This window comes from Pseudophryne corroboree, assembly GCF_028390025.1.
Source record: "Pseudophryne corroboree isolate aPseCor3 chromosome 3 unlocalized genomic scaffold, aPseCor3.hap2 SUPER_3_unloc_1, whole genome shotgun sequence".
Classification (NCBI taxonomy): domain Eukaryota; kingdom Metazoa; phylum Chordata; class Amphibia; order Anura; family Myobatrachidae; genus Pseudophryne; species Pseudophryne corroboree.
In genome coordinates, this window is record NW_026967493.1 from 6,879,072 (window position 1) to 7,023,250 (window position 144,179).

The window sequence follows — 144,179 nt, forward strand, 5'->3', positions numbered from 1 at the left end:
CAGTCACCTTTTCTGATTTTCCACTGTGACTGGGCAGTTCTTAGAACTCGCCCTGGTTATTTGCCTAAGGTGGTGTCATCTTTCCACCTTAACCAAGAGATTGTGGTTCCGGCCTTTACCTCTCCAGGTTTATACTCCAAAGAGAGGTATTTGGATGTGGTACTGGCTCTCCGTATTTATGTGAAAAGAACAGCTTTGCTTAGGAGATCTGATTCTCTCTTTGGGGGTAATTCCAAGTTTATCGCAGCAGGAAATTTTTTAGCAGTTGGGCAAAACCATGTGCACTGCAGGGGAGGCAGATATAACATTTGCAGAGAGAGTTTGATTTGGGTGGGTTATTTTATTTCTGTGCAGGGTAAATACTGGCTGCTTTATTTTTACACTGCAAATTAGATTGCAGATTCTAACAAATCTAACTCTCTCTGCACATGTTATATCTGCCTCCCCTGCAGTGCACATGGTTTTGCCCAATTGCTAACAGAATTCCTGCTGCGATCAACTTGGAATTAACCCCTTTGTTCTCTTTGGATTTCACAAACGTGGCTGGCCTGCTAATAAGCAGACCTTGGCCAGATGGATTAGAATGGTGATTGCACATGCTTATGTACAGGCTGGCCTTCCAGCTCATGCTACCATCAAAGCCCATTCTACTCGGTCTGTTGGACCTTCTTGGGCGGCCCGCCGTGGTGCGACCCTTGAACAATTGTGGAAGGCGGCTACGTGGTCCTCAGTGAACACGTTCATAAGGTTCTATGCCTTCAATACGTCTGCCTCCCAGGATGCCTCCTTTGGACGCCGGGTTCTTGTGCCCGCTACAGTGCCTCCTCTCCCATGAGGAACTGCTTTAGGACATCCCCGATGTTATTCCCTGTGGAATACCAGTGTACCCCACTGCAGAAAAGGAGATTTATGATAAGAACTTACCTTTGTTAAATCTGTTTCTGCAAGGTACACTGGATTCCACAGGGCGCCCGCCCTGACGCACTTAGCTCTTTTAGATTGTATGGCATTAGCCGCTGGTACTTTCTCCTGTCGTGAGAATGTAGTGTATGTGTCTACTAACTGTTGTCGTCTCTATTACCTGCTACTGCATTGGATTGGTTAACAAAACTGAGCTCCAGTGCCTGGAGGCGCCGCTATGCATCCTGGGAACAGTCAAAGCTTTTAGGCTGTTGGTGCCTCGGATCAAGCTCCAACGCTACACCCCGATGTCATTCCCTGTGGAATCCAGTCTACCTCGCAGAAAGTGATTTAACAAAGGTAAGTTCTTACCATAAATCTCCTTATATAGTGTGAAGATGCAAATGTAATGTATTCCTCATTAAGGAGGAACACCAATCTAGGCTACAATTGTGTATTTTTGCTTATCTTGAAAATGTTCAATAAAAATTATACTACCACTGCAATTTCAGGATTTCTAGTATCTGATGTAAATTGATTTTCTCCTGTGTGAAGGTTTTGATGACTAAAAAGAGCGGATTTATGTTTAAAACATTTCCCACATTCCGAGCATGAAAATGGCCTCTGGTCTGTGTGAGTTCTTCGATGTTCAATAAGCGTTCCCAGTTGTGCAAAACATTTCCCACATTCAGAGCATGAATATGGCTTCTCGCCCGTGTGAGTTCTCTTATGTGCAGCGAGTATTGAAGGGCGTGTAAAACATTTCCCACATTCTGAACAAGTAAATGGATTCTCACTTGTGTGGATCCTTTGATGCTTAATTAGACTTGGTAAACGCATAAAACATTTTCCACATTCAGTACATGGAAATGGCTTCTCACTTGTGTGAATTCTCTTATGTCTTTTAAGTTGGCCTTTCCTTGTAAAGCCTTTGCCACACTCAGAACACAGAAATGTCTTCTGACTCGTGTGAGTTCTTAGATGCCCATCAAGCGATCGCCGACGTGCAAAACATTTTCCGCATTTATAACACGAAAATGGTCTTGCACCTGTGTGCACTCTCTGGTGTGCATCAAGTGTTCCCTGGCGTGCAAAACATTTCTCACACTCAGAACAAGAAAATGGCTTCTCACCTGTATGAGTTCTCTTATGTCTATTAAGATCTCCTTTCAATTTAAAACATTTCCCACAATCAGAACACAGAAAAGGCCTCTCAGCTGTGTGAACTCTCTTCTGATGTATAGAAAGACTTAACTGCTTCGTAAAACCTTTCCCACATTCAGAACATGAAAATGGTTTATCATCTGTATGATCTAAACTCTGTGCAACAATACTGGAATTTTCAGGTGCGCAGTCTCTGTGATTAGTAGGATAAGATGATAAAGTTGCACCGAGAAATGCTGGATGTATACTTGGGATAATGGGGTGTTCCTCTACAGAGTCCTGTGAGAAGATATCATTTATTTCACAATCTGGAGACACTATGAGATGTCTCCCCGAGTTATTCCTGCTGTTCTGTTCATCTGCTGGGAACACAAATATATGAACGTTAGCATCCATGCAAAGCTATACCATTCTCTGGGGCAGATGTATTAAGCTTGGAGAAGTGATGAAGCAGTGATAAGTAGTAGGTGAGAATGCAGCGCCAATCAGCTCCTGTCAATTTACATATTGGATCTTATTGGCTGGTGCATTATCACCTTGAGATTATCACTGCTTTATCACTTCTCCAGGCTTAATATACCTGTCCCTCTGTTCTTAAAATAAGACAGCATTGCTGTGCTCCAACATTTCCACTCAGTGAGTTCAACATATTCAGGTTTCAATTTGTGAATGAAGTATTTAGAGAGTAAATAGTTTCTTTCTCTTACGTCCTAGAGGATGCTGGGGTCCACATTAGTACCATGGGTATAGACCAGAGGTTCTCAAACTCGGTCCTCAGGACCCCACACACTGCATGTTTTGCAGGTAACCCAGCAGGTGCACAGGTGTATTAATTACTCGCTGACACATTTTAAAAGGTCCACAGGTGGAGCAAATCATTTCACTTGTGATTCTGTGAGGAGATCTGCAAAACATGCACTGTGTGGGGTCCTGAGGACCGAGTTTGAGAACCTGTGGTATAGACGGGTCCACTAGGAGCCATTATTACTTTAAGAGTTTGAGATTGTGGGCTGGCTCCTCCCTCTATGCCCTTCCTACCAGACTCCGTTTAGAAAATGTGCCCGGAGGAGCTGGTCACAGCTATGGGAGCTCCACAGAACTTCCTTAGAAAAAGTTTTTTTTAGAGTTTATTATGTTACAGGGAGGCTGCTGGCAACAGCCACCCTGCTTCGTGGGACTAATGGGAGGGGGGGGGGGGGGGTCTGAGCCACTACCTCAGCTGACAGGACACTGAGCTCTTGAGGGGATCGATCGTTCCCCGCCACAGGGGATCGCTCACCCCAGCAGCACCCCACCCCACTTACAGAGCCAGGAGATTGGTGGCGAGTGAGTCACCGACCCCCCTAGAAAGCGGGGGGCCGGTGTGAAGATGGCGGCAACAGGGTATGGGGCGCAGTAATAACTGCGCGCCGGGGCTCAGCGGTACATAGTGCGGCGCTGTGAGGGGCGCCCTGAGCCAGTGCCTACACCCTACACTGGTCACACAGCCTGTCGGGGTCCCGGGATCTCTGCCAACATAGTTCCTCACGCCAGTATAATCCTATGAAGAGCAGGAAGACAGCGCCATTTTTGGGGCGGAGCTTCTCCTCAAAGCGGACCCAGCAGCGTTCTGCGCCATTTTCCTGCCTGCACATCGCTGTCAGTGAAGTGCAAGTGCCTCCAGAACAACTTCAGCTATCTCTCACGGTACCACGGGGTTGTAGAAGGGGAAGGGGCTGTATACAGGCTGTGTAACCTATTAAGGTGCACAGTCAGCGCTGGTTGAGTGTCTCCCTTTGCCTAAAAGCGCTGTGTGTGGGTTGGCTCCAATCTCTGTCTCTCTTGCCATTCTTGGGGGTGAAACTCTGCCTGCCCTCCCCTGTGTGCGTGTGAAGTATCTGTGGTCTCCATTAAGCTATGTCCAGGGACTCTGTGTCATATGCTGCAGAGGATATGTCCTCTCAGGATGATCCCATTCCATGTAATCAGGATTGCACTGTTTTAGCACAGATACCAGCAAGGGAGCCTGAGTGGTTATCCTCTATCAAATCTATGATTTCTCAGATTTCTACTAGGTCTGCAACTCAGGCTTTACAGAACTCTATGACAGTCTGGCCCAGTCCCAGTTACCCCAGGGCCCCCCACTGTATATTCCCAAAAACGTGCTCTTGCACATATTATGCAAGATGACAGGGATACCGATTCTGACACTGAGGACGGTGATGGGGATGTGTTGAGGGGGGCAGCATCTCTTGCAAAAGGGGTGCAGTTGATGATAGAGGCCATTAGGGATGTGTTGAATATTACTGATACAACACCTATGCAGGTTGAGGAGGCTTACTTCACTGAAAAAAGGAAATCCTCACTAACATTCACTGCGTCAAAAGAATTAAATGTTATTTTTTAAAAAGCTTGGGAAAACCCTGAGAAAAAATTCCAGATCCCAAAAAGGGTCCTGGTGGCGTTTCCTTTCCCGGTGGATAGGAAAAAATGGGAAAACCCGCCCATTGTTGACATGTCTGTATCCAAACGCTCAAAAAAGGTGGTTTTACCTGTTCCAGGATCCACCGCCTTGAAAGAGTCGGCTGATCGTAAAATTTATAATACGCTCAAATCCATGTACACTGCTTCAGGGGTATACTACGTCCCAATATTGCCAATGCTTGGATTGCCAAAGCTTTAGTAAAGTGGTCAGGCATGTTACTTGAAGATTTGGTTACTATGGATAAATCTGATGTTGAATTGTTTTTGCGTAACATTCAGGATTCGGCAGGATTTCTGGTAGAATCCATGAAAGACCTGGGTTCCATGGCTGCAGGAATTTCTTCCATGTCTGTCTCAGCTCGTCGAGGACTGTGGCAGTGGTCTGCCGACGCGGAATCCAGGAGATGTGTTGAGACCCTACCCTACACAGGTCAGGCTCTCTTTGGGGAAGCGTTAGATGCGAGGATCTCCATGGCTACAGCGGGTAAGTCACCTTTTCTTCCTTCAGCTGCACCTGCTATGCAGAAACCCTTTTCTTCAACTGCATCACAGCCCTTTTGGGCTGCCAAGCCACGAAAAGGTCAGACCTTTCAACACCTTCTTTAGGGGAGATCTGCCCAAATCCAAGAAACCTTCTGCGGCGGTTTTCCAGGAACAGAAACCTACTTCAGGTACGCCAAAGTCCTCCACATGATGGTGGACTGCACGCCCCCCGGAGATGGGGCCGGTGGGAGCGGAACTCAGGAATTTCTGTCACGTCTGGGTGTCTGGGTGCAAGATATCGTGTCCCAGGGTACAGGCTGGAATTTCAAGATCTCCCTCCTCACCGAGTCTTCAAATCAGGCTTTCCAGCTTTGCTGGCAGACAGGGCTGTCCTGCAGGCTGCCATCCTGAATTTGGTGGAGGCACGGGTTATTGTACTAGTCCCTCCTCATATGCAAAACAAAGGTACCTATTCGAACCTTTTCGAGGTACCGAAACCGGATGGTTCAGTCAGGTCTATTCTGAACCTAAAATCGCTAAATCCCTTTCTGAAGGAGTTCAAGTTCAAAATGGAGTCACTAAGGGTGGGGATATCAGGTCTGGAATAGGGGGAATTCCTGTTATCCCTGGATATCATGGATCCATACCTCCACATTATGATTTGGCCGCCGCATCAGGCTTATCTCCGATTCGCACTGTTGGACTGCCACTATCAGTTCCAGCCTCTGCCATTTGGCCTCTTTACAGCACTGCAGACAGGGGGTGAACATAATTCCATATCTGGACGATCTGCTGATAAAGGTATCGTCCAAGGAGAGGCTGTTACAGTCCATTCTTCTCACGACCCACCTGCTCAGGGAACACGGTTGGATCCTGAATCTTCCAAATTCAAATTTGGAACCAACCAGCAGGTTGTCCTTTCTGGGAATGATCCTCGACACGGAAGTGCAGAGGGTGTTTCTTCCAGAAGAAAAAGCGTTGGTGATACAAACAATGGTCCGGGATGTCCTGAAGCCAGCCCGGGTGTCGGTTCATCAGTGCATTCGCCTTCTGGGAAAGATGGTGGCCTCTTACGAGGCTCTACAGTACGGGAGGTTTCATGCAAGGTCCTTCCATCTTGATCTCCTGGACAAGTGGTCGGGATCCCATCTACAGATGCACCAGAGGATATTCCTGTCACCAAAGGCCAGGATTTCACTCCTCTGGTGGTTGCAACTACCTCACCTTCTGGAGGGCCGCAGGTTCGGGATTCAAGACTGGTTCCTTCTAACCACGGATGCAAGTCTCCGGGGCGCAGTCACTCAAGGGGAGATCTTCCAAGGAAGGTGGTCAAGTCTGAAAGCCAGTCTGCTGATAAAAATTCTAGAACTAAGAGCCGTCTACAACGGTCTTCTCCAAGCGGCCCATCATCTGAGAAATCGGGCCATACAAGTGCAGTCGGACAATGTAACGACAGTGGCTTACATCAATCGACAGGGCGGAATGAAGAGCAGAGCTGCAATGTCAGAGGTAACAAGAATCATCCTCTGGGCAGAAAAACATGCGTTGGCGCTGTCAGCAATTTTTATTCCGGGAGAAGACAACTGGGAAGCGGACTTCCTCAGCAGACACGATCTCCATTCAGGAGAGTGGGATCTCCATCCGGAGGTGTTCAAGGAGGTAACAGATCTTTGGGGTGTACCTCAAATTGACAGGATGGCCTCTCATCTCAACAAGAAGCTTCGGTGATATTGTTCCAGGTCGAGGGACCCACAAGCAGTGGTGGTGGACGCACTAGTGACTCCGTGGGTTTTCCAGTCGGTGTACGCATTTTCACCACTCCCACTCATTCCAAGAGTGCTAAAGCTCATAAGGAGAACAAGGGTTCAAGCGATCCTCATTGCTCCAGACTGGCCAAGAAGGTCTTGGTACGCAGATCTTCTGGATCTACTGCTAGAAGAGTCGAGGCCTCTTCCTCTTCGGGAGGACCTGCTGCAGCAGGGGCCGTTCGCCTATCAAGAATTACAACGGCTGCGTTTGACGGCATGGAGGTTGAACGCCTAATACTGGCTCGGAAGGGCATTCCGAACAAGGTTATTCCTACCCTGACAAAGGCTAGGAAAGGAGTAACGTCTAAACATTACCATCACATTTGGAAAAAAATAAGATTTTAAACCTACCGGTAAATCTTTTTCTCCTAGTCCGTAGAGGATGCTCGGGACTCCGTATGGACCATGTGGAATAGACGGGCTCCGCAGGAGACATGGGCACTAAAAAGAACTTTAGGTATGGGTGTGCACTGGCTACTCCCTCTATGCCCCTCCTCCAGACCTCAGTTAGAGAAACTGTGCCCAGAGGAGACGGACAGTACGAGGAAAGGATTTTGGAAATCCAAGGGCAAGATTCATACCAGCCACACCATCCACACCGTATAACTTGGAATATACGAACCAGTCAACAGTATGAAACAAAACATCATCAGTCAAAGACCGATCATAACTGCAACATAACCCTTATGCAAGCAATAACTATATACAAGTCTTGCAGAATGTAGTCCACACTGGGACGGGCGCCCAGCATCCTCTACGGACTAGGAGAAAAAGATTTATCGGTAGGTTTAAAATCTTATTTTCTCTTACGTCCTAGAGGATGCTGGGGACTCCGTAAGGACCATGGGGATTATACCAAAGTTCCAAAACGGGCGGGAGAGTGGGGATGACTCTGCAGCACCAAATGAGCAAACAGGAGGTCCTCATCAGCCAGGGTATCAAACTTGTAGAATTTTGCAAAAGTGTTTGAACCCGACCAAGTCGCCGCTCGGTAAAGCTGTAATGCCGAGACGCCTCGGGCAGCTGCCCAAGAAGAGCCCACCTTCCTAGTGGAATGGGCCTTTACCGAATTTGGCAACGGCAATCCAGCCGTAGCATGAGCCTGCTGAATCGTGTTACAGATCCAGCGAGCAATAGTCTGCTTAGAAGCAGGAGCGCCAACCATGTTGCTGCATACAGGATAAACAGGGCTTCTGTTTTCCTAACCCGTGCCTTTCTGGCTACATACATTTTCAATGCCCTGACCACATCCAGGGACTCGGAATCCTCCACGTCTCTCGTAGCCACAGGCACCACAATAGGTTGGTTCATATGAAAAGAAACCACCTTAGGCAAAAATTGAGGACGAGTCCTCAACTCAGCTCTATCCAAATGGAAAATCAGATAAGAGCTTTTGTGAGACAAAGCCGCCAACTCAGTCACTCTCCGTGCCGAAGCCAAGGCCAACAATATGACCACTTTCCAAGTGAGATACTTCAATTCCACTGTTTGAAGAGGCTCAAACCAGTGAGACTTAAGAAACCGTAACACCATGTTAAGGTCCCATGGTGCCACTGGAGGCACAAAAGGAGGCTGGATATGCAGCACCCTTTTCACAAAAGTCTGGACTTCTGGAAGAGAAGCCAATTCCTTTTGAAAGAAAATGGATAGGGTCGAAATCTGAACCTTAATGGAGCCTAATTTTAGGCACAAATTCACTCCAGTTTGCAGGAAGTGGAGAAAACGGCCCACATGGAATTATTCCGGAGGAGCAGTCTTGGCTTCATACTTCCTCCAGATACGGTGATAATGTTTCGCTGTCACCTCCTTCCTAGCCTTTATCAGAGTAGGAATGACCTCATCCGGAATGCCCTTCTCCGCTAGGATCCTGCGTTCAACCGCCATGCCGTCAAACACAGTCGCGGTAAGTCCTGGAACAGACAGGGCCCTTGTTGTAACAGGTCCTCCCTGAGAGGAAGAGGCCACGGATCTTCTGTGAGCATTTCCTGCAGATCCGGATACCAGGCCCTTCGAGGCCAATCTGGAACAATGAGAATTGTCTGTACCCCTCTTCATCTTATGATTCTCAGTATTTATGAGATGAGAGGAAGAGGAGGGAACACATAGACCGACTGAAACACCCACGGTGTCACCAGTGCGTCCACTGCAACCGCCTGAGGGTCCCTTGACCTGGCGCAATATCTCGGAAGTTTCTTGTTGAGGCGTGACGCCATCATGTCTATTTGAGGCAGTCCCCACTGACTTGCAATCTCGGCGAAGACTTCCTGATAAAGTCCCCACTCTCCTGGATGCAGATCGTGTCTGCTTAGGAAGTCTGCTTCCCAGCTGTCCACTCCCGGAATGAAGACTGCTGTCAGAGCGCTTACATGAATCTCCGCCCATCGAAGAATCTTTGATGCTTCTGCCATTGCCACTCTGCTCCTTGTGCCGCCTTGGCGGTTTACATGAGCCACTGCTGTGATGTCTGAATGAATCAGAACCGGTAGACCTCGAAGTAAGGTCTCCGCTTGACGAAGGCCGTTGTATATGGCCCTTAATTCCAGCACATTGATGTGCAGACAAGCTTCCTGGCTTGACCACAGACCCTGGAAGTTTCTTCCCTGCGTGACTGCTCCCCAACCTCGGAGGCTCGTGTCTGTGGTTACCAGAACCCAGTCCTGAATGCCGAACTTGCGACCCTCTAAAAGGAGAGATACCCAAGGTTCTTCCTTCCTTGCTACTAGAGGAAGGGGAAGAGGTAAAAGATCACCAGCCTTGTCAGGCTCCCAGGAGCAGAAGTCCTCCCAGGCATCTGCCAATTCCACCGCATGACGTTGGGGCTCCTATGCGGGATTCCGCACCAGTGGGGGCACGTCTCAAACTCTTCAGTCAGTTTTGGGTTCGTTCGGACCTAGACCCAGGGTGCTAGAGTTTCAAGATGTCCCCCCTCGCCGTTTTTTCAAATTGGCCTTACTAGCTTCTCTTCCGGACAGGGAGATATTTGCGACGCAATACAAAAATTGTGTCAAAATCAAGTTATCGTCAGCGTTCCCCAGTCACAACAGGAAGAAGGTTTTTATTCAAGCCTGTTTGTGGTCCCGAAGCCGGACGGCTCGGTCAGACCAATCCTAAACCTGAAATCCCTAAATTTCTACCTAAAGAAATTCAAATTCAAGATGGAGTCTCTCCGAGCAGTGATCTCCAGCCTGAAGGAAGGGTATTTTATGGTGTCGGTGGACATAAAGGATGCTCACCTGCATGTCCCCATTTATACCCCGCATCAGGCTTACCTGAGGTTTGCAATTCAGGATTGTCATTACCAATTTCAAACGTTATCGTTCGGTCTGTCCACGGCTCCGAGGATTTTCACCAAAGTGATGGCGGAGATGATGGTTCTCCTTCGCAAGCAAGTAGTCACGATTATCCCATACTTGGACGATCTCCTGATAAAGGCGAGATCAAGGGACCAGTTGGTGCAAAACGTTGCACTCTCCCTGACAGTTCTTCAGCAACAAGGTTGGCTCCTAAACTAGCCAAAATCGCAGTTGATTCCGACAACGCAGTTGTCGTTTTTGGGAATGATATTGGACACAGAACTACAGAGAGTTTTTCTTCCAGTGGGAAAGGCTCTGGAACTTCAGAGTCTGGTCAAACAAATGTTGAAACCAGCAAGTGTGTCAATTCATCAATGCATTCGGTTGCTGGGGAAGATGGTTGCGGCCTACGAGGCCATTCAGTTTGGCAGGTTCCATGCTAGAGTGCTCCAGTGGGACCTGTTGGACAAGTGGTCCGGGTCCCATCTACACATGCACCGGAGGATAATCCTGTCTTCCAAGACCAGGGTATCACTCCTGTGGTGGCTACACAGCTCTCACCTCCTAGAAGGGCGCAGGTTTGGAATACAGGACTGGATCCTAGTGACCCCGGATGCAAGTCTCCGAGGTTGGGGGGCAGTCACGATGGGAGAAAACTTCCAAGGAAGATGGTCAAGTCAGGAAACTTGTCTACACATAAATGTTCTGGAGTTAAGGGCCATTTACAACGGCCTTCTGCAAGCGGAACATCTTCTTCGAGATCTGCCTGTACTGATCCAGTCGGACAATGTAACAGCGGTGGCATACATAAACCGTCAGGGCGGAACAAAAAGCAGAGCGGCAATGGCGGAAGCCACAATGATTTTCCGTTGGGCAGAAAAACATATAAGCGCTCTGCCAGCGATATTCATTCCAGGAGTGGACAACTGGGAAGCAGACTTCCTCAGCAGACACGATCTCCATCCAGGAGAGTGGGGCCTCCACCAAGAAGTCTTCGCAGAGGTGACAAGTCGTTGGGGAGTTCCTCAAATAGACATGATGGCATCTCGTCTCAACAAGAAGCTTCAGAGATATTGTTCCAGGTCAAGGGACCCTCAAGCAATAGCAGTGGAAGCACTGGTGACACCGTGGCTATTTCAATTGGTGTATGTATTCGCTCCACTTCCTCTCATTCCAAAAGTTCTAAAGATCATAAGAAGAACAAAGATCCAGGCGATACTCATTGTCCCAGACTGGCCAAGGAGGGCCTGGTTTCCAGATCTTCAGGAATTACTCATAGGAGATCCCTGGCCTCTTCCTCTGCACGAGGACCTGTTACAACAGGGGCCGTGCGTGTATCAGGACTTACCGCGGCTGCGTTTGACGGCATGGTGGTTGAGTGCAAAATTCTAGCCCGTAAGGGTATTCCCAGTGAAGTCATTCCCACACTTATTCAGGCCAGAAAAGGGGTAACATCTAACCATTACCGCCGTATTTAGAGAAAATATGTTTCTTGGTGTGAATCCAAGGGGGCTCCAATGGAAGAGTTTTGCCTAGGACGTTTTCTCCATTTTCTACAAGCAGGTGTGGATGCGGGCCTAAAATTGGGCTCAATTAAGGTACAGATTTCTGCCTTATCGGTTTTCTTTCAGAAACAATTGGCCTCCCATCCAGAAGTTCAGACTTTCGTGAAAGGCGTGTTGCACATCCAACCTCCATTTGTGCCTCCAGTGGCACCATGGGATCTTAATGTGGTATTGCGGTTCCTTCAATCACATTGGTTTGAACCTTTACGGAAGGTCTCCCCACAAAATCTGTCTCCAAATAACCTGCTGTGTGCAATGGGTGCAACGTGTGGGCATGGAACTGGGATTTCTTTGATCCTGCTGTGACCTCAAAGTCTCGATCTCACACACAGAGTGCACACGTGGCCTAGCCATTCTCTCACGCACAGGTCAGACTAGCTGCACCCTGCTGTGATACACACTCTCCGGATCTCACATACAGAGTGCACGCATGGCCTAGTCGTTCTCTCACACACTGGACAGACTAGCTGCACCCTGCTGTGATACACACTCTCCGGATCTCTCACACACAGCACACGCGTGGTCTAGCCACTCTCTCACACACAGGTCAGACTAGCGGAATCCTGCTGTGACCTCACACTCTCCTGATCTCACATACAGAGCGCACGCATGGTCTAGCACTCTCTCACACACTGGACAGACTAGCTGCACCCTGCTGTGATACACACTCTCCGGATCTCTCACACACAGCACACGCGTGGTCTAGCCACTCTCTCAGACACTGGACAGACTAGGTGCACCCTGCTGTGACCGCACACTCTCCTGATCTCACACACAGAGTGCACACGTGGCCTAGCTGTTCTCTCACGCACAGGTCTGACTAGCGGAATCCTGCTGTGACCTCACACTCTCCTGATCTCACACACAGAGCGCACGCATGGTCTAGCACTCTCTCACACACTGGACAGACTAGCTGCCCCCTGCTGTGATACACACTCTCCGGATCTCTCACACACAGCACACACGTGGCCTAGCCACTCTCTCACACACAGGTCTGACTAGCTGCACCCTGCTGTGACCGCACACTCTCCTGATCTCTCACACAGAGTGCACACGTGGCCTAGCTGTTCTCTCACGCACAGGTCTGACTAGCGGAATCCTGCTGTGACCTCACACTCTCCTGATCTCACACACAGAGCGCACGCATGGTCTAGCACTCTCTCACACACTGGACAGACTAGCTGCACCCTGCTGTGATACACACTCTCCGGATCTCTCACACACAGCACACACAGGTCTGACTAGCTGCACCTTGCTGTTATCCACACTCTCCGGATCTTACACACAGAGCGCACGCATAGTCTAGCCTAGTGATCTCCAATCCGTAGCTCACCGTAGTATTTTCGGTAGCTCACAGAGCGCACGGGCTTGGGCAGTCACTGGCACTCCTCCTCACTTCATTTTTAATATGGTGCCGGCCGTCAACCAATCCGAACTCGTGGATCGGCAGTGGCGGCACCTGATTGGCTCACTTACTGTTACCATATTTTAAATGCCCACCGCTGCCGGAGACTCTGGCCAATTGTTTTTGTAAGAACACTGACAAGGCCGAAATCTGGACCTTGATTGACCCCAATCGGAGGCCCGTCTCCACACCAGCCTGCAGAAAATGGAGAAAACGTCCCAAGTGAAACTCTTCCGTCTGAGCATTCTTGGATTCACACCAAGACACATACTTTCTCCAAATATGGTGGTAATGTTTCAACGTTACTCCTTTCCTGGCCTGAATAAGTGTGGGAATGACTTCTTTTGGAATACCCTTACGGGCTAGGATCCGGCGCTCAACAGCTATGCCGTCAAAAGTAGCCGCAGTAAGTACTGATACACGCACGGCCACTGCTGCAGCAGGTCCTCGTGAAGAGGAAGAGGCCGAGGATCTTCTATGAGCAACTCCTGAAGATCTGGGTACCAAGCCCTCCTTGGCCAGTCTGGGGCAATGAAGATTGCTCGAACCCTTGTTCTTCTTAGGATCCTGAGAACTTTTGGGATCAGCGGAAGTGGAGGGAAAACATACACTGACTGGAATACCCACTGGGTCACTAACGCATCCACTGCTATTGCTTGAGGGTCTCTCGACCTGGAACAATATTTCTGAAGCTTCTTGTTGAGACGAGATGCCATCATGTCTACTTGAGGAACTCCCCAAAGACTTGTCACCTCTGCGAAGACTTCTTGGTGGAGGCCCCACTCTCCTGGATGGAGATCGTGTCTGCTGAGGAAGTCTGCTTCCCAGTTGTCCACTCCTGGAATGAAAATTGCTGACAGAGCTTTTGCATGCCTTTCTGCCCAGAGAAGGATCTTTGTCACCCCTGCCATTGCTGCTCTGCTTTTCGTTCCGCCCTGCCTGTTTATGTACGCGACTGCTGTTACATTGTCCGACTGGATCTGCACGGGATGATCTTGAAGAAGATGTACCGCTTGTCGGAGGTCGTTGTAAATGGCTCTCAATTCCAGCACGTTTATGTGAAGGCAGGCTTCCTGACTTGACCATTCCTTGGAAGCTTTCCCCCTGAGTGACAACTCCCCAGCCTCGGAGACTTGCAGCCGTGGTTACCAGGACTCAGTCCTGAATCCCGAATCCGCGTCCCTCTAGTAGGTGCGGACTGTGTAGCCACCACAGGAGAAATATCCTGGCTTTTGACGACAGGACTATTCTTCAGTGCATGTGAAGGTGGGATCCCGACCACTTGTCCAACAGGTCCCACTGGAATACTTGGTGGCATGGAACCTACCAAACTGTATGACCTCGTAAGATACCTCCATCTTCCACAACAACCGAATACACTGATGGATCGACACACTGGATGGTTTTAATAATTGTTTTACCATTTTCTGGATTTCCAGAGCCTTTTCCACCGGAAGAAATACTCTCTGAACTTCCGTGTCCAGAATCATCCCGAGAAAATTTTTGGATTGCCGCTGTTACTGCTTCTCTTTCTGGAAGAGAAGCTGGCATGGTTGATTTGAAAAATCGGCATGGGGGAACGTCTTGAAACTCCAGCTTGTATCCCTGGGATACTATTTGCAATACCCAGGGATCCAGGCCAGACAGAATCCAACCTTGGCTGAACAGTTTGAGACGTGCCCCCACCCGAGCGGCCTCCCGCAAGGGAGTTCCAGCGTCATGCTGAAGATTTGGCAGAAGTAAGGGTAGACTTCTGCTCCTGGGAACCTGGAGCCGCTTTGGGCTTCTTTCCCCTTCCTTTGCCTCTTCCTGCAAAGAAGGGGGAACCTCTCGCTCTTTTGTATTTATTGGGCCTAAAGGACTGCATGTGTGTGTGATAGGTCTTTTTTGCCGGTGCAGAGGGCAAAAATGTTGACTTACCTGCGGTAGCTGCCGAGACTAACGCATCCAGACCATCGCCAAATAAGGTCTCACCTTTATATGGGAGAGCCTCAATGTTTCTTTTGGAATTCGCTTCCGCGTTCCACTGGCGAATCCACAATGCCCGCCTAGCTGATACCGCCATGGTAGCGGCTTGTGAACTCAAGAGTCCAATATCTTTCATCGCTTCTAGCATGTAGGCGGCAGCGTCTTTGATATACCCTAACTTAAGGAGTATCTCATCTTTATCAATCGTGTCAATTTCTGATGACACGCTGTCTGACCATTTTTCAAAAGCGCGACTGACCCACGCGCAGGCAATAGTGGGTCTGAGCAGTGTACCATTGGCAACATAAATGGATTTCAATGTAGTTTCCATCTTATGGTCAGCCGGCTCTATTAGTGAAGCCGTGCCAGGTTCAGGGAGAATAACCTTCTTTGTCAACCTGGATTGTGCACTGTCTAACATAGGGGGCGATTCCCATTTTTTCCTGTCCTCTGCTGGGAAAGGGTAAGCTAACTGAATCCGCTTAGGAATATGAAATTTTTTCTCAGGATTCACCCACATCCCTGCAAAGAGAGCATTTAGCTCGTGGGAAGGAGGGAACGTGACTTTGGATTTCTTTTCCTTACATAAAAAAGCCTTCTCCTGAGGAACAGGCGAGGCTTCTGTAACGTCTAACACGTCCTTTATAGCCACAATCATATACAAATTATGATCTATTTCTCTAGAGTCACTATCGTCGGTATAAGAATCAGAGTCTGCGTCGGTATCAGTATTCACAAATGGTCTCTTATGTGACCCAGAGGGGCCGCCTGCAGATGGAAGAATTGAGTCCTGAAAAATCACATCTTCCACAGATTTTCTCCAGCATTCAGCCTGAGCTTCAGACTCATCTAATCTGCGGTTAATCAGATGCATACTGTCACGTATTTCTTTCACCCATGCAGGCTCTTGGTGTGCCGGCAGCGCCACCACATTACAACTCTGTGTCCCTAAAATGCCTTCCTCCGGGGAGGAACTCCCTGCCTCAGACATGTCTTACACACGTGTACAGCACACACTCACAGACACACTGGGACTTATAAGGGGACAGACCCACAGCAAAATCTGTCAGAGGGACACAGTATAGGAGCAGCCAGTACACAACCCCAGCACCAGTATGTAATGTCTGTGGACACAGAATGCCCACAGTCAACAGCGCTTTTACACAGTAATTCACACTAGTAATGCACCACAAACGCTTTGTGCCCCCCCTTATTTGCACCCTGTACTTGTTGCCAGAAGTGGAGGAAAGGACCAGCGGTGTCTCTGCAGCTGAGGAGAGAGACGAAATGGCGCTGAGCAGTATGCTGGCTGCCTGACGAAGAAGCTCCACCCCCACAAATGGCACGTTTTTCACTCAGCAAGGTCTGTTAATATTTATACTGGCGGGGGTAGGGCTATGCCAGCGGCATCTTATGCTTTTGCGCCAGTTTAAGGTAATATTTTACTGCCCATAAGTATTTTTCAGAAAAACTCAGTAGAGCTCCTCAGAGTGCATCCAGTCTGCCTGGGCACATTTCTAAAATTGAGGTCTGGAGGAGGGGCATAGAGGGAGTAGCCAGTTCACACCCATTGAAAAGTCTTAAGAGTGCCCATGTCTCCTGCGGAACCGTCTATACCCCATGGTCAATAAGTGGACCCCAGCATCCTCTAGGACGTATGAGAAAGAGAAAAGGAAAGGTCTGAGAACAGAACCTTGGGGAACACTTACTGTTAGTGGAAGTGGGGGGAGGTGGAGTCACACTCACATATTAATATACATATATATATACTATGTGATTCATCGCGCCCTACGGGCGCTCTTCACACCGTCGTAAGGGGCTACGCCCCCTTAACCCTTGCACACCCTTGTGGCGTGCAATATTTTTATTATATGGAGTATTACATCCAATCATAATTGTGTGAGTGGTTAAATATTGCACGGACAAAGGGCGTGCAATGGTTAAGGGGTCGAAGCCCTTGCAATGGCGTGAACAGCGCACGCAGGGCCTGGTGAATCACCTAGTAGGTGCTGTGGTTGGGGGAGTGGCGGGTGTGGGGAAGATGCGGATGGGACCCTGGGGTGCCGCGAGAGGGGCGGTTGCGGTGGTGCCGCAGGTGGGGGGAGGGTCTGGTGCGGTGGTGCCACAGGTGGGGGAGGGTGCGTGGGTGCCACGGGTGGTGGTCCAGAGCCACTGCAGATGGGGGAGGAGCAGTTGCGGGGGTGCCCCGGGTATGGAGGATGGGGTGGTGCGGCAGGAGGGGCGGGTGCGGGGTTGCTGCAGGTGGGGGAGGGGGCCCGGAGCTACCGTGGGTACTGGTGGGGGTGCCATGGATGGGGCCGGAGGTACTGTGAGTGGGGGAGGTGTGAGTAATGCTTATCCTGCTTATCCTCCTGTCAGCAGCTAAGCTGCTGTCCTCCCTTTGGCAGTGGCTCTCCCGGAGACTCGCACAGCAGCCAGTCACTATTATTAGCGCCGGTGTCCCAATGCCCCGCATTACAGGGAAGAAGATGTACTCCATAAACTACAGCTCCCAGCAGCCCTAAGGGCTGGAATGCTTCGGCGCTAAGGGCTGCTGGGAGCTGAAGTTTATTTAGTGTGTCTACTTCCCTGTAATATGGCGCGTTGGGACACTGGTGCTTACAATAGAGACTGGCTGGCAGAACTGAGTAAATGGCTGAATCAATGTAAAAGGTGAGAGTGCTGTGCAGTGTCAGCGTGAGTGACGCTGCACACAGGGGCGGCGCTAGCCGCTCAGCAAAGGGATGCAGTGCAGGGAGGCACCAGGAAGGAGAGACGCTCTCCCTGCTCTGCATCCCTGTGCTGAGCTGCTGCTGCTGCTGTCACACATGCAGCGGCGCCGGCAGCACAAAACCTCCTCTCCCCCTCAGCGCCATCAGCACAAAACCTCCTCTCCCCCCTCCACTTCCCTCCCCTGTGTGACATTCAGTGGCCGGGAGGGAGGAAAAGTGGGCAGAGCTAGATGGGAGTAAGGGGTGGAGCTACACGGGACCATGCTGCAGCATGAGGATGAGCTCGGACAACCAGACTTCATTAGATAAGTGTCTGGAAAGAGAGTGAGTGTGTGTGTGTGTGTGTGTGTGTGTGTGTATATATACAGTGTCTGTGTATACTGTATATGTGTGAGACTGTGTATGTGTGTAATGTATGTACAGTATGTATGTGTGTGTGTTTGTATATATATGTGTCTGTTGTGTGTGTGTATGTGTGACTGCTGCATAATGTGTGTAAGCGTCACTGGTACAGGGGGCGTTACGTGTGTAAGCATCACTGGTACAGGGGGGCGTTACGTGTGTAAGCGGCACTGGTACAGGGGGCGTTACGTGTGTAAGCATCACTGGTACAGGGGGGCGTTACGTGTGTAAGCGGCACTGGTACAGGGGGCGTTACGTGTGTAAGCATCACTGGTACAGGGGGGCGTTACGTGTGTAAGCGGCACTGGTATAAGGGGCGTTACGTGTCTAAGCGTCACTGCTACAGGGGGCATTACGTGTGTAAGCGTCACTGGTACAGGGGGCATTACGTGTGTAAGCGTCACTGGTACAGGGGGCATTACGTGTGTAAGCGTCACTGGTACAGAGGGCGTTACGTGTGTAAGCATCACTGCTACAGGGGGCGTTACGTGTGTAAGCATCACTGGTACAGAGGGCGTTACGTGTGTAAGCATCTCTGGTACAGGGGGCGTTACGTGTGTAAGCGTCATTGGTTCAGGGGGCATTATACGTGTACATCTCTGGTACTGGGGCCATTACATGGTTAAGTGTCTCTACTAAAGGGGTCATTATGTGCGCTGTGCGTTTGTAAAGTATGCGAGGGTGCAAATTTATAGTTTGCAGGGGGGCGGTGAACACTCTAGCAACGGCCCTGACTGCACACCCACTGCACTGTCACTTTTTACATTGATTCAGCGTCCAGACATTACACTCCACGATATCACCCTCTCTATCCGCTACATTAACCATGTCGGGTCTTCTAGGCCGGCAGGTCAGGCGCTGTGTTGCGGAGTCAGGGCCCCTGGGGATCTGGGTGCGGCTGTGGTGGGGAGGCACTTCTGTGACATCACACGCAGAGGAGGCTCCGGGGCTCAGAGAGTATGCGGTGCAGGGAGGCCTATGAAAGCCTTCCGCTGTGCCGCTTTCATACACATCTATGCCGGTGGCCGCAGCAGCTTTTGTTCCACCTGCGGTGCGGCTAGTGAGTGGGGATTGTTGATGCTGGAGGGGGCAGGTGGACTGGCAGCAGGACATTGGTGGTTATACCGAGTTGATCGCTCCCTAGCAGTTTTTAGCAGCCGTGCAAACGCTATGCCGCCTCCCACTGGGAGTGTATATTAGCTTAGCAGAAATGCGAACGAAGGGATCGCAGAGCGGGTACAAAAATATTTTGCGCAGTTTGAGAGAAGCTTCAGACCTACTCGGCGCTTGCGATCACTTTAGACCATTCAGTTCCTGATTTGACGTCATGAACACGCTCTGCGTTCGGCCGGGTTTTTCCTAACACTCCCTGAAAACGGTCAGTTGACACCCAGAAACGCCCTCTTCCTGTCAATCACTCTGCGGCTGCCTGTGCGACTGAAAAGCATCGCTAGACCCTGTGTAAAACTACATCAGTCGTTGTAATAGTATGCCGCATGTGCGCATTGCGCTGCATACGCATGCGCAGAAGTGCCGAGTTTTTGCCTGATCGCTGCACAGTAAATGAATGCAGCTAGCGAACAACTCGGAATGATCCCCATAGGACGCTGCAGTAAAAGGATGTATTTTCCCTATCTACAGCGCAGAGACTTGCTGCAGATGCAGTGGCACACCCTCCAGCTGCACCATTTTGACAGGTACAGTCCCTTTTTTTTTATGGTCTGTACCGTTTTTTTGACTCTCCAAGCTTCCATTGAAAGTATAGGAAAAGGGGCGTGGCCACGGCATTGTCCCCGTGGCTACGCCCACTTTGCGAATTTGTATCAATGTTTATGTGTAAAGTGTTGGAGGGTGTGATGCTGCAGATGCAGTGGGACTATTTTGGGGTGTGGGGCTGGAGCTGCAGCTCCATCAGTCCCATTGCTAATCCTGCTCTGTGAAAATACAGCAGCCAAAGCGCAGAGCCTCCCATTGGATGTAACCTGTGTGGGAGGAAGTTTCTCGCCCAATCAGCTGTGGACTGGGTGTGATAGACCTGCCACTAACCCAATGAGAGCTCCTAGCCACGCCCAGCGTTGGAGACCCAGGCACAGAATCACAGGGCTATTATATAGGAGATATATCCTCTTTAGGTGAGCTCATTAGTTCTTTTGACTTGCAATATCATCTCTATGCGGACGATACTCATATCTACTTTTCCTCCCCTGACCTCTCCTCCTCACTTGTATCTCCAAATGTCTCTCTGCTACCTCTTCTTGTATGTCCCAGTGCTTTCTTAAACTTCACATGTCTACGCCTGAGCTGATCACCTTCCCACCCTCCCGCACAACCTCACCACCTACAATTTCATTGCATATTGATGGCACTACTGTCTCCTCTAGCCTCTCCTTAATTCTGAATTCTGCAATGCAAATAAGATGCAAAATTTAAAGAAAATTAGAGTACTCAGAGACTAGCTTAGTTACTCAAGACATATCGTGCAGTATGGTGTATAGACGCTAAGTGTAAAGGGCCCTACACACTAAAAGATTATCTGTCCAATCTGGCTGATTGGAAAGAAAATCTGGCAATGTCTGGGAGCAAATGGCAATTGACTATTTGCTCTCAAACATTGGAAAACAGACAAAAATGACTTTAAGACAAATTGGTTAAGTTTGTTTCATTAAACCAATTTATCTGAACTGTTTTTGTCCATTTTCTTGATTTTGGGAGCAGATTGTTGATTGTCATTTGCTCCCAGCCATTGCCAGATTTTCTTTCCAATCAGGCAGATTGGACAGATAATCTTTAAGTGTGTAGGGCCCTTAAGAGAATACATCTCTACTTATGCAAAAGAGGGTATTGCATTTAGATATGTATGCAAATGTAGTTCATAGTTCAGGTAAAACAATATAATCAGATAAGATAGCACTTACAAAGATGTTACCATCAGTGATCACTGATAATGTCACATTGTAGGACATAGGGAGGATCATGGGAAACTGTCATATTTGTAAGTGACAGGGAGGAATAGGGGTAGCTGGTAGCACACATCGATAAGATGTGAGAGAGAGCAGGCGTCTAATAATGGTCTGATGGCTCCTGATGTATGAGATACACCAGAGAGTGTGGGGAGGAGACTGGTCAGATCTCTGGGCTGGTAACACACAGTGACATGATGTGAGGGGGAGAGCAGGAGTATAATAGGGACTGATGGCTCCTGATGTATAAGATACACCAGAGAGTGTGGGGAGGAGACTGGTCAGATCTCTGGGCTGGTAACACACAGTGACATGATGTGAGGAGGAGAGCAGGAGTATAATAGGGGCTGATGGCTCCTGATGTATGAGATACACCAGAGAGTGTGGGGAGGAGACTGGTCAGATCTCTGGGCTGGTAACACACAGTGACATGATGTGAGGGGGAGAGCAGGAGTATAATAGGGGCTGATGGCTCCTGATGTATGAGATACACCAGAGAGTGTGGGGAGGAGACTGGTCAGATCTCTGGGCTGGTAACACGCAGTGACATGATGTGAGGAGGAGAGCAGGAGTATAATAGGGGCTGATGGCTCCTGATGTATGAGATACACCAGAGAGTGTGGGGAGGAGACTGGTCAGATCTCTGGGCTGGTAACACACAGTGACATGATGTGAGGGGGAGAGCAGGAGTATAATAGGGTCTGATGGCTCCCGATGTAAGAGATACACCAGAGAGTGTGGGGAGGAGACTGGTCAGATCTCAGGGCTGGTAACACACAGTGACATGATGTGAGGGGGAGAGCAGGAGTATAATAGGGGCTGATGGCTCCTGATGTAAGAGATACACCAGAGAGTGTGGGGAGGAGACTGGTCAGATCTCTGGGCAGGTAACACACAGTGACATGATGTGAGGGGGAGAGCAGGAGTATAATAGGGTCTGATGGCTCCCGATGTAAGAGATACACCAGAGAGTGTGGGGAGGAGACTGGTCAGATCTCAGGGCTGGTAACACACAGTGACATGATGTGAGGGGGAGAGCAGGAGTATAATAGGGGCTGATGGCTCCTGATGTAAGAGATACACCAGAGAGTGTGGGGAGGAGACTGGTGAGATCTCTGGGCTGGTAACACACAGTGACATGATGTGAGGAGGAGAGCAGGAGTATAATAGGGGCTGATGGCTCCTGACTCCCCCACTGGGATGATACTATGTCCACATTAGTCTGTAGTGACAGAGGAGGGTGTAGGATAAGCGATTGCTGTAGTGACAGAACAAGGAGAATATCAGACTCTGTACTGTACTTAGTGACTATTACTCACCTGTGCTGATACCTTTAGGGAATTCCTCCTTACACGGTTGATCATCCCACACATACGTCTCCTCTTCCTTTTTTATATCTTCTGCTTTAATAATAATTAGCTCTTTCCCCTAAAATTGTAAATATCACAATGTAATAAATCCTGAGTTACAGAACAGTGATCATACAGAAGAATATCAGTGCAGTCACTTGTGGCAGTGTCAGCAGGCAGTGCAGTCATTAGAACACGTAGTTATATTATATCTGAAAAGGTATCAGCAGCAGGAAATGCAGGTTATATGATCACTGTATAAGGCCACTGGAAAGATGATACATTTGTCTCTCACTCTATTGGTTTGTGTTACAGGAATGGGGGTATGCAGTGACTGACTGGTAAAGAAGAGATTGGGAAATGTGGTATGTATTATTACTGGGACCACAAAAAGCAGCGTACAACCCACTCGTACCCATAGTTATACCTGCTGAACACAACGTCCACCCACTGCTGAGGTAAGTGTCTGACAGGGTGTTGGGAAGGAGTTGACACAGATTTTATATTATATATATATATATATTATATAATATATATATAATATATATACACACTGCTCAATAAAGGGAACACTAAAATAACACATCCTAGATCTGAATGAATGAAATATTCTTATTAAATACTTTGTTCTTTACATAGTTGAATGTGCTGACAACAAAATCACACAAAAATTATCAATGAAAATCAAATTTATTAACCCATGGAGGTCTGGATTTGGAGTCACCCTCAAAATGAAAGTGGAAAAACACACTACAGGCTGATCCAACTTTGATGTAATGTCCTTAAAACATGTAAAAATGAGGCTCAGTAGTGTGTGTGGCCTCCACGTGCCTGTATGACCTCCCTACAACCGACACAAGTGGCTCAGGTAGTGCAGCTCATCCAGGATGGCACATCAATGCGAGCTGTGGCAAGAAGGTTTGCTGTGTCTGTCAGCGTAGTGTCCAGAGCATGGAGGCGCTACCAGGAGACAGGCCAGTACATCAGGAGACGTGGAGGACGCCGTAGGAGGGCAACAACCCAGCAGCGGGACTGCTACCTCCGCTTTTGTGCAAGGAGGAACAGGAGGAGCACTGCCAGAGCCCTGCAAAATGACCTCCAGCGAGCCACAAATGTGCATGTGTCTACTCAAATTATCAGAAACAGACTCCATGGGGTATATTTACTAAGGTCACGATTTTGACCGAGATGCCGTTTTTTCTTCAAAGTGTCATCTCGGTAATTTACTATGCAAAAATCACGGCAGTGATGAGGGCATTCGTAATATTTTGGAAGTCCTAGGAAAAAATCACGAATCAATACACCATCGGTCAAATACGCCTGCAATTTGGTAGAAATCGGTCATTTACTAAAAAGTGCAAAACACAAACACTGCCGACAATAGCCAAACACTGCCGTGCTAAAATACAAATCGTGAAAAAGTGCTAAAAAAAAAACAGACCTGCTTTTTTATCCAGTGTTTGTATAGGCATGCACGGATCCATGAGATCCGTGCATGTTTTTCAGTGGGAAGGGGTGGGAAATGCGTGGGGTCCCCCCTCCTAAACCAAACCAGCCTCGGGCTCTTTGAGCCGGCCCTGGTTGCAAAAAATAAGAATTTACTTACCGATAATTCTATTTCTCGGAGTCCGTAGTGGATGCTGGGGTTCCTGAAAGGACCATTGGGAATAGCGGCTCCGCAGGAGACAGGGCACAAAAAGTAAAGCTTTAGGATCAGGTGGTGTGCACTGGCTCCTCCCCCTATGACCCTCCTCCAAGCCTCAGTTAGGATACTGTGCCCGGACGAGCGTACACAATAAGGAAGGATTTTGAATCCCGGGTAAGACTCATACCAGCCACACCAATCACACTGTACAACCTGTGATCTGAACCCAGTTAACAGTATGATAACAGCGGAGCCTCTGAAAAGATGGCTCACAACAATAATAACCCGATTTTTGTAACTATGTACAAGTATTGCAGATAATCCGCACTTGGGATGGGCGCCCAGCATCCACTACGGACTCCGAGAAATAGAATTATCGGTAAGTAAATTCTTATTTTCTCTATCGTCCTAGTGGATGCTGGGGTTCCTGAAAGGACCATGGGGATTATACCAAAGCTCCCAAACGGGCGGGAGAGTGCGGATGACTCTGCAGCACCGAATGAGAGAACTCCAGGTCCTCCTTAGCCAGGGTATCAAATTTGTAGGATTTTACAAACGTGTTTGCCCCTGACTAAGTAGCCGCTCGGCAAAGTTGTAAAGCCGAGACCCCTCGGGCAGCCGCCCAAGATGAGCCCACCTTCCTTGTGGAATGGGCATTTACATATTTTGGCTGTGGCAGGCCTGCCACAGAATGTGCAAGCTGAATTGTATTACACATCCAACTAGCAATAGTCTGCTTAGAAGCAAGAGCACCCAGTTTGTTGGGTGCATACAGGATAACAGCAAGTCAGTTTTCCTGACTCCAGCCGTCCTGGAACCTATATTTTCAGGGCCCTGACAACATCTAGCAACTTGGAGTCCTCCAAGTCCCTAGTAGGCGCAAGGCACCACAATAAGCTGGTTCAGGTGAAACACTGACACCACCTTAGGGAGAGAACTGGGGACGAGTCCGCAGCTCTGCCCTGTCCGAATGGACAAACAGATATGGGCTTTTTTGAGAAAAAAACCACCAATTTGACACTCGCCTGGCCCAGGCCAGGGCCAAGAGCATGGTCACTTTTCATGTGAGATGCTTCAAATCCACAGATTTGACTGGTTTTAAACCAATGTGATTTGAGGAATCCCAGAACTACGTTGAGATCCCACAGTGCCACTGGAGGCACAAAAGGGGGTTGTATATGCAATACTCCCTTGACAAACTTCTGGACTTCAGGAACTGAAGCCAATTCTTTCTGGAAGAAAATCGTCAGGGCCGAAATTTGAACCTTAATGGACCCCAATTTGAGGCCCATAGACACTCCTGTTTGCAGGAAATGCAGGAATCGACCGAGTTGAAATTTCTTCGTGGGGCCTTCCTGGCCTCACACCACGCAACATATTTTCGCCCCATGTGGTGATAATGTTGTGCGGTCACCTCCTTCCTGGCTTTGACCAGGGTAGGAATGACCTCTTCCGGAATGCCTTTTTCCCTTAGGATCCGGCGTTCCACCGCCATGCCGTCAAACGCAGCTGCGGTAAGTCTTGGAACAGACATGGTACTTGCTGAAGCAAGTCCCTTCTTAGCGGCAGAGGCCATAAGTCCTCTGTGAGCATCTCTTGAAGTTCCGGGTACCAAGTCCTTCTTGGCCAATCCGGAGCCATGAGTATAGTTCTTACTCCTCTACGTCTTATAATTCTCAGTACCTTAGGTATGAGAAGCAGAGGAGGGAACACATACACCGACTGGTACACCCACGGTGTTACCAGAACGTCCACAGCTATTGCCTGAGGGTCTCTTGACCTGGCGCAATACCTGTCCCGTTTTTTGTTCAGACGGGACGCCATCATGTCCACCTTTGGTATTTCCCAACGGTTCACAATCATGTGGAAAAACTTCCCGATGAAGTTTCCACTCTCCCGGGTGGAGGTCGTGCCTGCTGAGGAAATCTGCTTCCCAGTTTCCATTCCCGGAATGAAACACTGCTGACAGTGCTATCACATGATTTTCCGCCCAGCGAAAAGTCCTTGCAGTTTTTGCCATTGCCCTCCTGCTTCTTGTGCCGCCCTGTCTGTTTACGTGGGCGACTGCCGTGATGTTTTTCCCACTGGATCAATACCGGCTGACCTTGAAGCAGAGGTCTTGCTAAGCTTAGAGCATTATAAAATTACCCTTAGCTCCAGTATATTTATGTGGAGAAAAATCTCCAGACTTGATCACACTCCCTGGAAATTTTTTCCTTGTGTGACTGCTCCCCAGCCTCCGTGGTCACCAGCATCCAATCCTGAATGCCGAATCTGCGGCCCTCTAGAAGATGAGCACTCTGTAACCACCACAGGAGAGACACCCTTGTCCTTGGATATAGGGTTATCCGCTGATGCATCTGAAGATGCGATCCGAACCATTTGTCCAGCAGATCCCACTGAAAAGTTCTTGCGTGAAATCTGCCGAATGGAATTGCTTCGTAGGAAGCCTCTTTTCCTGGTTTTAGGAGGTTCCTGACTAGCTCGGATAACTCCCTGGCTTTCTCTTCCGGGAGAAACACCTTTTTCTGGACTGTGTCCAGGATCATCCCTAGGCACAGCAGACGTGTCGTCGGGAACAGCTGCGATTTTGGAATATTTAGAATCCACCCGTGCTGTTGTAGCAGTATCCGAGATAGTGCTACTCCGACCTCCAACTGTTCCCTGGACTTTGCCCTTGTCAGGAGATCGTCCAAGTAAGGGATAATTAAGACGCCTTTTCTTTGAAGAAGAATCATCATTTCGGCCATTACCTTGGTAAAGACCCGGGGTGCCGTGGACAATCCAAACGGCAGCGTCTGAAACTGATAGTGACAGTTTTGTACCACGAACCTGAAGTACCCTTAGTGAGAAGGGCAAATTTGGGACATGGATGTAAGCATCCCTGATGTCCCTGGACACTATATAGTCCCCTTCTTCCTGGTTCGTTATCACTGCTCTGAGTGACTCCATCTTGATTTGAACCTTTGTAAGTGTTCAAATTTTTTTAGATTTAGAATAGGTCTCACCTAGCCTTCTGGCTTCAGTACCACAATATAGTGTGGAATAATACCCCTTTCCTTGTTGTAGGAGGGGTAATTTGATTATCACCTGCTGGGAATACAGCTTGTGAATTGTTTCCCATACTGCCTCCTTGTCGGAGGGAGACCTTGGTAAAACAGACTTCAGGAGCCTGCGAGGGGGAAACGTCTCGACATTCCAATCTGTACCCCTGGGATACTACTTGTAGGATCCAGGGGTCCTGTACGGTCCCAGCGTCATGCTGAGAGCTTGGCAGAAGCGGTGGAAGGCTTCTGTTCCTGGGAATGGGCTGCCTGCTGCAGTCTTCTTCCCTTTCCTCTATCCCTGGGCAGATATGACTCTTATAGGGACGAAAGGACTGAGGCTGAAAAGACGGTGTCTTTTTCTGCAGAGATGTGACTTAGGGTAAAAACGGTGGATTTTCCAGCAGTTGCCGTAGCCACCAGGTCCGATGGACCGACCCCAAATAACTCCTCTTCCTTTATACGGCAATACACCTTTGTGCCGTTTGGAATCTGCATCACCTGACCACTGTCGTGTCCATAAACATCTTGTGGCAGATATGGACATCGCACTTACTCTTGATGCCAGAGTGCAAATATCCCTCTGTGCATCTCGTATATATAGAAATGCATCCTTTAAATGCTCTATAGTCAATAAAATACTGTCCCTGTCAAGGGAATCAATATTTTTAGTCAGGGAATCCGACCAAGCCACCCCAGCTCTGCACATCCAGGCTGAGGCGATCGCTGGTCGCAGTATAACACCAGTATGTGTGTATATACTTTTTATGATATTTTCCAGCCTCCTGTCAGCTGGCTCCTTGAGGACGGCCCTATCTATAGACGGTACCGCCACTTGTTTTGATAAGCGTGTGAGCGCCTTATCCACCCTAAGGGGTGTTTCCCAACGCGCCCTAACTTCTGGCGGGAAAGGGTATACCGCCAATAATTTTCTATCGGGGGGAACCCACGCATCATCACACACTTCCTTTAATTTATCTGATTCAGGAAAAACTACAGGTAGTTTTTTCACATCCCACATAATACCCTCTTTTGTGGTACTTGTAGTATCAGAAATATGTAACACCTCCTTCATTGCCCTTAACATGTAACGTGTGGCCCTAAAGGGAAATACGTTTGTTTCTTCACCGTCGACACTGAAATCAGTGTCCGTGTCTGTGTCTGTCGACCGACTGAGGTAAAAGGACGTTTTAACGCCCCTGACGGTGTTTGAGACGCCTGGACAGGTACTAATTTGTTTGCCAGCCGTCTCATGTCGCCAACCGACCTTGCAGCGTGTTGACATTATCACGTAATTCCATAAATAAGCCATCCATTCCGGTGTCGACTCCCTAGAGAGTGACATCACCATTACAGGCAATTTGCTCCGCCTCCTCACCAACATCGTCCTCATACATGTCGACACACACGTACCGACATATAGCACACACACACAGGGAATGCTCTGATAGAGGACAGGACCCCACTAGCCCCTTGGGGAGACAGAGGGAGAGTTTGCCAGCACACACCAAAGCGCTATATTTTACAGGGATAGCCTTATAATAAGTGCTCCCTTATAGCTGCTTTTATAAAATCACAATTTCGCCAAATTTTGCCCCCCCCTCTCTTGATTTAACCCTGTTTCTGTAGTGCAGTGCAGGGGAGAGCCTGGGAGCCTTCCTGACCAGCGGAACTGTGTGAGGAAATGGCGCTGTGTGCTGAGGAGATAGGCCCCGCCCCCTTTTCGGCGGGCTCGTCTCCCGCTTAAAAATGGATTCTGGCAGGGGTTAAATATCTCCATATAGCCCCGGAGGCTATATGTGAGGTATTTTTTTGCCAAAAAAAGGATTTTCATTGCTGCCCAGGGCGCCCCCCCCCCAGCGCCCTGCACCCTCAGTGACTGCCGTGTGAAGTGTGCTGAGAGCAATGGCGCACAGCTGCAGTGCTGTGCGCTACCTTAAGAAGACTGAGGAGTCTTCTGCCGCCGATTCTGGACCTTCTTCTCTTTTCAGCATCTGCAAGGGGGCCGGCGGCGAGGCTCCGGTGACCATCCAGGCTGTACCTGTGATCGTCCCTCTGGAGCTAATGTCCAGTAGTCAAAGAAGCCAATCCATCCTGCACGCAGGTGAGTTCACTTCTTCTCCCCTAAGTCCCTCGATGCAGTGATCCTGTTGCCAGCAGGACTCACTGTAAAATAAAAAACCTAAGCTAAACTTTTCTAAGCAGCTCTTTAGGAGAGCCACCTAGATTGCACCCTTCTCGGCCGGGCACAAAAACCTAACTGAGGCTTGGAGGAGGGTCATAGGGGGAGGAGCCAGTGCACACCACCTGATCCTAAAGCTTTACTTTTTGTGCCCTGTCTCCTGCGGAGCCGCTATTCCCCATGGTCCTTTCAGGAACCCCAGCATCCACTAGGACGATAGAGAAATATGGGTAAAAAATTGACAGGGGTTCCCTGGGGGAGTGGGGACCCCTTTAATCAAGGGGTCCCCCCCCCCCCAGCCACCCAAGGGCCAGGGGTGAAGCCCGAGGCTGTCCCCCCCATCCAATGGGCTGCGGATGGGGGGCTGATAGCCTTTGTTGAAAGTAATGAATATTGTTTTTAGTAGCAGTACTACAAGTCGCAGCAAGCCTCCCCCGCAAGCTGGTACTTGGAGAACCACAAGTACCAGCATGCGGCGGAAAACCGGGCCCGCTGGTACCTGTAGTAGTACTACTACTAAAAAAATACCCCAATAAAGACATTACACACACACCTTGAAAGTATAACTTTAATGCATACATACACACCACCATATACACATACTTACCTTATGTTCACACGAGGGTCGGTCCTCTTCTCCAGTAGAATCCATGGTGTACCTGTTGAAAAAATCCTACTCACCAAATCCAGTGTAGAGGGCTCCTCGGATAATCCATTTGTAATCCACGTACTTGTAAAAATAAAAAAAACGGGACACCCGACCACGAACTGAAAGGGGACCCATGTTTTCACATGGGACCCCTTTCCCCGAATGCCAGAAACCCCATCTGACTGATGTCTAAGTGGGTTTCTTCAGCCAATCAGGGAGCGCCACGTTGTGGCACCCTCCTGATCGGCTGTGTGCTCCTGTACTGTCTGACAGGCGGCACACGGCAGTGATACAATGTAGCGCCTATGCGCTCTATTGTAACCAATGGTGGGAACCTTGAGGTCAGCGGTTGACCGAAAGTAACATGTGCAGAGAGAGTTAGATTTGGGTGTGGTGTGTTCAACCTGCAATCTAAATTGCAGTGTAAAAATAAAGCAGCCAGTATTTACCCTGCACAGAAACAAAACAAAATAACCCACCCACACCTAACTCTTTCTGCACATGTTATATCTGCCCCCCCTGCAGTTCACATGGTTTTGCCCAACTGCTAAAAAATTTCCTGCTGCGATCAACTTGGAATTACCCCCAGTGTGCTGAAAATATCTGTGCTCAGTGTGCTGCAAATAATCTGTGCTCAGTGTGCTGAAAATATCTACTTTCTCTGCCTGAAAACGCTCCATATCTGTGCTCAGTGTGCTGCAAATATCTGATCAGTGGGCTGCATTGTGGGGTCTGGGGACCACCAGTATATAATATATATACTTTTCTATAGCCTCTATACTGCTTGTCAGGACACATGGTCACAGTTACACTGCTCTGTACTGATATTTACAATAATATATATACTTTTCTATAGCTTCTATACTGCTTGTCAGGACACATGGGTCACAGTTACACTGCTCTGTACTGATATATATACAATAATATATATACTTTTCTATAGCTTCTATACTGCTTGTCAGGACACACGTGTCACAGTTACACCGCTCTGTACTGATATAGAAAATTATTTAAAATTATTTTATATATCAGTACAGAGCGGTGTAACTGTGACACGTGTGTCCGGACAAGCAGTATAGAAGTTATAGAAAATTATTTAAAATTATTGTATATAACTTCTATACTGCTCGTCAGGACACACATGTGTCACAGTTACACCGCTCTGTACTGATATACAGTAATATATATACTTTTCTATAGCTTCTATACTGCTTGTCAGGACACACATGTGTCACAGTTACACCGCTCTGTACTGAATTATATACAATAATTTTAAACAATTTTCTATAGCTTCTATACTGCTTGTTAGGACACACGTGTCACAGTTACACCACTCTGTACTATTACTGATATACAGTAATAATAAGAATTTACTTACCGATAATTCTATTTCTCATAGTCCGTAGTGGATGCTGGGGACTCCGAAAGGACCATGGGGAATAGCGGCTCCGCAGGAGACTGGGCACAAAGTAAAAGCTTTAGGACTAGCTGGTGTGCACTGGCTCCTCCCCCTATGACCCTCCTCCAAGCCTCAGTTAGGATACTGTGCCCGGACGAGCGTACACAATAAGGAAGGATTTTGAATCCCGGGTAAGACTCATACCAGCCACACCAATCACACCGTACAACTTGTGATCTGAACCCAGTTAACAGCATGATAACAGAAGGAGCCTCTGAAAAGATGGCTCACAACAACAATAACCCGTGTCAAAGTCAAAAATATTACATAGAGAGAACATACAAACTGCACACATTTAAGTCGCTATACTTGCAAATATGCGCAGCGAGCACAGCAATATATAGTAACACACGCATTTGCTCGGACATGGCACGGAGATGGATTCGGCGCTTGTTTCATACAGTACATGGTTATAATAATGTCGGGCACCAGACATCATGGAGATTTAGAATTGGCTGATGAATTGATGTCATGAATGTGTATTATTTGAACAGAACCAGATGCGCCCGTCATGTTTGGTATTGAAGCAAGCAGAATGATGTGTGGGTTAGTTTGATGCTTGTTGTGAAGTTGTGGGACATTGCAGCGGATAGATATGATTATATGCATAAAAGCTAAGATCACTTAGTTAGAACAATGAATGATCAAGCCAACTATTTACTAAGTTTTCAGGGCTGAACCTGATCAGCATATACAAAGAGAATAGTAACTCAATCATAAAGGAGAGAGAGAGACCCCTCCCCCAGGAACAGACACACAGGAGAATAGTTCCTGTCGGGGGGGGGGGGTCGGGGTCAGTTGTGGGGGCCTCTGAGGACAGATATACTGTAACTCACTCACACAGCTACCTTACACACAGCAAGCATGGCTGGATCATCACCAGGCTCCTTACGAAAGGCTAAGTATCATAATCTCAATATCTCATGGCTGATTGGCATAGATTAGTTAGTTTGGAGATACAAATGGCTTAAGGTTAACGAGGTTTGGGCAGTTGTGTGATTGTTGGGTGTTTCTGTTGATACTCTGTGAAGTCTGTGATGAATTGGAACAGTAGACAATCTGTAGCATAGTATTTGTGGTATTTGTTTGCCTATGGTGATTTAAAATAGATTGTGCTGGTTTGTTATAATATATCTTGTTAATCATGAATAAGACCATGCAGTACTTTTGAATATGTGCTTGTAGCAATGGCAGGCTGATACTTGTGGGTACCTGGTGGTCTGGTCTTATGATAGCTCATATGCTCTGGTTATTGAGATACTGTGTTTGCTTGAAATTGTGAAAGGTGATTTAGATGGTTTGGAATTGTAAAATCAGAACATATGCATTGTTTTGAGGCTTGGACATTTTGGAATAAAATGGAGTCTTGTGTCTTCTGCTATGTGATTGTGGTGTAGCAGAGAGTGCCATGTGTTTGGACCTGCAAATCTAAAATGGCTGCTGCCGGGTGTTTTCCCCTCCCCCTTTCAACCATGTGTTGCAGTCTTTGGAATCATGGGAGTTTTCTCAAAATGGAGTCTAGCTTCCATCCCATGCGGTATTCAGCATTGACTAACTGCGCAGCGATTGTCTCTCACATGTGTAGTTTTATCTGCAACCATATTGTCTTATTGTTATTGTTAGCCATTCTCTCTCTCTCTCTTCTCCCCTTTTCTCTCTCTTTTCCTCTTAAAGTATTATTGTACCATTATTGTATTTTATGTGTAGTAATCTGGTTAGTTAGTCTATGTTATATTGTAGTGTATGACTTGTATTGTATTAATTCTTTTGCAAGTATAACATTCATAATATATATATAAGGCGTTAGACCCTAAGCACGGTATCTGTGTATTTCTTATAGTGTTAAGTATTCTCAGAGCGTCGGTGACGCTCGAACAGCATTCGAGTTAATAAGGTTATACTGTGTTGCATTTACACTCTATCACTACACTAAGGTTTTACTGCATAATATACTGTTTATGGTTTACATATAAAGGTTTAACATTGTGAGCGTCGGCGCCGCTGGTGATCTCCTCGTGGTCCCGAGCGTCCGCTACGCTATAGCGAATCATTACGTTAGACGGCAGCCAATAGCGTGCCTGCCTGTGATCTCTTGGCTGTGAGCGAACGTGACGCTTGAGCGTCTCGACTACGGCTAAGCGATTGCTACGCAACAAGCGTACCCTTACGGTACTCCATACGTGAATAGCGTACAGTGTTCTTAGACCTCATAAAGGGTTTTATATAAGATAAATATTTAGCTTTATCAATTGGCGGCTCGCCCGTCCTTCACATATCTGCACTAGGTAATTTCAGCAGACATTATCCAGCAGCAAAGGGCGGGAGGTCATATTCCTCGTAGTGCTGTTTGGATAAGCGTCTGCTTCGCTTAGTAAAGGGTGCTGAAGGAATCCGGGACCGGAGGTAAGAACAAAACGATAGTGTCTTTTTAAAACTGTTTATTTCTGTCTTGCGTACACACGCACGCATATCTGCATTTCTTTTCATTCGTGTATTTTCATATATCACTCTCCTGTTTGCCATTGTATAATTGATAAACGTACTAAGAGAGATTTGCCGCTATTTCATAGTTAAAGAGTAAAGGTAATACAGTTAAGGTATAGAAATACACACAGCTCTACCTAAAGGTAAAAGGAGAGATTGGTGTGGTGTGCGGTAGATGATCGAGGATCATCTACATTGATAAAACGTGTTAGTTGTGTTACGGTGGACAAAGACTGGTGTACACGTGTCTCTAACAAAGGGAGAGACTCGCGTACGCAAAGGCCGACGCACGCAGCGTAAATTACGCAACGGAGCGTCTGGGTACGCCCACGTAACTCAAGTCACACGATAGTGTTGATTGTTAAGTAACGCAACAAGCGATAAATAGCGCAACAGGCGATAAGTAGCGCAAATCTATTTTAAATTCGAAATTTAAATTAACAGATCCTTCTCCTAATTTGTAACACATCTGGTCTAAAGAGAAATTTCTGCGCAGAAATAGAAATAGAAACAAAAGTGTATATGTGGTGAGTGAGTGTTTTTACATACATTTATACAATTTTGAGGATTGAACCAAAAGAAATCATCGAGTTCTCGTGAAGGTACATACGTGTAAGTGACATGCACGGTGGCTAGGGAGGCATCCTTGGTTAAACATAAAATTTGAGCATTAGAGTATAGCAGACCAGGAGGTCATACTGTAGCAGACCAGGAGGTCATAACAGACCAGGAGGTCTAGGTACAGCAGACAAGGAAGTCCGCTATAGAGTTCACAGGCACAACACCAAAAAAAGGGTTGGTGCAACACCCATATAGGCCATACAAGCTCTTGCTGAAGGAATTCGCAGCCGCAATTTTCGATTCCGCTGGTCGCTCCGTACATAAGATTAGTTGCTTATGTGCTGAACGATTGTACCGCACGTAATTGTGTGCATTAGTAAACCTGACCGGTACTATTTGTGTACGAAGGTCATAAACGCTATTTGTACATTCTAACGTGATTTGTGTAATTTTTTATTTTTTCAAAAAGGGAAGTTCGCTGGTCACTCAGGAACTATCTGACAACCACACCTTTACTGGAAAGGGTTAATGCTCTGCGGATCACACTCACATGTTCCAGTAAACAAAGGTTAATAGGGGCCCTGGGTCGAGTACGCCAGCACTATATCAGTGTGAACAGGTCGTATTGGTCGGCGTGGGCGAGTGAGTGAGGTGCTCGGTAAACTTCACCGTCAACCTATCGTGAATATCTTGGTTTTTTGTAAGGGTCCGTAACACCTGCAAATTATGGGGGCCAGTTGTTCAGGAAGGGGGCGATCAACCTCGGTTCGGGTTGATTCTATAAACCGACCAGTCGGGTCGGCAAGGTACGTAATGTGTGAAAAATACGGAAGGCACACAGAAATTTTATGTGATGAATGGGAAAGAATGACAATGCATGACGGGGAGAAATTCCCAAGAATAGGTAGCTTCAGCCCAGAAGTGTTAATGAATTTAAGGAGAAGGATAGGTCTTATTAAACCAGCAAAGAGACGAATCAAACATTATGATTATTTGCAGTTATGGCAACAGGAAAGTGAATTGCAAAGAGATTTAATTGACTTATCTGACTCTTATCTTGAGAGGAGAGACATGGCAATGGAGAGGATTATGGTTGCGGAGAAAAGCACAAGGTTGAACAATAAAAACGCTCTTAGCAACTGTAGTATAGATGATAAGAATAAGTGTAATAAATGTAACAATGATAATTGTAATACTGTTAAATGTACAACTATTAACCTATGCAAGTTGCACCCCATGTCAAACTTCCCTCAGGAATACAAACAAGAAAGTGAGCCCAGAACAATGTCGGCACCTCTTCCAGAAGCCATCCTACAAGACATCCAGGTGGACGCGACCAAATCGGTAAAGGCAATAATCAAACCCCCTAACGGAGGGTCAGGTGAGGTCGTGTCCACAGGTACGTACAATGTTTTATATCACGCACAAACAGATGTACCCCATATTGTAAGATCAACACAAAATGATGTAGTTGAGTTTGATCCGGTCAGGGTGATCGCAGTCCCCAATGGGAAGACTGACGATCAGGGAATCATTCCCGTCAAGGACAGTGCAATGCGCTGTCTCTGGTCCCGGACCGAATTGAGATCAATTATGTCTGAATTTCCTGATCCTAGGAAAAATCTAGTAGCATGTCAAAGGTTTGTTAAAGAACTAGGAAACTCAACAGAACTCACCAACAAAGAGTGGCGAGCAGTGCTGAGGACATGTTTGCCCTCCAGTGTTGACCCTGAAAAATTCATTGCTGATTGTAAATTAGACACGGAGGCACCTTGTACGGAGGAACACAATCAGGAATGTATTAAGCAGATCAACCGACAGTTAGAAATATATTTCCCCGCCATTGTCGAGTGGAACAAAATCTTCTCCATAAGACAAAACGAAGGGGAAAGTATTTCCAATTATTTCAATCGAGCACTGCAAGTAATGGCTAGGAACACTGGGATCACAGACATCAAAACAAGTGCACCGCACAGAGAAGTAGCAGTATCTGTGCTAATGGATGGTTTAAAGGAAGTGTTGAGAGCAAAGATACAGATCACCAATCCATACTGGAGAGATAAATCAGTAACTGCATTAAGGGACTCTGCTGTTGGGCATGAGCAAACCAGCATCAAGCGAAGGGAAACAAAGAAGCCTCAGATCCCTGTGGTTAAGCCAAAGGTGACAAGGTGTTATAACTGCCAAAAGGAAGGTCATTTTGCAAGAGATTGCAGATCAGGAAGTAGACAAAATTCACATAAACCCCCTAGACAAAGATATGAGCAGGGTTATGACACACAAAATTATAAACAGGGATCATATAGAAAAAAATTTGAGCCACACCCATAATGTGCAATCAGGAAAGGTGATCATTAGGACTGATGGTAAGCCTGAGGTTATAGTTAATAAATTGGGAGGTCATTCCCTGAAGACACAGGAATGACCGGGTGAAACGTTGTAAATGTATCTGTGAAATGTTTCTTTTTTTCTCTCTCCCCATCTCTGACGATTATTGGTAGGATTCAAACATTGCATATATACTTGGTCTTTGCAGAAGTCTACCAAACCCCAGCATGACCTATCCGCACCAATGTATTCTGGCCAGATACAGACAATGGAATATGGAAGTGCTGGGGGGAGGGACTGCGCAAGGAAACCATTGGACATGTAGATATGACAGCCTGATGATCTGACAATGTTTTAGAAAATGTTTATGTTTGAAAAATGTTTTTTTTTTTTTTTTTCTGTTGTTTATTGATGTGTTATGTTATATATACATATATGAATTGTTCTCTCTCTCTTTTGTTTTTTTTCCTCTCCCTCTTCTCACTCATGTTTTATGTTTTAAAGACGGTATGTCACACCTCAGTTAGACAAATGGTAATGCAAGATTTTTTTTGCTCCTTACAGAAAGATCGCTGGTTTGGAGGGAATATTGCATCACCGGAATGTTCGTTTGGAAGACTGAGAGACAGCACCTTTTTGAGATGACAGCAGAACAAGAAGAACAACAAGACTAGAGAACTTAATTATCGTAACAAGTTTCTCTCCCCCTCAAACTGTTTTTCTGTACCCCCATTACAAATTTCTTCTTTTCTCCTCCTGTAAGATGGACTTGCCCCAAGAGACTGTGATATGGATTTTCCTGTTGACCATGATGTTGACCAGAGCAGTCTGTTCCGGCGAGAGTACCAGTGAGGTCGAGAAAGGATCCAGAAAGGTCCCGGTGACTGAGAGACGGAGGTGTAAATTTCCAATAGCAATACAACCACCAAGCAAAAGGCGAGTACCAGAAACGATCTAGCCATGTTATTTGTAAACATTTTTCTTTTAAGGATTGTTAGCTGAAGAAAACTGTATCTGTAGGCTCTGTAACAACGTAGTGGAGGATGGGTGCATTAAGAAATGCCAATCCAGTTTTAATATCCATATGGACCGGCATCCATTGAGTGACTATCACTCCTTAGTGGGTAGTGTGTTAAATAAAACAGATTGTTGGGTATGCTCTCAAGTACCTCAAGGTCATAGCAAATCAGGGCTAGTACCATTTCCTTTAACGTTAGGGGAGGTACTTGAGTTAAGTGGTGGGAGACCGGTGGACAGGAGGTTTAATATCTCCAGCCCTCCTAGTTTGAAGCTCCACCAATACCATGTGGATAGGTCCCTATTATGTTTTAACATCTCCAATCCCCGAAAGCCGGGAAATTGGGAAGTGTCATGGAGTAACCAAACCATGACCTTTTCGCATAGAGCAGATAGAATGCCTACAGATACAGAGCTTATACGCCACATAGCCAGTAGAGGAAAATCTTTCCGGTATAGGTATACCTTAGGAAATAGGATTACGAGAGTTGGAGAGGTATCACCAGGATACTGTGCACATATCGTACAACCTGATACGTGTACTAAGCAGATGGAAGAATTAGGGTTAGGAGATTTCACATGGAAGGTGTGTAATATGGTTATGTCCTACTCCATCCCATATGTTCTCCCCGATGATGCATATTTCATATGCGGGAGAAAGGCGTATAAGTGGCTTGCCCCAAACTCTGAAGGATTGTGTTATATTGGAAAAGTACTGCCTGAAGTAATGACTGTATCACATGACAAAATGAAAGACATACACCGTGGTGCCCAAGCTCCTTATACTCATACCCATTACGAGCACGTAGTTAAAAGGCAACTGACAGAGAGGACAGAGCATTTGGCCTCGGATATGATCCATGAATCCACCGGGATTCAGGTTCTACTTGCGTTAGACTTCACTCGCACCGCTCGAGGAGTGATGAACTATAGATACATCTCTGCGCTTGCAAATTTGTTAGATAATATCACTGAAATGTATGATGACACGTTTAGGTATACTGGAAGAGAACTTCAAGCTTATAAAACAGAACTGGTACAGCATAGAATGGATCTCAATTACCTCACAGCAGTGACAGGCGGATATTGTGTCACACTGGCAACACAATACGGCGTGAAATGTTGCACATATATTACGAATAGCACCGAGGACCCGGTCGAGGTCATAGACCAAAAGATGGACGATATTCTCCAACTGAAGTGGGAATTTCGCAGGAGACACAATCTCACTCTTGCTGCTGTAGGTAATGAGCTGACTGGTTGGGTGTCATGGTTGAACCCGCGAAATTGGTTTTCTGGTTTAGGAGAATGGGCTCAAGGAGTCATAATGGATGTTGGGAAGTTTCTCCTATGTATCTTAGGTGTTGTCATATCAATTGGTTTGATATTTAGATGCGGTCAGGCTTTAATGAAGTGCAATCGTCGTACTAGGGTAATGAGTCTGAGGAGTGAGGAAACTGTAATTCCAATGGATTTGATTTATGACCCAAATGTAGAAACAATGATGTGATGAAAATGCGATTTCTACGGTCCGTTTCTTTCACCTGTTTTTCCGTTTCCTCCAAGGTAAAAAGACCCACTTGGACGAGGAATTTGATGAGCCGATATACAGACAACAGATGGATTAAAGAAGAAGTTTTGACAACCCGATACACAGATTTTTGATGAACTTTGCCATAGATCCCCAGTTTCCCTAGAAATTTTAAAATTACGCTAGCCCAACACTTTTGTAAATCTATGGACATTGACAAAGCTTTTGCTCGCACCTTATGGGCAAAAGCACAAAGAAGACTGCATTCAACAGACACCGAACAAGACTTCAACCGACAAATGTACATTAACCTGACATAGAATACCACTGCATTTACCATAAGTGTTCTTTATCTTCATCTCTACAACCTTCAGGTAATTACACACATAGTATAGGGAATACAGGCACAGATATCAGCAATCACATATTCCCCCATTCATGTATCATCAACTAAAATGTGCTCCCCATTTTGTTACAACCAAAATCCGAAAAGAGCTCGGTAAAGTTTGACAGCCCATCCACAGACCCGTACCACGGGATAAGAAGGAATTCAAATGTATACTTCGCAATACCTCGAAGCTTGATTTAAAACATGTACGGCACGATGATACATGACCCCCAAACATGGATTCATACACACATGCTTCTGCTATCTCACTAGGTCATACCCTCTTCACACCTTCTCTTCTCTCCTCCCTTACCCAATCATAGAAATGTATTTACATATGACATATATTTTTCTCTTTTTGAAATGTTTTAGGAAGTGGCAGTTATTGGTGACTGCCAAAGGGTGGACTGTCAAAGTCAAAAATATTACATAGAGAGAACATACAAACTGCACACATTTAAGTCGCTATACTTGCAAATATGCGCAGCGAGCACAGCAATATATAGTAACACACGCATTTGCTCGGACATGGCACGGAGATGGATTCGGCGCTTGTTTCATACAGTACATGGTTATAATAATGTCGGGCACCAGACATCATGGAGATTTAGAATTGGCTGATGAATTGATGTCATGAATGTGTATTATTTGAACAGAACCAGATGCGCCCGTCATGTTTGGTATTGAAGCAAGCAGAATGATGTGTGGGTTAGTTTGATGCTTGTTGTGAAGTTGTGGGACATTGCAGCGGATAGATATGATTATATGCATAAAAGCTAAGATCACTTAGTTAGAACAATGAATGATCAAGCCAACCATTTACTAAGTTTTCAGGGCTGAACCTGATCAGCATATACAAAGAGAATAGTAACTCAATCATAAAGGAGAGAGAGAGACCCCTCCCCCAGGAACAGACACACAGGAGAATAGTTCCTGTCGGGGGGGGGGGTCGGGGTCAGTTGTGGGGGCCTCTGAGGACAGATATACTGTAACTCACTCACACAGCTACCTTACACACAGCAAGCATGGCTGGATCATCACCAGGCTCCTTACGAAAGGCTAAGTATCATAATCTCAATATCTCATGGCTGATTGGCATAGATTAGTTAGTTTGGAGATACAAATGGCTTAAGGTTAACGAGGTTTGGGCAGTTGTGTGATTGTTGGGTGTTTCTGTTGATACTCTGTGAAGTCTGTGATGAATTGGAACAGTAGACAATCTGTAGCATAGTATTTGTGGTATTTGTTTGCCTATGGTGATTTAAAATAGATTGTGCTGGTTTGTTATAATATATCTTGTTAATCATGAATAAGACCATGCAGTACTTTTGAATATGTGCTTGTAGCAATGGCAGGCTGATACTTGTGGGTACCTGGTGGTCTGGTCTTGTGATAGCTCATATGCTCTGGTTATTGAGATACTGTGTTTGCTTGAAATTGTGAAAGGTGATTTAGATGGTTTGGAATTGTAAAATCAGAACATATGCATTGTTTTGAGGCTTGGACATTTTGGAATAAAATGGAGTCTTGTGTCTTCTGCTATGTGATTGTGGTGTAGCAGAGAGTGCCATGTGTTTGGACCTGCAAATCTAAAATGGCTGCTGCCGGGTGTTTTCCCCTCCCCCTTTCAACCATGTGTTGCAGTCTTTGGAATCATGGGAGTTTTCTCAAAATGGAGTCTAGCTTCCATCCCATGCGGTATTCAGCATTGACTAACTGCGCAGCGATTGTCTCTCACATGTGTAGTTTTATCTGCAACCATATTGTCTTATTGTTATTGTTAGCCATTCTCTCTCTCTCTCTCTTCTCCCCTTTTCTCTCTCTTTTCCTCTTAAAGTATTATTGTACCATTATTGTATTTTATGTGTAGTAATCTGGTTAGTTAGTCTATGTTATATTGTAGTGTATGACTTGTAGTGTATTAATTCTTTTGCAAGTATAACATTCATAATATATATATATAAGGCGTTAGACCCTAAGCACGGTATCTGTGTATTTCTTATAGTGTTAAGTATTCTCAGAGCGTCGGTGACGCTCGAACAGCATTCGAGTTAATAAGGTTATACTGTGTTGCATTTACACTCTATCACTACACTAAGGTTTTACTGCATAATATACTGTTTATGGTTTAAATATAAAGGTTTAACATTGTGAGCGTCGGCGCCGCTGGTGATCTCCTCGTGGTCCCGAGCGTCCGCTACGCTATAGCGAATCATTACGTTAGACGGCAGCCAATAGCGTGCCTGCCTGTGATCTCTTGGCTGTGAGCGAACGTGACGCTTGAGCGTCTCGACTACGGCTAAGCGATTGCTACGCAACGAGCGTACCCTTACGGTACTCCATACGTGAATAGCGTACAGTGTTCTTAGACCTCATAAAGGGTTTTATATAAGATAAATATTTAGCTTTATCACCCGATTTTTGTAACAATAACTATGTACAAGTAATGCAGACAATCCGCACTTGGGATGGGCGCCCAGCATCCACTACGGACTATGAGAAATAGAATTATCGGTAAGTAAATTCTTATTTTCTCTAACGTCCGAGTGGATGCTGGGGACTCCGAAAGGACCATGGGGATTATACCAAAGCTCCCAAACGGGCGGGAGAGTGCGGATGACTCTGCAGCACCGAATGAGAGAACTCCAGGTCCTCCTCAGCCAGGGTATCAAATTTGTAGAATTTAGCAAACGTGTTTGCCCCTGACCAAGTAGCTGCTCGGCAAAGTTGTAAAGCAGAGACCCCTCGGGCAGCCGCCCAAGATGAGCCCACTTTCCGTGTGGAATGGGCTTTTACAGATTTTGGCTGTGGCAGGCCTGCCACAGAATGTGCAAGCTGAATTGTACTACAAATCCAACGACCAATCGTCTGCTTAGAAGCAGGAGCACACAGCTTGTTGGGTGCATACAGGATAAACAGCGAGTCAGATTTTCTGACTCCAGCCGTCCTGGAAACATATATTTTCAGGGCCCTGACTACGTCCAGCAACTTGGAATCCTCCAAGTCCCTAGTAGCCGCAGGCACCACAATAGGTTGGTTTAAGTGAAATGCTGAAACCACCATAGGGAGAAATTAAGGACGAGTCCTCAATTCTGCCCTGTCCGTATGAAAAATTAGGTAAGGGCTTTTATAGGATAAAGCCGCCAATTCTGATACACGCCTGGCTGAACCCAGGGCTAACAGCATTACCACTTTCCATGTGAGATATTTCAAGTCCACAGTGGTGAGTGGTTCAAACCAATGTGATTTTAGGAATCCCAACACTACATTGAGATCCCAAGGTGCCACTGGAGGCACAAAAGGAGGCTGTATATGCAGTACTCCCTTGACAAACATCTGAACTTCAGGAACAGAAGCTAGTTCTTTTTGGAAGAATATCGACAGGGCCGAAATTTGAACCTTAATGGACCCTAATTTGAGGCCCATAGACAGTCCTGTTTGCAGGAAATGCAGGAATCGACCCAGTTGAAATTCCTCTGTAGGGGCCTTCCTGGCCTCGCACCACGCAACATATTTACGCCAAATACGGTGATAATGTTGTACGGTTACATCCTTCCTGGCTTTGATCAGGGTAGGGATGACTTCATCCGGAATGCCTTTTTCCTTCAGGATCCGGCGTTCAACCGCCATGCCGTCAAACGCAGCCGCGGTAAGTCTTGCAACAGACATGGTCCCTGCTGGAGCAGGTCCTGTCTTAGAGGTAGAGGCCACGGGTCTTCCGTGAGCATCTCTTGAATTTCCGGGTACCAAGTCCTTCTTGGCCAATCCGGAGCCACGAGTATAGTCTTTACTCCTCTCCTTCTTATGATTCTCAGTACTTTTGGTATGAGAGGGAGAGGAGGGAACACATACACTGACTGGTACACCCACGGTGTTACCAGAGCGTCCACAGCTATTGCCTGAGGGTCCCTTGACCTGGAGCAATATCTGTCCAGTTTTTTGTTGAGGCGAGACGCCATCATGTCCACCTTTGGTTTTTCCCAACGGTTTACAATCATGTGGAAGACTTCTGGGTGAAGTCCCCACTCCCCCGGGTGAAGATCGTGTCTGCTGAGGAAGTCTGCTTCCCAGTTGTCCACTCCCGGAATGAACACTGCTGACAGTGCTTATTTAAACTTTTACTCTAAGCAGCTCAGGAGAGCCACCTAGATTGCACCCTTCTCGTTCAGGCACAAAATCTTAACTGAGGCTTGGAGGAGGGTCATAGGGGGAGGAGCCAGTGCACACCAGCTAGTCCTAAAGCTTTTACTTTGTGCCCAGTCTCCTGCGGAGCCGCTATTCCCCATGGTCCTTTCGGAGTCCCCAGCATCCACTAGGACGTTAGAGAAATGGACACGACAACACCTATTCAATGGACGGCCAAATCCGACTGTTCTCTAACTGAGGTCTGGAGGAGGGGCATAGAGGGAGGAGCCAGTGCACACCCATACCTAAAGTTCTTTTTAGTGCCTATGTCTCCTGCGGAGCCCGTCTATTCCCCATGGTCCTTACAGAGTCCCCAGCATCCTCTACGGACTAGGAGAAAAAGATTTACCGGTAGGTTTAAAATCTTATTTTCTCTTACGTCCTAGAGGATGCTGGGGACTCCGTAAGGACCAGGGGGATTATACCAAAGCTCCAAAACGGGCGGGAGAGTGCGGACGACTCTGCAGCACCGATTGAGCAAACCAGAGGTCCTCATCAGCCAGGGTATCAAACTTGTAGAATTTTGCAAAAGTGTTCGAACCCGACCAAGTCGCCGCTCGGCAAAGCTGTAATGCAGAGACGCCTCGGGCAGCCGCCCAAGAGGAGCCCACCTTCCTGGTGGAATGGGCCTTTACCGAATTTGGCAACGGCAATCCAGCCGTAGCATGAGCCTGCTGAATCGTGTTACAGATCCAGCGAGCAATAGTCTGCTTAGAAGCAGGAGCGCCAACCTTGTTGGCTGCATACAGGACAAACAGTACCTCTGTTTTCCTAACCCGAGCCGTTCTGGCTACATAAATTTTCAATGCCCTGACCACATCAAGGGACTCGGAATCCTCCACGTCCCGCGTAGCCACAGGCACCACAATAGGTTGGTTCATATGAAAAGAGGAAACTACCTTAGGCAAAAATTGAGGACGAGTCCGCAACCCAGCTCTATCCACATGAGACAAAGCCGCCAACTCAGACACTCGCCGCGCCGAAGCCAAGGCCAACAACATGACCACCTTCCAAGTGAGATACTTCAATTCCACTGTTTGAAGAGGCTCAAACCAGTGAGACTTAAGAAACCGTAACACCACGTTAAGGTCCCAAGATGCCACTGGAGGCACAAAAGGAGGCTGGATATGCAGCACTCCTTTCACAAAAGTCTGGACTTCTGGAAGAGAAGCCAATTCCTTTTGAAAGAAAATGGATAGGGCCCATATCTGAACCTTAATGGAGCCTAATTTTAGGCCCAAATTCACTCCAGCTTGTAGGAAGTTGAGAAAACGGCCCAGATGGAATTCTTCCGGAGGGGCATTCTTGGTTTCACACCAAGAGACATACTTCCTCCAGATACGGCGATAATGTTTCGCTGTCACCTTCTTCCTAGCCTTTATCAGAGTAGGAATGACCTCATCCGGAATGCCCTTCTCCGCTAGGATCCTGCGTCCAACCGCCATGCCGTCAAACGCAGTAGCGGTAAGTCCTGGAACAGACAGGGCCCCTGTTGTAACAGGTCCTCCCTGAGAGGAAGAGGCCACGGATCTTCTGTGAGCATTTCCTGCAGATCCGGATACCAGGCCCTTCGAGGCCAATCTGGAACAATGAGAATTGTCTGCACTCCTCTTCGTCTTATGATTCTCAATATTTTTGAGATGAGAGGAAGCGGAGGGAACACATAGACCGACTGAAACACCCACGGTGTCACCAGGGCGTCCACTGCAACCGCCTGAGGGTCCCTTGACCTGGCGCAATATCTCGGAAGTTTCTTGTTGAGCCGTGACGCCATCATGTCTATTTGAGGCAGTCCCCACTGACTTGCAATCTCTGTGAAGACTTCCTGATGAAGTCCCCACTCTCCTGGATGTAGATCGTGTCTGCTTAGGAAGTCTGCTTCCCAGTTGTCCACTCCCGGAATGAAGACCGCTGTCAGAGCGCTTACATGACTTTCCGCCCATCGAAGAATCTTTGAGGCTTCTGTCATTGCCACTTTGCTCCTTGTGCCGCCTTGGTGGTTTACATGTGCCACTGCTGTGATGTTGTCTGACTGAATCAGAACCGGAAGGCCTCAAAGCAAGGTCTCCGCTTGACGAAGGCCGTTGTATATGGCTCTTAACTCCAGCACATTGATGTGCAGACAAGCCTCCTGGCTTGACCACAGAACTTGGAAGTTTCTTCCCAGGGTGACTGCTCCCCATCCTCGGAGGCTCGCGTCCGTGGTTACCAGAACCCAGTCCTGAATGCCGAACCTGTGACCCTCTAGAAGGTGAGCACTCTGCAGCCACCACAGGAGAGATACCCTGGCCCTGGGGGACAGGCTGATCATCCGATGAATCTGTAGATGTGACCCGGACCACTTGTCCAGAAGGTCCCACTGAAAAGTCCTGGCATGGAACCTGCCGAATGGAATGGCCTCGTAAGATGCCACCATTTTTCCCAGAACTCGAGTGCAGTGATGCACCGACACCCTTTCTGGCTTTAACAGGTCTTTGACTAAGCTCTGCAGTTCCTGGGCCTTTTCCATCGGAAGAAAACCCTCTTTTGTTCCGTGTCCAGAATCATGCCCAAGAAGGGCAATCGGGTCGTTGGAACCAACTGTGACTTCGGGAGATTGAGAATCCAGCCGTGCTATTATAACACCCTCAGGGAGAGTGATACGCTGTTCAGCAACTGTTGTCTCGATCTCCCTTTTATCAGGAGATCATCCAAGTACGGGATAATTGTGACTCCCTGCTTGCGCAGGAGCACCATCATTTCCGCAATTAACTTGGTGACAATCCTCGGGGCCTTGGAAAGCCCAAAAGGCAACGTTTGAAATTGGTAATGACAATCCTGTACTAAAAATCTCAGGAACGCCTGATGAGGCAGCTATATGGGGACATGAAGGTATGCATCCTTTATGTCCAGGGACACCATATAATCCCCCCCTTCCAGGCTGGCGATGACCGCTCTGAGCGATTCCATCTTGAACTTGAACCTTTTTAAGTACAGGTTTAAGGATTTTAAATTCAGAATGGGTCTGACCGAACCGTCCGGTTTCGGGACCACAAACATGGTTGAATAGTAGCCCATCCCCTGCTGAAGCAGGGGGACTTTGAGCACCACTTGTTGAAGACACAACTTCTGAATTGCATTCAAAACTACTTTCCTTTCTCGGGAAGAAGCCGGTAGGGCAGATTTGAAAAACCAGCGAGGAGGTACCTCTTCGAATTACAGCTTGTAACCCTGGGAAACAATGTCTATTGCCCAGAGATCCACCTGAGAGTGAACCCAGACGTGGCTGAAAAGTTGAAGACGTGCCCCCACTGGGGCGGACTCCCTCAACGGAGCCCCAGCGTCATGCAGTGGATTTAGTTGAAGCCGGGGAGGACTTCTGTTCCTGGGAACTGGCTGTAGTTGGCAGCTTTTTCCCCTTGCCCTTACCTCTGGCAAGAAAGGAAGATCCCCGAGCTCTCTTGGATTTATGCGACCGAAAGGACTGCATCTGATAATGTGGCGCTTTCTTAGGCTGTGAAGAAACATAAGGCAAAAAGGTTGATTTACCTGCAGTAGCCGTGGAAACTAGGTCCGTGAGACCTTCCCCAAACAATTCCTCACCCTTGTAAGGCAAAACCTCCATATGCCTTTTCGAGTCGGCATCACCCGTCCACTGTCGGGTCCACAGGGCACGCCTGGCAGAAATCGCCATAGCGTTCGCTCTGGAACCCAGTATGCCCACATCCCTCTGAGCATCTCTCATATAAAGGAACGCATCCTTAATATGACCCAGCATATTATCTTATCAGCAGATAAGGTATCAGTCCACGCTATTACAGCACTACAAACCCAAGCCGACGCTATTGCCGGTCTGAGTAATGTACCAGTATGTGTGTAAATTGACTTCAAGGTAGTTTCCTGCTTGCGATCAGCAGGATCCCTGAGGGTTGCGGTATCCTGAGATGGCAGCGCCACCTTTTTGGAAAGGCGTGTCAACGCTTTGTCCACCCCTGGGGAGGATTCCCACCGTATCCTGTCCTTAATTGGGAAAGGATACAGCATAAGAATCCTTTTGGGAATCTGCAGTTTCTTGTCTGGAGTTTCCCAATCCCTTTCAAACAACTAATTTAGTTCATATGAAGGGGGAAAAGTAACCTCAGGCTTCTTTTCTTTAAACATGTGGACCCTCGTGTTAGGTACAGAGGGGTCATCTGTGATATGCAGCACATCCCTTATAGCAATACTCATATAATGAATACTCTTAGCCAATTTTGGCTGCAACTTCGCATCATCATAGTCGACACTGGAGTCAGAATCCGTGTCGGTATCAGTGTCTACTACTGGAGAAAGTGGGCGTTTTTGAGACCCAGAAGGCCCCTGAGACATAGGGAAAGGCAGGGCATGACCCCCTGTACTGTCCCTGGACTCTGCTTTGTCCAACCGTTTGTGCAATAAATTCACATTTGCATTTAAAACATTCCACATATCCAACCAGTCAGGTGTCGGCGTCGCCGACGGAGACAACACACTCATGCGCTCCACCTCATCCCTAGAAGAGCCTTCCACTTCAGACATGCCGACACGCACGTACCGACACCCCACACACTCAGGGAAATCTCTAATCTGGAGACAGTTCCCCCACAAGGCCCTTTGGAGAGACAGAGAGAGAGTCTGCCAGCACACACCCAGCGCCAATAACCCTGGTAAAAAATACCCAGATATAGCGCTTTTTATTATATATATGTACTCCGCCAAATAAGTGCCCCCCCTTCCCCCTTCTTTAAAACCCTCTGTCACCGGTGATCAGCAGGGGAGAGTCTGGGGAGCCAGCTTCTCAGCGTGTGCTGTGGAGAAAAATGGCGCTGGTGAGCGCTGAGGGACAAGCTCCGCCCCCTCAGTGGCGGGCTTCGGTCCCGCTCTATTTTTAAACCAACTGGCGGGGATCTCTTATATATCACAACCAAGTGTATATACTGTATTTAGCCAGTCCTAGAGGTTTTAACATTGCTGCCCAGGGCAACCCCCTGCGCCCTGCACCCAACAGTGTGCGCTGTGTGTGTTTTGTCTCACAAAAGCCCCTATCTGATTTTCCATGTGGATAGAGCTGAGTTGCGGACTCGTCCTCAATTGTTGCCTAAGGTGGTTTCCTCTTTTCATATGAACCAACCTATTGTGGTGCCTGTGGCTATGTGGGACGTGGAGGATTCCGAGTCCCTTGATGTGGTCAGGGCATTGAAAATTTATGTAGCCAGAACGGCTTGGGTTAGGAAAACTGAGGTACTGTTTGTCCTGTATGCAGCCAACAAGGTTGGCGCTCCTGCTTCTAAGCAGACTATTGCTCGCTGGATCTGTAACACGATTCAGCAGGCTCATGCTACGGCTGGATTGCCGTTGCCAAATTCGGTAAAGGCCCATTCCACCAGGAAGGTGGGCTCCTCTTGGGCGGCTGCCCGAGGCGTCTCTGCATTACAGCTTTGCCGAGCGGCGACTTGGTTGGGTTCGAACACTTTTGCAAAATTCTACAAGTTTGATACCCTGGCTGATGAGGACCTCTGGTTTGCTCAATCGGTGCTGCAGAGTCATCCGCACTCTCCCGCCCGTTTTAGAGCTTTGGTATAATCCCAATGGTCCTTATGGAGTCCCCAGCATCCTCTAGGACGTAAGAGAAAATAAGATTTTAAACCTACCGGTAAATCTTTTTCTCCTAGTCCGTAGAGGATGCTGGGCGCCCGTCCCAGTGCGGACAACATTCTGCAAGACTTGTATATAGTTGTTGCTTACATAAGGGTTATGTTACAGTTTTGATCAGTCTCGGACTGATACTGTTTTGTTTCATACTGTTGACTGGTTCGTATATTCCATGTTATACGGTGTGGATGGTGTGGCTGGTATGAATCTTGCCCTTGGATTTACAAAATCCTTTCCTCGTACTGTCCGTCTCCTCTGGGCACAGTTTCTCTAACTGAGGTCTGGAGGAGGGGCATAGAGGGAGGAGCCAGTGCACACCCATACCTAAAGTTCTTTTTAGTGCCCATGTCTCCTGCGGAGCCCGTCTATTCCCCATGGTCCTTACGGAGTCCCCAGCATCCTCTAGGACGTAAGAGAAATATATACTTTACTATAGCTTCTATACTGCTTGTCAGGACACACGTGTCACAGTTACACCGCTCTGTACTGAATTATATACAATCATTTTAAATCATTTTCTATAGCTTCTATACTGCTTGTCAGGACACACATGTCACAGTTACACCACTCTGTACTGAATTATATACAATAATTTTAAATCATTTTCTATAGCTTCTATACTGCTTGTCAGGACACACGTGTCACAGTTACACTGCTCTGTACTGATATATATACAATAATATATATACTTTTCTATAGCTTCTAGTATTACAGTGCAGCATTTTGGTGACCAACAGTATACATATATAGTATAGTACAGTAGGCCATTGCTATTGATATATTACTGGCATATAATTCCACACATTAAAAAATGGAGAACAAAAATGTGGAGGGTAAAATAGGGAAAGATCAAGATCCACTTCCACCTCGTGCTGAAGCTGCTGCCACTAGTCATGTCCGAGACGATGAAATGCCATCAACGTCGTCTGCCAAGGCCAATGCCCAATGTCATAGTAGAGAGCATGTAAAATCCCCCCCAAAAAAGTTCAGTAAAATGACCCAAAAATCAAAATTAAAAGCATCTGATGAGAAGCGTAAACTTGCCAATATGCCATTTATGACACGGAGTGGCAAGGAACAGCTAAGGCCCTGTCCTATATTCATGGCTAGTGGTTCAGCTTCACATGAGGATGGAAGCACATATCCTCCCGCTAGAAAAATGAAAAGACTAAAGCTGGCAAAAGTACAGCAAAGAACTGTACGTTCTTCTAAATCACAAATCCCCAAGGAGAGTCCAATTGTGTCGGTTGCGATGCCTGACCTTCCCAACACTGGACGGGAAGAGGTGGCGCCTTCCACCATTTGCACGCCCCCTGCAAGTGCTGGAAGGAGCACCCGCAGTCCACTTCCCGATAGTCAAATTGAAGATGTCACTGTTGAAGTACACCAGGATGAGGATATGGGTGTTGCTGGCGCTGAGGAGGAAATTGACAAGGAGGATTCTGATGGTGAGGTGGTTTGTTTAAGTCAGGCACCCGGGGAAACACCTGATGTCCGTGGGATGAATATGACCATTGACATGCCTGGTCAAATTACAAAAAAATCACCTCTTCGGTGTGGAATTATTTCAACAGAAATGCGGACAACAGGTGTCAAGCCGTGTGTTGCCTTTGTCAAGCTGTAATAAGTAGGGGTAAGGACATTAACCACCTAGGAACATCCTCCCTTATACGTCACCTGGAGCGCATTCATCAGAAGTCATTGACAAGTTCAAAAACTTTGGGTGACAGCGGAAGCAGTCCACTAACAACTAAATCCCTTCCTCTTGTACCCAAGCTCCTGCAAACCACACCACCAACTCCCTCAGTGTCAATTTCCTCCTTACCCAGGAAAGCCAATAGTCCTGCAGGCCATGTCACTGGCAAGTCTGACGAGTCCTCTCCTGCCTGGGATTCCTCCGATGCATCCTTGAGTGTAACGCCTACTGCTGCTGGCGCTGCAGTTGTTGCTGCTGGGAGTCGATCGTCATCCCAGAGGGGAAGTCGGAAGACCACTTGTACTACTTCCAGTAAGCAATTGACTGTCCAACAGTCCTTTGCGAGGAAGATGAAATATCACAGCAGTCATCCTGCTGCAAAGCGGATAACTCAGGTCTTGGAAGCTGCGGTGATGTTAAACGTGTGTCCGGTATCCACCGTTAATTCACAGGGAATTAGAGAATTGATTGAGGTACTGTGTCCCCGGTACCAAATACCATCCATTTCTCTAGGCAGGCGATACCGAGAATGTACACAGATGTCAGAAAAAGAGTCACCAGTGTCCTAAAAAAATAAGATTTTACTCACCGGTAAATCTATTTCTCGTAGTCCGTAGTGGATGCTGGGGACTCCGTAAGGACCATGGGGAATAGCGGCTCCGCAGGAGACTGGAAACAGCTAAGAAAGATTTAGGACTACCTGGTGTGCACTGGCTCCTCCCACTATGACCCTCCTCCAGACTTCAGTAAGGATACTGTGCCCGGAAGAGCTGACACAATAAGGAAGGATTTTGAATCCCGTGTAAGACTCATACCAGCCACACCAATCACACCATATAACTCGTGATAATATACCCAGTTAACAGTATGAACACAACAGAGCCTCTCAAAAGATGGCTCAACAATAACCCTTGTAGTTAACAATAACTATATACAAGTATTGCAGACAGTCCGCACTTGGGACGGGCGCCCAGCATCCACTACGGACTATGAGAAATAGATTTACTGGTGAGTAAAATCTTATTTTCTCTGACGTCCTAGTGGATGCTGGGGACTCCGTAAGGACCATGGGGATTATACCAAAGCTCCCAAACGGGCGGGAGAGTGCGGATGACTCTGCAGCACCGAATGAGAGAACTCAAGGTTCTCCTCAGCCAGGGCATCAAATTTGTAGAATTTTGCAAACGTGTTTGCCCCTGACCAAGTAGCAGCTCGGCAAAGTTGTAAAGCCGAGACCCCTCGGGCAGCCGCCCAAGAAGAGCCCACTTTCCTCGTGGAATGGGCTTTTACAGATTTAGGCTGCGGCAGGCCAGCCACAGAATGCGCAAGCTGAATTGTGCTACAAATCCAGCGAGCAATAGTGTGCTTTGAAGCAGGAGCACCCATCTTGTTTGGTGCATACAGGATAAATAGCGAGTCAGTCTTCCTGACTCCAGCCGTCCTGGAAACATAAATTTTCAAGGCCCTGACTACGTCCAGTAACTTGGAGTCCTCCAAGTCCCTAGTAGCCGCAGGCACCACGATAGGTTGGTTCAAGTGAAAAGCTGATACCACCTTAGGAAGAAACTGGGGACGAGTCCTCAATTCTGCCCTATCCATATGGAAAATCAAATAGGGGCTTTACATGACAAAGCCGCCAATTCTGACACACGCCTTGCCGAAGCCAAGGCCAAAAGCATGACCACTTTCCACGTGAGATATTTTACATCCACGGTTTTGAGTGGCTCAAACCAATGTGACTTTAGGAAACCCAACACCACGTTGAGGTCCCACGGTGCCACTGGAGGCACAAAAGGAGGCTGAATATGCAGCACTCCCTTGACAAATGTCTGAACTTCAGGCAGTGAAGCCAGTTCTTTTTGGAAGAAAATAGACAGAGCCGAAATCTGGACCTTAATGGAACCCAGTTTTAGGCCCATAGTCACCCCTGACTGTAGGAAGTGCAGAAATCGACCTAGCTGGAATTCCTCCGTTGGGGCCTTCCTGGCCTCACACCACGCAACATATTTTCGCCATATGCGGTGATAATGTTGTACGGTTACATCTTTTCTAGCTTTAATAAGCGTAGGAATGACTTCCTCCGGTATACCCTTTTCTTTTAGGATCCGGTGCTCAACCGCCATGCCGTTAAACGCAGCCGCGGTAAGTCTTGGAACAGACAGGGCCCCTGCAGCAGCAGGTCCTGTCTGAACGGCAGAGGCCATGGTTCCTCTGAGATTAATTCTTGAAGTTCCGGGTACCAAGACCTTTTTGGCCAATCTGGAACAATGAGAATAGTTCTTACTCCTCTTTTCTTTATTATCCTCAGTACCTTGGGTATGAGAGGAAGAGGAGGGAACACATAAACCGACCGGTACACCCACGGTGTCACTAGAGCGTCCACAGCTATCGCCTGAGGGTCTCTTGACCTGGCGCAATATTTTTCTAGCTTTTTGTTTAAGCGGGACGCCATCATGTCCACCTGTGGCTTTTCCCAACGGTTTACAATCAGTTGGAAGACTTCTGGATGAAGTCCCCACTCTCCCGGGTGGAGGTCGTGCCTGCTGAGGAAGTCTGCTTCCCAGTTGTCCACTCCCGGAATGAACACTGCTGACAGTGCTAACACGTGATTTTCCGCCCATCGGAGAATCCTTGTGGCTTCTGCCATCGCCGTCCTGCTTCTTGTGCCGCCCTGTCGATTTACATGGGCGACTGCCGTGTTGTTGTCTGACTGGATCAGAACCAGCTGGTTTTGAAGCAGGGGCTTTGCTTGACTTAGGGCATTGTAAATGGCCCTCAGTTCCAGAACATTTATGTGTAGGGAAGTCTCCTGACTTGACCAAAGTCCTTGGAAGTTTCTTCCCCGTGTGACTGCACCCCAGCCCCGAAGGCTGGCATCCGTGGTCACCAGGACCCAGTCCTGTATGCCGAATCTGCGGCCCTCTCTGAGATGAGCACTCTGCAGCCACCACAGCAGAGACACCCTGGTCCTTGGAGACAGGGTTATCAACCGATGCATTTGAAGATGCGATCCGGACCATTGGTCCAACAGGTCCCACTGAAAGGTTCTGGCATGGAACCTGCCGAATGGAATCGCTTCGTAGGAAGCTACCATCTTTCCCAGGACTCGCGTGCAATGATGCACCGACACCTGTTTTGGTTTCAGGAGGCCTCTCACTACAGATGACAGCTCCTTGGCTTTCTCCTCTGGGAGAAACACTTTTTTCTGGACTGTGTCCAGAATCATCCCCAGGAACAGTAGACGTGTCGCCGGAACCAGCTGAGACTTTGGAATATTCAGAATCCAACCGTGCTGGTGTAGCACCTCCTGAGATAATGCTACGCCGACCAACAACTGCTCTCTGGACCTCGCCCTTATCAGGAGATCGTCCAAGTATGGGATAATTAAAACTCCCTTTTTCCGAAGGAGTATCATCATTTCGGCCATTACCTTGGTAAATACCCTCGGTGCCGTGGACAGGCCGAACGGCAACGTCTGGAATTGGTAATGACAATCCTGTACCACAAATCTGAGGTACTCCTGGTGAGGATGGTAAATGGGGACATGCAGGTAAGCATCCTTGATGTCCAGAGATACCATGTAATCTCCCTCTTCCAGGCTTGCAATAACCGCCCTGAGCGATTCCATCTTGAACTTGAATTTTCTTAAATATGTGTTCAAGGATTTCAAATTTAAAATGGGTCTCACCGAACCGTCCGGTTTCGGTACCACAAACATTGTGGAGTAGTAACCCCGTCCTTGTTGAAGTAGGGGCACCTTGACTATCACCTGCTGGGAATACAGCTTGTGAATTGCCTCTAACACAGCCTCCCTTTCTGAAGGAGTCGTTGGTAAGGCAGATTTGAGGAAACGGCGGGGGGGGGGGGGATGTCTCGAATTCCAGCCTGTACCCCTGAGATACCACTTGAAGGATCCAGGGATCTACCTGTGAGCGAGCCCACTGATTGCTGAAGTTTTTGAGACGGCCCCCCACCGTACCTGGCTCCGCCTGCTGAGCCCCAGCGTCATGCGGCGGACTTAGCAGAAGAAGCGGGGGAGGACTTTTGTTCCTTGGAAGTGGCTGTATGCTGCAGCTTTTTTCCCCTACCTCTGCCTCTGGGCAGAAAGGACGCGCCTCTACCCCGTCTGCTCTTTTGGGGGCGAAAGGACTGCACCTGATAATACGGTGCTCTCTTTGGTTGTGAGGGGACATGTGGCAAAAATGCTGACACTAAGTCTGAAAGACCATCCCCGAACAACTCCTCACCCTTATAAGGCAAAACTTCCATGTGCCTTTTAGAATCTGCATCACCTGTCCACTGCCGGGTCCATAACCCTCTCCTGGCACAAATGGACAGTGCACTTATTTTTGATGCCAGCCGGCAAATATCCCTCTGTGCATCTCTTATGTAAAAGACAGCGTCTTTAATATGCTCTACGTTTAGCAATATAGTGTCCCTGTCTAGGGTGTCAATGTTTTCTGACAGGGAGTCTGACCATGCAGCTGCAGCACTGCACATCCATGCTGAGGCAATAGCTGGTCTCAGTATAATACCAGTGTGTGTGTATATAGCTTTCTGGAGAGCCTCCTGCTTTCTGTCAGCAGGTTCCTTTAGGGCGGCCGTATCCTGGGACGGCAGTGCCACCTTTTTTGATAAGCGCGTAAGTGCTTTATCCACCCTAGGGGGTGTTTCCCAACGTGACCTATCCTCTGGCGGGAAAGGGTACGCCATTAGTAATTTTTTTGAAATTACCAATTTTTTATCGGGGGAAGCCCACGCTAGTTCACACACTTCATTCAATTCTTCAGAAGGGGGAAAAACTACTGGTAGTTTTTTCTCCCCAAACATAATACCCTTTTTTGTGGTACCTGGGGTCGCCTCAGAAATGTGTAAAACATTTTTCATTGCCTCAATCATATAACGAGTGGCCCTATTGGACATTACATTAGTCTCTTCGTCGTCGACACTGGTATCAGTATCCGTGTCGACATCTGTGTCTGCCATCTGAGGTAGCAGGCGTTTTAGAGCCCCTGATGACTTTTGAGACGTCTGGGCAGGCACGGGCTGAGAAGCCGGCTGCCCGCATTTGGCATGTCGTCAAATTTTTTATGTAAGGAGTCGACACTTTCGCGTAATTCCTTCCACAAGTCCATCCACTCTGGTGTCTGCCCCGCAGGGGGTGACAACACATTTATAGGCACCTGCTCCTCCTCCACATAAGTCTCCTCATCAAACACGTCGACACAGCCGTACCGACACACCGCACACACACAGGGAATGCTCTGACAGAAGACAGGACCCCACAAAGCCCTTTGGGGAGACAGAGAGAGAGTATGCCAGCACACACCAGAGCGCTATATAAATCAGGGATTAACTAAATTATATCCCCTTATAGCTGCTATATGTATATTGCGCCTAAATTTAGTGCCCCCCCTCTCTTTTTTACCCTTTTCTGTAGTGTAGACTGCAGGGGAGAGCCAGGGAGCTTCCTTCCAGCGGAGCTGTGAGGGAGAAATGGCGCCAGTGTGCTGAGGGAGATAGCTCCGCCCCTTTTTCGGCGGACTTTTCTCCCGCTTTTTTATGGATTCTGGCAGGGGTATTTATCACATATATAGCCTCTGGGGCTATATATTGTGATATATTTGCTAGCCAAGGTGTATTTATTGCTTCTCAGGGCGCCCCCCCCCCCCCTTCCCCCCCCTTCCCCCCCCTCCCCCCCCCCCCAGCGCCCTGCACCCTCAGTGACCGGAGTGTGAAGTGTGTATGAGGAGCAATGGCGCACAGCTGCAGTGCTGTGCGCTACCTTGGTGAAGACTGATGTCTTCTGCCGCCGATTTTCCGGATTCTTCTTGCTTCTGGCTCTGTAAGGGGGCCGGCGGCGCGGCTCCGGGACCGAACATCAATGGCCGGTTCCATGCGGTCGATCCCTCTGGAGCTAATGGTGTCCAGTAGCCTAAGAAGCCCAAGCTACCACCAGTTAGGTAGGTTCGCTTCTTCTCCCCTTAGTCCCTCGCTGCAGTGAGTCTGTTGCCAGCAGATCTCACTGTAAAATAAAAAACCTAAAATATACTTTCTCTCTAGGAGCTCAGGAGAGCCCCTAGTGTGCATCCAGCTCAGCCGGGTAACTGAAGTCTGGAGGAGGGTCATAGTGGGAGGAGCCAGTGCACACAAGGTAGTCCTAAATCTTTCTTAGCTGTGCCCAGTCTCCTGCGGAGCCGCTATTCCCCATGGTCCTTACGGAGTCCCCAGCATCCACTAGGACGTCAGAGAAATGCAGTTGTACCCAATGTCCACTTAACTACGGACATGTGGACAAGTGGAGCAGGGCAGACTCAGGACTATATGACTGTGACAGCCCACTGGGTAGATGTATTGCCTCCCGCAGCAAGAACAGCAACGGCGGCACCAGTAGCAGCATCTCGCAAACGCCAACTCATTCCTAGGCAGGCTGCGCTTTGTATCACCGCTTTCCATAAGAGGCACACAGCTGACAACCTCTTACGGAAACTGAGGAACATCATCGCAGAATGGCTTACCCCAATTGGACTCTCCTGGGGATTTGTGACATCGGACAACGCCACCAATATTGTGCGTGCATTACATGTGGGCAAATTCCAGCACGTCCCATGTTTTGCACATACATTGAATTTGGTGGTGCAGAATTTTTTTAAAAACAACAGGGGCGTGCAAGAGATGCTGTCGGTGGCCCGAAGAATTGCGGGCCACTTTCGGCATCCAGCCACCGCGTGCCGAAGACTGGAGCACCAGCAAACACTCCTGAACCTGCCCCGCCATCATCTGAAGCAAGAGGTGGTAACGAGGTGGAATTCAACCCTCTATATGCTTCAGAGGATGGAGGAGCAGCAAAAGGCCATTCGAGCCTATACATCTGCCCACGATATAGGCAAAGGAGGTGGAATGCACCTGTCTCAAGCGCAGTGGAGAATGATTTCAACGTTGTGCAAGGTTCTGCTGCCCTTTGAACTTGCCACACGTGAAGTCAGTTCAGACACTGCCAGCCTGAGTCAGGTCATTCCCCTCATCAGGCTTTTGCAGAAGAAGCTGGAGAGATTGAAGGAGGAGCTAAAACGGAGCGATTCCGCTAGGCATGTGGGACTTGTGGATGGAGCCCTTAATTCGCTTAACCAGGATTCATGGGTGGTCAATCTGTTGAAATCAGAGCACTACATTTTTGCCACCGTGCTCGATCCTAGGTTTAAAGCCTACGTTGTATCTCTCTTTCCAGCAGACACAAGTCTGCAGATGTTCAAGACATGCTGGTGAGACACTTGTCAAGTCAAGCGGAACGTGACCCGTCAACAGCTCCTCCTTCACATTCTCCCGCAACTGGGGCTGCGAGGAAAAGACTAAGAATTCCGAGCCCACCCGCTGGCGGTGATGCAAGGCAGTCTGGAGCGAGTGCTGACATCTGGTCCGGACTGAAGGACCTGCCAACGATTACTGACATGTCGTCTACTGTCACTGCATATGATTCTGTCACCATTGAAAGAATGGTGGAGGATTACATGAGTGACCGCATCCAAGTAGGCACGTCAGACAGTCCGTACGTATACTGGCAGGAAAAAGAGGCAATTTGGAGGCCCTTGCACAAACTGGCTTTATTTTACCTAAATTGCCCCCCCTCTAGTGTGTACTCCGAAAGAGTGTTTAGTGCAGCCGCTCACCTTGTCAGCAATCGGCGTACGAGGTTACTTCCAGAAAATGTGGAGAAGATGATGTTCATCAAAATTAATTATAATCAATTCCTCCGTGGAGACATTCACCAGCAATTGCCTCCAGAAAGTACACAGGGACCTGAGATGGTGGATTCCAGTGGGGACGAATTAATAATCTGTGAGGAGGGGGATGTAAACAGTGAAAGGGGTGAGGAATCTCGGACGATGAGGAGGAGGTGGACATCTTGCCTCTGTAGAGCCAGTTTGTGCAAGGAGAGATTGACTTCTTTTTTGGTGGGGGCCCAAACCAACCAGTCATTTCAGCCACAGTCGTGTGGCAGACCCTGTCACTGAAATGATGGGTTTGTTAAAGTGTGCATGTCCTGTTTATACAACATAAGGGTGGGTGGGAGGGCCAAAGGACAATTCCATCTTGCACCTCTTTTTTATTTTTTTATTTATCTCTGCATCATGTGATGTTTGGGGCTAATTTTTTTAAGTGCCATCCTGTCTGACACGGCAGTGCCACTCCTAGATGGGCCAGGTGTTTGTGCCGGCCACTTGGGTCGCTTAGCTTAGCCATCCAGCGACCTTGGTGCACCTCTTTTTTTCTTTGCATCATGTGATGTTTGGGGACTATTTTTTTTAAGTGCCATCCTGTCTGACACTGCAGTGCCACTCCTAGATGAGCCAGGTGTTTGTGCCGCCCACTTGGGTCGCTTAGCTTAGTCATCCAGCGACCTCGGTGCAAACTTTAGGACTAAAAAATAAGATTTTAAACCTACCGGTAAATCTTTTTCTCGTAGTCCGTAGAGGATGCTGGGGACTCCGTAAGGACCATGGGGAATAGACAGGCTCCGCAGGAGACATGGGCACTTTAAGAAAGAACTTGACTCTGGGTGTGCACTGGCTCCTCCCTCTATGCCCCTCCTCCAGACCTCAGTTAGAGAAACTGTGCCGAGAGGAGATGGACAGTACGAGGAAAGGATTTTTGTTAATCCAAGGGCAAGATTCATACCAGCCACACCGTATAACTCGTGATAAACTACCTAGTTAAAAGTATGAAAACAACAACATAGCATCAGTCCAAGACCGATGAAATTATAACATAACCCTTATGTAAGCAATAACTATATACAAGTCTTGCAGAAGTAGTCCGCACTTGGGACTGGCGCCCAGCATCCTCTACGGACTACGAGAAAAAGATTTACCGCTAGATTTAAAATCTTATTTTCTCTAACGTTCTAGAGGATGCTGGGGACTCCGTAAGGACCATGGGGATTATACCAAAGCTCCCAAACGGGCGGGAGAGTGCGGATGACTCTGCAGCACCGATTGAGCAAACAGGAGGTCCTCCTCAGCAAGGGTATCAAACTTATAGAACTTTGCAAAGGTGTCTGACCCTGACCAAGTAGCAGCCCGGCACAGCTGTAGTGCCGAGACCCCTCGGGCAGCCGCCCAAGAAGAGCCCACCTTCCTAGTGGAATGGGCCTTAACCGATTTTGGTAACGGCAATCCTGCCGTAGAATGTGCCTGCTGAATCGTGTTACAGATCCAGCGAGCAACAGTCTGCTTTGAAGCAGGGCCGCCAACTTTGTTGGCTGCATACAGGACAAATAGTGCTTCTGTTTTTCTGATCCCAGCCGTTCTGGCCACGTAAATTTTCAAAGCCCTGACCACATCAAGGGACTCGGAATCCTCCAAGTCACGTGTAGCCACAGGCATGACAATAGGTTGGTTCATATGAAAGGATGAGACCACCTTAGGTAGGAATGGAGGACGGGTCCGCAATTCCGCTCTATCCATATGGAAAACCAGATAGGGGCTTTTATGTGATAAAGCCGCCAATTCCGAAACTCGCCTAGCCGAAACCAAGGCTAACAACATGACCACCTTCCAGGTGAGATATTTCAACTCCACTGTCTTAAGTGGTTCAAACCAATGTGACTTAAGGAAACTTAACACCACGTTAAGGTCCCAAGGCGCCACCGGAGTTACAAGAAAACGGATAAGGCCGAAATCTGAACTTTTAATGGAGCCTAATTTTAGGTCCAAATTCACTCCAGTTTGTAGGAAATGAAGAAAACGGCCCAGGTGGAATTCTTCCGTAGGAGCATTCCTGGCCTCACACCAAGAAACATATTTTCTCCATATTCGGTGTTTAGATGTCACGTCCTTCCTAGCCTTTATTTGCGTAGGAATGACCTCATCCGGAATACCTTTTTTTTCCCCGCTAGGACCTGGCGGTCAACCGCCATGCCGTCAAACGCAGCCGCGGTAAGTCTTGGAACAGACAGGGACCTTGTTGTAACAGGTCCTGTCTTAGAGGAAGAGGCCACGGATCTTCTGTGACCATTTCTTGCAGATCCGGATACCAGGTCCTTCGTGGCCAATCTGGAACAATGAGAATTGCTCTCACTCCTCTTTTTCTTATTATCCTCAACCCCTTGGGTATGAGAGAAAGAGAAGGAAACACATACACCGACTGGAACACCCACGGTGTCACTAGGGCGTCTACAGCTACCTCCTGAGGGTCTATTGACCTGGCGCAATACCTTTATAGCTTTTTGTTGAGACGGGATGCCATCATGTTTTTTCTTTCTTCGTTTCTTCCGGCTCTGTGAGGAGAACGGCGGCGCGGCTCTGGGATGAATGCCCAGGACGAACCTGTGTTCCACTCCCTCTGGAGCTAATGGTGTCCAGTAGCCGAGAAGCAGAGCCTATCATTTAAGTAGGTCTGCTCCTCTCTCCTCAGTCCCTCGATGCAGGGAGCTCCCTGCAGTGCACCCATCTTCCTCTGGGCACAGTCTAAAACTGAGGTCTGGAGGAGGGGCATAGAGGGAGGATCCAGTGCACACCCAGAGTCAAGTTCTTTCTTAAAGTGCCCATGTCTCCTACGGAGCTCTCCTGAGTTTCCTGCTAAGAAAGCATTTTGTTAGGTTTTTTTCTTATTTTCAGGGAGCTCTGCTGGCAACAGACTCCCTGCATCGAGGGACTGAGGAGAGAGGAGCAGACCTACTTAAATGATAGGCTCTGCTTCTCGGCTACTGGACACCATTAGCTCCAGAGGGAGTGGAACACAGGTTCGTCCTGGGCATTCATCCCAGAGCCGCGCCGCCGTTCTCCTCACAGAGCCGGAAGAAACGAAGAAAGAAGACTACTGAGGCGGCAGAAGCCTTCGGGTGCTTCACTGAGGTAACGCACAGCACTGCAGCTGTGCGTCATTGCTCCCATACACCTCACACACTCCGGTCACTGTAAGGGTGCAGGGTGCAGGGGGGGCGCCCTGGGCAGCAATAGAATACCTCTCCTATGACAAATTACTATATACATGTACAGGTGGGCACTGTACATGTATATAAAAGAGCCCCCACCATATTGTATTAAGTTTGAGTGGGACAGAAGCCCGCCGCCGAGGGGGCGGGGCTTCTCCCTCAGCACTCACCAGCGCCATTTTCTCTCCACAGCACCGCTGAGAGGAAGCTCCCCGGACTCTCCCCTGCTTGACACACGGTGAAAGAGGGTTTTAAAGTAGAGGGGGGGGCACATATTTTGCGATTATACATTATAGCAGCGCTACTGGGTAAACATTCTGTGTTTTTTCCTGGGTCATTGGCGCTGGGGTGTGTGCTGGCATACTCTCTCTCTGTCTCTCCAAAGGGCCTAGGTGGGGAACCTGTCTTCAGATAAGAGATTCCCTGTGTGTGTGGAGTGTGTCAGTACGCATGTGTCGACATGTTTGACGATGAAGGCTCACCTAAGGAGGAGGGGGAGTGCATGATTGTCAGGTCGCCATCGGCAACGCCGACACCGGACTGGGTGGATATGTGGAATGTCTTGAATGCAAATGTCTAGTTATTGCATAAGAGGTTAGACAAAGCTGAGGCTAGGGAGCAGTCAGGTAGTCAGACCATGCCTGCCCCAGTGGCACCGGGACCTTCTGGGTCTCAAAAACGCACTATCTCCCAGATTACTGACAAAGATACCGACACGGATTCAGATTCTAGTGTCGACTATGAGGATGCAAAATTACAGCCAAAGGTGGCAAAAGGTATTCGTTACATGATTATTGCCATTAAAGAGGTTTTGCATATCACTGAAGAACCCCCTGTCACTGACACGAGGGTACACATGTATAAAGGGAAAAAGCCTGAGGTCACTTTTCCGTCCTCATTTGAGCTAAGCGAATTGTGCGAAAAGGCTTGGGAAACTCCAGATAGGAGACTACAAGTTCCCAAAAGGATTCTTATGGCGTATCCCTTTCCACAAAAGGACAGGATACGATGGGAATCTACACCTAAAGTAGACAAGGCGCTGACACGCTTATCCAAGAAGGTGGCACTGCCTTCCCAGGATACAGCTACCCTCAAGGATCCTGCTGATCGTAAGCAGGAGGTTACCATGAAGTACATTTACACACATTCCGGTACTATTGTTAGACCGGCTATGGCATCGGCCTGGGTTTGTAGTGCTGTCACAGCATGGACAGATTCCTTATCAACGGAGATCGACACCCTAGATAAGGATACCATTCTAATGACCCTAGAGCATATCAAAGATGCTGCTTTATATATGAGGGATGCTCAAAGAGACATTTGTTTACTAAGCTCCAGAATAAATGCTATGTCTATTTCTGCTAGGCGACTCTTGTGGACCCGACAGTGGATGGGGGATGCCGACTCAAAGCGGCATATGGAGTCATTGCCTTATAAGGGGGAGGAGTTGTTTGGAGAAGGCCTCTCGGACCTTGTCTCTACTGCTACGGTCGGTAAATCGAATTTCTTACCTTATGTTCCCCCGCAGCATACTAAGAAGGCACCTCATTATCAAATGCAGTCCTTTCGTTCAAATAAAAGCAAGAAGGTACGGGGATCGTACTTTCTTGCCAGAGGTAAAGGCAAGGGAAAAAAGCTGCACACAGCTAGTTCCCAGGAGCAGAAGTCCTCCCCTACGTCTGCAAAATCCACCGCATGACGCTGGGGCTTCCCTGGGGGAGTCAGCTCAAGTGGGGGCACGTCTTCGACTTTTCAGCCAAGTCTGGGTTCACTCACAGGTGGATCCCTAGGCAATAAAGATTGTTTCTCAGGGATACAGGCTGGAATTCGAAGAGGTGCCTCCTCGCCGGTTTTTCAAATCGGCTCTGCCAGCTTCTCCGTCAGAGAGGGAGTTAGTGTTGACTGCAATTAAAAAATTGTATCTTCAACAGGTGATAGTAAAGTTCTTCTTCTCCAGCAAGGAAAGGGGTATTACTCAACCCTGTTTGTGGTCCCGAAACCGGACGGTTCGGTCAGACCCATTTTGAATCTAAAATCCCTAAACCTGTACTTGAAGAAGTTCAAGTTCAAAATGGAATCGCTCAGAGCGGTCATCGCCAGCCTGGAGGGGGGGGATTGGATGGTGTCCCTGGACATAAAGGATGCATACCTTCATGTTCCGATTTTCCCTCCTCACCAGGCGTTCTTGAGATTTGCAGTACAGGACTGTTATTACCAATTTCAGACGTTGCCGTTTGGGCTTTCCGCGGCCCCGAGAATTTTCACCAAGGTAATGGCGGAAATGATGGTGCTGCTGCGCAAGCAGGGTGTCACAATTATCCCATACTTGGACGATCTCCTCATAAAGGCGAGATCTCGGGAGAAGTTACTGGACAGCGTGTCACTGTCTGTGAAGACTTTACAGCAGCACGGTTGGATTCTCAATCTTCCGAAGTCCCAACTGGTTCCTACAACGCGTCTGACTTTTTTGGGCCTGATTCTGGACACAGACCAGAAAAAGGTTTTTCTTCCGATGGAAAAGGCTCAGGAGCTCATAGCTCTGGTCAGGAACCTATTAAAGCCAAAAAAGGTTTCGGTGCATCACTGCACACGTGTCCTGGGGAAGATGGTGGCATCTTACGAGGCAATCCCCTTCGGCAGGTTCCATGCGAGGAATTTTCAATGGGACCTACTGGACAAATGGTCCGGGTCTCATCTATACATGCATCAAAGGATCACCCTGTCTCCCAGAGCCAGGGTATCTCTCCTGTGGTGGCTGCACAGTGCTCACCTCCTAGAGGGCCGCAGGTTCGGCATACAGGACTGGATCCTGGTAACCACGGACGCGAGCCTCCGAGGTTGGGGAGCAGTCACACTGGGAAAAAATTTCCAAGGTCTCTGGTCAAGTCTAGAGACTTGTCTCCACATCAACGTCCTGGAGTTGAGGGCCATATACAACGCCCTGCGTCAAGCGGAAGAATTACTTCGCAACAAGCCGGTTCTGATTCAGTCGGACAATGTCACAGCAGTGGCTCATGTAAACCGCCAAGGCGGCACAAGGAGCAGAGTGGCAATGGCAGAAGCCACCAGGATTCTTCGCTGGGCGGAAGGTCATGTAAGCGCACTGTCAGCAGTGTTCATCCCGGGAGTGGACAACTGGGAAGCGGACTTCCTCAGCAGACACGACCTTCATACGGGAGAGTGGGGACTTCATCAGGAAGTCTTCGCACAGATCGTGAGTCGGTGGGGACTGCCTCAAATAGACATGATGGCGTCCCGTCTCAACAAAAAGCTAAAACGATATTGCGCCAGGTCAAGAGACCCTCAGGCGGTAGCGGTAGACGCCCTGGTGACACCATGGGTGTTCAGATCGGACTATGTGTTCCCTCATCTACCTCTCATACCCAAGGTGTTGAGAATAATACGACTAAGAGGGGTGAGAACAATCCTCATTGTTCCAGATTGGCCACGAAGGACTTGGTATCCGGATCTGCAAGAGTTGCTCACAGAAGATCCGTGGCCTCTTCCTCTAAGACAGGACCTGCTGCAGCAGGGGCCCTGTCTGTTCCAAGACTTACCGCGGCTGCGTTTGACGGCATGGCGGTTGAACGCAGGATCCTAGCGGAAAAGGGTATTCCGGAGGAGGTCATTCCTACCCTGATTAAGGCTAGGAAGGATGTGACATCGAAACATTATCACCGAATATGGCGAAAATATGTTTCCTGGTGTGAGGCCAGGCATGCTCCTATGGAGGAATTCCATTTGGGCCGTCTTCTTCACTTCCTTCAAACTGGAGTGAACTTGGGCCTGAAATTAGGATCTATAAAGGTTCAATTTTCTCCCAAAAAGAATTGGCTTCTCTTCCTGAAGTACAGACGTTTGTGAAGGGAGTACTGCATATTCAGCGTCCGTTTGTACCTCCGGTGGCGCCTTGGGACCTTAACGTGGTGTTACGGTTCCTTAAGTCACCTTGGTTTGAACCACTCAAAACGTTGGAATTGAAGTACCTCACTTGGAAAGTGATCATGTTGTTGTTAGCCTTAGCCTCTGCAAGGTGAGTTTCGGAATTAGCGGCTTTGTCACATAAAAGCCCCTATCTGGTTTTTCATGTGGATAGGGCGGAGTTGATAACTCGTCCTCAATTCCTTCCTAAGGTAGTTCATCTTTTCATATGAACCAACCTATTGTCGTGCCTGTGGCTACGCGTGACTTGGAGGATTCCGAGTCCCTTGATGTGGTCAGGGCTTTGAAGATTTATGTGGCCAGAACAGAAAGGGTCAGGAAGACAGAAGCATTGTTTGTTCTATGGCCCTCATTCCGAGTTGTTCGCTCGTTCTTTTTCATCGCATCGCAGCGATTTTCTGCAAACTGCGCATGCGCAATGTTCGCACTGCGACTGCGCCAAGTATATTTGCTAAGAAGTTTGGTATTTTACTCACGGCATTACGAGGTTTTTTCTTCGTTCTGGTGATCGTAGTGTGATTGACAGGAAGTGGGTGTTTCTGGGCGGAAACTGGACGTTTTATGGGTGTGTGTGAAAAAACGCTGCCGTTTCTGGGAAAAACGCGGGAGTGGCTGGAGAAACGGGGGAGTGTCTGGGCGAACGCTGGGTGTGTTTGTGACGTCAAACCAGGAACGAAACTGACTGAACTGATCGCAGTGGCAGAGTAAGTGTAGAGCTACTCAGAAACTGCTTAGAAATTTCTATTCGCAATTTTGAGAATCTTTCGTTCGCAATTTTGCTAAGCTAAGATTCACTCCCAGCAGGCGGCGGCTTAGCGTGTGCAATGCTGCTAAAAGCAGCTTGCGAGCGAACAACTCGGAATGAGGGCCTATATGCTGCCAACAAGGTTGGCGCTCCTACTTCAAAGCAGACTACTGCTCGCTGGATCTGTAACACGATTCAGCAGGCGCATTCTTCGGCAGGATTGCCGTTGCCAAAATCAGTTAGGGCCCATTCCACTAGGAAAGTGGGCTCTTCTTGGGTGGCTGCCCGAGGGGTCTCGGCATTACAGTTGTGCCGAGCTGCTACTTGGTCAGGATTAAACACCTTTGCAAAGTTCTATATGTTTGATACCCTGGCTGAGGAGGACCTCCTGTTTGCTCAATCGGTGCTGCAGAGTCATCCGCACTCTCCCGCCCGTTTGGGAGCTTTGATATAATCCCCATGGTCCTTACGGAGTCCCAGCATCCTCTAGGACGTTAGAGGGAATAAGATTTTACACCTACCGGTAAATCTATTTCTCGTAGTCCGTAGAGGATGCTGGGCGCCCCCGTCCCAAGTGCGGACTTCTTCTGCAAGACTTGTATATAGTTATTGCCAACATAAGGGTTATGTTGTGGTTTCATCGGTTTGGACCGAGACTATATTGTTTGTTCATACTGTTAACTGGGTAGTTTATCACAAGTTATACGGTGTGATTGGTGTGGCTGGTATGAATCTTGCCCTTGGATTATCAAAATCCTTTCCTCGTAGTGTTCATCGCCTCTGGGCACAGTTTCTCTAATTGAGGTCTGGAGGAGGGGCATAGAGGGAGGAGCCAGTGCACACCCAGAGTTCAGTTCTTTCTTAAAGTGCCCATGTCTCTTGCGGAGCCCGTCTATTCCCCATGGTCCTTACGGAGTCCCAGCATCCTCTACGGACTACGAGAAATAGATTTACCGGTAGGTGTAAAATCTTATTATCTCACCTTCATCAATAAATTACTCATTTATTAAGCACCATGCACACAAAACGTTCATATTAATTATATATATATACTACCTAGCTTTATAGTGGTCCCTATTCTGAGGAAAGAATGAAAAATTAACACTTTTTGGCATCCAACAATACCTTCAATCCCACCTACCTGACCTTCCTGTGGGACACTGTGATTCTCCTCTGTTTCATCCTGGGAATAAAGAGGACAGGAACATCTCTCTGGGGTATTCCTGTTACTGGCCCCATCTGTAGGAGACACAGTGACTGAGTACATTGTACATATGTGATTATCAGGTGATGTGTATCTAGGTGGCCCCCATAGCTGCTCTCTCCATTACACTACATGACAGTCTCCTCTTACCCAGTGATGTGAGGGGCCGGTGATTCTCCATCATCACGTCCTTGTACTGATCCTTGTGTTCCTCTATATACTCCCACTCCTCCATGGAGAAATAGACAGTGACGTCCTCACACCTTATAGGAACCTGACACACACAATGATACAGTCATCACCCAGACACATCCCCTGGTGTTACTGTATAATGTCCTATTCCCAGCAGTTACCTCTCCAGTCAGCAGCTGAATGATCTTGTTGGTGAGTTCCAGGATCTTCTGGTCATTGAGTCTCCCATGTATCAGTGAGTGAGGTGAAGGCACCGGGATGGGGCTCTGGGTCCTGCTCAGTCCTCCTGACACACGGGGGTGGCGTCTGGGTGTCACAGGCTCTCCAGATGTCTTCTTCATTACTTTATAATCCTGTGTATTGAGAGAAACACCAATATACTGTATATCACTATATGTTACCAAAAACCTTCACATCTCCAGTCAGGTCCCTGTGTTAGTAATAGAGATAAGAGTGATGTCACTGTGACACTCCCAGACTCCTTCACTTTCCCAGTCAGATCCCTGTGTTAGTAATAGAGATAAAAGTGATGTCACTGACACTCCCAGACTCCCTCACCTCCCCAGTCAGGTCCCTGTGTTAGTAATAGAGATAAGAGTGATGTCACTGTGACACTCCCAGACTCCCTCACCTCCCTAGTCAGGTCCCTGTGTCAGTAATAGACATAAGAGTGATGTCACTGTGACACTCCCAGACTCCCTCACCTCTCCAGTCAGGTCCCTGTGTTAGTAATAGAGGTAAGAGTGATGTCACTGTGACACTCCCAGACTCCCTCACCTCTCCAGTCAGGTCCCTGTGTTAGTAATAGAGATAAGAGTTATGTCACTGTGACACTCCCAGACTCCCTCACCTCTCCAGTCAGCAGGTAGATAATCTCCAGGGTCAGGTGTAATATCCTCTCAGTCATGTGATGTCCGTCCATCATCAGGGATACAGATGAGCTACACAGGACAGTATACCCTGTACATAGGACAGAAATTCATAATCAATAACAGAGATAAAGGCCGATTTCTCACTGGTCTACACCAACTTAATTTAACTTATTGACCATTTAGGCCGTCAGTAATCTACGGCGCACATACAGCCATATTGGCCAAAGTTGGACAGACTTCCCACCCATTCCGGAAACAGACAGAATTCGGATCCCCTCTGGACACCAAAAGACAAAAGTGTTGGGCATTGTGAATATAGGTTATCGCCCATAAAATTTTATGATATGTATGTGCTGCTGCCAGGTGGATTGCCCTCAATGTTTCTGGGAACATTCCTATGTTCTGTAGGAAATGTGTCTAGTTACATCCTGCAACGCCACATCCGGTCTGACTGGAGTCAGATCATATGTGGTGACCACGATGAGATGGGAGCTTTCCCAGCCCCTGAGGAGGGCTCAGGTGAGTGATCACCAACAGGTGGCGGGGTTTAAAAAAGCAGCTTAGTACGATATTCAGATGTTGGATGTAACCTGGTCAGTGCCAACAAGAAGTCACTGGACTGGGCACAGTTTGGCGAGGCTCGAACACAAGGAACTTGCAGAGCGGGAAAGCTTGGTTACAAAGTAGAAGATCATCAACAGACTTCTCCACTCCTTGCGTCCACCAAAAGCAGGGAGACATTGACCTTAGTCCCCACCATATGGGTAGAGGAGAAGGGTAACCAAATCCCAGGACTTTGCATCACAGTGACTGGTCCTTGCTAACAAGATGCAGGAGTGTTTGTACTGCAGTGTGGGGAATCCCTAGTATTGTCGCATTATCACTATTATTGTGTGCTCTGTGTTTTATGTATAATAATAGGGCGCTTCTTTCACCCACTATCTGCCTAGTGATTTATTCTAACCATTTTGAACGACGTATGATGCACAAGTCTGGCCTACGGGCAGATCAGTCAGCTGGCAGGGCGCGCAGAACTAAACATATCTCCCGGTACGGTGCCGTGACAGGGCATCACTGCTCTTTGTGCCAACCCCGCCCTCTGAACACATGTCATGCAAAGGGGATGAGGCCTCCAGTAACTTGAAGTACAACACTGCCCAAAGCATCCTCAGGGTGGTCTGGAAGCTGTTCAGGTTACAGGAAGCCTGCTAGCCAGATCTAGGGGTCATAGTTGCCTACACCACTCACACAGCCCTGCCGTCCGGTATTCTCACACTCTACACAGGCGGAGCTCCCTCCCACTCCACATGCAATGAGATGGAACACTCACCCACTCTGCACACAGCCTAATAAACTTCCTGTCCACTCTATAAACTCACTCGCTCCTAGCTGCAAACTCAACGCCCATGTCTTTGTGGCAGGTTGGGTATGTTATACCATCACTATCTCCACAGTGAGTATGCAGGCTTAAAGTTATAAGACCTGCGTGGTTAAAATGCTCTAAGTAGCATTACATTTGTGTCGGGATGCCAGCAGCGGCACTGTCATGTTGACATACAGTGGACATAGTGAGTGACGACTTGCTGACCCCATCCCCCTTTGGGGCTCATATATTCTCACTCAACTATCCTCACGATCCCTTCCTCAGACCAATCTGTACAATGTACAGACCTAGGTGACCTCTGCCCTCTATGGGTACAGGCTCCACCCCCTGCGACATGAAGAGGTGACAGCACCAAAACAAGCCCCATGCATTCCAGTGACCATCTTCCTATATGTCACATCCCATAGAGCTATTCCCAGGATAGCGGTGACAGAGGACAGACTGTTCCACCATACACCCCTGACCTCCCTGCAATAATAACATACCTCCCAATATGACCCTCTCCAGGAGGGACAGAATGCTCTGCTCCTGGACTTCCCTCTTAATTTATGATTGCCATCACCTGTGCTGAAACACCTTTCTTATCCATTAACTTGTTCAACACAGGTGCTGGTAATCATAAATGATGAGAAAAGTCCAGAACCAGAGCATTGTGTCCCTTCTGGAGAGGGTCATGTTGGGAGGTATGTGGTAACAGCTGGCTGCCTGCAGTAAGAGGGGGATGTACTGGCAATATACAGGTTACACAGCACCATCACATGTGTGACATCCCTGCTGCTCTCATACCACTTACATGAGCCATTAGTTATGCCCTGCAGTATGGATGTGAGGAAATAACAAGGAATAGACAATACGGGCTAATTATACCTGTAATTACCTTCTGCCAGTCACAGTAATGTCTCCTGTCTGCTTCCTCCCACTCACCTATGACACGTGAAATGTTACATCTAACTTCCGGTTCATGCGTGCCACCTGTTTTGCTCATACCCCTGGACTTCCTGTCTATGCGTTCCACATAACTACTGGTCTGTGCGTTCCAACTGGCTCCCGGGTTTACAGAGGGGAAAGCAAGTGTGTTATGGGAGACGTAGTCCACGTGTCTGTGAGTTCCTTTAGTGTCAAGTTATTTATGGACTTCTACCCCCAGAATGCATTGCAATTAAATAATTAATACAGGCCAGTCACACTGCAGTCTTCCTCCAAACTTAGTTACTCCGCCACCTGGTGTGTAACTAGAGAAATTCGTCTCTTTTTACTGGCCACAGTAATAATAAAAAAGAATCAATATTCTCTGTTTCTGAACTGCATCTCTTTTCCCCAGTAATCTTATCATTATTATTAATTAGGGGGGTATCCTATTAGCAGCGGTGCGATGTGCTCCTCCCCCGATGCTGGCACTTATCGTGGATTATGCTTTGAGTGCCTCAGTCCTAATCACGATAAGCGAGCTGCCGGAGCAGCAATAACATGGGATCATGGGACTTATCCCCGATCCCAGGTGTTTTCGCACAATCGTGGGTCCAATTTTGGCCAATTAAAACTGCCTCTAATTGGATACCACAATAATGACCGTCATAGCAGGACCCGTTCCTGTACCCACACAACAGGTGCTGCGCATATGTGCAAAGTACTGTCAATCGGTACTTTGCACATCCTGTAGCAGTTGCTATAGGATCTGAATGGCCCCCCCATTGTGGAGCTGCAGCCAGGTCCAAGATGGAGGTTCCTGATCCAGGCCCCATTTGATAACAGCCCCCAATGTGGGAGCCTGAAGAGAGAGAGTACCACCCTGAAGGATGGGGATCTGAGACACAATAAATAAGAGAAAATGGTAGAGAGCTCCTTGGTAAGAAGAACAGGCGCTTCTTATGAGATTGCTGCACCAAGCAGCCACCACATAAACAGGGGAGTCACTCTCGTATAAACACAAAAACAAAAAATATATACCGGCAGCGCTACTGATGAAGTGATTGGAATGAAACAATATTATATAATATAACAATTTATTATGATAAAAACCAATAAAACTACTAAAATTAGCAATTACTCTCCTCACAATTATATAAGGTAGATTACATACACCACATTCAGTTAATATTTCTGTATATAGTGGGATCGCTTGGTGTCTTTTTCTTTAAAATATACCCAGATAAGTCCACTAATTCCATAGAGGTTTGGTTAAATTAGCACAGTTCGGTTGTTTGAATATTTACCGGTGACCACTTTAGAGGTGGAAAGGCTTCCATACATGAGAGTCCATGTTAGGTTTAGAATGTCCTCATTTGTGTTGGTGAGTGCTGGAGATATCCTCTTGTTGCTGCACAGCAAGTTGGTAGTGGATCCGGGACTGGTTCAGACACACACTGGTGATCATGGAAAAGGAAATTTTTACACATGACAATAGCGCTCACCAAGTGACATGCAAAAGTGTATAATCAACTAGTATAGAATGCATTCACCCTTAATTGAAAGATATTCCTCATAAGCTGGTGAATGGAGGATAAAGATTCACTCTAGGAGGTCCTCATAACAAACATCAATATTCAAATTGAACGGATGATATCCAGAAGAAACCTAAAAAATAAGTGCCTCTTTCCCCAATATGAATGGGCAAGCAGTAAGAGGCACCATTAAACACAGACCATGGTGTAGTATTTTTGATAAAAAACACGCACTGGTTTTAATGCACAGATAAAACTTACAGGAAGTTAAAAGAACAAAAGCATGTCATATAAGACTCCACGGGATAACACAGATGGTATATCACCCAAAGATTCCTTGCAGCCACTGCAGGTGGTGTTGGAAGATGTGCACAATCTCTCCAAGTGTCCAATAGCATGCAGGGTAACAGAGGGTGGTTGTGTCCAGATGTCCCAGGGTCAGTCACAAATTAAAAGCAAAAGCCACGCTTAACGCGTATCGGACCAAGTGTCCTTCATCAGAAGCGTGGGTTATTGGCTCCAAAGTTGTGCTTTTAAACCTTATTAATTAATGGTCCCAGCTGTCTCCAATTGTCGTCCACGCATCGCGCTCCGTGCAGCGCACATGCTCGATGACGACCGGAAGCCGGAAGTCGTCACTGCGGGTCACCTGCGTTCCACGCACCCGGAAGTCGTCAGATCGGCTTCATACTCCGTGGATATCCTTGCTGTTTACATGCGTTCCACTGACCAGGAAACGCACAGGACCGTCATCCAATCCTCTCAGTGAATCATTCCTTTGTGGTTAAACTCATATCGAATATGATCACAGAGTCCCGGACTAACATAAATCCATATATGTAATACATATAAAAGAAAAAAGAAATGGCAGCAATTACCAGTGATATAAACACAAATCTAAAATAAGGGACAGTATAAAGGATAGGTGCTGAGATGAAATAAAAGACCTAAGTCAAAAAAAACATTTTAATTCAAATTCATCGTTCAGTCCCCTTGGGCTTAGGGTACCTAAATGGTGTATTGACTTCATCTCCGCTTGGGAGAGTCTTTTGTCTAGGTCCCTAGTTCTCCACTTCTGTTGTATCACTTGTATACCCCAAAAGTTCCTTAATGCACCTGTATTGGAATTATGTATCCTTTTAAAATGTGAGGAAACACTGTGCGATTCAAGACCTTTCCGAATATTATATATGTGCTCGGCCCACCTTACCTTGCCACTCCTTCCTGTTTTACCCACATAGGCAAGGCCACATACACATTCGAGTACATATATGATATTCTTAGTGTGGCACGTGATAAAATCACGAATGGGATATTTGTGGCCATTAACAGTGTATTCCGTGAATTTCCTCACTGGGGCCTTAACAGTTTTGCACATTAGGCAATCACCGCAACGGTGGAAGCCTTTAGTCCTCACACTCTGTCTCAATTCCATATCAAGGCTACTCCTCACAAGTTGGTTCTTAAGGGATTGGGACTTCCTGTAGATAAAAGTGGGTCTATCTGGCAACAAGTCGCCAATCACCATATCCTGTTTTAGAATGTTCCAGTTATTGATAAAGACTTTTTCTATACTTTTAAAAGAACTACTATACTGGCTAATAAAGGCCCACTTAAATCTATCATCAGAATTAGTGGGTTTTTCCCTTATTGTCAGTAATTGGGACCTATCCACCCCATCTATCCTTTTTCTGGCTGATTCAAGAATATTAGGTGTGTACCCTTTTTGTGCTAGTCGATCTGTGAGTTCATCCAATTGCTGATCACATATTACTGCATCCGAACAGTTTCTCTTGACCCGTGTAAACTGGCTGAAAGGTATCCCATCCAGCCAGTGCGCATGGTGTTGACTTGTTCTGTCAATGAAACTGTTGGGAGTCTGTTTTTTTCCTATAGGTTTTTGACTGAACTTCACCATCCTGGATATAAATACTCAGATCGAGAAAGGACACCTCATTCTGACTTTGAGTAAATGTAAATTTAATATTCATATCATTCAAATTAAGTCTCTGATAGAATATTCGCAGCGACTCTTCGTCCCCACGCCAAACAAAGAGAACATCGTCTATATAGCGCCGCCAGGACACCAGGCCCGCCACCAGGACCCCCTCACGCCAGATCTGGGTGTCCTCCCAGTACGCCATAAATAAATTGTAACTGTATGCTAATCACTGTAAAGTTTTGTCTAATTTGAACCCTTTAAAAAGGTCATACTTTTTTGTATCAATATTTCATAATTGTAAACCTGTATTCTAACCATAATCTAGTACAACCAGAAACGCTGTATTTCTGCAGCGGGGTTCACTGGTATTCCACAGGGAATAACATCGGGGTGTACGGTTGGATCTTGAGCCGAGGCACCAACAGGCTAAAGTTTTGACTGTTCCCAGGATGCACTGCACCGCCTCCTCTATAGCCCCGCCTCCAGGCACTGGAGCTCAGTGTGTAAGTTGGTGCCTGCAGTGCAGGTCACTAACAGGTGGGGCTGCGCTAGGCAGCCCTGAAAAGAGCTTTTTAGAAGACTTCAAGGGCCGCAGCACTTTCTATGTCTTTATGACATGCTGTGGTGTGGCTCCATCACCTCCCTCAGCGACGCTGCATACTCCCGCAGCCTGGTTCCCGGGTTCTTGCAGCGGAGACACACCGGTTTTTCAGGCACACCACGGCTGTCATTCTCCAGGATCGTGTGGCTGTAAGGTAAATCGCGATTCAGTCGCAGTCCCAGGAGACAGACTGCGCTGCTGGTGTGCACACTGTGTCGCACAGGGACCCCACTATATCCACCAGGGCAAGGAGTACAGGTCGGATTTATTAAAATCCATTTGCAAAGGCTCCACAGTACCCGGTGGTGAAGTCCAGCAGAGGGGATAAGGCACTGACCTGTAGCCCCTCCCCCAGCTCCGGGCACCATCTACTGCTGGTGTTCCCGCCCTGGAGCTGCATTTCTCTCTCTCTCCCTCACTCCCTGAAGAGATTTTGGTGCCATTACATAGCTGCGGCTGATCTCCGGGACTGCTGGGCATTGTCTCCTCTGTAAATCCGCCTGTATCATCAGCGCTGTGCATTTACAGACACTTAAGTATTCTACATGTCATTTTAGACACTGTTAGTTAAGAACAAGTGTACTGCTATCTGAATATTTAGTACAAGTATTCTGTGATATACAGTGTTTACTGTGCATTGTTATACCTGTATACATACATGCCTATATGTAATTAATAGTGCAGTGCAGTTTTATTGTTATATGTGATAATTCCTGCATTGTACCTGTGACTGAGTGTGCCTATAGCTGCTGTGTGTATTCCCCTCTTGTGTATCACACGTTTGCTATCACTATGGAGGTCATTCCGACCTGATCGCATGCTAGCTATTTTTTGCAGCGCTGAGATCAGGTCAAAACTCGGCAAAACTGCGCATGCGTATGCACCGCAATGCGCAGGCGCGTCGTACGGGTACCAAGTGGATCGTTGCTGGGCGATTGATTTAACGAAGAATCTATTTGCGCAGCCGATCGCAAGAATATTGACAGGAAGAAGGCGTTTGTGGGTGCCAACTGACCATTTTCAGGGAGTGGTTGGAAAAGCGCAGGCATGTCCAAGCGTTTGCAGGGCGGGCGTCTGACGTTAATTCCGGGGCCAGACAGGCTGAAGTGATCGCAGCGGCTGAGTAAGTTCAGACCTACTCAGAAACTACACAAAACTTTTTTGTACCGCTCAGCTGCACAACGAATCGCACACTTGCAAAGCAAAAATACACTCCCCCAGAGGCGGCGACTATCTGATCGCAGCGCTGCAAAAAATAGCTAGCGAGCGATCAGGTCGGAATGACCACCAATATTCTGTACCTTGGGGATCTAGGTGCATCAGGGTCTCATATAATATATAGTGCTACACAGGGTTTGTATTTCTCACTTTGTTTTTCGGTCACCCCACACTGCTTATATCCTCTGTTTGTGCTCTGGATTTACTGTCACAATACACAGGGGTTCATTTGCTGGTTTTTGTGTTTGTCTGGCTATATTGTACTGTTACACCCTAAGGCTACTTCCCATATAATGTCTGCTACACAGGGCGGGACATCTGCGGACGCTCCTGCATCATGCAGTGCTGTCGTCACGGATTCACCAGTGGGGGAAGTGTTAGCTGCTGGTCCAGGCGCTGGGGGTCATACATCTCCCAGTCCGTCTGTGGCACCTGTGGTCAATGAAGACCCACCTTGGGCTGCTTTTTTAAATATGCTGACTACGCTTGTAACGCGTCTCACGCTCCCTGTGGGGCCTCCTGTGCCATTACAGCCACATATTGTCCCTGTAGTTAGTCCGCCGTGGGCGGATACTTTGTCTACCCAGTTACAGCAATTAAATCAGACTTTGGTTAGGCAAAAGTCCACCCCACATCCCTCTGGGGCCAAGGGGTCATGTAAGTGGGCCATTTCTACCTCACAATCCACTAATATTTTGGATAATTCTTCTGATGAGGATGGGGAATATACTGATCCGTCAGACACTGATACAGTCGCTTCTGATGAGGAATATACAACGCACGTTGATGTTCCTGACCTAGTGGAGGCTATCAAGCTGATTCTCCAAATTGATGATGACATTGAGCCTCCTGTTACATCTAAGAAACCTGATAAGTTTAAACGTCAGAAGGTTGCTAAAGTAGTTTTACCACATTCTGACCTCTTAATTGACATATGTCAGGAATCCTGGTCATCTCCAGGAAAGAAATTTTCCCTGTCTAAAAATATGCTAGCTTGTTATCCTATCCCTGCGGAGTTGAGTAACAAGTGGGAAACTCCACCGCCGGTGGACTCTCATGCCGCCTGTCTTGTGGTGTCCTCTACTCTGCCTGTCACCACTGTCACCTCACTGATTTAACCGACAGCTAAGTGTGTGGATGGATGCCTGAAGTCTATTTACACTGTTACCAGTGCTGTACATAGACCCACTATGGCTGCCTCTTGGGCGGCAAAAGGAATTGAAGCATGGGTTCAGGCAATTGAGGAGGCGCTACCTCAGGATTTTTTGACACTGCCAGACAATATCTATCATATATTACCACAGCCTCTCACTATATTCAGGAGGCGGCCTCTGATGCGGGGGTCATGGCAGCCAAGGCTTCTACTACGTCTATCCTGGCTCGCCGGATTCTGTGGTTAAGGTCCTGGAAAGTGGACCTGGACTCTAAAAAGACCTTGGAGGTGCTCCCTTTCAAGGGAGACATCCTGTTTGGAGAAGATCCGAATAAGATTGTGACTGACTTAGCGACAGCCAAGACTGCATTTCTCCCAAGTACTAATCCTTCTGCTCAGAAGGCTAAGAGTACTACTTTTCGTTCCTTTTAACCTCAAAGTAAAGCAAAAGGTCAGGCGTACCCGAGACAGGCTCGTACTTTCAAAACCACTAAGCCCAAATCTAAACAATCCTGGGCCGGTGTCAGCCTGCTTCCAAGCAAGACAAGCCTGCTGCATGCATGATGGTGTGGGTCTCCCCCTGGGGAATCCCAGGGTGGGAGGCCGACTTCTGCAGTTCGCCCAGGCCTGGTTAAAGACCACTTCAGACGCCTGGGTACGGGAAGTTGTCTCTCACGGGTACACAATCTCTTTCAAGAGACGTCCCCATCACCAGTTCTGTTCAACGGTTATCCCTTCGGATCCGTTGAAAGCGCAATCTCTACACCTGGTTGTACAATCCCTCCTGGAAACAGGAGTGGTAGTGCCGGTACCTCTGTCACAGAGAGGCCGGGGATACTATTCGACCCTGTTTCTAGTTCCGAAACCGAACGGGTCTTTCCAGCCTGTCCTCAACCTCAAATCATTGAACAAGTTTGTGAGAGTGTCCAAATTTGGTATGGAAACTCTGCGCTCTATTGTGCTGGCCATGGAACCCGAGGACTATATGTTATCCCTGGACATACAGGATGCTTACCTGCACATACCTATTGCCATTTCGCATCAGCAGTTTCTGCAGTTTGCTATTGGCAACCTTCATTTTCAGTTCCAGGCTCTGCCACTTGGACTGGCCACGGCGTCTCGGATTTTCACCAAGATTATGGCCGTGATGACGGCTTTCCTCCGTCGTCAGGGAATCAGGATCCTGCCGTATCTGGACGACTTGCTGATTCTGGCGAACTCCCAAGATGTCCTTCTCAGTCAACTGGAGATGTCGGTCCAATTCCTACAAGCCCACGGGTGGCTCATCAATTGGAAGAAGTCCTCGCTGGTCCCTGCTTGGAGCATGGTGCACCTGGGGGCGCTGCTGGACACACATAGCCAAAGACTGTTTCTGTCTCCGGAGAAGGTCCTGAAACTTCAGGAAAAGATCAGATGCTTCCTCCCTCGCCAGAGAGTGTCGATACACTCGGCGATGCAAGTACTAGGCCTCATGGTATCGGCTTTCGACATGGTAGAGTCCGCTCAATTTAATTTCCACCCTCTGCAGAGGATAATCCTTTCCAAATGGGACGGCCTGCCTCATCGGATCAGGTCTCAAATGATCTCCTTGACTCCGGCGGTTCATCTGTCACTGACCTGTTGGCTACAGGACCAACAGTTGAGAAGGGGCCATCCCTTCTGGATCTCCAACTGGGTCCTCCTGACAATGTACGCCAGTCTGCGAGGTTGGGGCATGGTGTTGGAGCAACACTCTCTCCAGGGTCAGTGGACCAGGGAGCAATATCTTCTCCCGATAAACATTCTGACATTGCGGGCAGTGTTCAATGCGATGACACTGGCCCTGCAATGGGCGGAACGCCATCTGCCAGCCATATCGGCAGTGTTCATTCCGGGAGTCCTCAACTGGGAAGCGGAATTCCTCAGTCGTCTGGACGTGCACGCCGGAGAGTGGAGTCTTCATCCCGAAGTCTTTCAACTCCTAGTGGACAAGTGGGGCCTACCAGATGTAGACATGATGGCTTCGTGACACAATCACAAGGTTCCGATCTTCGGAGCAAGGACAAGAGATCCTCAAGCAACATTCGTGGACACACTGGCGATTCCATGGAACTTTCGGCTGCTGTACGTGTTCCCTCCAGTGTCATTCCTTCCCAGGGTAATACGGAAGTTCAAGCAAGAAGGAGGAATACTACTTCTAGTCGCTCCAGCATGGCCCAGACGGCATTGGTTCTCAGACCTGCAGGGTCTCCCGGGTCTCTCGATAGAGTGTCCTATTCTACTTTCTTAACACCCAGACCTCCTCGTTCAGAGCCCTTGTGTCTACCCAGACCTGGCCAGACTGGCTTTGATGGCGTGGCTCTTGAAGCATCACTCCTGAGGGCCAAAGGATTCTCTGAGGCGGTCATTCACACTATGTTGAAAGCCCGTAAACCAGCTTTGGCTCGGATTTATTACAGGGTCTGAAATTCTTACTTCACCTGGTGTGCTGCTAAGAATTATGATGCATATACTTTGAAAACTTCCAGACTGTTGGCTTTTCTACAGCAAGGCCTAGACTTGGGCCTTCGTCTGGCCTCCCTCAAGGTTCATATATCTGCCTTGTTGGTGTGTTTTCAGAGAAAAATTGCGTCTCTTCCTGACATTCACACTTTCACTCAGGGTGTCCTACGAATTCAGCCACCCTATGTCCCTCATGTGACTCCATTGGATCTGTCTGTAGTATTGAATGCCCTGCAAGAGTCTCTATTTGAACCTCTTGAGTCTGTGGACCTTAAATGTGTTACGTTTAAGGTCATATTTCTGTTGGCTAGTGCCTCTGCTAGGAGGGTGTCGGACTTAGGCGCTTTGCCCTGTTGTCCACCCTTTCTGATTTTTCACCGTGACCGGGCTGTTCTTCGAATTCGCCCTGGTTATTTGTGCTATCTTTTCACTTTAACCAGGATATTGTGGTTCCGGCCTTCGACTCTTTTGGTCTATCTTCCAAAGAAAAATTGGATGTGGTCCGGCTCTCCGTATTTATGTGGAGAGGAATGCCTCCATCAGGAGGTCAGATTCCCTTTTTGTACTCTTTGGTTTTCACAAACATGGCTGGCCTGCGAATAAGCAAACCTTGGCCAGATGGATTAGAATGGTGATTGCACAAGCTTATGCGCAGGCTGCGCTTCTAGGTCCTGCAACTAACAAGGCCCGTTCTACTCGGTCGGTTGGACCTTCTTGGGCGGCCCGCCGTGGCGCGTCCGTTGAACAATTGTGCAAGGCGGCTACGTGGTCCTCTGTGAACACGTTCATCAGGTTCTATGCCTTTGATACTTCCGCCTCCCAGGATGCTACCTTTGGATGCCGGGTTCTTGCGCCAGCTACAGTGCGTCCCCTCCCATGAGGAACTGCTTTAGGACATCCCCAATGTTATTCCCTGTTGAACACAGTGTTCCCCATTGCAGAGAAGGAGATTTATGGTAGACTTACCATTGTTAAATCTCTTTCTGCGAGGTACACTGGATTCCACAGGGCGCCTGCCCTGACGCACTTAGCTTCTTTGGGTTTGTATGGCATTAGCCGCTAGTCCCTTCTCCTGTTGTGAGAATGTGGTTCTATGTGACAAACATCTACCGTCTCTCTTACCTGCTACTGCATTGGACTGGTTAACAAAACTGAGCTCCAGTGCCTGGAGGCGGGGCTATAGAGGAGGCGGTGCAATGCATCCTGGGAACAGTCAAAGCTTTAGCCTGTTGGTGCCTCAGATCAAGATCCAACTCTACACCCCAATATTATTCCCTGTGGAATCCAGTGTACTTCGCAGAAAGAGATTTGACCATGGTAAGTCTACCATAAATCTCCTTATGTTCAGGCTAGGTAAGGTCCAAGCTTGGCATCAGGTCAGATGCCAGAGTCTCTAGCATTCAAGCAGGTCAGGGCAGGCAGAGTTCAATTGTAGTCAATGATACAGGCCCAGGGTCCAATGCATCTGCACATACAGCTAGGCCCAAGACAAAGCCGCAAAGCAGGACGCATAAATCCAGAAACAATGTACTGTCACTGGATTACTACCCTGACTTTCAAATCACACTCTGGTGTACATAGGTAATTTAAATTGAGGCCACTCTTCCTGAAATGTTAGAGCATAGGGAGGTATTCAATTATTGCAGTGTTTTCGACCAGTCGAAAAAACGTCAACTATCGGTCGTTTTTAGGGCAAATTACATTCAACTGGTCGAAAAATCTGGCACGGGCGAAAGCCACGTGTTTTGGTGAATTTGCGTGTGTTTTCGCCTGTTTTGGGTCTGTTTTCGCCCATGCAGATTCAACAAAAACAACAAAAGACATGGGCGAAAAGTGATTAAAAAACGGACAAAAACCTGCAAATGAATACCCATAGTCGAATTAGTCAAAAAATGGCACTTAATTGAATACCACCTATAGTCTAAATTTAAATTTAATAGTGCAAAACAAGATTATGTAATTCTGTAACAAGTCGTTGCCCACCGCCTCCCCCCCCCCTCCCCACACACACATACTTATACATATGAGTACATATGTGTACACACATACACTCCTTCATACTTATGGTAGTAAGAGGGGGGCAGCCCCTTATCAACTGCCCTCTCCCTCTTTTCCCCTCCTGCCTAAGAAGAACAAAAGCCAAATTGGTCGGTAATCATATATTTATTATATATATTATGTATGTACTGACAATATAATTGCATGTCCTGCTCATACATACACTGTACTGTGATGTCATCAGCCTACATCACCCGTCACGGTACACAATATATGAAGTATAAGACACAGGCCAGGAACGTACTAGAATTTCCATAAGAAGAGAGGCAAATATAAGATTCTATACGAACACCTCTATAAGGTGTTACACACACTGTAATCACCCAGACAGTCTCTCCTCATCCTTCTAAATCCATTTCATATATTTCCCTGGAGGGTACAGGAGGCTATCTAATAATATAGGCCAGAGGCCTGACCTTGACCATCGCTAAGCATGCAACAAAGACCAGGCTCTTTTGCAGGGCCAAGTGCTAAACTGAGAAAGCCCAGGTAATTATGTAATCTCCACCCATTAAGCCCACATACTGCATAGCATAAATCTCATGGCACTTGGACACCCGGCTGTGCCCAGTTCTTGGCATCAGAAGCTTTGCCATCTGTAGACACATCAGCACCCATTAAGCCAACCAAATAACAAGGTAGATGGGGGCATTTGTACAACAACATTGCATGGCATAAAAAAACTTTTGTTTGGAGCTTTCCAAATAGCTGCCTGTGAGAGAGTAATTCGGAAATTACAGACTAATCAGAGGAACCATCTCACAACTTATATCATGACCAAACATGGTGTAATATACATTAGGACCCTATATAATTGCAAACAACTGATACTGACAGTTTCCTTCCGCAAACATAAACTATGCTGATAGGTTAATTGGCTCCCAACAAAAATTAACCTTCCTGTGTTATGTACATGTGGTAGGGAACATAGATTGTAAGCTCCACTGGGGCAGTAATTTATGTTAATGGACAAACATTCTATGTAAAGCGATGCAGAATGTGTGTGTACTCTATAAATAACTGGTAAAAAATAATAATATTGCAATATTTTATAGATTGCTGTGATCCAGTTTCAGGTCTATCAGCTCACCGATATGGTTTGTCACCTGTGTGAGTTCTCAGATGTTTAACAAGATCTGATTTCTGTGTAAAACATTTCCTACATACACAGCATGAAAACGGCTTCTCACCCGTGTGAGTTCTCTGATGTCTAACAAGATCTGATTTATGTGTAAAACATTTCCTACATACAGAGCATAAATGCGGTTCCTCACCCATATGGCTTTTCAGATGTTTAACAAAATGGGATTTAAGTGGAAAGCATTTCCCACACTCAGAGCATAAAAATGACTCCTCGTCTGTGTGTAGTCTCTGGTGATCCTCAAGAAGTTATTTACGTGTAAAACATTTCCGACACTCCAAGCAGAAAAATGGCTTCACTCCTGTGTGTATTCTCTGGTGGTCCACAAGATTTGATTTACGTGTAAAACATTTTTCACACTAGGAGCATATAAAATAAGAATTTACTTACCGATAATTCTCTTTCTCATAGTCCGTAGTGGATGCTGGGGACTCCGTAAGGACCATGGGGAATAGCGGCTCCGCAGGAGACTGGGCACAAAAGTAAAGCTTCAGAACTACCTGGTGTGCACTGGCTCCTCCCCCCATGACCCTCCTCCAAGCCTCAGTTAGGATACTGTGCCCGGACGAGCGTACACAATAAGGAAGGATTTTGAATCCCGGGTAAGACTCATACCAGCCACACCAATCACACCGTATAACTCGTGATCTAAACCCAGTTAACAGCATGATAACAGAGGAGCCTCTAGAGAAGATGGCTCACTACAGCAATAACCCGATTTTTCTGGTAACAATAACTATGTACCAGTATTGCAGACAATCCGCACTTGGGATGGGCGCCCAGCATCCACTACGGACTATGAGAAATAGAATTATCGGTAAGTAAATTCTTATTTTCTCTAACGTCCTAAGTGGATGCTGGGGACTCCGTAAGGACCATGGGGATTATACCAAAGCTCCCAAACGGGCGGGAGAGTGCGGATGACTCTGCAGCACCAAATGAGAGAACTCCAGGTCCTCCTCAGCCAGGGTATCAATTTTGTAGAATTTTACAAACGTATTTGCTCCTGACCAAGTAGCTGCTCGGCAAAGTTGTAAAGCCGAGACCCCTCGGGCAGCCGCCCAGATGAGCCCATCTTCCTTGTGGAGTGGGCATTTACAGATTTTTGGCTGTGGCAGGCCTGCCACAGAATGTGCAAGCTGAATTGTACTACAAATCCAACGAGCAATAGTCTGCTTAGAAGCAGGAGCACCCAGCTTGTTGGGTGCATACAGGATAAACAGCGAGTCAGATTTTCTGACTCCAGCCGTCCTGGAAACATATATTTTCAGGGCCCTGACAACGTCTAGCAACTTGGAGTCCTCCAAGTCCCTAGTAGCCGCAGGCACCACAATAGATTGGTTCAGGTGAAACGCTGAAACCACCTTAGGGAGAAACTGAGGACGAGTCCTCAATTCCGCCCTGTCCGAATGGAAAATCAGATAAGGGCTTTTACAGGATAAAGCCGCCAATTCTGACACGCGCCTGGCCCAGGCCAGGGCCAACAGCATGACCACTTTCCATGTGAGATATTTTAACTCCACAGATTTAAGTGGTTCAAACCAATGTGACTTTTGGAACCCAAAAACTACATTGAGATCCCAAGGTGCCACTGGAGGCACAAAAGGAGGCTGTATATGCAGTACCCCTTTTACAAACGTCTGAACTTCAGGGACTGAAGCTAGTTCTTTTTGGAAGAAAATTGACAGGGCCGAAATTTGAACCTTAATGGACCCTAATTTCAGGCCCATAGACACTCCTGTTTGCAGGAAATGTAGGAATCGACCCAGTTGAATTTCCTCCGTCGGGCCTTACTGGCCTCACACCACGCAACATATTTTCGCCAAATGCGGTGATAATGTTTTGCGGTTACATCCTTCCTGGCTTTGATCAGGATAGGGATGACTTCATCCGGAATGCCTTTTTTCCTTCAGGATCCGGCGTTCAACCGCCATGCCGTCAAACGCAGCCGCGGTAAGTCTTGGAACAGACAGGGTCCTTGCTGGAGCAGGTCCCTTCTTAGAGGTAGAGGCCACGGATCCTCCGTGAGCATCTCTTGAAGTTCCGGTTACCAAGTCCTTCTTGGCCAATCCGGAGCCACGAATATAGTGCTTACTCCTCTCCATTTTATCAATCTCAGTACCTTGGGTATGAGAGGCAGAGGAGGGAACACATACACTAACTGGTACACCCACGGTGTTACCAGAGCGTCTACAGCTATTGCCTGAGAGTCCCTTGACCTGGCGCAATACCTGTCGAGTTTTTCCCAACGGTTTATAATCATGTGGAAGACTTCTGGGTGAAGTCCCCACTCTCCCGGGTGGAGGTCGTGTCTGCTGAGGAAGTCTGCTTCCCAGTTGTCCACTCCCGGAATTGCTGACAGTGCTATCACATGATTTTCCGCCCAGCGAAGAATCCTTGCAGCTTCTGCCATTGCCCTCCTGCTTCTTGTGCCACCCTGTCTGTTTACGTGGGTGACTGCCGTGATGTTGTCCGACTGGATCAACACCGGCTGACCTTGAAGCAGAGGTCTTGCTAAGCTTAGAGCATTGTAAATGGCCCTTAGCTTCAGGATATTTATGTGAAGTGATGTCTCCAGGCTTGACCATAAGCCCTGGAAATTCCTTCCCTGTGCGACTGCTCCCCAGCCTCGCAGGCTGGCATCCGTGGTCACCAGGACCCAGTCCTGAATGCCGAATCTGCGGCCCTCTAGAAGATGAGCACTCTGCAACCACCACAGGAGGGACACCCTTGTCCTTGGTGACAGGGTTATCCGCTGATGCATCTGAAGATGCGACCCGGACCATTTGTCCAGCAGGTCCCACTGAAAAGTTCTTGCGTGGAATCTGCCGAATGGGATTGCTTCGTAGGAAGCCACCATTTTACCCAGAATCCCTGTGCATTGATGCACTGAGACTTGGCTCGGTTTTAGGAGGTTCCTGACTAGCTCGGATAACTCCCTGGCTTTCTCCTCTGGGAGAAACACCTTTTTCTGGACTGTGTCCAGGATCATCCTTTAGGAACAGAAGACGAGTCGTCGGAACCAGCTGCGATTTTGGAATATTGAGAATCCAATCGTGCTGCCGCAACACTACCTGAGATAGTGCTACACCGACCTCCAACTGTTCCCTGGATCTTACCCTTATCAGGGAATCGTCCAAGTAAGGGATAACTAAAATTCCCTTCCTTCGAAGGAATATCATCATTTCGGCCATTACCTTGGTAAAGACCCGGGGTGCCGTGGACCATCCATACGGCAGCGTCTGAACTGATAGTGACAGTTCTGTACCATAAACCTGAGGTACCCTTGGTGAGAAGGGTAAATTTGGACATGAATGTAAGCATCCGTGATGTCCCGAGACATCATGTAGTCCCCTTATTCCATGTTTCTTAATCACTGCTCTGAGTGACCCAATCTTGAATTTGAACCTCTGTATGTAAGTGTTCAAAGATTTTAGATTTAGAATCGGTCTCACCGAGCCGTCCGGCTTCGGTACCACAACAGTGTGGAATAATACCCCGTTCCCTGTTGCAGGAGGGGTATCTTGATTATCACCTGCTGGGAATACAGCTTGTGAATGGCTTCCAAAACTGTCTCCCTGTCAGAAGGAGACATTGGTAAAGCCGACTTTAGGAAACGGCGAGGGGGAGACGTCTCGAATTCCAATTTGTACCCCTGAGATATCACCTGAAGGATCCAGGGGTCTACTTGCGAGTGAGCCCACTGCGCGCTGAAATTCATTGAGACGGGCCCCCCACCGTGCCTGATTCTGCTTGTAAAGCCCCAGCGTCATACTGAGGGCTTGGCAGATGCGGGAGAGGGTTTCTGTTCCTGGGAACTGGCTGATTTCTGCAGCCTTTTTCCTCTCCCTCTGTCACGGGGCAGAAATGAGGAACCTTTTGCCCGCTTGCCCACGAAAAGACTGCGCCTGATAATACGGCGTCTTCTCATGTTGAGAGGCGACCTGGGGTACAAACGTGGATTTCCCAGCTGTTGCCGTGGCCACCAGGTCTGAAAAACCGACCCCAAATAACTCCTCCCCTTAATAAGGCAATACTTCCAAATGCCGTTTGGAATCCGCATCACCTGACCACTGTCGTGTCCATAACCCTCTACTGGTAGAAATGGACAACGCACTTAGACTTGATGCCAGTCGGCAAATATTCCGCTGTGCATCACGCATATATAGAAATGCATCTTTTAAATGCTCTATAGGCAATAATATACTGTCCCTATCTAGGGTATCAATATTTTCAGTCAGGGAATCCGACCACGCCAACCCAGCACTGCACATCCAGGCTGAGGCGATTGCTGGTCGCAGTATAACACCAGTATGTGTGTAAATACATTTTAGGATACCCTCCTGCTTTCTATCAGCAGGATACTTAAGGGCGGCCATCTCAGGAGAGGGTAGAGCCCTTACAAGCGTGTGAGCGCTTTATCCACCCTAGGGGGTGTTTCCCAACGCACCCTAACCTCTTGCGGGAAAGGATATAATGCCAATAACATTTTAGAAATTATCAGTTGTTATCGGGGGAAACCCACGCATCATCACACACCTCATTTAATTTCTTAGATTCAGGAAAACTACAGGTAGTTTTTCCTCACCGAACATAATACCCCTTTTTGGTGGTACTCGTATTATCAGAAATGTGTAAAACATTTTTCATTGCCTCAATCATGTAACGTGTGGCCCTACTGGAAGTCACATTTGTCTCTTCACCGTCGACACTGGAGTCAGTATCCGTGTCGGCGTCTATATCTGCCATCTGAGGTAACGGGCGCTTTAGAGCCCCTGACGGCCTATGAGACGTCTGGACAGGCACAAGCTGAGTAGCCGGCTGTCTCATGTCAACCACTGTCTTTTATACAGAGCTGACACTGTCACGTAATTCCTTCCAACAGTTCATCCACTCAGGTGTCGACCCCCTAGGGGGTGACATCACTATTACAGGCAATCTGCTCCGTCTCCACATCATTTTTCTCCTCATACATGTCGACACAAACGTACCGACATACAGCACACACACAGGGAATGCTCTGATAGAGGACAGGACCCCACAAGCCCTTTGGGGAGACAGAGGGAGAGTTTGCCAGCACACACCAGAGCGCTATATATATACAGGGATAACCTTATAGAAGTGTTTTTCACCTTATAGCTGCTGTTTTATTAATAATACTGCGCCTAATTAGCGCCCCCCTCTTTTTTTTAACCCTTTCTGTAGTGTAGTGACTGCAGGGGAGAGCCAGGGAGCTTCCCTCCAACGGAGCTGTGAGGGAAAATGGCGCCAGTGTGCTGAGGAGATAGGCTCCGCCCCCTTATCGGCGGCCTTATCTCCCGTTTTTCTATGTATTCTGGCAGGGGTTAAATGCATCCATATAGCCCAGGAGCTATATGTGATGCATTTTTTGCCATCCAAGGTGTTTTTATTGCGTCTCAGGGCGACCCCCCCAGCGCCCTGCACCCTCAGTGACCGGAGTGTGAAGTGTGCTGAGAGCAATGGCGCACAGCTGCAGTGCTGTGCGCTACCTTGTTGAAGACAGGACGTCTTCTGCCGCCGATTTTCCGGACCTCTTCTGTCTTCTGGCTCTGTAAGGGGGCCGGCGGCGCGGCTCTGGGACCCATCCATGGCTGGGCCTGTGATCGTCCCTCTGGAGCTAATGTCCAGTAGCCTAAGAAGCCCAATCCACTCTGCACGCAGGTGAGTTCGCTTCTTCTCCCCTTAGTCCCTCGATGCAGTGAGCCTGTTGCCAGCAGGTCTCACTGAAAATAAAAAACCTAAAACTAAACTTTTCACTAAGCAGCTCAGGAGAGCCACCTAGTGTGCACCCTTCTCGTTTGGGCACAAAAATCTAACTGAGGCTTGGAGGAGGGTCATGGGGGGAGGAGCCAGTGCACACCAGGTAGTTCTAAAGCTTTACTTTTGTGCCCAGTCTCCTGCGGAACCGCTATTCCCCATGGTCCTTACGGAGTCCCCAGCATCCACTTAGGACGTTAGAGAAATGGCCTCTCATCTGTGTGAATTTTCAGATGCTGAACAAGATTTGGTTTATCCGTGAAGCATTTCCCGCACTCAGAGCATGGAAATGGTTTTTCTCCAGTGTGAGTTCTTTGGTGTATAAGAAGACTCGATGGGCATGTAAAACATTTCCTGCACTCAGAGCATTGAAACATCTTCTCACCCGTGTGAATTCGGTGGTGTCCAGCCAGTTCTGTTTTCTGTCCAAAACATTTGTCACACTCAGAGCAGGGAAATGACCTCTGACCTGAGTGAGTTCTCTGATGTCTGACAAGGGTTGATTTATATACAAAACATTTCCCGCAGTCATTACAGGAAAATAGCTTTTCCCATCGTGTGACTTCTTTGATGTCTAACAAAGCGTGACTGATATCTAAAGCATTTACCACATTCAGGACAAGTAAAGTTGTTATTGCCCGTAGGAGCTGTAATATTATAGTTATCTGGAGAATATTCCCCATGAATAGAGGGATCAGGAGACACATGTATACTGTTATGTGCTGGATATAAGGTTAAGGCAATTGGATTTTCTCCTGGAGACTGTCCTCTGATGTTCTCATCTTCTATTAAAAAATCTGGATATGAAATGAGATGTACCTCCGAAGTATTCCCACCCTTGTGCACGTCTGCTGGAAAGAAAGAAAATGTAATGGCAATAGACATTGTTCTTCTTATATTGGGGGGGCATATTAATAAATATACTGTTACACACAGGCGCTAATCAAGGTAATGACATATCACACAAATCACTTTTTACAGGTTATACCCTTAAGCAGTGCTGCCATCAGAAATTGTGGGGCCCGAGACTGACAAAGTAGACAGGCCCCGCCCACTATTCTACACAAAATGTATTTAAGGTGATACAGATGCTGTACTCCAGCGATGTATCACATAACCACTAAAAGTAATCCCTTTATACTGTACTTCAAGAAGAGTAAAGGGCACAACTGCACTCTGTGTGGCCATCTGCCCTGGTGATTTATACAGAATTCACAGGCATTGGCCTCACTACTGGAGGGGGCGGTGACATAGACTAGCTGAGTGGCAAAGGTTGAGTAGCGGGAACAAGCATGTCCACTCCTGGTCTCTGCTACGGATCACTTTGGAACCCATCTTAGCTAGCCCCCGGGACAGGAGTGGAAGACGTCTCAAGGTGTGGTATTTGTGAGGGTGTGTGAATTCTGTCACAAGATGGAGGGAGTTTCCCAATAAGCCAAGGGGCCTCCTTTTAAGAAGTTCTATCTGAAGAATGAAGCTCGCGTGTAAAATTTTTATAACTGGAAAAAGTCTACTCCTGTACAGTGTGCCTTTGATGGAAAAGGAAAGAAAGAAAGAAAGAAAGAAAGAAAGAAAGAAAGAAAGAAAGAAAGAAAGAAAGAAAGAAAGAAAGAAAGAAAGAAAGAAAGAAAGAAAGAAAGAAAGAAAGAAAGAAAGAAAGAGAAAAAGAAAGAAAGAAGACTGGAGGGGGGGAGGTTTAGGGGAAATCTGAGGAAAAATTACTTCACAGAAAGGGTAGTGGACAAGTGGAATAGCCTCCCATCAGAGGTGGTTAGAGGCTACAACAGTAGAGCAATTTAAACATCCATAGGATCGACATTAGGATATCCTTACAAAGAAACAAAGGACAAATAAGGTTTGACGTAAAAATATGGTAAAAAAAGGGTCAAACTAGATGGGCCAAATGGTTCTTATCTGCCGTCATATTCTATGTTTCTATGAGATAGAGACTGAGACTGTACCGATGGTCCGACTCCTCTTTTTCTTCTGTCCCACTCATACTCGGCACTCCCACTCTGTGCCCCAAGCTGGCAGAGGCGGACGCAGCTCTTCTTCTCTTCATTGGCGTCGCTTGACATCACGCCACGCCATACAATAAATGTTATTGTACAGCGAGTGGCAGCCAGCAGGGTTCTTCTGCATCTGCTTTCTCCTGCTCGTCACTGATGCGAAGGCGGCGGGTAGCCGACAGTAGCCCATGGCCCGGCGCCGACGGGAAGCGGCATGAGCGTCCCGGGACCTCCACTCTCTGTCAGAGTGGCCGGGCCCGGGACAGGTGTACCCACAGTACCCCTTTGATGGCGGCTCTTCCCTTAGTGAAAAACATATACTCAAGTGGAAGAAAATCCCCAGCCCTTAGAGAAAACAGTTTGTATTGGTTAGAAATCCACATCAGGTTCAGTGACTGCAGAGTACCAAAGGTCCACCAATAGTACGTAGGTCCAAACTTCACCTGGCTTAACAAGTTTCGGACACTTGTGTCCTTCCTCAGAAGAATCTTATGCTGAGGGGAGGGGCAGGCTATATTGCCCTAAATTGTCCATACAGTAAGCGAGTGTGTGATGTCCAGCAGTTACATATAACTACAAAACACGTCATTACTGTACATCCCTATCCGACACCGCAACACTCTGCCAACAATTCCAACTATACATGTAGGAATATAGGGCCTAATTCAGTAAGGATTGCAAATTCTGCTAATTAGCATCATTTGCAATCCTTTTCCTAGCATGCTGACCGCCGCCTGCCCCCCCTTGATGAAGCTGAAATTCCGATCGCCTCGCAATTTCTGCTTCATCGTGACATTAGTGAAGCCTCCTGCTGATGCAGCTTAGCTGCGCCTGCAGGAGGCCTGCAGCATTCTTCTCGATCGCGGCGGCTGCGTGTGACGTCAACTCCGGACAAAATACAGACCGTATTGTATAACAATTCCAACTCCTACACCTGGTCCATCCAGTGTTATAGGACAGGAAGCCCCACTGGTCAGTGACATAGTAACACCAAAGTAGTCGACTACAGACTCTCCCCATAGACACTGCTCACACATTAGGCAGCCCCAGAAGTAGAGTGGACACCGGCTACATTTGGAGCAAGATCTGGCCATGGGTCTACACTTCACATAGCTCTCCGGGTGGATTACAGGTAGCAAAATAAACCAATGAAGTCGCTGGTGTCTCATGAACCACAAGCAACAATGGGGGCAATTCAGAGTTGATTGCAGCAGTAAATTTGTTAGCAGTTGGGCAAAACCATGTGCACTGCAGGGGAAGCAGATGTAACATGTGCAGAGAGAGTTAGATTTGGGTGGGTTATTTTGTTTCTGTGCAGGGTAAATACTGGCTGCTTTATTTTTACACTGCAATTTAGATTTCAGTTTGAACACACCCCACCCAAATCTAACTCTCTCTGCACATGTTACGTCTGCCCCCCCCCCCTGCAGTGCACATGGTTTTGCCCAACTGCTAACAAATTTGCTGCTGCGATCAACTCTGAATTAGGATGAAGATTCTGTGCACACACGGAGAAGGAAGGAGGACAAAAAACAGAGCAGTAGAGGACAGCAGGACACAGAGGGACGGCAGAAAAGGAGAACAGCCTGAATGATGACAGCACAGAGCGGAGGAGCAGGACTCAGATATACAGCAGCTAAAAGCGAAGGAAGGACTAAGAAGGACACAGACACAGATCAGTGGATAAAGAGAAACAGGACAGAGCAGCAGGGACAGGAAAGATGGACTGAGTTCTGTGTGTGTCCTGTGATTGGGTGTAAGAGCCGAAGAGGAGGGGACTATTTTATCCTGTGAGACTCGCCTGTTTTTTTCCTTTAGCATTGCAGTGTTAGTGTACATGTCATTGCGATTTACAGGCAGTAATTATTACACAGAGACAATGGATGATATCACATATAATAATGCACTGGTGGGCGGTCATAGGTACTAAGCACAGTGGGCCCAATTAGGATTTGTACAAATCTGATGTTTGGGGGTCTGTGAACGAATCCTGCGATACTACTGGCAGACCGCCCTAAGTCGCATCATGATTGACATGCTGTGGTGTGTGGAGTCGGAGACCGGGTCTGTTTAACAAATTGGGAGCAGGTTGTCCCCATTTTGTAGGCATGACTTCCTGAACCCGGCTGGATCCGACCGGCAGTCTGAGATGGCCCAAAGGCTGTTACAATCATAATGGTGATCCAATTCTGTGTCCTCAACGCAGCACTTGGATCTCGCAGATGTTGGCAGGTCCTGTCCATCTCCTGCACCTAGAGCTGCATTTGTATTTCATTTGTATGGTATTGTACTGCTGCTTCCCCGCAGCTGTGCAATACGTGTCACTTCCCATAGGTTGTGACTGGATCATTACAATGAGACTTAAGCCCTCTGTACAGGAATGTATGAGATACACCAGAGAGTGTGGGGAGGAGACTGGTCAGATCTCTGGGCTGGTAACACACAGTGACATGATGTGAGAGGGAGAGCAGGAGTATAATAGGGGCTAATGGCTCCTGATATATGAGATACACCAGAGAGTGTGGGGAGGAGACTGGTCAGATCTCTGGGCTGGTAACATACAGTGACATGATGTACGGGGGAGAGCAGGAGTATAATAGCAGCTGATGGCTCCTGATGTATGAGATACACCAGAGAGTGTGGGGAGGAGACTGGTCAGATCTCTGGGCTGGTAACACACAGTGACATGATGTGAGAGGGAGAGCAGGAGTATAATAGGGGCTGATGGCTCCTGATGTATGAGATACACCAGAGAGTGTGGGGAGGAGACTGGTCAGATCTCTGGGCTGGTAACACACAGTGACATGATGTGAGGGGGAGAGCAGGTGTATAATAGGGACTGATGGCTCCTGATGTATGAGATACACCAGAGAGTGTGGGGAGGAGACTGGTCAGATCTCTGGGCTGGTAACACACAGTGACATGATGTGAGGGGAGAGCAGGAGTATAATAGGGGCTGATGGCTCCTGATGTATGAGATACACCACAGAGTGTGTGGAGGAGACTGGTCCAATCTCTGGGCTGGTAACACACAGTGACATGATGTGAGGGGGAGAGCAGGAGTATAATAGGGACTGATGGCTCCTGATGTATGAGATACACCAGAGAGTGTGGGGAGGAGACTGGTCAGATATCTGGGCTGGTAACACACAGTGACATGATGTGAGGGGGAGAGCAGGAGTATAATAGGGGGCTGATGTCTCCTGATGTATGAGATACACCAGAGAGTGTGGGGAGGAGACTGGTCAGATCCCTGGGCTGGTAACACACAGTGACATGATGTGAGGGGGAGAGCAGGAGTATAATAGGGGAATGATGGCTCCTGATGTATGAGATACACCAGAGAGTGTGGGGAGGAGACTGGTCAGATCTCTGGGCTGGTAACACACAGTGACATGATGTGAGGGTAGAGCAGGAGTATAATAGGGGAATGATGGCTCCTGATGTATGAGATACACCATAGAGTGTGGGGAGGAGACTGGTCAGATCTCTGGGCTGGTAACACACAGTGACATCAAGTGAGGGGGAGAGCAGGAGTATAATAGGGGCTGATGTCTCCTGATGTATGAGATACACCAGAGAGTGTGGGGAGGAGACTGGTCAGATCTCAGGGCTGGTAACATGATGTGTGGGAGAGAGCAGGAGTATAATAAGAACTGGTTGCTCCTATGTCTATACATTTCCCTCATTAGTCTGTAGTGACAGAGAAGGATGTAGGATAAGAAATTGCTGTAGTGACAGAACAAGGAGAATATATGACTCTGTACTCAGTGATTATTACTCACCTGTGCTGATACCTGTAGGGATTTCCTCCTCCTTACACTGCTGATCACCCCTTACATACGTCTCTTCTTCTTGCTCTATCTCATCAACTTTAATTTCTCTGACGTCCTAGTGGATGCTGGGAACTCCGTAAGGACCATGGGGAATAGCGGCTCCGCAGGAGACTGGGCACAAATAGAAAGCTTTAGTACTACCTGGTGTGCACTGGCTCCTCCCCCTATGACCCTCCTCCAAGCCTCAGTTAGATTTTTGTGCCCGAACGAGAAGGGTGCACACTAGGGGCTCTCCTGAGCTTCTTAGTGAAAGTTTTAGTTTAGGTTTTTTATTTTCAGTGAGACCTGCTGGCAACAGGCTCACTGCATCGAGGGACTAAGGGGAGAAGAAGCGAACTCACCTGCGTGCAGAGTGGATTGGGCTTCTTGGCTACTGGACACCATTAGCTCCAGAGGGACCGATCACAGGCCCAGCCTTGGAGCTCGGTCCCAGAGCCGCGCCGCCGGCCCCCTTACAGAGCCAGAAGCAAGAAGAGTCCGGCAAATCGGCGGCAGAAGACATCCTGTCTTCCACAAGGTAGCGCACAGCACTGCAGCTGTGCGCCATTGCTTCTCAGCACACTTCACACTCCGGTCACTGAGGGTGCAGGGCGCTGGGGGGGGGCGCCCTGAGCAGCAATAGAAACACCTTGGCTGGCTAAAAATACATCACATATAGCTCCTGGGCTATATGGATGAATTTTAACCCCTGCCAGATTTTCACAAAAAGCGGGAGAAAGGCCGCCGAGAAGGGGGCGGAGCCTATCTCCTCAGCACACAGGCGCCATTTTCCCTCACAGCTCCGCTGGAAGGACGTCTCCCTGGCTCTCCCCTGCAGTCCTGCACTACAGAAACAGGGTAAAAAAGAGAGGGGGGCACTAATTGGCGGGATATTAACAATACAGCAGCTATAAGGGAGAAACACTTATATAAGGTTGTCCCTATATCTATATATAGCGCTCTGGTGTGTGCTGGCATACTCTCCCTCTGTCTCCCCAAAGGGCTAGTGGGGTCCTGTCCTCTATCAGAGCATTCCCTGTGCGTGTGCTGTGTGTCGGTACGTTTGTGTCGACATGTATGAGGAGGAAAATGATGTGGAGGCGGAGCAATTGCCTATAATAGAGATGTCACCCCCTAGGGAGTCGACACCTGAGTGGATGGCTTTATGGAAGGATTTACGTGACAATGTCAGCTCTTTACAAAAGACAGTTGATGACATGAGACAGCCGACTAATCAGCTAGTCCCTGTCCAGGCGACTCAGAAACCATCAGGGGCTCTAAAAAGGCCGTTACCTCAGGTGGTGGATACTGACGTCGACACGGATACTGACTCCAGTGTCGACGGTGAGGAGACAAACGTGACTTCCAGTAGGGCCACACGTTACATGATCACGGCAATGAGAGAGGTGTTAAACATTTCTGATACTGCAAGTACCAATAAAAAGGGTATTATGTGGGGTGTGAAAAAACTACCTGTAGTTTTTCCTGAATCAGACGAATTAAATGAGGTGTGTGATGAAACGTGGGTTTCCCCCGATAAAAAACTGATAATTTCTAAAAAGTTATTGGCATTATACCCTTTCCCGCCAGAGGTTAGGGCGCGTTGGGAAACACCCCCTAGAGTGGATAAAGCGCTCACACGCTTATCAAAACAAGTGGCGTTACCGTCTCCGGATACGGCCGCCCTCAAGGAACCAGGTGACAGAAAACTGGAAAATATCCTAAAAAGTATATACACACATACTGGTGTTATACTGCGACCAGCAATCGCCTCAGCCTGGATGTGCAGCGCTGGGGTAGCTTGGTCGGATTCCCTGACTGAAAATATTGATACCCTGGATAGGGACAGTATATTGTTGACTATAGAGCATTTAAAAGATGCATTTCTATATATGCGAGATGCACAGAGGGATATTTCCACTCTGGCTTCAAGAGTGAGTGCGCTGTCCATTTCTGCCAGAAGAGGATTATGGACGCGACAGTGGTCAGGTGATGCGGACTCTAAACGGCATATGGAAATATTGCCTTATAAAGGGGAGGAGTTATTTGGGGTCGGTCTATCGGACCTGGTGGCCATGGCAACTGCTGGGAAATCCACATTTTTACCCCAGGTAGCCTCTCAACATAAAAAGACGCCGTCTTATCCGGCTCAGTCCTTTCGTCCCCATAAGGGCAAGCGGGCAAAAGGTTCCTCTTTTCTGCCCCGGGGCAGAGGAAGGGGAAAAAGACTGCAACAGACAGCCACTTCCCAGGAACAAAAGCCCTCCCCCGCTTCTGCCAAGTCCTCAGCATGACGCTGGGGCCTTACAAGCGGACTCAGGCACGGTGGGGGCCCGTCTCAAGAATTTCAGCGCGCAGTGGGCTCACTCGCAGGTGGACCCCTGGATCCTGCAAGTAGTATCTCAGGGGTACAAATTGGAGTTCGAGACGTCTCCCCCTCGCCGGTTCCTGAAGTCTGCTTTACCAACGTCTCCCTCCGACAGGGAGGCAGTATTGGAGGCAGTTCACAAGCTGTATTCCCAGCAGGTGATAATCAAGGTACCCCTCCTGCAACAAGGGAAGGGGTATTATTCCACGCTGTTTGTGGTACCGAAGCCGGACGGCTCGGTGAGACCAATTTTAAATCTGAAGTCTTTGAACACTTACATACAGAGGTTCAAATTCAAGATGGAGTCACTCAGGGTGGTGATCGCGAACCTGGAAGAGGGGGACTATATGGTGTCTCTGGACATCAAAGATGCCTACCTCCATGTCCCCATTTACCCTTCTCATTAAGGGTACCTCAGGTTTGTGGTAGAAAACTGTCACTTTCAGTTTCAGACGCTGCCGTTTGGATTATCCACGGCACCTCGGGTCTTTACCAAGGTAATGGCCGAAATGATGATTCTTCTTCGAAGAAAAGGCGTTTTAATTATCCCTTACTTGGACGATCTCCTGATAAGAGCAAGATCCAGAGAACAGTTAGTAGTCGGAGTAGCCCTATCTCAAGTAGTGCTACGGCAGCACGGCTGGATTCTAAATATCCCAAAATCGCAGCTGATTCCGACAACACGTCTTCTGTTCCTAGGGATGATTCTGGACACAGTCCAGAAAAAGGTGTTCCTTCCGGAAAAAAAAGCCAGGGAGTTACCCGACCTAGTCAGAAACCTCCTGAAACCAGGGCAAGTCTCAGTGCATCAATGCACAAGAGTCCTGGGAAAGATGGTAGCTTCCTACGAAGCGATTCCATTCGGCAGATTCCACGCAAGAACGTTCCAGTGGGATCTGCTGGACAAATGGTCCGGATCGCAACTTCAGATGCATCAGCGGATAACCCTGTCCCCAAAGACAAGGGTGTCTCTTCTGTGGTGGTTGCAGAGTGCTCATCTTCTAGAGGGCCGCAGATTCGGCATTCAGGACTGGGTCCTGGTGACCACGGATGCCAGCCTGAGAGGCTGGGGAGCAGTCACACAGGGAAGAAATTTCCAGGGCTTGTGGTCAAGCCTGGAGACATCACTTCACATAAATATCCTGGAGCTAAGGGCCATCTACAATGCTCTAAGCCTAGCAAGACCTCTGCTTCAAGGTCAGCCGGTGCTGATCCAGTCGGACAACATCACGGCAGTCGCCCACGTAAACAGACAGGGCGGCACAAGAAGCACGAGGGCAATGACAGAAGTTGCAAGGATTCTTCGCTGGGCGGAAAATCATGTGATAGCACTGTCAGCAGTGTTCATTCCGGGAGTGGACAACTGGGAAGCAGACTTCCTCAGCAGGCACGACCTCCACCCGGGAGAGTGGGGACTTCACCCAGAAGTTTTCCACATGATTGTGAACCGTTGGGAAAAACCAAAGGTGGACATGATGGCGTCACGCCTCAACAAAAAACTAGACAGGTATTGCGCCAGGTCACGGGACCCTCAGGCAATAGCTGTGGACGCTCTGGTATGTGTTCCCTCCTCTGCCTCTCATACCCAAGGTACTGAGAATCATAAGAAGGAGAGGAGTAAGGACTATACTCGTGGCTCCGGATTGGCCAAGAAGGACTTGGTACCCGGAACTTCAAGAGATGCTCACGGAGGACCCGTGGCCTCTACCTCTACGAAGGGACCTGCTCCAGCAGGGACCCTGTCTGTTCCAAGACTTACCGCGGCTGCGTTTGACGGCATGGCGGTTGAACGCCGGATCCTGAAGGAAAAAGGCATTCCGGATGAAGTCATCCCTACCCTGATTAAAGCCAGGAAGGATGTAACCGTGCAGCATTATCACCGTATTTGGCGTAAATATGTTGCGTGGTGCGAGGCCAGGAAGGCCCCTACAGAGGAATTTCAACTGGGTCGTTTCCTGCATTTCCTGCAAACAGGACTGTCTATGGGCCTAAAATTAGGGTCCATTAAAGTTCAAATTTCGGCCCTGTCGATCTTCTTCCAAAAAGAACTGGCTTCAGTTCCTGAAGTTCAGACGTTTGTCAAAGGGGTGCTGCATATACAGCCTCCTTTTGTGCCTCCAGTGGCACCTTGGGATCTCAATGTGGTTTTGGGGTTCCTAAAATCACATTGGTTTGAACCACTCACCACTGTGGACTTAAAATATCTCACATGGAAAGTGGTAATGCTATTGGCCCTGGCTTCAGCCAGGCGCGTGTCAGAATTGGCGGCTTTATCCTATAAAAGCCCTTACCTAATTTTTCATACGGATAGGGCAGAATTGAGGACTCGTCCTCAATTTCTCCCTAAGGTGGTTTCAGCGTTTCACCTGAACCAGCCTATTGTGGTACCTGTGGCTACTAGGGACTTGGAGGACTCCAAGTTGCTGGACGTAGTCAGGGCCCTGAAAATATACGTTTCCAGGACGGCTGGAGTCAGAAAATCTGACTCGCTGTTTATTCTGTATGCACCCAACAAGCTGGGTGCTCCTGCTTCTAAGCAGACTATTGCTCGTTGGATTTGTAGTACAATTCAGCTTGCACATTCTGTGGCAGGCCTGCCACAGCCAAAATCTGTAAAAGCCCATTCCACACGGAAAGTGGGCTCATCTTGGGCGGCCGCCCGAGGGGTCTCGGCTTTACAACTTTGCCGAGCAGCTACTTGGTCAGGGGCAAACACGTTTGCTAAATTCTACAAATTTGATACCCTGGCTGAGGAGGACCTGGAGTTCTCTCATTCGGTGCTGCAGAGTCATCCGCACTCTCCCGCCCGTTTGGGAGCTTTGGTATAATCCCCATGGTCCTTACGGAGTTCCCAGCATCCACTAGGACGTCAGAGAAAAATAAGAATTTACTTACCGATAATTCTATTTCTCATAGTCCGTAGTGGATGCTGGGCGCCCATCCCAAGTGCGGATTGTCTGCAATACTTGTACATAGTTATTGTTAACTAAATCGGGTTATTGTTGTAGTGAGCCATCTTTTCTAGAGGCTCCTCTGTTTATCATACTGTTAACTGGGTTCAGATCACAAGTTATACGGTGTGATTGGTGTGGCTGGTATGAGTCTTACCCGGGATTCAAAATCCTTCCTTATTGTGTACGCTCGTCCGGGCCTAGTATCCTAACTGAGGCTTGGAGGAGGGTCATAGGGGGAGGAGCCAGTGCACACCAGGTAGTACTAAAGCTTTCTATTTGTGCCCAGTCTCCGGCGGAGCCGCTATTCCCCATGGTCCTTACGGAGTTCTCAGCATCCACTACGGACTATGAGAAATAGAATTATCGGTAAGTAAATTCTTATTATCAGTCTGATCTTCACCCTAAATAGTATAAAAATGTCCAATGAATTGATCTTGCACAGAAGAAAATCCATGTATAAAATCCATGAAGCTTCTATATAGATCACATCATGCATTTGATTGGATTATAAGGTCTATCTACTTGTGGGACACTGTGATTCTCCTCTGTATCATCCTGGGAATACAGAGGACGGGGACATCTCTCTGGGGTATTCCTGTTACTGGCTCCATCTGTAGGATACACACAGTGACTGGGTACATTGTATATATGTGATTATCAGATGATGTGTATATAGGTGGCCCCATAGCTGCTCTCTCCATTACACTACATGACAGTCTCCTCTTACCCAGTGATGTGAGGGGCCGGTGATTCTCCATCATCACGTCCTTGTACAGACCCCTGTGTTCCTCTATATACTCCCACTCCTCCATGGAGAAATAGACAGTGACATCCTCACACCTTATAGGAACATGACACACACAATGATACAGTCATCACCCAGACACATCCCCTGGTGTTACTGTATAATGCCCCATTCCCAGCAGTCACCTCTCCAGACACATCCCCTGGTGTTACTGTATAATGTCCCATTCCCAGCAGTCACCTCTCCAGACACATCCCCTGGTGTTACTGTATAATGTCCCATTCCCAGCAGTCACCTTTCCAGACACATCCCCTGGTGTTACTGTATAATGTCCCATTCCCAGCAGTCACATCTCCAGTCATCACCCAGACACATCCCCTGGTGTTACTGTATAATGACCCATTCCCAGCAGTCACCTCTCCAGTCATCACCCAGACACATCCCCTGGTGTTACTGTATAATATCCCATTCCCAGCAGTCACCTCTCCAGTCATCACCCAGACACATCCCCTGGTGTTACTGTATAATGTCCCATTCCCAGCAGTCACCTCTCCAGACACATCCCCTGGTGTTACTGTATAATGCCCCATTCCCAGCAGTCACCTCTCCAGTCATCACCCAGACACATCCCCTGGTGTTACTGTGTAATGCCCCATTCCCAGCAGTCACCTCTCCAGTCATCACCCAGACACATCCCCTGGTGTTACTGTATAATGCCCCATTCCCAGCAGTCACCTCTCCAGTCATCACCCAGACACATCCCATGGTGTTACTGTATAATGTCCCATTCCCAGCAGTCACCTCTCCAGTCATCGCCCAGACACATCCCCTGGTGTTACTGTATAATGCCCCATTCCCAGCAGTCACCTCTCCAGTCATCACCCAGACACATCCCCTGGTGTTACTGTATAATGCCCCATTCCCAGCAGTCACCTCTCCAGTCATCACCCAGACACATTCCCTGGTGTTACTGTATAATGTCCCATTCCCAGCAGTCACCTCTCCAGTCAGCAGCTGAATGATCTTATTGGTGAGATCCAGGACCTTCTGGTCATTGTGTCTCTCATGTTTCAGTGAGTGAGGTGGAGGCACCGTGATGGGGCTCTGAGTCCTGGTCAGCTCATCTGACACACGGGGGCGACTGCTAGGTGTCTCACACTCACCAGATGTTTTCTTCAGTACCTGATTATCCTGTGTGTAAAAAGTATAGAATTGCAGAAAATGGGGTTGTACTGGAGTGTATGGGGTTTACCGTGTTCTGTAGGATTGTATACAGGAGTGTATACGCAGTGTAACTTGTGTATGTTTATTGCTGTTAAGGGTTATTATGAGTTATTATGGAGAGTTATACTGTGCGAGCAGCTCTAGTAGTATGGGGTGGATTAATTGTTGAATATGCATTTTGCAATTCTGTCTCAAAGCAGTGTTTGTATGTATCAATACAAGCCTCTCTGTCCCAGATGATTACTACATAATTGCAATGCTATTTGAATTGATATAAATAACACATATTAACAGTTAAATATAGAGAATATTATAGTTTACATGTAATATGTTTCAATCTATTTTTGTTGCAAGTAAAAATGTTTTGATGATGACTCAATTAAAACTTTTTAAAAAGGTAGATATGGTGTAATCACTATGCTGCTGAAGAAAGTTTGAACAAGAACAGTCTTTGGTCATATTCATTATCACATTCCCATAATCTCTCACCTCTCCAGTCAGGTCCCTATGTTAGTAATAGAGATAATAGTGGCATCACTGTGACGCCCCCAGACTCCCTCACCTCCCCAGTCAGGTCCATGTGTTAGTAATAGAGAAAACAGTGACGTCAATGTGACGCTCCCCGACTCCCTCACCTCCCATGTCAGATCCCTGTGTTAGTAATAGAGATAAGAGTGAAGTCACTGTGACACTCCCAGACTCCCTCACCTCCCCAGTTAGGTCCCTGTGTTAGTAATAGAGATAAGAGTGACGTCACTTTGACACTCCTAGATTCCCTCACCTCCCCAGTCAGGTCCCTTTGTTAGTAATATAGATAAGAGTGAAGTCACTGTGACACTCCCAGACTCCCTCACTTCCCCTGTTAGGTCCCTGTGTTAGTAATAGAGATAAGAGTAATGTCACTGTGACACTCCCAGACTCCCTCACCTCCCCAGTCAGGACCCTGTGTTAGTAATAGAGATAAGAGTAATGTCCCTGTGACACTGCCAGACTCCCTCACATCCCCAGTCAGGTCCCAGTGTTAGTGATAGAGATAAGAGTGATGTCCCTGTGACCCCCTCCCCCCCCCATACTCCCTCACCTACCCAGTCAGCAGGTAGATGATTTCCAGGGTGAGGTTCAGTGGCGTAAGTTTATCCCAGTTGACCGGAGGCAAGAAAAATATTGGTGCCCCCCCCCCCCTTATATATCATCTGTGAGCCAATAAGATGCCGTTTTGAGATCCGAGTAACACCGCGTAAACTGAACCCGCTCATCTCTAATTCTAACTATATGAAGCTACTACAAAACCGTTGCAACTAGGCAGATCTATGTAGGGGTCCAACCAGGGACGTGCGGTGAGCTAAATGGCTCAGGAGGCACTGGCTAACCCCAGAGCCACATTTACATGCAATATATTAGCCAAAGGGTACATCTTGGCATTATACACAGGTGCAGCATTATAAACTCCTGGAAATCTGGTGAGTTTTGATTAGAGATGTGTGGAAAGAATACACATGTGAGGCACTGCCTCCCCTGCCATAGACTTTTTACTCCAGAGTTTGGGCTATACAAATTATTAGAATAATGCAAAGAAGATATTTCAAACAAATTATCAGTATTTTTCATATATTTTATTCAATCAAAACTCTGGTTTAAACGTAAGTATGACAGGAAAGGCTCTGCCTCACCTGCCTCACCCCACCGCACATCACTGCGTCCAACCACACACTACATAGATCTGCTCAGTCACTCACAATGCTGATTATTTCTCGGACAATTAATTTGCAAGTGTCACTCATATCCAGGATTAGAACCTGCAACCTTTTACACTGGTAGCATGCACCTTACTGATGGAGATATCTGCTCTTGCATAGGAAGTATGAGAATTATAACTGCAGTATATGAAGTTACTTGTAATTGTCAGAGATATAACTTCATATAGTTAGAATTCTCATGCTTCCTTTATAGGAGCAAATAGCTTCATCAGTAAGGTGTCTGCTTCCAGTATATCTATAATAAAGAGGGTGTGATTTGTAAGGTGCAGTGACTAGTGAGGAAGTCGGCTACGGAAGAGATACCGGCTGCTGTCAATTAACTTAATTGATTAATGTCGCTGAACACACGGAACAGGAGGAGAGGTGCCCCCCTTCAAAGCAGGAGCCCGGCGGCAGCTGACTCCGTTGCCTCCCAGAGTTCTGCCTCTGGTGAGGTTTAATATCTCCTCAGTAATGTGATTTTTGTTCTCGCCCATCTTCCTTTAGACAGATGTATACGGTAACTCTGTCCTACAGATGGGGTAGGAACAGAGAACAAATTAGAGAAGGACATTATTATTATTATAAAAACCATAAGCAAGAGACACAGTTCTCTCTAGCTATATGGGTGCATGATGTGGATTCCCTCTGACTGCTTGCATAGGATCAGAACTGTGGCTCAGAACTGACTCAGGACACCGAGTACAACACAGAACTGCCAGGCAGCTGATTAGTGCTAGCTGTTCTTGTCTGTGCCCACCTTGTTCCACTGCGCATCCTTGCCTCCTGCCTGCTGCATGTTCTGTATGACACGTTATATATATTAAGTGTTATGCTCCCTACATCTTTGTTATTTGCGCTACTCCCCCGCTGTACAGTTCTCTGGACACCAGATTCTGCTCCACCCGTCTTATAGTAAGAAGGCACTGCAGCCTGCTCCACCTGAATTAAATTATCATCAGGACACCGCAGTCTACTCCATTTTTTATTTTATTTTTTAGTAACGATGCACTACAGCCTGCTCCACCTGTATCATATTATCATCAGGACACCATAGTCTGCTCCGCCTGTCTTATAGTAACAAGGCACTACAGTCTGCTCCACCTGTAAAATAATAGCACAGTATAGTTCAGAGTCCGCTCCACCGGTTGTATAACAACAATATGGCACCACAGTCTGCTCCAACTGTTGTAATGATATACACTACAGTATGCTCCACCTGCTATATTACTATGATTAGGACACTAATAATGAGAATTTACTTACCGATAATTCTATTTCTCGGAGTCCGTAGTGGATGCTGGGGTTCCTGAAAGGACCATGGGGAATAGCGGCTCCGCAGGAGACAGGGCACAAAAAGTAAAGCTTTAGGATCAGGTGGTGTGCACTGGCTCCTCCCCCTATGACCCTCCTCCAAGCCTCAGTTAGGATACTGTGCCCGGACGAGCGTACACAATAAGGAAGGATTTTGAATCCCGGGTAAGACTCATACCAGCCACACCAATCACACTGTACAACCTGTGATCTGAACCCAGTTAACAGTATGATAACAGCGGAGCCTCTGAAAAGATGGCTCACAACAATAATAACCCGATTTTTGTAACTATGTACAAGTATTGCAGATAATCCGCACTTGGGATGGGCGCCCAGCATCCACTACGGACTCCGAGAAATAGAATTATCGGTAAGTAAATTCTTATTTTCTCTATCGTCCTAGTGGATGCTGGGGTTCCTGAAAGGACCATGGGGATTATACCAAAGCTCCCAAACGGGCGGGAGAGTGCGGATGACTCTGCAGCACCGAATGAGAGAACTCCAGGTCCTCCTTAGCCAGGGTATCAAATTTGTAGGATTTTACAAACGTGTTTGCCCCTGACTAAGTAGCCGCTCGGCAAAGTTGTAAAGCCGAGACCCCTCGGGCAGCCGCCCAAGATGAGCCCACCTTCCTTGTGGAATGGGCATTTACATATTTTGGCTGTGGCAGGCCTGCCATAGAATGTGCAAGCTGAATTGTATTACACATCCAACTAGCAATAGTCTGCTTAGAAGCAAGAGCACCCAGTTTGTTGGGTGCATACAGGATAACAGCAAGTCAGTTTTCCTGACTCCAGCCGTCCTGGAACCTATATTTTCAGGGCCCTGACAACATCTAGCAACTTGGAGTCCTCCAAGTCCTTAGTAGGCGCAAGGCACCACAATAAGCTGGTTCAGGTGAAACACTGACACCACCTTAGGGAGAGAACTGGGGACGAGTCCGCAGCTCTGCCCTGTCCGAATGGACAACCAGATATGGGCTTTTTTGAGAAAAAAACCACCAATTTGACACTCGCCTGGCCCAGGCCAGGGCCAAGAGCATGGTCACTTTTCATGTGAGATGCTTCAAATCCACAGATTTGACTGGTTGTAAACCAATGTGATCTGAGGAATCCCAGAACTACGTTGAGATCCCACAGTGCCACTGGAGGCACAAAAGGGGGTTGTATATGCAATACTCCCTTGACAAACTTCTGGACTTCAGGAACTGAAGCCAATTCTTTCTGGAAGAAAATCGACAGGGCCGAAATTTGAACCTTAATGGACCCCAATTTGAGGCCCATAGACACTCCTGTTTGCAGGAAATGCAGGAATCGACCGAGTTGAAATTTCCTCGTGGGGCCTTCCTGGCCTCACACCACGCAACATATTTTCGCCCCATGTGGCGATAATGCTGTGCGGTCACCTCCTTCCTGGCTTTGACCAGGGTAGGAATGACCTCTTCCGGAATGCCTTTTTCCCTTAGGATCCGGCGTTCCACCGCCATGCCGTCAAACGCAGCTGCGGTAAATCTTGGAACAGACATGGTACTTGCTGAAGCAAGTCCCTTCTTAGCGGCAGAGGCCATAAGTCCTCTGTGAGCATCTCTTGAAGTTCCGGGTACCAAGTCCTTCTTGGCCAATCCGGAGCCATGAGTATAGTTCTTACTCCTCTACGTCTTATAATTCTCAGTACCTTAGGTATGAGAAGCAGAGGAGGGAACACATACACCGACTGGTACACCCACGGTGTTACCAGAACGTCCACAGCTATTGCCTGAGGGTCTCTTGACCTGGCGCAATACCTGTCCCGTTTTTTGTTCAGACGGGACGCCATCATGTCCACCTTTGGTATTTCCCAACGGTTCACAATCATGTGGAAAAACTTCCCGATGAAGTTTCCACTCTCCCGGGTGGAGGTCGTGCCTGCTGAGGAAGTCTGCTTCCCAGTTTCCATTCCCGGAATGAAACACTGCTGACAGTGCTATCACATGATTTTCCGCCCAGCGAAAAGTCCTTGCAGTTTTTGCCATTGCCCTCCTGCTTCTTGTGCCGCCCTGTCTGTTTACGTGGGCGACTGCCGTGATGTTTTTCCCACTGGATCAATACCGGCTGACCTTGAAGCAGAGGTCTTGCTAAGCTTAGAGCATTATAAAATTACCCTTAGCTCCAGTATATTTATGTGGAGAAAAATCTCCAGACTTGATCACACTCCCTGGAAATTTTTTCCTTGTGTGACTGCTCCCCAGCCTCTCGGGCTGGCCTCCGTGGTCACCAGCATCCAATCCTGAATGCCGAATCTGCGGCACTCTAGAAGATGAGCACTCTGTAACCACCACAGGAGAGACACCCTTGTCCTTGGATATAGGGTTATCCGCTGATGCATCTGAAGATGCGATCCGGACCATTTGTCCAGCAGATCCCACTGAAAAGTTCTTGCGTGAAATCTGCCGAATGGAATTGCTTCGTAGGAAGCCTCTTTTCCTGGTTTTAGGAGGTTCCTGACTAGCTCGGATAACTCCCTGGCTTTCTCTTCCGGGAGAAACACCTTTTTCTGGACTGTGTCCAGAATCATCCCTAGGCACAGCAGACGTGTCGTCGGGAACAGCTGCGATTTTGGAATATTTAGAATCCACCCGTGCTGTTGTAGCAGTATCCGAGATAGTGCTACTCCGACCTCCAACTGTTCCCTGGACTTTGCCCTTATCAGGAGATCGTCCAAGTAAGGGATAATTAAGACGCCTTTTCTTTGAAGAAGAATCATCATTTCGGCCATTACCTTGGTAAAGACCCGGGGTGCCGTGGACAATCCAAACGGCAGCGTCTGAAACTGATAGTGACAGTTCTGTACCACGAACCTGAAGTACCCTTAGTGAGAAGGGCAAATTTGGGACATGGAGGTAAGCATCCCTGATGTCCCGGGACACTATATAGTCCCCTTCTTCCTGGTTCGTTATCACTGCTCTGAGTGACTCCATCTTGATTTGAACCTTTGTAAGTGTTCAAATTTTTTAGATTTAGAATAGGTCTCACCTAGCCTTCTGGCTTCAGTACCACAATATAGTGTGGAATAATACCCCTTTCCTTGTTGTAGGAGGGGTAATTTGATTATCACCTGCTGGGAATACAGCTTGTGAATTGTTTCCCATACTGCCTCCTTGTCGGAGGGAGACCTTGGTAAAGCAGACTTCAGGAGCCTGCGAGGGGGAAACGTCTCGACATTCCAATCTGTACCCCTGGGATACTACTTGTAGGATCCAGGGGTCCTGTACGGTCCCAGCGTTATGCTGAGAGCTTGGCAGAAGCGGTGGAAGGCTTCTGTTCCTGGGAATGGGCTGCCTGCTGCAGTCTTCTTCCCTTTCTTCTATCCCTGGGCAGATATGACTCTTATAGGGACGAAAGGACTGAGGCTGAAAAGACGGTGTCTTTTTCTGCAGAGATGTGACTTAGGGTAAAAACGGTGGATTTTCCAGCAATTGCCGTGGCCACCAGGTCCGATGGACCGACCCCAAATAACTCCTCTTCCTTTATACGGCAATACACCTTTGTGCCGTTTGGAATCTGCATCACCTGACCACTGTCGTGTCCATAAACATCTTGTGGCAGATATGGACATCGCACTTACTCTTGATGCCAGAGTGCAAATATCCCTCTGTGCATCTCGTATATATAGAAATGCATCCTTTAAATGCTCTATAGTCAATAAAATACTGTCCCTGTCAAGGGTATCAATATTTTTAGTCAGGGAATCCGACCAAGCCACCCCAGCTCTGCACATCCAGGCTGAGGCGATCGCTGGTCGCAGTATAACACCAGTATGTGTGTATATACTTTTTATGATATTTTCCAGCCTCCTGTCAGCTGGCTCCTTGAGGACGGCCCTATCTATAGACGGTACCGCCACTTGTTTTGATAAGCGTGTGAGCGCCTTATCCACCCTAAGGGGTGTTTCCCAACGCGCCCTAACTTCTGGCGGGAAAGGGTATACCGCCAATAATTTTCTATCGGGGGGAACCCACGCATCATCACACACTTCCTTTAATTTATCTGATTCAGGAAAAACTACAGGTAGTTTTTTCACATCCCACATAATACCCTCTTTTGTGGTACTTGTAGTATCAGAAATATGTAACACCTCCTTCATTGCCCTTAACATGTAACGTGTGGCCCTAAAGGGAAATACGTTTGTTTCTTCACCGTCGACACTGAAATCAGTGTCCGTGTCTGTGTCTGTCGACCGACTGAGGTAAAAGGACGTTTTAACGCCCCTGACGGTGTTTGAGACGCCTGGACAGGTACTAATTTGTTTGCCAGCCGTCTCATGTCGCCAACCGACCTTGCAGCATGTTGACATTATCACGTAATTCCATAAATAAGCCATCCATTCCGGTGTCGACTCCCTAGAGAGTGACATCACCATTACAGGCAATTTGCTCCGCCTCCTCACCAACATCGTCCTCATACATGTCGACACACACGTACCGACATATAGCACACACACACAGGGAATGCTCTGATAGAGGACAGGACCCCACTAGCCCCTTGGGGACACAGAGGGAGAGTTTGCCAGCACACACCAAAGCGCTATATTTTACAGGGATAGCCTTATAATAAGTGCTCCCTTATAGCTGCTTTTATAAAATCACAATTTCGCCAAATTTTGCCCCCCCCTCTCTTGATTTAACCCTGTTTCTGTAGTGCAGTGCAGGGGAGAGCCTGGGAGCCTTCCTGACCAGCGGAACTGTGTGAGGAAATGGCGCTGTGTGCTGAGGAGATAGGCCCCGCCCCTTTTTCGGCGGGCTCGTCTCCCGCTCTTTAACGGATTCTGGCAGGGGTTAAATATCTACATATAGCCCCCGGAGGCTATATGTGAGGTATTTTATGCCAAAAAATAGGTTTACATTGCTTCCCAGGGCGCCCCCCCCCAGCGCCCTGCACCCTCAGTGACTGCCGTGTGAAGTGTGCTGAGAGCAATGGCGCACAGCTGCAGTGCTGTGCGCTACCTTAAGAAGACTGAGGAGTCTTCTGCCGCCGATTCTGGACCTTCTTCTCTTTTCAGCATCTGCAAGGGGGCCGGCGGCGAGGCTCCGGTGACCATCCAGGCTGTACCTGTGATCGTCCCTCTGGAGCTAATGTCCAGTAGCCAAAGAAGCCAATCCATCCTGCACGCAGGTGAGTTCACTTCTTCTCCCCTAAGTCCCTCGATGCAGTGATCCTGTTGCCAGCAGGACTCACTGTAAAATAAAAAACCTAAGCTAAACTTTTCTAAGCAGCTCTTTAGGAGAGCCACCTAGATTGCACCCTTCTCGGCCGGGCACAAAAACCTAACTGAGGCTTGGAGGAGGGTCATAGGGGGAGGAGCCAGTGCACACCACCTGATCCTAAAGCTTTACTTTTTGTGCCCTGTCTCCTGCGGAGCCGCTATTCCCCATGGTCTTTCAGGAACCCCAGCATCCACTAGGACGATAGAGAAAATAATAATAATTGTCAGTATCAGCTGATGTTACCAAGTATACCAATACTCCAATGCTAAGTTTGCCCATTTTATTGGTAGATGCTAGAATCAAGTGGGCTAAGGGACCTTTTCCGTAAGGGGGAGGAGTTACGACGCAAGGGGGAGGAGCTAGGCCAGCGGGATAGTTCCTCTACTATCCACGCCACCAACTATTACCTTTAGTAATTAGGTCGTGAGCGAAGCGGAGCGGAGCGAGCCACCGTGCCCGAAGCGTGGCGAGCGAAGCGAGCCCGCGAGGGTACTTTTCGGGTACCCTGTTCGCCCGTAGCTCCTCCCCCTGATGACGTAGCTCCTCCCCTCAATACGTCACAAGGTCCCTTCAGCCCCTCCGATATAGAACCAACCCATTATTATTACTCGAAGCCTGCAGAAAGCAACCACACTTCCGGTTAGGGCTGGGTAGTGTCCATGTCCATCGATGTCAACCACCGATGCTATGATCGATGATCAACCCATCGATGGCCATCCCCATAATTCCTACATATGTGTTGCGTCTGCTCTCCTGACCTCTGATTGGGCAGAGCGACGACAAATGGTTAGCCACGCCCCTCTCCCGCCCTCCTCTTCTGTCTAGTTGGTTGGCATCATTCGTATAGGGTAACGGCGTGCCCACGGTGTGCGTGGTGACGTCACCAGAGTTGAGCCCCCGTCTTTCGGTTTCCTTGGATACAGACGCTAGAGGAAATACATTTTCTCAGATGTTCACAGGCAGCTGTCCTTCATACCGGAGAGCGGACGGCCATTTTCTTGTGGTACTCATCATTTTCTGTAGGAAGGATATGGACCAAAAACACACACACAGATGCTGTCATTCTCCAGTCCTCATCTTTAACCAACCGGGTAAATATATAAGGCTACGTTTTATTTACTGCAGCACCACAGTGGGCTATTGTATGGCATACTTGCCTACCTGACCCTCTCCATGAGGGAGAAAATGCTCTGTTCCTGGACTTTCCTGGTAATGTATGATTGCCATCACCTGTGGTGAAACACCTTTCTTATCAATTACCTAGCTCACCACAGGTGATGGCAATCATACATTACCAGGAAAGTCCAGGAACAGAGCATTTTCTCCCTCATGGAGAGGGTCAGGTAGGCAAGTATGTTGTATGGTAGCAATGGGAGGTGGCATTGTGAGGCGAGGTGCTGGAAATATATGGCAATGTGCAGCAGATCCCAAGCTGTTATATAATAAATGCTCTGCTCCTGAATTTACCGCCCATCTTCCTATTTCAGGTGAATGGCCTGGACTCATCGCCTGCGTTTGACCAATGGGTTAGTGGAGCAGGAGTGCTCTGGGAGGACAAGCGGTAAGTCGGGAGCAGAGATTTGTGTAATGGGTCACGCTGGAGGGTCATGTGTATGGTAGCGAGTGCTATGTGGCTATGCGGTGACCTGATGATGTATTTTGTGGCATCAAGCTAATGTATGCACGCAAAGAGATTCAGTTTTCAATGGGTGTTACAGGGAGGTAACTAGGGGGGGAGAGTTGGCGGCAAGCCAGATGTGGGCGTGTCGTGTTCAGTGATGCAGGCACTGACTCCTCAGATGGCCATGTTCAGATGGCAAAATTTAACCTGCCCTCGGGTAGATGCAATCTTAGATGTTGCGACCGATGGTGCAACAATGGTGCATTATAGTACACTCCGCAATAGAATAGCGCTGCTACCATTGAACTTCTTAGCAGGCTGATAATCGGTTGCAGCATTTACACAAAGACGCAGACCCTATTCCGGAAATGGATGCAGTCATTTCCCAATAATTATTTCATTTCTCTAATTACTTACTACAAATTTCATTCTTTGCCTGTTCGTCACCTCTGAAATCTCACTTTTCCATACTATACGTACTGATCCCTATGTTCAGGCCGGACTGGCCATCTGACATTTCTGCCAAATGCCAGAAGGTCCTATGACCTCATGTGCCGGTCTGTAGAGACATCGGCTGGGCGAGCAGCTTCATATCCTAGTTCTTCAAGAAACATATATGCAATAATAATTTATTCTACACAGCTGTTTAATGTATTTAGTTTTATTCTCTGTTCCTAGATAAAGCAGTGAAGTCGCGTCATAGTCATTCCCACTTAAAGGGAAAGGGCCCATATGACAGACCCGATGGCCCAGGACATTCACATAACTGAGAGGATATTAAGTCTCACCTTCGAGATCATCTACCTGCTGAGTGGAGAGGTGAGTTAGTCTATGACTGTCACAGGGACATCACTTGTTTATATTTATAAATCAGAGATGAGAGATTCTGGGACTGTCAATGTGACGTCACTCTTCTGTCTATTAATAAAATGAGGACCTAATTTTTGAAGTAAAGGATTCTGGGAGTATTACGGTGACACACTCTAAACTCACCCACTACAACCAATGTACTCTAGATACAATAAGTGAGGTGTTATAACTCCACTGGGAAATGCATTAGCTCTGTGTTTGTTACATGAGTAAGACATCTGAGAAGGTGATCAGTGTCAGGAGCTAATGTCTATATATTTCCTTCATGTGAGACAGATCTTTTTGTACTCATAATGTTGTTTCTTTCTTTTTCAATACACAGGATTACACAGTAGTGAAGAAGACATCAGGTGAGTGTGTGACATCCAGCAACCGTCCCCGTGTGTCAGGAGGACTGAGCAGTACCCAGAGCCCCATCACGGTGCCTCCACCTCACTCACTGATACATGAGAGGCACAATGACCAGAAGATCCTGGAACTTACCAACAAGATCATTCATCTGCTGACTGGAGAGGTGACTGCTGGGAATGGGGCATTATACAGTAACACCAGGGGATGTGTCTGGAGAGGTGACTGCTGGGAATGGGACATTATACAGTAACACCAGGGGATGTGTCTGGGTGATGACTGTGTCATTGTGTGTGTCAGGTTCCTATAAGGTGTGAGGATGTTACTGTCTATTTCTCCATGGAGGAGTGGGAGTATATAGAGGAACACAGGGGTCTGTACAAGGACGTGATGATGGAGAATCACCGGCCCCTCACATCACTGGGTAAGAGGAGACTGTCATGTATTGTAATGGAGAGAGCAGCTATGGGGGCCACCTAGATACACGTCATCTGATAAACCCATATATACAGTGTACTCAGTCACTGTGTGTCTCCTACAGTTGGGGCCAGTAACAGGAATACCCCAGAGAGATGTCCCCGTCCTCTTTATTCCCAGGATCATACAGAGGAGAATCCTAGTGTCCCACAGGAGGATCAGGTCGGTGGCATTGGGGGTCTCATCAAGCACCAAAGTACTTTATACTCTGTAGAAACATGTGTGGATCTTATTACTGATTTCTCTAATGTCCTAGTGTATGCTGGGGACTCCGTAAGGACCATGGGGATAGACGGGCTCCGCAGGAGACATGGGCACTTTAAGAAAGAATTTAGGTTCTGGTGTGCACTGGCTCCTCCCTCTATGCCCCTCCTCCAGACCTCAGTTTGATACTGTGCCCAGACGAGCTGGGTGCTTTTCAGTGAGCTCTCCTGAGTTTGCTGAGAGAAAGTATTTTGTTAGGTTTTTTATTTTCAGGGAGCTCTGCTGGCAACAGACTCCCTGCATTGTGGGACTGAGGGGAGAGAAGCAGCCCTACTCTCTGAAGCTAGGTCCTGCTTCTTAGGCTACTGGACACCATTAGCTCCAGAGGGATCGTACGCAGGATCTCACCCTCGCCGTCCGATCCCAGAGCCGTGCCGCCGTCCCCCTTGCAGAGCCGGAAGACAAAAGCCGGGTGAGTATGAGAAGCAAACCTAAGGAGGTGATGGAGCAAATGTGTGTGTGTGTGTGTGTGTGTGTGTGTGTGTGTGGTGTCTCCGTCGACAACGCCGACACCTGATTGGATATGTGAAATTAAGTGCTGAGGTAAATTGATTGCACAAAAGATTAGAGAACAGACAGTGAATCTACACAGGTCTGTCCCTATGTCGCAGAGGCCTTCAGAGTCTCACAATGCTCACTATCCAAAATAATAGACACTGATATCGACACGGAGTCTGACTCCAGTGTCGACTACGATAATGCAAAGTTACAGCCAAAACTGGCAGAAAAGTATTCAATATATGATTATTGTAATAAAAGTTGTTTTGCATATCACTGATGACTCATCTGTCCCTGACACGAGGGTACACATGTTTAAGGGGAAGAAAGCTGAGGTAAATTTCCCTCCTCTCATGAAGAAAAAGAGCGGGAATCTCCAGACAAGAATCTGCAGCTTCCCAAAAAGAATTCTCAGGGAGTATCCTTTCCCTACTAGGGCCAGGATACAATGGGGAATCTTCCCCTAGAGTGGACAAAGCCTTGTCACGTTTACCCAAAAGGTAGCGCTGACTTAACAGCTATCCTCAGGGATCCTGCAGATAGCTTGCAGTAAAAGTACTTTGAAGTCCATTTACACACATGCTGGTACACTACTCAGACCGGCGATTGTGTCGGCATGGGTTTATAGTGCTGTAGCAGCGTGGACAGATGCCTTATCAGCGGAGATTGAAACCCTAGATAAGGATACCATGGTATTGACCCTAGTATATACATATATATATATATATATATATATAACATGCCCAAAGAGACATTAGTCTACTGGGTTCTAGAGTCAACGCTGACAAAGCCTGCTGGATTGCTTTATCGTATAAACAACCCTTTATGAGGTCTAAGAACACTGTACGCTGAATGCGTGAGAAGTACCGTAAAGGTACGCTATTTGCGTATCGATCGCTTAGCCGTGATCGAGACGCTCAGGCGTCACGTTTACTCACGAGTAAATGATCACAGGCAGGCACGCTATTGGCTATAGACAAACGTAATGCTTCGCTATGGCGTAGCGGACGCTTGAGACCACGAGGAGGTCACCAGCGGCGCAGACGCTCACAACGCTAAACCTTGATATCTATACCTTTTATCAAAGTAATACACAGAATACCTTAATGTGAATACAGGGTGTAAGTGCAACCTTGTGTAACCTGACTAACTACAAAGCTGCTTGAGCGTCACCGACGCTCAAGTGAACACTTAACACTATGAGAAAAATACACAGATACTTGATTAGTGTCCAAAGCCTATTAACTGTATTATAACTATTATACTTGCAAAAAGGAATCACAGTACAAAAGATACACTACAATATAACAGAGACTTCCTAACCAAAATAGCTACACTAGAAATACAATACAATACCAATCTAATACAATACAATACAATACTAGTCAAGGGGAGATATGGGAGAAAAGAGAAGGGAGAGAGAGAGAGAGACGGAGAGAGAGAGAGAGAGATGGAGAGAGATGAGAGAAAGAGAGAGAGAGAGAGAGATGAGAGAAATGGCTCACAGAAAGACAATGATTACGGAGAGAAACTTACGCACAAGGGTAACGATCGCAAGCGCTTCTGGACAGCCAGCTTCCCGATTATCAGCAATGAGAACCGTTTGATGAGAAGTGCCAGCTGGATGCCACAGGCCCGTCTTTTATGCTACTCACACAATGCAATCTAATGGTCCCTACAATCTCATTGTCCATTGGACGCAGGAATTCGGCTTCGCATTATAACAAAGGTCATAGGTTGATTCATACAGGTGGGCTGTATCAGTGGTCTTGGTTATGCAAAACCATGGGTGATAACTAACACATTCCTGTCTTCTGGAGAGCTATTGTTTGGCGAATACAAAACAGAATCCTGTCTGGGTTCTGTTCTATATTCATGATGTCCACTTTCAGTTGAGACAATGACATCTCAGCCCTCATTCTCCTGTATACAAATCCAGCCCCATTTGTAAACACAGGTGTTGGCCCTCCTCATTGAGTCTCAAAGCTCAGTGTAATTAAAGACTATTGTACTCCGTCTGCGGGAAAGATACTGATTTGGAGTACAATTGATCTTCAATTACTATTCCGGTGCTTACCTTATGCATGTAAAGTTATGAGGCCCTCCCAACATGCAAACTATTGTTTGGGGGATCTCTGAGGTCAAAGAGCCATTTGAGACCCACTGATACCTGTCTCCACTGTTCAGGTGCATGACTAAGTAAGAACAAATAATAATAAATGGACATAACTTCTTATGTCCATAACTATTCGCACGAGCGATTAATACGCTCCAAACCAACACCGGAATATTGCTATTTAAATACCCTTCCGATGGGTACCAAACACTGCTGTATGATTCCTGTTAGACCCTTCCTACAATACAAAGAGGGATTCCTCCGTTCAGGGACATTCTATATTAACCAAACTTTCAGAATCTATCAAAGGGACCATGGTCTACAAACTACATTAATTGTGAAAATATGTAACGATTGGGTCGCACGCTACGACTACATACTCCTTACCGTAAATACGCATACCGATGCGAGCGGGTGCACGCATCAGCGGGTATGCGCTATCACGGGAAAGCGCACGCATGCGCAGCGCGGACCAGCGTGAGGTGCAAATATGGCAGCGTGTATAGGGATATTTTTCTGACTTTGACAGTCCACCCTTTGGCAGTCAATAATAACTGCCACCTTCAAAACATTTCAAAAAGGAGAAAAATATAAGTCAGGGGTTAATTCATTTCCATGGTTGGGTAAGGAAGAAGAGAGGAGTAGGTGTGAAGAGGGTATGACCTAGTGAGATAGCAGAAGTATGTGTGTATGAGTCCATGTTTGGAGGGTCATGTATCATCGTGCCGTACGTGTGGTAAATCAAGCTTCGAGGTATTGCGAAGTATACATTTGAATTCCTTCTTATCCCGTGGTACAGGTCTGTGGATGGGCTGTCAAACTTTACCGAGCTCTTTTCGGCTTTTGAACAAAATGGGGAGCACATTTTAGTTGATGATACATGAATGGGGGAATATGTGATTGCTGATATCTGTGCCTGTATTCCCTATACTATGTGTGTCATTACCTGAGGGTTGTAGAAATGAAGAAAAGACATAATTACGGTAAATGCGGGGGTATTCTATGTCAGGGAAATGTACATCTGTTGTTGAAGTTTTGTTCGGTATCTGTTGAGAGTCGTCTTCTTTGCGCTGTATTGCTCCTTGGGCATGAGCAAATAGCTTTGTCAGTGCCATCAGATTTACAAAAAATGTTGGGCTAGCGTGAGTTTAAAAATACTAGGGAAACTGGGGATCCATGGCAAAGTTCATCAAATGTCCATTTCTCAAGTGGTCAAAACTTCATCTTTGGTGCTTGTCTGTTGTCTGTATAGCGTCTCGTCAACTTCCTCGTCCAAGGGGGTCTTTGTATCTTGGGGAAAAGCAGGAAAACAGGTGAAAGAAACGGACCGTATAATCGCATTTTTCATCACATCCTGGTTTCTATCATTGGGTCATAAATCAAATCCAGGTTAATTACAGTTTCCTCACTCCTCAAGCTCATCACTTTTGTACTTTGTTTGCACCTCATTAAAGCCTGCCCGCATCTAAATATCAATCCAATAGATATAACAACACCTAAAATACATAGGAGAAACTTTCCAACATCCATTATGACTCCTTGAGCCCAGTCTCCTAAACCAGAGAACCAATTTCGCGGGTTCAACCATGACACCCAACCAGTCAGCTCATTACCTACAGCAGCAAGGGTGAGATTGTGTTTTCGACGAAATTCCCACTTCAATTGGAGAATATCGTCCATCTTTTGGTCTATGACCTCTACCGGATCCTCGGTGCTATTTGTGATATACGTGCAACACTTTATGCCGTACTGTGTTGCCAATGTAACACAATATCCGCCTGTTACTGCTGTAAGATAATTAAGAACCATCCTATGCTGAACTAGTTCTGTTTTATAAGCTTGAAGTTCTCTTCCAGTGTATCTGAACGTGTCATCATACATTTCAGTGATATTATCTAACAAATTGGCGAGTGCGGAAATGTATCTATAATTCATCACTCCCCGAGCGGTGCGAGTGAAATCTAACGCTACCAGAACCTGAATCCCGGTGGATTCATGGATTAAATCAGAGGCCGGATGCTCTAACCTTTCTGACAGTTGTCTTTTAACTCGGTGCTCGTAATGAGTGTGAGTATAAGGAGCTTGGGCACCACGGTGTATGTCCTTCATTTTGTCATGTGTAACAGTCATCACTTCAGGCAATACTTTTCCAATATAACACAATCCTTCAGAGTTTGGGGCAAGCCACTTGTACGCCTTTCTCCCGCATATGAAATATGCATCATCGGGGAGAACATATGGGACGGAGAAGGACATTACCATATTACAAACCTTCCAGGTGAAATCTCCTGACCCTAATTCTTCCATCTGCTTAATGCACGTATCAGACTGTACGATATGTGCACAGTATCCTGGTGATACTTCTCCAACTCTAGTAATTCTATTTCCTAGGGTGTATCTATACCGGAAAGATTTTCCTCTACTGGCTATGTGGCGTACAAGCTCTGTATCTGTAGGCATTCTATCTGCTCTATGCGAGAAGGTCATGGTTAAGTTGCTCCATGACACTTCCCAATTTCCCGGCTTTCGGGGATTGGAGATGTTGAAACATAAGAGGGACCTATCCACATGGTATTGGTGGAGCTTCAAACTAGGAGGGCTGGAGATATTAAACCTCCTGTCCACCGGTCTCCCACCATTTAGCTCAAGTACCTCCCCTACCGTTAAAGGAAATGGTACTAGCCCTGATTTACTATGACCCTGAGGTACTTGAGAGCATACCCAACAATCTGTTTTATTTAACACACTACCCACTAAGGAGTGATAGTCACTCAATGGATGCCGGTCCATATGGATATTAAAACTGGATTGGCATTATAGTTACAGAGCCTACAGATACAGTTTTCTTTTTTAACTAACAATCCTTCAAAGAAAATGTTTACAGATAACATGGTTGTTAGATCGTGCCCGGTACTCGCCTTTGCTTGGTGATTGGGTTGCTATTGGAAATTTACACCTCCGTCTCAGTCATCAGGACCTTTCTGGATCCTTTCTCGACCTCACTGGTACTCTCACCGAAACAGACTGCTCTGGTCAACATCATGGTTAACGGAAAAATCCATATCACAGTCTCTTGGGGCAAGTCCATCTTACAGGAGGAGAAAAGAAGAAATTTGTAAAGGGGGTATAAGAAAACAGTTTGAGGGGGAGAGAACTTGTTACGATAATAAGTTCTCTCGTCTTGTTGTTCTTCTTGTTCTGCTGTCCTCTCAAGGGTGCTGTCTCTCAGTCTTCCAAACGAACATTCTGGTGATGCAATATTCCTTCCCAACCGACGATCTTTCTGTAAGGAGCAAAAATCTGGCATTACCATTGGTCCAACTGAGGGGTGACATAGCATCTTTAAACCATGGAAACATGAGTGGGAAGAAAGAGACAACAAAAAAAAACAAAAGAGATAGAGAACAATTCATGTGCATATATACATTACATAACTCGACAATAACCATCAATAAGAAAAGAGAAACAAAGCATTTTTAAACATTGTCAACATTAAGAAAACATTGTTAGCATTAGAAAAACATTGTCAGACTTATTAGGCTGTCATATCTATGTGTCTAATGGTCTCCTTGAGCAGTCCCTCCCCACCAGCACCTGCATTACTCCACTGTCTGTATCTGGCCAGAAATACATTGTGGCGGAGGTCATGCTGGGGTTTGGTAGACTTCTGCAAGGACCAAGTGGATATGCAATGTGTGAATTCTTACCGCTACTAGTCAGAGATGGGGATAGAGAGAGAGAGAAAAAACATTTTTCACAAATACATTTACAACTTTTCACCTGGTCATTCCTGTGTCTTCAGTGAATGACCTCCCACTTTATTAACCGTTACCTCAGGCTTACCATCAGTTCTAATGTTCACCTTTCCTGACTACATATCATGAGTGTGGGCCAAAATTCTTCCTGTCGGATCTCTGATTATAATTTGGTGTGTCCTTACTTTGCTCATTTATTGGTCTAGGGGGTCTAACTTTATGTGGGCTGTTATGCCTGCAATCTCTTGCATAATGGCCTTCCTTCTGGCAATTATAGCAAATCCTGGGCTTCCTCCACGTGTCAATGACCTGAGGTTTTGGTTGATTTGATGCCTCCTCAAACGCTCGGATGCTCATCATCATCAACCGTTTCCCCTGTTCTTCCCTGATTCCTTGGATTTCATGATTATGGTGTTGTCTTTCTCTTGATCTACAATCTCTTGCAAAGTGTCCCTTTTTATGACAATTGTAACAGACTTCCATATCTGGATTTCTCGCAGGGGTGTGGGGCTTTTGTTGGGGTGGTCTTGTGGTTAGGGCCTGTATATTTGCTGCCATTAACTTATCTCTTAGTGACTCTCTGTATCTGGTGATATTCTGATCATGATTAATGACGGCCTCTCTTAGTGCGGTCACCGAGATATCTCTCCAGTTTGGGTTGGTGGTCTGTACCTTTGTTTTTAATTCATCCTTTAAACCATTCATTAATACCTTAACCGCTATTCCTTTATGTTGTGCATTTGTCTTGATGTCTGCGATCCCAGTGTTTCTAGCCATTATTTGCAGTGCTCGATTGAAATAATTAGAAACATTTTCCCTTTCGTTTTGCCTTTATGGAGAAAATGTCATTCCACTTGACAGCGGCTGGGAAATATATTCCTAACTGTCGGTTAATCTGCCTAATACATTCCTGATTGTGTTCCTCCATACAAGGTACCTCCGTGTCTAATTTACAATCAGCAATGAATTTTGCAGGGTCAACACTGGAGGGCAAACATGCCCTCAGCACTGTCCGCCACTCTTGGTTGGTGGGTTCTGTGGCGTTTCCTAGTTCTTTAATAAACCTTTGACATTTGGCTAGATTTTTCCTAGGATCAGGAAATTCAGACATAATTGATCTCAATTCGGTCCGGGACCAGAGACAGTGCATTGCACTGTCCTTGACGGGAATGATTCCCTGATCGTCAGTCTTCCCATTGGGGACTGAGATCACCCTGGCCAGATCGAACTCAGTTACATCATCTTGTGTTGGTCTTACATTTTGGGGTACATCTGTTTGTGCGTGATATGAAACATTGTACGTACCTGTGGACACGACCTCACCTGACCCTCCGTTAGGGGGTTTGATTATTGCCTTTACCAATTTGGTCGCGTCCACCTGGATGGCTTTTGTGATGGTTGCTGGAAGAGGTGCTGACATCGTTCTGGGCTCACTTTCTTGTTTGTATTCCTGAGGGAAGTTTGACATGGGGTGCAACTTGCATAGGTTAATAGTTGTACATTCAACAATATTACAATAATCATTGTTACATTTATTACACTTATTCTTATAATCTATATTACAGTTGCTAAGAGCGTTTTTATTGTTCCACCTTGTGCTTTTCTCCGCAACCACAATCCTCCCTGCTGCCATATCTCTCCCCTCAAGATAAGAGTCAGAAAAGTCAATTGAATCTCTTTGTAATTCACCTTCCTGTTGCCATAACTGCAAATAATCATAATGTTTACTTCGTCTCTTTGTTGGTTCAATGAGACATATCCTCCTCCTTAAATTTTGTAACACTTTTGGGCTAAAGCTGCCTATATTTGGGAACTTCTCCCCATCATGTACAGTCATTCTCTCCCATTCATCACATAAAACTTCAGCGTGATTTCCATATTTCTCACACATCACATATCGTGCCGACCCGACTGGCCGGTTCCCTAAATCAACCCGAACCGAGGTTGATCGCCCCCTACCTGAACAACTGGCCCCCATAATCTGCAGGTGTTGCTTATTCCTCCTTGGATCTTTATATCAAGGTTTTCAGCGAACCCTTACAAACAAACCAAGATGTCCTGGGCAGGCTGGCGGTGGCGGTTTACCAAGTACCCCACTCACTTCTCGCCCACGTTGGCCAGTACTGCAATCACTGTATCCAGAGCTGCTGTACCCAACTCAGGGCCCCTGTGAACCTTTATTTACTGGGGCGCGTTCCCCAGCAAGTATTGGTTGTTGGATAGTTCCTGAGTGACCAGCGAACCTCCCTTCCAAAAATAAAAAATTACACAAATCACGTCAGAATGTACAAATAGCGTTTATGACCTTTGTACGCAAAATGATACTGGTCAGGTTTACTAATGCACACAATGACGTGCGGTACAATCGTTCAGTACATAAGACTACTTCTTATGTACAGAGAGATCAATGGAATCGAAAATTTCGGCTGCGAATTCCTTCAGCCAGAGCTTATATGGCCTATATGGGTTCTGCACCAACACCCCCCGGGGTTGTGCCTCTTCTCTCTATAGCGGACTTCTTTGTACCTGTTACCTTATGACCTCCTGGTCTGTTACCGTCTGTTAATGACCTCCTGGTCTGTTATCGTCTGTTAATGACCTCCTGGTCTGTTATGGTCCGCTATACTCTAATGCTCAAATATTATTTAACCAAGGATGCCTCCCTAGCCACCGTATATGTCACTTACACGTATGTTCCTTGACGAGTACCCGACTTTCCTTTTGGTTCAACCTCTAAGTTATATAGCTTATGTAATAATAAAAACACACTCACTCACCACATGTACACTTTTGCTTCTATTTCTATTTCTGCGCAGAAATTTTCTTTAGCCCAGCTGTGTTACCAATTAGGAGCAGGATCTGTTAAACTAAATTTCAGATTTCCAAAAATAGACTTGCGTTATTTACCGCGTCGCGTTATCTACCGCTTTGCGCTAATTATCGCTTTATCGTGACTTGAGCTACGTGGGCGTAACCGGACGCTACGTTGCGTAATGAACGCTGCGTGCGTCGGCCTTTGGATTGCGTACGCTAGTCTTTGTTAGAGACACGTGTACGCAAAACAAAGATCCACCGTAACACAATATACTTTTATCAATGTAAACGATCCCTGATCATCTACCGCGTACCCCACTGGCTTTGCCTTATCTCCCAGGCAAACCTGTGTGTTTGTCTACACTTTTAACTATTACCTCTATTCTTAAACTATGAAATAACAGCAAGTCTCTTTTAGCACTTTTCTTTCAACTATAAAACTGGCAAACAGGATAGTGATATACGAAAAATGAAATACACAGATGGAAAAGAAATGCAGATATATATATGTATGCGTGCGTATATACGCAAGACAGAAGAAAAATAAACAGTTTTTTTTAAAAAAACACAAGCGTTTTGTTCTTACCTCTGGTTCCCGGATTCCTTCAGCACTCTTTATCTAAGCAAAGCAGACGCTTATCCCGTCAGCACTGCGAGACAACCTCCCGCCCTTTGCTGAGGGATAATGTCTGCTGATCTACCTAGTGCAGATATGTGAAGGACTGGACGGCCCCCAATTGACAAAGCCTGCTGGATTGCTTTATCGTATAAACAACCCTTTATGAGGTCTAAGAACACTGTACGCTGAATGCGTGAGAAGTACCGTAAAGGTACGCTATTTGCGTATCGATCGCTTAGCCGTGATCGAGACGCTCAGGCGTCACGTTTACTCACGAGTAAATGATCACAGGCAGGCACGCTATTGGCTATAGACAAACGTAATGCTTCGCTATGGCGTAGCGGACGCTTGAGACCACGAGGAGGTCACCAGCGGCGCAGACGCTCACAACGCTAAACCTTGATATCTATACCTTTTATCAAAGTAATACACAGAATACCTTAATGTGAATACAGGGTGTAAGTGCAACCTTGTGTAACCTGACTAACTACAAAGCTGCTTGAGCGTCACCGACGCTCAAGTGAACACTTAACACTATGAGAAAAATACACAGATACTTGATTAGGGTCCAAAGCCTATTAACTGTATTATAACTATTATACTTGCAAAAAGGAATCACAGTACAAAAGATACACTACAATATAACAGAGACTTCCTAACCAAAATAGCTACACTAGAAATACAATACAATACCAATCTAATACAATACAATACAATACTAGTCAAGGGGAGATATGGGAGAAAAGAGAAGGGAGAGAGAGAGAGAGACGGAGAGAGAGAGAGAGAGATGGAGAGAGATGAGAGAAAGAGAGAGAGAGATAGGGAGAGAGATGAGAGAAATGGCTCACAGAAAGACAATGATTACGGAGAGAAACTTACGCACAAGGGTAACGATCGCAAGCGCTTCTGGACAGCCAGCTTCCCGATTATCAGCAATGAGAACCGTTTGATGAGAAGTGCCAGCTGGATGCCACAGGCCCGTCTTTTATGCTACTCACACAATGCAATCTAATGGTCCCTACAATCTCATTGTCCATTGGACGCAGGAATTCGGCTTCGCATTATAACAAAGGTCATAGGTTGATTCATACAGGTGGGCTGTATCAGTGGTCTTGGTTATGCAAAACCATGGGTGATAACTAACACATTCCTGTCTTCTGGAGAGCTATTGTTTGGCGAATACAAAACAGAATCCTGTCTGGGTTCTGTTCTATATTCATGATGTCCACTTTCAGTTGAGACAATGACATCTCAGCCCTCATTCTCCTGTATACAAATCCAGCCCCATTTGTAAACACAGGTGTTGGCCCTCCTCATTGAGTCTCAAAGCTCAGTGTAATTAAAGACTATTGTACTCCGTCTGCGGGAAAGATACTGATTTGGAGTACAATTGATCTTCAATTACTATTCCGGTGCTTACCTTATGCATGTAAAGTTATGAGGCCCTCCCAACATGCAAACTATTGTTTGGGGGATCTCTGAGGTCAAAGAGCCATTTGAGACCCACTGATACCTGTCTCCACTGTTCAGGTGCATGACTAAGTAAGAACAAATAATAATAAATGGACATAACTTCTTATGTCCATAACTATTCGCACGAGCGATTAATACGCTCCAAACCAACACCGGAATATTGCTATTTAAATACCCTTCCGATGGGTACCAAACACTGCTGTATGATTCCTGTTAGACCCTTCCTACAATACAAAGAGGGATTCCTCCGTTCAGGGACATTCTATATTAACCAAACTTTCAGAATCTATCAAAGGGACCATGGTCTACAAACTACATTAATTGTGAAAATATGTAACGATTGGGTCGCACGCTACGACTACATACTCCTTACCGTAAATACGCATACCGATGCGAGCGGGTGCACGCATCAGCGGGTATGCGCTATCACGGGAAAGCGCACGCATGCGCAGCGCGGACCAGCGTGAGGTGCAAATATGGCAGCGTGTATAGGGATATTTTTCTGACTTTGACAACGCTATGTCGATTTCTGCTAGAAGTGTCCTGTTGAACATGCAATGGACAGGTGATGCCGACTAAAGGAGGCATATGGAAGGTTTACCTTACAAGGCTGAGGAATTGTATGGAGAAGAGCTCTCGGACCTGGTCTCCACAGCTATAGCTGGTAATTCTCATCTTTTGCCTTATTTTCCCTCACAGTCTAAGAAAGCACGACATTATCAAATGCAGTCCTTTCGGTCGCAGAATAACAAAAAAGTACGAGGAGCGTCCTTTATTACCAGAGCTAAGGGTACAGGGCACAGCTAGTTCCCAGGAACAGAAGTCCTCCCCGGCCTCTACTACATCCAACGCATGACGCTGGAGCTCCGCTATGGAAGTCCGCCCCAGTGGGAGCACGTCTTCGACTCTTCAGCCACATCTGAGTTCACTCACAGGTGGTTCCCGGGGCAATAAAAAATTGTTTCTCAGGGTTACAAGCTGAATTCGAAAGGTGCCTCCTCGCCGGTTTTTCCTTATCGGACCTACTGGTTTCTCCCCCAGGAAGGGAGATAATATTAAATACAATTCACACATTGTATCTCCAACAGGTGGTGCTCAAGGTTCCCCTCCTGCAACAAGGAAGGCGATATGACTCAACCTTGGCTGGAGTCCCGAAACCGTACGGTTCGGTCAGACCTATTTTTAAAAATTTAAATCTCTGAACCTATACTGGAAAAGGTTCAGATTTAAAGTGGAATCGCCCAGAGCGATCATCGCCAGTCTGGAAGGGGGGGATTTGATGGTGTATCTAAACATAAAGGCTGCATACCTTCATGTTCCCATTTATCCACCCCATCAGGCGTACCTGACGATTATGGTACAGGACTGTCATTACCAATGTCAGGGTAATTGGCGGAAATAATGGTGCTCCTACGCAAGCAGGGAGTCACAGTTGTCCCATACTTGGACGATCTCCTAATAAGGGCGAGATCAAAAGAGCAGTTGTTGAACAGCGTGTCACTTTCGCTGAAGGTGTCACAGCAACACGGCTGGATTCTCAATTTCCCGAGGTCACAGTTGGTTCCTATAACTCGTCTGCCCTTCTTGGGTATGTTTCTGGATACAGATCAGAAATGGGTTTACCTTCAGATAGAGAAGGCCCAGGAACTCATGCCTCTGGTCAGGCACCTATTGAAACCAAGACAGGCGTCAGTGCGTCACTGCACTCGAGTCCTGGGAAAAACATTCCCTTTAGCAGGTTCCATGCGAGGACTTTCCAATGGGACCTACTGGACAAGTGGTCCGGGTCACATCTACAGATTCATCAGTTGATCACCCTATCCTCCAGGGCTAGGGTATCTCTCCTGTGGTGGCTGCAAAGTGCTCACCTTCTAGAGGGCCGCAGATTCGGCATTCAGGACTAGATCCTGGTGACCACGTACGTGAGCCTCCGAGGCTGGGGAGCAGTCACACAGGGAAGAAATTTCCAAGGTCTTTGGTCAAGTCAAGAGACTTGTCTTCACATCAACATATTGGAACTAAGGGCCATATACAACGCCCTAAGTCAAGCGGAGACCTTTCTTCGCGACCAACCGGTTCTGATCCAGTCAGACAACGTCACCGCAGTAGCTCATGTAAACCGCCAAGGCGGCACAAGGAGCAGAGTGGCGATGGCGAAAGCCACCAGAATTCTTCGCTGGGCGGAGAATCATGTAAGAGCACTGTCAACAGTGTTCATTCCGGAAGTGAACAACTGGGAAGCAGACTTCCTCACCAGACATACGTCCTGGAGAGTGGAGACTTCATCAGGAAGTCTTCGCACAGATTGCAGTTCGGTGGGGACTGCCACAGATAGACAGGATGGCGTCCTGCCTCAACAAAAAGCTGCAGAGTTATTGCGCCTGGTCAAGAGACCCTCAGGCAGTAGCGGTAGACGCCCTAGTGACACCGTGGGTGTTCCAGTCAGTCTATATATTTCCTCCTCTTCCTCTCATACCCAACGGTTGAGAATAATAAGAAAAAGGAGGAGTGAGAACAATCCTCATTGTTCCAGATTGGCCACGAAGGATCTGGTATCCGGATCTGCAGGAAATGCTTACAGAAAATCCGTGGCCTCTTCCTCTAAGGCAGGACCTGTTGCAACAGGGCCCATGTCTGTTCCAAGACTTACCGCGGCTGCGTTTGACGGCATGGCGGTTGAACGCCGGATCCTAGCGGAAAAAGGCATTCCGGATGAGGTCATTCCTATGCTGATAAAGTCTAGGAAGGACGTGACATCTTAACATTATCACCGTATATGGCGAAAATATGTTTCTTGGTGTGAGGCCAGGAATGCTCCTACGGAAGAATTCCATCTGGGCCGTTTCCTTCACTTCCTACAAACTGGAGTGAATTTGGGCCTAAAACTTAGGCTCCATTAAGGTTCAGATTTTGGCCCTATCCATTTTCTTTCACAAAGAGTTGGCTTCTCTACCAGAAGTTCAGACGTTTGTAAAAGGAGTGCTGAGTATTCAGCCTCTTTTTGTGCCTCCGGTGGCACCTTGGGATCTTAACGTGGTGTTAAGTTTCCTAAAGTCACACTGGTTTGAACCACTTAGAACGGCGGGGTTAAAATATCTCACGTGGAAGGTGGTCATGTTATTAGCCTTGGCTTCGGCTAGACGTGTGTCAAAATTAGCGGCTTTGTCACATAAAAGCCCCTATCTGGTTTTCCATATGGATAGAGCAGAATTGCGGACCCGTCCACAATTTCTGCCGAAAATGGTTTCATCTTTTCATATGAACCAGCCTATTGTGGTGCCTGTGGCTACTCGTGACTTGGAGGATTCCGAGTTGCTTGATGTGGTCAAGGCTTTGAAGGTTTATGTAGCCAGAACTGCTAGGGTCAGGAAAACAGAGTCACTGTTTATCCTGTATGCATCCAACAAGATTGGTGCTCCTGCTTCAAAGCAAACTATTGCTCGCTGGATCTGTAACACAATTCAGCAGGCTCATTCTGCGGCTGGATTGCCGTTACCAAAATCAGTTAAGGTCCATTCCACTAGGAAGGTGGGCTCTTCTTGGGCGGCTGCCCGAGGGGTCTCGGCATTACAACTTTGCCGAGCGGCTACTTGGTCAGGTTCAAACACTTTTGCAAAGTTCTAAAAGTTGGATACCCTGGCTGTGGAGGACCTCTTGTTTGCTCAATCGGTGCTGCAGAGTCATCCGCACTCTCCCGCCCGTTTGGGAGCTTTGGTATAATCCCCATGGTCCTTACGGAGTCCCCAGCATCCACTAGGACGTTAGAGAAAATAAGAGTTTACTTACCGGTAAATCTATTTCTCGTAGTCCGTAGTGGATGCTGGGCGCCCGTCCCAAGTGCGGCCTTCTTCTGCAATACTTGTATATAGTTATTGCTTCAATAAGGGTTAAGTTATGGTTGCATCAGGGTTTGACCTGATGCTCTGTTATTTGTCATACTGTTAACTGGTTGTTATCACTTGTTATACGGTGTGATTGGTGTGGCTGGTATGAGTCTTACCCTGGATTCCAAAATCCTTTCCTTGTAATGTCAGCTCTTCCGGGCACAGTTTCCTTAACTGAGGTCTGGAGGAGGGACATAGAGGGAGGAGCCAGTGCACACCAGAACCTAAATTCTTTCTTAAAGTGCCCATGTCTCCTGCGGAGCCTGTCTATTCCCATGGTCCTTACGGAGTCCCCAGCATCCACTACGGACTACGAGAAATAGATTTACCGGTAAGTAAAATCTTATTATTATTCTGTTTAATCTCAATGTGTTAAAGCTGACTCTATTAAAAGTGTAATTTTATTGTTTTGTGGATATTTAGGGTGAAACTCTGGCTAATATTAAAGTAGAAGTTGCAGAGGGAGAAGAGACATATTTGAGGGGTGATCAGCTGTGTAAGGAGGAGGAAGTCCCTACAGATATTGGCACAGGTGAGTTATAACCACTAAGGGGGCGATTCAGAGATGGACGCAGCGGCCGCAGTGTGGTGCGTGATCCTTCTTCTTGCGGATGCGGCCGCAAGGTGATTGACAGCAGCGAACGTTCAGGGAACTGTGTTTCGGTGTTGCAACGGGCGTGTTGGCCAACACGAGGCGTATCGCAAGCAACGGACCGCCTGTCAGCGCAGCCAGGGGTCAACTCAAATTGATGCGTCCACAGTTAAATTGCAGACGCACTGTGAGGCGGCGCCACACATGCTGGCAGCCTTGTATTGTGCTAGGCGGGCCCCAGCATGTGAGGAGATGGACTCAAATTTTGCTGCAGATGCAACGATCTGCATCCATCTCTGAATAGCCCTCTAAGTACTTAACAGTCACATATTCTCCTTGTTAAGTCAGCAATCTCTTATCCTACACCCTCCTCTGTCACTACAGACTAATGTGGGAAATGTATTTGCCCAGTGGGGGAGTCAGGAGCCATCAGGCCCTATTATTCTCCTGCTCTCCCCTCACATCATGTCACTGTGTTACCAGCCAGGCGCCATCAGCCACTATTATACTCCTGCTCTCCTTCACATCGGGTTCACTACGATATGCCGGCGGTCGGGCTCCCGGCGACCAGCATACCGGCGCCAGGAGCCTGACCGCCGGCTTACCGACAGTGTGGCAAGCGCAAAGGAGCCCCTTGCGGGCTCACTGCGCTCGCCACGCTACGGGCACGGTGGTGCGCGCGCGCCACGCTATTTTATTCTCCCTCCAGGGGGGTCGTGGACCCCCACGAGGGAGAATAAGTGTCGGTATGCCGGCTGTCGGGATCCCGGCACCGGTATACTGTGCGCCGGGATCCCGTCAGTCGGCATACTGAAGACCACCCTTCACATCATGTCACTGTGTGTTACCAGCCCAGAGATCTGACCAGTCTCCTCCCCACACTCTCTGGTGTATCTCGTACATCAGGAGCCATCAGCCCCTATTATACTCCTGCTCTCCCCTCACATCATGTCACTGTGTGTTACCAGCCCAGAGATCTGGTCAGTCTCCTTCCCACACTCTCTGGTGTATCTCATACATCAGGAGCCATCAGCCCCTACTATACTCCTGTTCTTCCCCTCACATCATGTCACTGTGTGTTACCAGCCTAGAGATCTGACCAGTCTCCTCCCCACACTCTCTGGTGTATCTCATACATCAGGAGCCATCAGTCACTATTATACTCCTGCTCTCCTTCACAGCGGGTTCACTACGATATGCCGGCGGTCGGGCTCCCGGCGACCAGCATACCGGAGCCAGGAGCCCGACCGCCGGCTTACCGACAGTGGGCAAGCGCAAATGAGCCCCTTGCGGGCTCACTGCGCTCGCCACGCTACGGGCACGGTGGCGCGCTACGCTATTTTATTCTCCCTCCAGGGGGGTCGTGGACCCCCACGAGGGAGAATAAGTGTCGGTATGCCGGCTGTCGGGATCCCGGCACCGGTATACTGTGCGCCGGGATCCCGTCAGTCGGCATACTGAAGACCACCCTTCACATCATGTCACTGTGTGTTACCAGCCCAGAGATCTGACCAGTCTCCTCCCCACACTCTCTGGTGTATCTCGTATATCAGGAGCCATCAGCCACTATTATACTCCTGCTCTCCTTCACATCGGGTTCACTACGATATGCCGGCGGTCGGGCTCCCGGCGACCAGCATACCGGCGCCAGGAGCCCGACCGCCGGCTTACCGACAGTGTGGCAAGCGCAAATGAGCCCCTTGCGGGCTCACTGCGCTCGCCACGCTACGGGCACGGTGGCGCGCTACACGCTATTTTATTCTCCCTCCAGGGGGGTCGTGGACCCCCACGAGGGAGAATAAGTGTCGGTATGCCGGCTGTCGGGATCCCGGCACCGGTATACTGTGCGCCGGGATCCCGTCAGTCGGCATACTGAAGACCACCCTTCACATCATGTCACTGTGTGTTACCAGCCCAGAGATCTGACCAGTCTCCTCCCCACACTCTCTGGTGTATCTCGTATATCAGGAGCCATCAGCCACTATTATACTCCTGCTCTCCTTCACATCGGGTTCACTACGATATGCCGGCGGTCGGGCTCCCGGCGACCAGCATACCGGCGCCAGGAGCCCGACCGCCGGCTTACCGACAGTGGGGTAAATTTACTAAGCTCCCGATTTTGACCGAGATGCCGTTTTTTCATCAAAGTGTCATCTCGGTAATTTACTAAGCAATAATCACGGCAGTGATGAGGGCATTCGTAATATTTTGAAGTCCTAGGAAAAAAATCACGAATGAATACACCATCGGTCAAAACGCGGCTGTTTAAGTATGAATCTCGGTCATTTACTAAGAAGTGCAAAGCAAAAAAAAACAAACACTGCCATGAAAAATTACAACTCGTAAAAAAGTGCTAAAAAAAAACAGACCTTTTTTTTTTATTCGTGATTGGATAGGCATGCACGGATCCATGAGATCCGTGCATGTATATCAGTGGGAAGGGGTGGGAAAGTGCTTATTTTTTCAAAAAAAATTGCGTGGGGTCCCCCCTCCTAAGCATAACCAGCCTCGGGCTCTTTGAGCCGATCCTGGTTGCAGAAATATGGTGAAAAAATTGACAGGGGTTCCCCCATATTTAAGCAACCAGCATCGGGCTCTGCGCCTGGTCCTGGTTCCAAAAATACGGGGGACAAAAAGAGTAGGGGTCCCCCGTATTTTTAAAACCAGCACCGGGCTCCACTAGCTGGACAGATAATGCCACAGCCGGGGGTCACTTTTATATAGTGCCCTGCGGCCGTGGCATCAAAAATCCAACTAGTCACCCCTGGCCGGGGTACCCTGGGGGAGTGGGGACCCCTTCAATCAAGGGGTCCCCCCCCCCAGCCACCCAAGGGCCAGGGGTGAAGCCCGAGGCTGTCCCCCCCCATCCAATGGGCTGCGGATGGGGGGGCTGATAGCCTTTGTTGTAAAAGAAAAGATATTGTTTTTAGTAGCAGTACTACAAGTCCCAGCAAGCCTCCCCCGCATGCTGGTACTTGGAGAACCACAAGTACCAGCATGCGGCGGAAATACGGGCCCGCTGGTACCTGTAGTACTACTACTAAAAAAATACCCAAAAAAACACAAGACACACACACCGTGAAAGTATAATTTTATTACATACATACATACACACATACATACATACTTACCTTATGTTCCCACGCAGGTCGGTCCTCTTCTCCAGTAGAATCCAAGGGGTACCTGTTGAAGAAATTATACTCACGAGATCCAGGGGTCCAGGGTCCTCGGGGAATCCAGGTGTAATCCACGTACTTGAAAAAAATAACAAAACGGACACCCGAGCCACGCACTAAAAGGGGACCCATGTTTGCACATGGATCCCCTTTTCCCGACTGCCAGAAACCCACTCTGACTGATGTCTAAGTGGGTTTCTTCAGCCAATCAGGGAGTGCCACGTTGTAGCACTCTCCTGATCGGCTGTGTGCTCCTGTACTGACTGAGTGACAGGCGGCACACGGCAGTGTTACAATGTAGCGCCTATGCGCTCCATTGTAACCAATGCTGGGAACTTTCTGCCCTGCGGTTGACCTAAAGTGACGTCACCGCTGAGCAGAAAGTTCCCAGCATTGGTTACAATGGAGCGCATAGGCGCTACATTGTAACACTGCCGTGTGCCGCCTGTCACTCAGTACAGGAGCACACAGCCGATCAGGAGAGTGCTACAACGTGGCACTCCCTGATTGGCTGAAGAAACCCACTTAGACATCAGTCAGAGTGGGTTTCTGGCAGTCGGGAAAAGGGGATCCATGTGCAAACATGGGTCCCCTTTTAGTGCGTGGCTCGGGTGTCCGTTTTGTTATTTTTTTCAAGTACGTGGATTACACCTGGATTCCCCGAGGACCCTGGACCCCTGGATCTCGTGAGTATAATTTCTTCAACAGGTACCCCTTGGATTCTACTGGAGAAGAGGACCGACCTGCGTGGGAACATAAGGTAAGTATGTATGTATGTGTGTATGTATGTAATAAAATTATACTTTCACGGTGTGTGTGTCTTGTGTTTTTTTGGGTATTTTTTTAGTAGTAGTACTACAGGTACCAGCGGGCCCGTTTTTCCGCCGCATGCTGGTACTTGTGGTTCTCCAAGTACCAGCATGCGGGGGAGGCTTGCTGGGACTTGTAGTACTGCTACTAAAAACAATATCTTTTCTTTTACAACAAAGGCTATCAGCCCCCCCATCCGCAGCCCATTGGATGGGGGGGGACAGCCTCGGGCTTCACCCCTGGCCCTTGGGTGGCAGGGGGGGGGGACCCCTTGATTGAAGGGGTCCCCACTCCCCCAGGGTACCCCGGCCAGGGGTGACTAGTTGGATTTTTGATGCCACGGCCGCAGGGCACTATATAAAAGTGACCCCCGGCTGTGGCATTATCTGTCCAGCTAGTGGAGCCCGGTGCTGGTTTTAAAAATACGGGGGACCCCTACTCTTTTTGTCCCCCGTATTTTTGGAACCAGGACCAGGCGCAGAGCCCGATGCTGGTTGCTTAAATATGGGGGAACCCCTGTCATTTTTTTTCCCATATTTCGGCAACCAGGATCGGCTCAAAGAGCCCGAGGCTGGTTATGCTTAGGAGGGGGGACCCCACGCAATTTTTTTTTTAATATTTGACAGTGTTTAATTTAAAAAAAACAAAAAAAATGAACCCCAGCACGGATCACACAGATCCGGCCGAGATTCATTGTAAAAAAGTCGGCAGTGTTTTGCTAATCACTGCCGTAAAAATAGAAAAAAAACCACGAATGACATCGACATCGGAACAAAAGAAAAACCCGAACACGACAGCTTAGTAAATTAGTCGTAATCAATTCAAAAAGTTGCAGTTTTACACTTTCGATGTCATTCGTGATTGAACTTTGACCTGAAACGGGAAAATACGAATCTTAGTAAATTTACCCCAGTGTGGCAAGCGCAAATGAGCCCCTTGCGGGCTCACTGCGCTCGCCACGCTACGGGCACGGTGGCGCGCTACGCGCGCCACGCTATTTTATTCTCCCTCCAGGGGGGTCGTGGACCCCCACGAGGGAGAATAAGTGTCGGTATGCCGGCTGTCGGGATCCCGGCACCGGTATACTGTGCGCCGGGATCCCGTCAGTCGGCATACTGAAGACCACCCTTCACATCATGTCACTGTGTGTTACCAGCCCAGAGATCTGACCAGTCTCCTCCCCACACTCTCTGGTGTATCTTATACATCAGAAGCCATCAGCCCCTATTATACTCCTGCTCTCCCCTCACATCATGTCACTGTGTGTTACCAGCCCAGAGATCTGACCAGTCTCCTCCCTACACTCTCTGGTGTATCTCATACATCAGGAGCCATCAGCCCCTATTATATTCCTGCTCCCCCCCTCACATCATGTCACTGTGTGTTACCAGCCCAGAGATATGACCAGTCTCCTCCCCACACTCTCTGGTGTATCTCATACATCAGGACCAATCAGTCCCTATTATACTCCTGCTCTCCCCCCTCACATCATGTCACTGTGTGTTACCAGCCCAGAGATCTAACCAGTCTCCTCCCCACACTCTCTGGTGTATCTCATACATCAGGAGCCATCAGCCCCTGTTATACTCCTGCTCTCCCCCTCACATCATGTCACTGTGTGTTACCAGCCCAGAGATCTGACCAGTCTCCTCTCCACACTCTCTGGTGTATCTCATACATCTCCATTGAGGCCAGGGAACTTCAGTCTGATATTTATTCATAGACCTCTGACTCACCACAGTGATCCAGTCACTGACCAATGGGTGGTACCATGACCATGATACTTTCTGTATACTTCCACATGGAACATCACCTATTATTCACCCTATGCACTTACCTTCATTGTGTTAGATCCTTTACATGCACTGCCACATGGGATATTAATCCAGATCCTCAATGCAAAATGTGATCTTACTAATGGTTTTCATTTGGTGTTTAGCATTGTGTGTCTCCTACAGATGGATCAAGTAACAGAAGATGTCCCCGTCCTCATTACTCACCGGATTGTTTAGCGGGAAAGTACAAAATCCAACAGGATACACAGGTAGATGAAATTACAAAGTTTATTACATGTGCAGTATAAATGAAAGTAAAATACCAAAGTTATAAACACTTTGTGAACACAAAACTGCGCACTTGGGGTTTCTCCTCTGCATCTTGGGATGCATGTATCTCAAGAGACGTCCATCTGAAATGCTAGTCTATGGGGTATATGCAATAGCGGGCGAAATCGCGGCAATTATCGCCGTTTTTTCAATTCGACCAAATTCGCCAGGTGAATTCCGGAAGGTGGCTTCCGGAATTCACCATATGCAATGAAAAACGGATTCGCCAGAGTCGCGGGCGAAAATCGGCCGATTTTGCGGATTTTACCGCGATTTTAAAAAACGGGAAAAAACGGGGAAAAACCCGAAAAAAAAATGGCGTGGGGTCCCCCCTCCAAAGCATAACCAGCCTCGGGCTCATCGAGCTGGTCCTGGTTCTAAAAATGCAGGGGAAAAATCGGGCAGGGATCCCCCGTATTTTTAAAACCAGCACCGGGCTCTGCGCCTGATGCTGGTGCCAAAAATACGGGGGACAAAACGAGTAGGGGTCCCCCGTATTTTTAACACCAGCATCGGGCTCCACTAGCTGGACAGATAATGCCACAGCCGGGGGTCACTTTTATACAGTGCCCTGCGGCCGTGGCATCAAATATCCAACTAGTCACCCCTGGCCGGGGTACCCTGGGGGAATGGGGACCCCTTCAATCAAGGGGTCCCCCCCCCCCAGCCACCCAAGGGCCAGGGGTGAAGCCCGAGGCTGTCCCCCCCCATCCAATGGGCTGCGGATGGGGGGGCTGATAGCCTTTGTGTTCAAAAAAAAAGATATTGTTTTTTCCATTAGTACTACAAGTCCCAGCAAGCCTCCCCTGCAAGCTGGTACTTGGAGAACCACAAGTACCAGCATGCGGGAGAAAAACGGGCCCGCTGGTACCTGTAGTACTACTGGGAAAAAAATACCCAAATAAAAACAGGACACACACACCGTCGACAGTAAAACTTTATTTCATACGTCGACACACACATACTTACCTATGTTCACACGCCGACATCGGTCCTCTTCTCCATGTAGAATCCACGGATACCTGAAAAGAAAAGATCAATTATACTCACCTCAACAGGCTCCAGAGATAAATCCACGGACTTGGCAAAAAAAGAAAGCGCATTTACCCGCACCAAAAACGGACTGAAAGGTGTCCCATGCTGACACATGGGACACCTATCCACGATTAAGATCTGTCAGTGACAGTTGTCACTGACAGGTCTCTAAGCCAATCAGGAAGCGCAACTTCGTTGCGCTAACCTGATTGGCTGATCGCTGTGACAGCGCATCGCACAGCTCCCTCCATTATATTCAATGGTGGGAACTTAGCGGCTAGCGGTGGGGTCACCCGCCGGTCACCGCTGACCGGCGGGTGACCTCACCGCTAGCCGCTAAGTTCCCACCATTGAATATAATGGAGGGAGCTGTGCGATGCGCTGTCACAGCGATCAGCCAATCAGGTTAGCGCAACGAAGTTGCGCTTCCTGATTGGCTTAGAGACCTGTCAGTGACAACTGTCACTGACAGATCTTAATCGTGGATAGGTGTCCCATGTGTCAGCATGGGACACCTTTCAGTCCGTTTTTGGTGCGGGTAAATGCGCTTTCTTTTTTTGCCAAGTCCGTGGATTTATCTCTGGAGCCTGTTGAGGTGAGTATAATTGATCTTTTATTTTCAGGTACCCCGGGATTCTACATGGAGAAGAGGACCGATGTCGGCGTGTGAACATAGGTAAGTATGTGTGTGTCGGCAGTGTGTAATAAAGTTTTACTGTCGACGGTGTCTGTGTCCTGTTTTTATTTGGGTATTTTTTTTCCATTAGAACTACAGGTACCAGCGGGCCCGTTTTTCTCCCGCATGCTGGTACTTGTGGTTCTCCAAGTACCAGCTTGCAGGGGAGGCTTGCTGGGACTTGTAGTACTAATGGAAAAAACAATATCTTTTTTTTTGAACACAAAGGCTATCAGCCCCCCCATCCGCAGCCCATTGGATGGGGGGGGACAGCCTCGGGCTTCACCCCTGGCCCTTGGGTGGCTGGGGGGGGGGGACCCCTTGATTGAAGGGGTCCCCATTCCCCCAGGGTTCCCCGGCCAGGGGTGACTAGTTGGATATTTGATGCCACGGCCGCAGGGCACTGTATAAAAGTGACCCCCGGCTGTGGCATTATCTGTCCAGCTAGTGGAGCCCGATGCTGGTGTTAAAAATACGGGGGACCCCTACTCGTTTTGTCCCCCGTATTTTTGGCACCAGCATCAGGCGCAGAGCCCGGTGCTGGTTTTAAAAATACGGGGGATCCCCTGTCAATTTTTTCCCCGCATTTTTAGAACCAGGACCAGCTCAATGAGCCCGAGGCTGGTTATGCTTTGGAGGGGGGACCCCACGCCATTTTTTTCCCGGATTTTACCGTTCCAGCAATAAAAAAAAAATAAAAAAAAAAATATTATTTTAAAAAATATATAAATAATATTTGTGCCTCCCCCAAAAAAAAAAAAAAAACCTAATCCCTTCTAATATAAATAGATCTGCTATTCCTAAAAAAAAAAACACAAAAAAAAACATGTTTAAAAATTTTTTATTTGTTTTCACCCTCCAAAGTGTGGCGGAGTGAAAATCGCGAATTTGCTGTCTAAAAGCACTGCAGGCGAATTTCCAAACTTGAATTGAATATGCTGGAGGCGAATTGCAGCATCTGTACCATTGCAGAAAAGGCGAATTCGGAAAAAGGCGAATTGAGAAAAGGCGAATTTTGACGGGCCGTTTTTTTGCGAAAAATGACTGCACTGCATAGGCGAATTGATTTTTGGAGGCGAAAACGGCCCGGAATTCGCCTATTTTGCCAATTCGCCCGCTATTGCATATACCCCTATAGCTGAGTCTGGAGCATAGGTATGGCAGACCTTATCCACCTATTTGAATGACCCATAGAAGAAGATGATGATAATGGCAAGTAGTAAGCTAGACAGCGAGGGCAGGGTCACTGTGAGAACCAAACCTAAGCATACATTCACTAAAGCGCATGTATACAGAAATGTAGTCGTTGCCCATAGCAACCAATTCGAATCTGGCTATCCTCTATCTGTTACAGTCTAGAAAATGAGAGCTAGTTTTTGATTGGTTGTTATGGGCATTCCCCACTTTAGTAACTTTCCCCAAAGACTAATAGCCAATGGGTTGGTAGCCATCCTGCAGGTGACCCACATTACATGACCAGAATGGCTACTGAGCAGCGCCGCTACATAAAAAAAGGTTCTGCAGCAGCTCCTCACACCATCCAGAGCCATACACTGTACAGTGGAGGACATTCTCAAGTTAGGTCTTTATACTGTACTTAGCAGGACATTGTGACATAATTGCTGGTTTACACTGTACCTTGCAGGACATTGTGACGTAATTGGTTTATACTGTACCCAGCAGGACATTGTGACATCATTGCTGGTTGATACTGTACCCAGCAGGACATTGTGACATAATTGCTGGTTTATACTGTACCTTGCAGTACATTGTGATGTAATTGCTGGTTTATACTGTACCTTGCAGTACATTGTGATGTAATTGCTGGTTTATACTGTACCCAGCAGGACATTGTGACACAATTGCTGGTTTATACTGTACCCAGCAGGACATTGTAACACAATTGCTGGTTTATATTGTACCCAGCAGGACATTGTGACATAATTGCTGGTTTATACTGTACCCAGCAGGACATTGTGATGTAATTGCTGGTTTATACTGTACCCAGCAGGACATTGTGATGTAATTGCTGGTATATACTGTATCCAGCAGGACATTGTGACTCAATTGCTGGTATATACTGTACCCAGCAGGACATTGTGACACAATTGCTGGTTTATACTGTACCTTGCGGGACATTGTGACATAATTGCTGGTTTATACTGTACCCAGCAGGACATTGTGACACAATTGCTGGTTTATACTGTACCTTGCAGGGCATTGTGACATAATTGCTGGTTTAAACTGTACCCAGGAGGACATTGTGACATTAATGCTGGTTTATATTGTACCTTGCAGGACATTGTGACATAAATGCTGGTTTATACTGTACCCAGCAGGACATTGTGACTTCATTGCTAGTTTATGCTGTACATTACAGGACATTGTGACGTAAATGCTGGTTTATACTGTACCCAGCAGGACATTGTGACGTTAATGCTGGTTTATACTGTACCTTGCAGGACATTGTGACATAAATACTGGTTTATACTGTACCCAGCAGGACATTGTGACATAATTGCTGGGTTATCCTGTACCCAGCAGGACATTGTGACATAATTGTTGGTTTACACTGTACCTTGCAGGACATTGACATAATTGCTGGTTTATACTGTACCCAGCAGGACATTGTGACACAATTGCTGGTTTATACTGTACCCAGCAGGACATTGTGACATTAATGCTGGTTTATATTGTACCTTGCAGGACATTGTGACATAAATGCTGGTTTATACTGTACCCAGCAGGACATTGTGACTTCATTGCTGGTTTATGCTGTACATTGCAGGACATTGTGACATAAATGCTGGTTTATACTGTACCCAGCAGGACATTGTAACACAATTGCTGGTTTATATTGTACCCAGCAGGACATTGTGACATAATTGCTGGTTTATACTGTACCCAGCAGGACATTGTGATGTAATTGCTGGTTTATACTGTACCCAGCAGGACATTGTGACTCAATTGCTGGTTTATACTGTACCCAGCAGGACATTGTGACACAATTGCTGGTTTATACTGTACCTTGCATGGCATTGTGACATAATTGCTGGTTTATACTGTACCCAGCAGGACATTGTGACGTAAATGCTGGTTTATACTGTACCCAGCAGGACATTGTGACGTAATTGCTGGTTTATACTGTACCCAGCAGGACATTGTGACACAATTGCTGGTTTATACTGTGCCCAGCAGGACATTGTGACATTAATGCTAGTTTATACTGTACCTTGCGGGACATTGTGATGTAATTGCAGGTTTATACTGTACCCAGCAGGACATTGTGACGTAATTGCTGGTTTATACTGTACCCAGCAGGACGTTGTGACACAATTGCTGGTTTATACTGTACCCAGCAGGACATTGTGACATTAATGCTAGTTTATACTGTACCTTGCGGGACATTGTGACATAAATGCTGGTTTATACTGTACCCAGCAGGACATTGTGACACAATTGCTCGTTTATACTGTACCCAGCAGGACATTGTGACATAATTGCTGGTTTATACTGTACTTTGCAGTACATGGTGACATAATTGCTGGTTTATACTGTACCCAGCAGGACATTGTGACGTAAATGCTGGTTTATACTGTACATTGCAGGACATTGTGACATAATTGCTTGTTTATACTGTACCCAGCAGGACATTGTGACACAATTGCTGGTCTATACTGTACCCAGCAGGACATTGTGACATTAATGCTAGTTTATACTGTACCTTGCGGGACATTGTGACACAATTGCTGGTTTATACTGTACCTTGTAGTACATTGTGATGTAATTGCTGGTTTATACTGTACCCAGCAGGACATTGTGACACAATTGCTGGTTTATACTGTACCCAGCAGGACATTGTAACACAATTGCTGGTTTATATTGTACCCAGCAGGACATTGTGACATAATTGCTGGTTTATACTGTACCCAGCAGGACATTGTGATGTAATTGCTGGTTTATACTGTACCCAGCAGGACATTGTGATGTAATTGCTGGTATATACTGTATCCAGCAGGACATTGTGACTCAATTGCTGGTATATACTGTACCCAGCAGGACATTGTGACACAATTGCTGGTTTATACTGTACCTTGCGGGACATTGTGACATAATTGCTGGTTTATACTGTACCCAGCAGGACATTGTGACACAATTGCTGGTTTATACTGTACCTTGCAGGGCATTGTGACATAATTGCTGGTTTAAACTGTACCCAGGAGGACATTGTGACATTAATGCTGGTTTATATTGTACCTTGCAGGACATTGTGACATAAATGCTGGTTTATACTGTACCCAGCAGGACATTGTGACTTCATTGCTAGTTTATGCTGTACATTACAGGACATTGTGACGTAAATGCTGGTTTATACTGTACCCAGCAGGACATTGTGACGTTAATGCTGGTTTATACTGTACCTTGCAGGACATTGTGACATAAATACTGGTTTATACTGTACCCAGCAGGACATTGTGACATAATTGCTGGGTTATCCTGTACCCAGCAGGACATTGTGACATAATTGTTGGTTTACACTGTACCTTGCAGGACATTGACATAATTGCTGGTTTATACTGTACCCAGCAGGACATTGTGACACAATTGCTGGTTTATACTGTACCCAGCAGGACATTGTGACATTAATGCTGGTTTATATTGTACCTTGCAGGACATTGTGACATAAATGCTGGTTTATACTGTACCCAGCAGGACATTGTGACTTCATTGCTGGTTTATGCTGTACATTGCAGGACATTGTGACATAAATGCTGGTTTATACTGTACCCAGCAGGACATTGTAACACAATTGCTGGTTTATATTGTACCCAGCAGGACATTGTGACATAATTGCTGGTTTATACTGTACCCAGCAGGACATTGTGATGTAATTGCTGGTTTATACTGTACCCAGCAGGACATTGTGACTCAATTGCTGGTTTATACTGTACCCAGCAGGACATTGTGACACAATTGCTGGTTTATACTGTACCTTGCATGGCATTGTGACATAATTGCTGGTTTATACTGTACCCAGCAGGACATTGTGACGTAAATGCTGGTTTATACTGTACCCAGCAGGACATTGTGACGTAATTGCTGGTTTATACTGTACCCAGCAGGACATTGTGACACAATTGCTGGTTTATACTGTGCCCAGCAGGACATTGTGACATTAATGCTAGTTTATACTGTACCTTGCGGGACATTGTGATGTAATTGCAGGTTTATACTGTACCCAGCAGGACATTGTGACGTAATTGCTGGTTTATACTGTACCCAGCAGGACGTTGTGACACAATTGCTGGTTTATACTGTACCCAGCAGGACATTGTGACATTAATGCTAGTTTATACTGTACCTTGCGGGACATTGTGACATAAATGCTGGTTTATACTGTACCCAGCAGGACATTGTGACACAATTGCTCGTTTATACTGTACCCAGCAGGACATTGTGACATAATTGCTGGTTTATACTGTACTTTGCAGTACATGGTGACATAATTGCTGGTTTATACTGTACCCAGCAGGACATTGTGACGTAAATGCTGGTTTATACTGTACATTGCAGGACATTGTGACATAATTGCTTGTTTATACTGTACCCAGCAGGACATTGTGACACAATTGCTGGTCTATACTGTACCCAGCAGGACATTGTGACATTAATGCTAGTTTATACTGTACCTTGCGGGACATTGTGACACAATTGCTGGTTTATACTGTACCTTGTAGTACATTGTGATGTAATTGCTGGTTTATACTGTACCTAGCAGGACATTGTGACACAATTGCTGGTTTATACTGTACCCAGCAGGACATTGTGACATTAATGCTAGTTTATACTGGCACAATCCATCACAGTGCTTACTATTGTAGATCAGATCATATGATATGTCCATAACAATTTACCTTTTTGGTATTTACTGATTCAAATTACTATAAGCTATATTTCCACCTACAACAGTTTATTGTTTAAAATCGGTGTTTAACAGAACTCTACAAATGGGAGACCTAAGTATATGAGCAATGAGAGATATAACAAGGGTGGTCATTCCGTGTTGTTCGCTCGCAAGCTGCTTTTAGCAGCTTTGCAGTTTGCACACGCTAAGCCGCCGCCTACTGGGAGTGAATCTTAGCATAGTAAAATTGCGAACAAAAGATTAGCAGAATTGCGAATAGACACTTCTTAGCAGTTTCTGAGTAGCTCCAGACTTACTCGGCAACTGCGATCAGTTCAG

General features: G+C 47.4%; 3 protein-coding genes and 1 long non-coding RNA gene across 7 annotated transcripts in view; 1 reads left to right on the forward strand and 3 right to left on the reverse strand.

Moving 5' to 3' along the window:
- Positions 1-471: 471 nt before the first annotated feature.
- On the reverse strand, positions 472-83,754 carry LOC134983100 (zinc finger protein 436-like). The gene is made up of 9 exons (XM_063948803.1): positions 83,567-83,754; positions 72,796-72,929; positions 71,450-71,506; positions 69,177-69,286; positions 68,488-68,679; positions 68,285-68,408; positions 68,072-68,169; positions 22,463-22,571; positions 472-2,426 (listed from the first exon to the last, which is right to left on the reverse strand). The coding sequence occupies exons 1-9, from the start codon at positions 83,752-83,754 to the stop codon at positions 1,390-1,392; spliced, it is 2,049 nt and encodes a 682-aa protein (XP_063804873.1). The 3' UTR covers positions 472-1,389.
- A 5,838-nt stretch (positions 83,755-89,592) lies between these two features.
- LOC134983101 (gastrula zinc finger protein XlCGF71.1-like) lies at positions 89,593-90,078 on the reverse strand. Its single transcript, XM_063948804.1, has one exon. It carries the CDS (start codon positions 90,076-90,078, stop codon positions 89,593-89,595), a length of 486 nt encoding a protein of 161 aa, XP_063804874.1.
- A 15,140-nt stretch (positions 90,079-105,218) lies between these two features.
- LOC134983160 (uncharacterized) lies at positions 105,219-111,709 on the reverse strand. Its single transcript, XR_010191609.1, has 2 exons — positions 111,561-111,709; positions 105,219-105,350 (listed from the first exon to the last, which is right to left on the reverse strand). It is a non-coding gene; the product is annotated as an uncharacterized LOC134983160 (long non-coding RNA).
- The window catches only part of LOC134983158 (zinc finger protein OZF-like), a 45,424-nt gene continuing 12,825 nt past the window's right edge, over positions 111,581-144,179 (forward strand). The window contains exons 1-8 of one of the 4 annotated variants that reach the window (XM_063948912.1): positions 111,581-111,893; positions 112,290-112,363; positions 113,102-113,242; positions 113,616-113,807; positions 113,942-114,065; positions 114,183-114,280; positions 129,965-130,073; positions 136,078-136,163. In XM_063948912.1, coding sequence (XP_063804982.1) covers positions 113,156-113,242; positions 113,616-113,807; positions 113,942-114,065; positions 114,183-114,280; positions 129,965-130,073; positions 136,078-136,163 — 696 coding nt within the window. In that variant the 5' untranslated portion in view covers positions 111,581-111,893; positions 112,290-112,363; positions 113,102-113,155. The remainder of the gene's footprint in view (positions 111,894-112,289; positions 112,364-113,101; positions 113,243-113,615; positions 113,808-113,941; positions 114,066-114,182; positions 114,281-129,964; positions 130,074-136,077; positions 136,164-144,179) is intronic. The other 3 variants (XM_063948910.1, XM_063948911.1, XM_063948913.1) reach the window with 3 other exon arrangements.

Coding starts and splice junctions, on each gene's coding strand:
- LOC134983101 (XM_063948804.1), bottom strand. CDS start 90,078: ATGGGGAATATTCTCCAGATAACTATAATATTACAGCTCCTACGGGCA.
- LOC134983100 (XM_063948803.1), bottom strand. CDS start 83,754: ATGGGTGAGGAACCGCATTTATGCTCTGTATGTAGGAAATGTTTTACA. Junction 68,409..68,487: donor TTCAGCTGCTGACTGGAGAG/GTAACTGCTGGG, acceptor TGTGTGTGTCAG/GTTCCTATAAGGTGTGAGGA. Junction 2,427..22,462: donor CCCTAAAGGTATCAGCACAG/GTGAGTAATAGT, acceptor TTGTGTTCCCAG/CAGATGAACAGAACAGCAGG.